The 129,206-nt window shown below is 51.4% G+C and overlaps 1 protein-coding gene across 3 annotated transcripts; it reads left to right on the top strand.

The window, feature by feature from the left end:
• Positions 39,344-107,333, top strand: MGAT5B (mannosyl (alpha-1,6-)-glycoprotein beta-1,6-N-acetyl-glucosaminyltransferase, isozyme B). Of its 3 annotated transcripts, none has more exons than XM_018063721.1 (18): positions 39,344-40,000; positions 43,786-43,898; positions 53,063-53,210; positions 63,504-63,619; positions 64,116-64,189; positions 65,163-65,333; positions 66,052-66,216; positions 66,915-67,084; positions 84,035-84,166; positions 85,503-85,636; positions 90,000-90,130; positions 90,560-90,565; positions 97,475-97,630; positions 98,639-98,785; positions 98,969-99,085; positions 104,672-104,746; positions 105,127-105,383; positions 105,804-107,333. In XM_018063721.1, exons 1-18 carry the CDS (start codon positions 39,933-39,935, stop codon positions 106,000-106,002), a joined length of 2,379 nt encoding a protein of 792 aa, XP_017919210.1. In that variant the 5' UTR covers positions 39,344-39,932; the 3' UTR covers positions 106,003-107,333. The 3 variants fall into 3 exon arrangements, with proteins under 3 accessions (XP_017919210.1, XP_017919209.1, XP_017919212.1); XM_018063720.1 differs by having other exon boundaries at positions 39,599-40,000; positions 90,557-90,565; XM_018063723.1 differs by lacking the exon at positions 90,560-90,565 and having other exon boundaries at positions 39,599-40,000.

Genomic DNA, 129,206 nt, shown 5'->3' with positions numbered 1-129,206 from the left:
CATAAAAAGGAAGAGGGTCGTAAATAGTTACTTATCACCATATGGAAAAACTAATGAAGGAAACGCCTGCATTCCTAAGCCCCGGGAGTGGTTTGCCAACTACTCTTAATTCCTGAATATTCAGGAATTAATAAGGGACAGAGGATTCATGACAGATCCAAAGCAGCACGCAGGAAGCCTCCTGTTAAATGCTTCCTGACAGTAGACTTCATTTTTTAGAGCAACTTTGAATTCACAGCAACATGGAGAAGAAAGTTCAGAGATTTTTCTTATCAACATGCTGCACCAAAGTGGTACATTTGTTGCAGCTAATGATCCTATATTGACAGCTTGTCATCACCCAGAGTCCTTAGCTTCGGCACCTCCCTGGTGGTCCAGTGGCTAAGACTTCAGGCTCCCATGCAGGGGGCCTAGGTTCCATCTCTGGTCAGGGAACTAGATCCCACATGCGCAACTAAGACCTGGCACAGTGAAATAAATAAATAAAATATTTTTTTAAAAAGTCCTTAGTTTACATTAGGATTCACTTCAGTGTTGTACATTCTACGAGTTTAGACAAATGTATAATGACTGGTATCCACTGTAATCGTATCTATCGTATGGTGTAGTTTCACTGCCCTAAAATTCCTTAGTTCCTATTCTTCCCTCCCTCCCTGGTAACCAACCCCCAGAAACCACTGACCTTTTTTTTTTTTCACTGTGTCCATAGTTTTGCCTTTTCCAGAATGTCATATAGTTGCAATCATACAGTAGGTAACCTTTTCCAGATTGACATCTTACATTTAGTAATACGTATTAAGTTTCCAACATGTCTTTTCATGGCTTGATAGCTCATTTCTTCCTAGCACTGAATATTATTCCATTGTATGGATTGTTAAAAAACAAGACATCAGGCCCAAAGAGAGTGGCTTATGGTAAGTTCTGGGAGAAGGCAATGGCAATCCACTCCATTACTCTTGCCTGGAAAATCCCATGAACGGAGGAGTCTGGTGGGCTGCAGTCCATGGGGTCGCTAAGAGTCAGACATGACTGAGCGACTTCACTTTCACCTTTCACTTTCATGCACTGGAAAAGGAAATGGCAACCCACTCCAGTGTTCTTGCCTAGAGAATCCCGGAGACGGGGGAGCCTGGTGGGCTGCCGTCTATGGAGTCGCACAGAGTCAGACACGACTGAAGTGACTTAGCAGCAGCAGCATAGTAAGTTCCACGTCCCCAGACGGAGACTTAATTTCAGTTTCAGCTCTCCCAGAAATGGAATCTTAAACGAGTCAATCAGGAATTGCCTGACCAATACTAGTTAGGTAATCTGCCTGATATTGACCCCTGCCACCCACTAAAGAAAAATAACCTCTCAATAACCGACTTGCTTTTTGGCCTAGTATAACTTCCTTGTTCCTACTTCCTCTGTCTTTCTCTATTTTTTTTTTTTTTTTTTTCGGCTGCGTTGTGCAGCTTATGGGATCTTAGTTCCCTGACCAGGAATTGAACCCGTGCCCTGTGCAGTGAAAATGTGGCGTTCTAAGCACTGGAATACCAGGAAATGCCCAAGTCCTTCATTTTGTGAAGCTCCTCAGACCGCCTTTCTATCTGCTAGATTGGATGCTTCCTGTTTCAAACCAGTGTTTGCTCAAACACTTAAAAATGTTTATATGCCTTGGTTTACCTTTTAACAGGATGTACACAGTTTATTCACTTACCAATTGAAGGACATCTTGGTTGCTTCCAGGTTTTGACAAGAATAAAGCTACTCTAACTATCTGTGTGCAGGGTTTTGTGTGGACATAAGTTTCAACTGTCTTGGACAAGTACCAAAAGAGCACAATTGTAGCATTGTATTACGGTAAAGAGGATGCTTAGTTTTGCAAGAAACTACCAAACCGTCTTCCAGAGCAGTCGTACCATTTGCCTTCGTCCAGCAAAGAGTGAGAGGCTCCTCTTGTTCTGAATCCTCGCCAGCATTTGCTGCTGTCAGTGTTAGATTCTGGTCATTTTCTTAGGTGTGCAGTGGGATCTCATTGTTTTCAGTTGGGTCAACAAAAATGGCTTCCCTTGGTGCTCAGATAGTAAAGAATCTATCTGCAATGCAGGAGACCCCAGGTCAGGAAGATCCCCTGGAGAAGGAAACAGCAACCCACTGTAGTATTCTTGCCTGGAGAATTCCATGAACAGAGGAACCTGGTGGGCTACAGTCCATGGGGTTGCAAAGAGTCAGATACAACTGAGTGACTAACACTTTCACTTCTTTACTTTCAACAAAAATCAGTCCATCTAAGAAAGAAAATGGAAATTTTAATTCAAGCCAAATTTGAGGACTTTATAAAACCTGAGAGAGCATCTCAGAAAGCTCTGAGAATAGTTCTGCCCATTAGAAGTCAAGGCACAGGTATATGAGTTTTTTTTTTCCTTCTGAGACAGAGGGCTGTAGTTTAAATGATGTATTAATGACAGCTTACACAATCCAGATCTGAGTGTCATCAGATCATAATGGCTTCCTGTGGCATTTTATAAGATAAACAAGGAATGTTGTCTTCTAAGGAATTGCCTTGTTGATGCTAGGAGAGCGCTGCTTTTTTGAATTGAGCAAGTACTCCTGCTGCTGGGGGAGGTTTGGTTGATGCCCAGGGCAGATGCCCAATGCACAGGAGCAGGGAGAGAGGAAGTTCAAGGGCAGAGGAAATTCTTCATGTTTAAATTTTTCTGGTTCTGCCATAAAATATGAATTTTATTTCGCAGTTGCTTTTCCTTGATGACGTAAAATGTGGAACATCTTTTTAGGTGCTGGTTTGCCACTATCTTCACTGGTGAGATGTCTGTTAAATTCCTGTTCTTTTTATATTTTGGATAGTAGTCCTTTATCAGATGTTGAGCTGCGTGGTATATGGGATCTTAGTTACCTGACCAGGGATCAAACCTGTGGCCCCCTGTGTAGGAAGTGCAAAGTTTTATCCACTGGACTACCAGGGAAGTCCCTATCAGGTGTATCTTTATATTTTCTGCCAGCTCATGGCTTATCTTCTCACTCTCTTGAGAGTGATTTCTTTTTGTTGGTTCATAATACACTAAATTTTAATTACTGGAAAGCACATTTCTATTCATCTGGTAAGTCAAGAAACTATGTTTCACAGTGGCTTTCAAACTGAGATTGTTTTCAACTTTGTGCACAAGTGGTCTGAAGATGCCATCACACCTTCCCTGGTGCATTTGGTTGTGACTGGTTGGTTTCCTGAACTGCTATTAAATCTAGAAGGTTTGATGTTCTTATCATGAGTAGTTTTGCCCAACTCTGTGTGAACTGAGATGGATAATTTTAAGGAAAGCTGATTGCTGTTTTATAGACATCAGATCCACAAGAGGCTCATTTAGGCATTTCTTTCTAACTTCAATTCATTGGTCCTCCTTTCTTGTTTTCTTCCCTAAAATGTTGTCAAATATTCCCAATTCTTCAGTCTTCTTTGTTTATATTCTAAGTCTGTTTGACTTTTTTAAAAAATGATTTCATTCTATTTCACGTTTTAAAAAGGATCTTTTGGGATAATTGTCAAATAAACTGAAAAGCAAAGTCTTTGGATGAGTCATCCCGCAGACACCGGGAAGGAAGAAGCAGCTTGTTTTTCTCTACTTATTTTGTGTGGTTACCACTATTCGAACAAAAGAGGAGGTAGCAAATGTTTTCGGTTCACGTGCTGGGGGAGGAGACTGTCGGGTTAGACGGTGCTTTCAGAGGGATCCGTGCCGGGGGTCTGGGTTTGATCTCGGCAAGGCAGCAAGGCAAAAACTGTAAATGCAGGTACAAAGTTCATTACTAGAGCTGTAGCACAACATGTGGGAGAGCACACAGAAAAAGAGTTTGTTTAGTTAAGCTAGAAGCAAGGTAGAGACAGAAAGGGCGAAAAGGTGTGGGCGTCCCCCTTAGGGAGGAGGAGCACAGGAAAGTGCTGGCAAGTCATTTTTATAAGGCAGTTCTTCCAGGTTTTTGTTTACCTTTAGCCAATTATCTGGTTTATTTGTCCACACCTGACCTACCCTGGGGCCCTTCCCTGGGTGCACACACACCTATCAGCCAAGATGGTACCCTAAGTGAAGGCTGCTGGGAGGAGCAAGACTCATGGCCTGACTTTTGACAAGGAGCCTTTCTGCACATGTGTAGTGTCTCCCTTCTCCCAAAAAGGGGGGAAGTGGAGATCCCTTAATCTTTTACTCAAACAGGGTTTTGCCCCCTGTTTGTCCTTACCACGACTATTGTCAGAAAGCTGTGCAGGGTCTGGCTATTCACTGCTCAAAAGCCAATAAACAGGCCAGGTTGGTGGAAAGGAAAGTTTGCTTTATTTCAGACACCGGCAACTGCGAGCGGCGGGGGCGTAGGGGGCAGCGGGGGTGCTGTAGGTGGACATCTGTCCAAAGGCCAACTCCTCCTCACTGGCAACCAGTGGGGCAAGAGCGTTTAAAGACAGAAGGAGGGGCTACGTGTAGAAACAGCACAGTCAGCTCTGACAGTCACCTTCAAGTTGGTCATCGGTGCTCTGACCAGAGTCATCTTGACTGTTTTAGGTACAGTTAATCTCCAGTTCCAGGGTCAGTTTGTTTTCCGTTACTTTGAGGCCAGTTCTTGGAATCGTGGCAGCTTATATGTCACGGCTATAGCCTGGTCATAATGTAGTTAACTTCTTCCACCTGGTGAGGTTTTCACTATAAGACAGCTCACAGGATATGGTTCAGAATACTATCTATAACCCTTGCTGCTGCTGCTGCTAAGTCGTTTCAGTCATGTCCGACACTGTGCGACCCCATAGATGGCAGCCCACCAGGATCCCCCGTCCCTGGGATTCTCCAGGCAAGAACACTGGAGTGGGTTGCCATTTCCTTCTCCAATGCATGAAAGTGAGAAGTGAAAGTGAAGTCGCTCAGTCGTGTCTGACTCTTAGTGACCCCATGGACCGCAGCCCACCAGGTTCCTCCGTCCATGGGATTTTCCAGGCAAGAGTACTGGAGTGGGGTGCCATTGCCTTCTCCAATCTATAACCCTTGAGAAGGCACTAAATTGCCTTGACAATGCTTAATGACTACATTATTATTATTTGATTTCCTTTGTTTCTGCATTTCTCAGTTCTCTGATTAAACATATTCTTTGACTAAAGTTGTCCACAGACAAAAGGCAGGCAAAGGACCTGTGGGGGTGGGGTGGGGGGCAAGGACCTCACGGTCCTGCTCTGTTTCACTATTACCTTGACTAGCTCCGTGACTATTACCGTAAGGTGTTTACAAGAGACAAAGTCTGGCTATTTACCCTGTTTCTGTTGTTATCTCCATTTCAGAGGGCAAAGGGAGGCTGATTGTAAATGCCTGAACGGAGGCCTATCTATCTCTTGTCTCAGGAAATGCAAACAGTTGTTAAGTATCCAGCCTGAAGCCCACTTCTTTGTGCCCCAAGAAAGAGAAACAGGAGGCCAGTTGTAAGTGTCTAACTTGGAGCCCACCTCTCTCCTGCCTCACGCTGGGTTTCCTCCTGCAGGAGCACCTGTAGCTACCCCTTGGTGCCTGCTTCTGAGGGGAAATGCCTTGTTTTGTGTCCGAAATTTACCTAAGACTGCAGGTCACCCCCGTGGCAGCAGCAAACTTCCGTTGCCCGAAAACCAGGTTTATCTCTTGGCTGTTGAGCCAAAAGACACAAGCAAGCCAAACAGTAGGAGAAGGAAGGATTTATTGTTTGCAACAAGTAAGGAGAACACCAGGGATATTTCCTGAAGCCTTTTTTCTCTGAACAACAAAATCCGGGAAACTTTCAGCTAAGGGTGCTATTCATGAAGGGGCTGGAGAATTCAGCCTAGAATTGGGGCAAAGGTCAACAGAGTCCAAGCTTTAGCTGATTGAAGTCACAAGGGTCAGAAAAAGGTCAACATTATCATTGCTTAGTTTCCTATCAATCTGGGATCTGATCCTATAGTTACCTTCCTCTGCCTGACCAGGGGCCTTCGGTCTTGCAGGATTCAAAGATGCGTGTCAGATGGTGATGTATATCCCTTGAGGAGGAACTGGGACTCTGTTTTATGCTGAGCTATTGTTTCCTGACTGCTTTTCCTTTATCCATGCATTTCCTCACTTCCCTAATTAGTAATTTCTTGAATTTGCTCTTTGGAATTTGAGTAGGCCCAGGAGACTAAAGCCTTTTTCTACAAACAAGAAAGGCCTTTGTACCCAGAAGGCCTCACCGGGTCCTGCTCCATTTCCCTTTCACTTAGTGACTGAAAAAAAAAAAGTGCACAATCTGAGTTTTTTTTTCTTACAACCTAAAAATTGAGAATCATGTTTTATTTGGTGGACAAACCTAGACAGCGTATTAAAAGGCACCAATATCCAAAGATTTTAGGAACTCTGTGCCAGGAATCCAGGACAAAGACCAGATAGATGTATTTTTTATTATACCACAGTTATGCATCATATTAATAGGATAAAGGACAAAGCTACATGACCATTCACATTGCAGAAAAAGCCCTTGACAAAACCCAACACCATTCATAATTAACAACAAACAAAAAATAAACACCTCTCATTAAGGTAAGAATAGAGAACTTCGGTATAAATGGGGCATTTATGGACAAGCCCATAGCTAATAACTTTGGTGTGAAAAAATGAATGTTCTTTTCCTCAGATCAGGAGAAAAAGAGAGGCAAAAATGTAGGACTTCCCTGGTGACACAGTGCATAAGAATCCACCTGCCAATGAAGGGGACACGGGTCCGATCCTGGACCCAAGAAGATCCCACATGCCTTGGAGCAGCTAAGCCCTTGCAGCACAACAGAGCCGGCGTGCAGCAACAAGAGAGGCCACCACAATGAGAAGCCCACACACTGCAACTAAGAGAAGCCCGCGCTCGCCACAACCAGAGAAAGCCCGAGACAAGCAAGAAAGACCCAGCAAAGCCATAAAGAAACAAATAAACAAAGAGGCAAAGAATACACTTCTGCCACTCCTGCACTAAGACCAAAAAAAGTCATCTAGATTGATAAAAAACGAAACTGTCAATCAGTGATGAGTTACTCTTGAATGTAAGTAACCTTGAATGTAAATACACACACACAAACCTACTAGAACTAATGCGTTAGGCAGAGCCGCAAGACACAAGCTCAACATTCAGAAATCAATTGTGTTTCTATATACTAATACTGAGCAATCTACAAATAAAATTAATGCATTTCTAGTCACAATAAGAATAAAATACTCAGTAATAAATTTAACCCCCAAATGCAATTTTTGTTTTCTGGAAACTACAAAGCGTTGTGGGAGAGAAATTAAGGCTGTAAGTAATTGGAGCGAAGTTCCACAGTCATGGATTGGAAGACTCAATATTTTTAATGATGGCAGTTCTCACCTCATTGATGATAAATTCAATGCAATCTCTATCAAAATCTCAGCTGGATTTGTGTGTGTGTGTGTGTAAATCGACTAGTTGACTTTAAAATTTATAGAGAAATGCAAAGGACCTGGAATTGGCAAAACAGTTTTTTGGAAAAGAAAAAGCTGGGACTTCCCCTGGTGGTCCACTCAGAAAAACTGCAGTTAGGGTTCAGGCCAGCTCAGTCCAGCTCAGGTGTGGGCTGCATGCTCTCCCTTGAGTTCTGTGTGGGTCAGGGGCTGCAGCCACTTCTGTTGTCTGTGCGTTCTTGTTTCAGCTGTGACTAGCTGTTCAGTCGCTCAGTCGCGTCCGACTCTGCGACCCCATGGACTGCAGCACGCCAGGCTTCCCTGTCCTTCACCATCTCCCGGGGTTTGCTCAAACTCATCGAGCTGGTGATGCCCTCCAATCATCTCATCCTCTGTTGTCCCCTTCTCCTCCTGCCTTCAATCTTTCCCACCATTGGGGTCTTTTCCAATGAGTTGGCTCTTTTTCATCAGGTGGCCAAAGTATTGGAACTTCAGCATCACGCCTTCCAATGAATATTCAGGGTTGATTTCCTTTAGAATGGACTGGTTGGATCTCCTTGCAGTCCAAGGGACTCTCAAGAGCCTTCTCCAGCACCGCAGTTCAAAAGCATGAGTTCTTCGGTGGGGTCTTAGTTCCCTGACCAGGGATTGAACTGTGTCCCTTGCATTGGAAGCATGGAGTCTTAACCACAGGACTGCCAAGGAATTTCCATTTCTATGCTTTGGGGTGAAAATTATTATCCTCCTGCAACCTTACCTCTAGAATAAGAATTCACATTTATGTGACCTAATTTTGCAGAGCTCTTTCAAGGACTTCTTTTTTTAAATGTATTTATTTGCTTGAAAAAATTTAAATTACTGTATACTTGATTCTCAATGTTGTGTTAGTTTCTGCTGTATGGCTAAGTGATTTCGTTATACACATGTATGCATTCTTTTTCATAATCTTCTCCATTTTTTTATCATAGTATATTGAATACTGTTCCCTGTGACCTTGTTGTTCATTCATCCTATATATAATATTTTGCATCTGCTAATCCCAGACTTCCAGTCCTTCCCTCCTCCACCCTCTTCTCTCCTGGCAACCACAAATCTGTTCTCTATATCTCTGAATCTGTTTCTATTTTGTAGATAAGTTCTTTTGTATTATTTTCTTAAATTCCACATGTAAGTGATATCAGTATGGTGTTTGTCATTCTCTGTCTGACTTACTTCTCTTAGAACGATAATTTCTAAGTCCATCAAGCACTTCTTCATGGAGACTCCCCAAAACTCAGTACAGAAGTTAGGAGAGAGGGGGTCAGCATCTAATATTGTGACTCGCAACTGAATTCAGAGAGATGGAGGCTTGCCCAGGAGGGCAGGGAAGTGGCACAGCCAGCTCATAAAAGGCTTCTTACAACTGCCCTTGGCTCCATGGCCTCTCAACAGCGCCTTTGCCCAGGTGCTCAAGAATTCTACAAGTTGAATTAAGAGCATATCTGGGACATCCCTGGTGGTCCAGTGGGTAAGGACTCTGCGCTTTCACTGCTGAGGGCCCAGGTTCAATCCCTCTTTGGGAAATTAAGATCTCACAAGCTGCAAAAGCTTAGTTATTTGGTTATGGTGGGTCTTAGTTGCAATGTGAACTCTTAATTGCGGCATGTGGAATCTAGTTCCCTGACCAGGGATTGAACCTGGGCCCCCTGCTTTTGAAACTTGGAGTCTTAGCCACTGGACCCCCCAGGAAGTTCCACATAAGGTATCTTTTTTTCTTTGATCCAATCTAAGAGAATTTAGTTACTGAGCGCATCAGAGTGGCTTGTTGAAGCGCTGCTTTATCAAGACGTGGGGAGTGTCCCATTATGCGGCCAGGGTTTATTGAAGTTCCAATAATGTTTGGGATATTTATTACCAGGTGAGAAGAGTAGGTTAGGAAGATTTCAGAAACCTCTAGGAGAGAGTAAATTGTTTAAATATCCCAAGTGCCTCTGAAATTAAAGCACAGGGCTGAGATGCTCAAGCGGGTAGAGTGGCCTGCGGGTCCCAGCACTTGCTGACTCCATCTCGTTTGTCTTTCTCTCCAATATCCTGCTCCTCCGTGCAGATTTCTCACCACTTGTCTCTCTGTGTTATTGGAAATGGCAAAGCATCCACAGTTAAGCCGATTTAAACCCAGTCGAGCCTGCAAGCATTAACACTTATGCTCGAAAATGGGGAAAATGACAGAGCCTGTTGTCGAAAGGTCTCGCTGCACGCTTTACCGGTGTTGCCGGGGGAAGAGATGAAAAACGGCCTTGAGGGGACTGCAGAGTGAATTTCATTCCATGCAAAGAAAAATGAGATTTAAAATATTTCGAAGCAATAAAGTACTTTCAAGTGCCTGCACTGGGCAAATAAGCCAGACTCACAGGTGTTGGGAAAAATCAGAGGAAGGAGCAGGGTCTGTGCCACGTTGGGGACTTCAGTGCCACAGAGATTCACTGTGTCTACCAGGGCCTCAGAGTCGCTGGGAGCCTTGGCCTTGTGTGTCCCTGTCACCATGGTTTTCAGTCTCCTGGGTGATCTGAAAGCATCTTTTTTATTATTATTATTTTTTCGAGGTGGACCATCTTAAAAGTCTTTATTGAATTTGTTGTAATAGTGCTTCTATTTTATGGTTTGGTTTTGTTGGCTGTGAGGCTTGGGGGATCTTAGCTCTCCAACTAGGGATCAAACCCACACCCCCTGCCCTGGAAGGCGAAGTCTTAACCACTGGACCACCGGGGAAGTCCCTAATAGACTTAATTTTTAAGAGCAGTCTTAGTTGATTGCAAAATTGGGGTGGAAAATACAGAGATTTCCCGTATGCCTTCTGCCTCTACAGATGCACAACCTTCCCCACTATCAGCATCCCTACCAGAGTGAGACATTTATGAACAAACTCCGACCTTGTCCCCCAGAATCCACAGTTTACACCAGGGTCCACTCTTGGTGGTTCTGTGAGTTTGGACAAATGTACAGTAGCATGCATCCGCTACTATATTATCATATAGAGCAGTTTTGCTGAAGTTTACTTTTTAATGCAGATTGTGGACCATGGGGAACACTTTGCATGTCAGGATCAGCTTGGTGCGATTTCCATGCAGCTTCACCCAGCATCTTTAACTTTGGTCAGTTATCTATTCTTTTAAAAATATTTGTTTGACTGTGCCAGGTCTTAGTTGTGGCATTCAGGAACTTTAGGTTGCAGCATGCAAACTCTTAGTTGTGGTGTGCAGAATCTAGTTCCCTGACCAGGGGTCAAACCCCGGGCCCCCTGCATTGTGAGCACGGAGTCTTAGCCACTGGATCATCAGAGACGTCCTGGTCAGTTGTCTAGTTAATGTACATTGTTTGTCCTGAGGCAGAGCAAGTGAGAGACGTGCAGTAGGTCACTGTAAAATCCTCCCAGCTGTATGAAGAATGTTTAAGTCATGCTCACTTATTGAGATAAATTCGGCAAATACCAAGCACCCACTATGGTGCGTGTGCTTGTGCTTAGCTGCTTCAATCGTGTCCGACTGTTTTTGACCCTATGGACTGTAGCCCGCCAGACTGCTCCGTCCATGGGATTCTCCAGGCAAGAATACTGGACTGGGTTGCCATGCCCTCCTCCAGGGAATCTTCCCGACCCAGGAATCAAACCTGCATCTCCTGTGTCTCCTGCATTGCAGGAGAATTGTAGATTCTTTACCCACTGAGCCACCAGGAAAGCACCCACCACCCCACCCCCTGTCCTGCCCCCCACCTGCAGTGTATTAATACACCAATACACTATGGTGTATTAAGGAGCAAAAGTCACAGTTCTGCCCTCCTAGAGTTCTCAGTCTACACAGCATCATTTAGAGGTGGGGGCACTTGTTAACTACAGACAAGGGGTAAGCCAGGATTTGCCCAGATAATACAACAGAACTTTCTTATGAGAGGATGCAGTTGGCTTGCAGGCCCTAGCAGGCCCTAGCAGGCCCTACAATAAACCAATTTGAGCAGAACTCCAGATGTCAGACCATGGGGCAAATGTCCTCTTCCAAACTTCCTTCTGCCCTCCTGGGGTTGGTGCTTACTCCTACGGGTAGGAGAGTAAGAATGACAAAAGGGAAACCCAGGTTCTGGTCTCTGTAGGGGGTCTTTAGGCTGGCCACTGGCACTCTCAGACAGGGTTTTCTCATCTGATAAGGAGGGTTTGGACACAAGGGCCTCTGGGATTTCTATTTGCCAGGACAGATTATTAAAAAAAAAAACAAAAAAACCCCACAAAATCTATTTATTTATTTGGCTGCTCCAGGTCTTAGTTGCCGCATGCGGGACCTTAAGTTGAGTCAGGCAAACTCTTAGTTGCAGCATGTGGCATCTAGTTCTGACCAGGGACTGACCTGGCCCCCCTGCATTGGGAGTGCAGAGTTTTAGCCACTGGACCACCAGGGAAGTCCCTAGCCAGTACAGGCTCTGCTTGTCATGAAGATGGGGGCCCTATAAGACCAGGTCCACCTCAGTTTGTTTTCATGTCCTTGGGCAGCCAAATACCCTAGTCCTTAGCTAGAGCTTCAGGTGAGTTCCAAATGCTTGGTCAGAAGTTTCAGCCATGGCCCTGTGGCCCCCCAGTCCTTACTGCTTGCCACAATCTTAAGTTCCAGGCGGAATGCGGCTCTTTCCAGATAGGGAGTGTATAGGAATTACTGTGCTGGTTTCAGTCCTGAAGGAAAGAAACCTCAGGGAGATCGGCTCCTGTCCTTGCGTGCCCTGCAGAGGGCGTCCCGTTCTTGCAAATGCATCCTGGTGGTAGTTGCCTCTTTCCTGTGTGCCTGAAGACGGGACCTGGGATGTGAGAGGACTTGGACTGGCATGGTAGCTCCCGATGCCATATAAACCTGGACGCAGCCCCTGAACGAAGCCCCTGCTGCGCCGACGCTCCTCTTTGTGCACTTCTCCTCTGAGTTGCTGCGGAGACATCCATCCTTGTCCTGTGGGCCATGGTTTGCATTCTGCGATGTTCCTATTTAAGCACCTGCATTCGCAAATGGTCCCTCTCTTTCATCTCCTCTTTCAAAGGCACTGAGAACTCAATTCACGGAAAATAGAAAACCTTTCCAGTTATTACTCTTTTGAAAGCGGCTTTGCCTAAAAACATAACATACAAGCTCTAGCAGGAGAGATTCATTTGGCTCTGTTGCCCTTGACCTAAGAAGAAAATGCACAGGAAAACTGTGGAGTAACAGTTATAAGTTCATTTTTAACCAAGCTTGAGAATTCTTAGGAAGTACAGTAGAATAGGAATGTATATAGCCTTGGTGGTGGTGGTTTAGTTGCTAAATCGTGTCCAACTCTTTGTGACCCCATGGACTGTAGTCCACCAGGCTCCTCTCTCCGTGGGATTTCCCGTGTAAGAATAGCTGAATGGGTTGCCATTTCTTTCTCCAGGGGATCTACCCCACCCAAGGATCAAACCCAGGTCTCCTGCACTGCAGGCAGATTCTTGACTGAGCTTCCATGGAAGCTGTAGATGGGTTTAGAACCATTTATCCGTGATATCGCTGCTGGCTGCTACCTGGAGGCTTGGGGGCTAAGTGGTGGTGCAGAGGAGGGGCCCCAGTGCATCCTCACGGGACTTCCTTACTGTGGAGCAGTTACAGCTGGGGGTGGGGAGGGGAGGATGGTCGCAATGCTATTTCCCCAGTTCTCTGTGCTCTCTGTGGTCCCCTGTGCCTCTCTCCATGAGTACAGTACGGTACCCTTAGGCTGGCTCCAGGGGTCACTTTCCCAGTAAGGTTGCTTGCACAGGGTCCAAGAAGAGGACAGATATATTTTGGGGACCACCATTTGGAGAGTGTGCATTGGGTGCAGCTGTAGCTGGGTTTCTGAGCCATCCTTCCCTCCCAGGACCCTCTGGAAGGTAGACCACCTCTCCCACACCTGCAGGCTCCCTCTCCACCTACAGCCTCCTTCCTCACCTGGTGAACCACTCCCGGTCTTAAACACGAAACCAACCGAAGACCCTTTTCCTCAAGACCACTCCCCCTGGAACACCATCCATTTTCCTCCGCTCAGAAAGGCGGTCTGTGTCCCCGGTCTCTCGCTGGGTTCTACACCGTCTGAGTCTGGGCCTGCCTCCTGAGGGGCTCCCGTGACCATGACCTTCTCTGCTGGATGGAACCCCTGGGATTCTCCATCTCTTCACCACATTTCCTGGGTTGGAGGCTTCCTCGCCCTCTGGCCATAGAAGAGCTTCCCACTGGGAATATGTGGACCCACCAGGGGTCTGTACTGGGGAGAGTGGATCTCAGCTTGACCCCTCTCCAGCTGCCTGTCGATTTTGAGAAAGGTACCTCTTCTCTGGTCCTTGGGGGCTTCGCGGGCTGCGGAGACCATCAGATGGTGGGGTTCAACATGTGTGCTGTGACGTTTATGGCTGGGGGTCCTCCCAGCGAAGGGGAGCTAGACTTCCCTTTCCTCTAGACTATGCTCTTTTGTTAACATTTATCTGTTTGACTGCGTCAGTTCTTCGTTGCAGCACTCAGGATCTTTGTTGCTTCATATGGTATCTTTCACTGTGGCCCACAGACTCTGAGGCATGTGAGTGTCTTAGTTCCTTGTGTCCCCTGCATTGCAAGGTAGATTTTTAACCCCTGGACCACCAGGGAAGTCCCTCCTGATTCTGCCTTGAGGATGAGACCAGAGGGTGGGGAACGAGGCCCCAGGTTTCCGAAGCCCTGGAGTCTCTTATCCAGCACAGCCTCAGCCTTCCTGTGTGACTGAGGTTTCTTCCTGGGACTCTCCAGTGCTGGAGAACCAAGCCCCACGCCCACTGGAGGGCGGGCGCAGCTCTGCTGATGAAATTGTACGCGGATTAATGGAAACGGGGGAAAGTGTTTCTCCTGAACTATTCTCCAGCTTTCAGAAAGCAAAACAATCAATGAAGGATCTTTTTATGGAGGTATCAGAGCCTCTTTCTGAGGGGTGGGCACATGCTCCGAGACTGGGGATTTTTTTTTTGTCCTTTTGGCCAAACCCTAAGATCCCCCTGGTGGCCCAGATGTTAAAGAATCTGCCTGCCAATGCAGGAGACACAGGTTCGATCCCTGGCTAGGGAAGATCCCCTGGAGAAGGGAATGGTTACCCACTCCAGTATTCTTGCCTGGGAAATCCCATGGACAGAGGAGCCTGGTGGGCTACAGTTCATGGGGTCACAAAGAATTGGACACGACTGAGCGATTAACACTTTCACACTTAGTATCCTCTGACCAGGGGTCGAACCTGGGCTCCTGGCATGGGAAGCTCAGAGTCCTAACCACTGTCCACCAGGGAAGTCTCATCCTAGGGGTTTATTGTGGGGGAGAAGTGGGGCCCCAGATGGCTCTGACTGGCTTCATCTCAGGAAGCCTCAGGGATTCTCCCTGTCTCATCAGATGTGTGGAGTTAGTCCTTAATGCCAGAAGGGAAGTGCCTTTCTGGGGCAGGTCTATAGGGGAACGCCTTAGAAAGTTCCCTCCATGAGGAATGGACAGCCTCATATTCTTTTTTTCTTTTCCTTTTTTTTTCAAAGACAAGGGTCCTCCTCTAGGGCAGCTTCCCCCAGAAAAAGCAAGGACAGAATCTGTATAACCCAATCTTGGACATCCCATCACTTCTGTGGTTTATTAAAAGCAGGTCCCCCAGTGCAGCCCACACTCCAGGGAAGGAGACCCCACAGGACATGGAGGCAAGGATCACAAGGCCACCATGGAGGCTGCCTGCCTATGGTAATGTGTATGTGTCTGGGGGAGTGTGAGTTTGGTTCTGCAGGAGCTATTAACGCCCGCAGATTTATAGGTCAGGAACTTTCTGGCTATCTGAAAGAGATAGGCCTGCTCGGTGGCCCATTAATTTATTTGACTTTATCATATTGTACACTTTGCCAACAACTGGCTTCTGCCTGCGATCGAGCGTCCAGGTAAAATCCGCAAATTGCAGATTTGTAAAACAGGAGGTAGCAGCAAGGATAAGAAAATCCCAGCTCTGAAATATCAGATGAAGCGTTTGCCAACTGTTGTAGGTTTGTAGATGGGAGCTCTGCCTGAAGGATGGGCAGATGAGACTTCACCCTCCAGAGCAACTAAGCCAGACCCTCCTGAATGCAACCACAGGACAGTGCTCAGCCTGGAGACATCAAGGTCCTAGATGGAGGGTTCTCTCCATTGCCAGTGCTGGTAAAAATGACTTGGCAAGGCTCAGCTCTGACCGGAGGGGCCAACCCCACTGAGCTGGCCTAACTGGGAAGGGAACTGGGGGAGGGTGAGCAGGAATAAGGCTATTGTCTTCCCTTTCCTGAACAAGACATATTTTAAGGCACCTTAGAATCCCAGGAATTTACAGGGCCCTCAGTCCCATTCCATTCATTTATAGGGAGCCCTAGAATGACTGGGCTTCCCTGGTGGCTCAGATGGTAAAGAATTCACCTGTAATGCAGGAGATCCAGGTTCGATCCCTGGGTGGGAAGATCCCCTAGAGAAGGGATTGTCTACCCACTCCAGTATTCTTGCCTGGAGAATTCCATGGACAGAGGAGACTAGCAGGCTACAATCTACGGGGTTGCAAAGAGTTGGACGTGACTAACACTTTCACTAGAATGATGACTTTAAAAAATTGTTTTTTTGGCTGCACCAGGTCTTAGTTGCGGCATGTAGGATCTAGTTCCCTGACCAGGGATCAAACCCACGCCCCCTGCCTTGGAAGTGTGGAGTCTTAACCCCTGGGCTGCCAGGGAAGTCCCTACTTCTGCTTCTTTATCTTTTCCTCCTTCTCCCATGGTCTATTGCCCTGCTCCCCCTGGCTCTTCTGGGCATGTGGTGTGGTAAATAGTACATGGATTTGGGACAGGACAGACCCTTTGTGATTCTGGCCTCATGACTTACCAGTGGTCAGACTTCAGTTGTCCCTTCTGTAAAGTGGGGACAATATTGCCTACTTCGTGAAACTGTATGAAAATTTAATTATTTACACAAAAAGCCTGGCAGAATTACAGACATGTGAAGTATCAGGCTCCCCCTCCCTTTCCCTACCCCCTAAAACAAAATAAAACAAAACCCCCAGCTTAACTTCTAATATTGAATGCTGATTGTTCATTTGGGCTTATTGTGGAGGAGCATTTCTTTCTTCTTTTTTCCCCTAATGTTTGGATGCACCGTGTAGCATGTGGGTTCCTAGTTCTCCGACCAGGGATCAAACTTGTGCCCCCTGCAGTGAAAGCATGGTGTCTTAACCACTAGACTGACAGCGAAGTCCCTGAAGGGGCATTTCTTTTGTGTGGAAAGTGAGGGACATGGGAAGGTTATGTGTGTGTGTGTGTGTGTGTGTGGGTGAGGCTGGGAGGGTGGCCCTTGAGAAGGAAAGGACAGAGCGCTGCTCTGATTGCATTTCATTCCAGGAACGTCTCCCTGCAAGTGACATGCTAGGGATACAGGACATTGATGAAATCCCCTCCCTGGAACAGCCCCAAGCAGCTTCCCTGGTCCCTCGTGGGGGCACAGTGCCAAAGGAGCCATACAGAGTGTTATGGACTGAGTGTTCCTGTCTCCACACTCACAAGCTGAAGCCTCGGAGCCTGTGTGATGATAATGGGAGATGGGATCTTTGGGAGGTAATTAGGGTTAGACAGGTCACGTGGATGGAGTCCCCATGATGTGATCAGTGTTCTTACAAGCAGAGACATCAGAGCTTGCTCCCTGTCTGCACCATGTGAAGACACAGCAAGGAGGAGGCTCTCTATAAGACAGGAAGGGAGCCCTCACCAGACCCCAAACATGCTGGCACCCTGACCTCGGACTTTCATCCGTAAAATCTGTGAGAAAATAGATTTCTGTTGTTAAGCCCCCAAGTCTATGGTGTTTTGTTATGGCAACTGAGCAGAGAGCCTTCCAAACGGCCCCTCTGGGAGCTTCTGCCTTGCCCAGTGGCAGCTGCTGTTCAGTACTCTGACACGGTGTCATTTTCTGCTGGAGGCTGGGACCCTTGGATCGATGAGGATGCATCCTTCTTAGGGATAGGTTGTTGTCCAGCAGAGGTAGGAAGCGAGGAGACACTATTGGGTCATAGTCCCTGACATTTGGTGTTGGTTTAGCCGCTAAGTCGTGTCTGACTCTTGCAATCCCATGGGCTGTATAGGCCACCAGGCTCCTCTGTCCACAGGATTCTCCAGGCAAGAATACTGGAATGGGTTGCCATTTCCTTCTCCAGGGGATCTTCCCAGATCAGGGATCGAACTCAGGTCCTCTGCATTGCAGGCGATTCTTTACTGACCGAGCCACCAAGTCCTTTGGCGGCCTCCCAGGATTGGGAGACCCACTCCAGTGTACTTGCCTGGAGAATACCAGGGACGGGGGAGCCTGGTGGGCTGCTGTCTATGGGGTCGCGCAGAGTCGGACACGACTGAAGCGACTTAGCAGCAGCAGCAGCAGCAGGATTGGGAGAAAGGCACAAAAGTTGATTAAGAGCCAGGGTGAGGTCAGATACAGGAGTCTTTGGGCATCGATTGGATTATGTTCTTTCAGTGGCCACCTGCAAGTTTTGTCCCTGTAGCGTCCTAAGGGCCTCTTGGGGGCTCAGTTACAGAGGATGGCCACTCATCTTGAGAAGTCGTCCCAGCCTGGAGGGGCTGCCCTCATCACTGATCCCTGTAGCTTCAGCAAGGACCCCTAGAGAGTGGTCTCTCTGTCCAGGCTCTGGCCCTGCACCCCAGAGCACTGCCCAGCCCCTGTTATCCTAAGGCCTCCGAGGACCCAGGGTCCAGGGAGCCCCCCAGCCTGCTGAGCCCTGGGGGACGTCAATCCCCCCCCTCACACAGACACATCAGCACTGCACCTCCCCCAGAGATGGTCCCTTTGTTGCTAAACTTATTTTTGCCTTGTCTCTGTCCAATTATGCTTATTTTCTTCCACCACTTGCCTCTGCGCAGGGGCGGAGAAGGGAACAAAAAAGGGAAACTGATTTGCTCTCATTGTGTCCACAGAATGCATTTTCTTTGTGAGACTGAAACGTCTGGGAGTCTGAGCTTTGAAAGCTCATCTTAAACGGTCTAATTGTCTGATCTCAGTCCTGGTTTGGCGTCTTGCGTTTGGCATTTTGTGGATTTGAGTTGGGAGAGACAGAGGAGAGGGTGCTGGGGGATTGCCTAACCGGTGGATATTTTTAGCAAATTGAAGTTTGTTTTTCTGGGTCAATTCTTTCCTCTCTCATCACCACCTCCCAACCTGTGGCATCCGGTCTTGTCACTTCCCATTGCGTCTAGGACCTGGGGGGAGGCCACCGGGTGCTGCTCAGTTAGAGGATGGATGGTACAAGCCTGACAGTGTCCCTGGAGAACCCAAACCAGGGGCTCCGCCCAGCCCTGTGCCCAGGGAAGAGGGTGCATGTTTATTGAGTCCCTGTTTGTGCCAGAGACTAGGGGCCAGGGGCTTCAAGTAAGTCAGCAGTTCTCAAAGTGGGGTCCTCATGAAGCCTGTGAGTTTGTCTTTTTCCTTCTTTTATTTTGATTTGTTTATTTATTTTCATTTTTGTCTTCCCTGGGTGTTCGTTGCTGTGTGCAGACTTTCTCGAGTTGCGGCGAGCAGGGGCTATTCTTTGTTGCGGGGGCTATTCTTTGCTGCCTCACGCGGGCTTCTCATTGCAGCGGCTTCTCTTGTTGCTGAGCGCAGGCTCCAGGCACTTGGGCTTCAGTAGTTGCAGCGTGTGGGCTCTGGACTTGTGGTTCCCGGGCTCTAGGGGACAGGCTCGACAGTTGTGGTGCACGGGCTTAGTTGCCCTGTAGCATGTGGGATCTTATTCCCCAAACCAGGGATTGAACCTGCGACCCCTCCACTGGCAGGCAGATTCTTCACCACTGAACCACCAGGGAAGTCCTGGAGCTGGAATTCTTGAGCGGGAGAATTTGGCCTGTCACACTGAAGTCGGGAATTGCTGCTCTTGCTTTGGCCTCAGTGAGCAGGTGGGCCCTCTCTGCTCCCTTATTGACGGGGCCCCACCCCGCTGGGAGCATCCTTGGGAATACTTCCTATTGGACCCAGGCGAGTGCCTGGATGGGTCCTTTGGTACCTTTGGATTTCAAACCAATGCAAATGAAGGAAGCAAATGAAATTGCTCCTGGGGAGAGGGGCTGAGGGCCCTCATGGTTAGGAGCTGGCGGCCAGCTGGTCCCTGTTAAGAGGGTGGCAGGGAGATTTGGGGTGAGCTCCGACCAGGGTGCAGCGGGGCCTTCAGGATGGTCTCACCTTGATTCTTGTCCAGTGACTCAGTGGTAAAGAATCCGTCCGCAATGCAAAGACTCAGCAGACACGGGTTCTATCCCTGGGTCGGGAAGATCCCTTGCAGGAGGGCATGGCAACCCACTCCAATATCCTTTGCCTGGAAAATCCCATGCACAGAGGAACCCGGTGGGCTACAAGTCCATGAGATCGCAAAGAGTCAGACCTGACTGAAGTGACTGAACATGCACTCACACCTTGACGCGGGTCTGTCCTGAGCTAAATGTGGGGACCTGGGCTGCTGTCGGCCCACTTCGCTGCCCCCTCCCCTTATCGCAGAGCAGCAGCAGCAGCAGCAAACCCACCTCCCTGGGAGCCTCAGCACAGAACCACCCTAATTATGAGGCGAGAGAGCCTCAGCCCTGCCTCTAATATCTCTAATTATAGCTGAGGCTCCAAGGAGCACTCTCGCTAATCTGCTCAATGTATACACACTCCCCACCCCTCCCCCACCTCAGTGTCTAACTTTAACCCCTTTGCTTCTGGAGGGGGGTGCAGTTTTCTGAGGGGGCACCTGTTGGGGGCTGAGTTGTGCCCCCCTCCCTGGGTTTACATGTTGAACCATAGCCTCCAGCACCTCAGGATGGGGGTACTGGGAGACTGATCTTTACAGTGATTATATTATATTAAAATGAAGTCCTGGGGACCCTGATGGGCCAGTGGTTAGGGCCCCTGTAGTCCACTCCAGAGGGCATGGTTTCCATCCCTGGCCGGGGAACTAAGGTTCTGCATGCTGTGTTGTGCAGCCAAAAAAGTAAATAAAAATTTTAAAAGTAATAGAATAAGATGAGGTCATTAGGGTGGGACCTAACCCACTATGACTGGCATCTTTTATAAGAAGAGGAACTGAGAACATAGATGGACACAGAGGGAAGACCCCGCGAGGATCCTGCTAGCCAAGGAGAGAGGCCTCAGAAGAAATCAGCTCTGCCCACACCTTGATTTCAAACTTCTAGCCTCCAGAATTGTGAAAAAATAAATGTTGGTTAACACCCCACCCCCGGCTTCCCAGGTGGCTCAGTGGGTACAGAATCTGCCTGCAGTGCGGGAGACACAGGAGATGCAGGTTCGATGCCTGGATTGGGACGATCCCCTGGAGGAGGGCACGGCAACCCACTCCTGTATTCTTGCCTGGAGAATCTCATGGACAGAGGAGCCTGGTGGGCTATGGCTGTCCATAGAGTCGTGAAGAGCTGGACACGCCCCAAGCGACTGAGCACGCATAGCACCCCACCCCACCCCTGCGGCCTTTTGTTTTATAGCAGCCCCGGGAGCCTGATCCAGCCCCTTGGAGGGGAGACAACCTTGCTGCCAGAGAAGCAGGAAGGGCGTTCCTTCTGTTTGAGGAGGCTCCCCAGGGAGGTCAGGCTCCAGGTCCTGCCTGTGGTCAGCTGGTCACATAGAGCTGGGCCTTCTCCTCTGGCCTGGCCTCCCAGTGTAGGGGCATCCAGTGACATCGGAGGGAGGGGCTCAGTTACGTATCTCGGTCGGTCTACGCTTGCAGGTATAACGTGCACATGAGAACGCGTTCCATATACCTGTTCCTCCCTGGTGGCTCAGAGGGTAAAGCATCTGCCTGCAATGGGTTCGATCCCTGGGTCAGGAAGATCCCCTGGAGAAGGAAATGGCAACCCACTCCAGTACTCTTGCCTGGAAAATCCCATGGACAGAGAAACCTGGTAGACTACAGTCTGGGATTGCAAGGAGTCGGACACGACTGAGCGACTTCACTTTCACTTTCTACGTATCTGGTGTTGGGTGTGTACAGATAGGAAAGATGGATCAAGTGTCAAGACCGAGTGTCAAGACTGAATCCCCCTCCTTCCCATGAAGCATGCAATGTACCCTTGCTTTCTTCTTCTTTTTTAAAAAATCAACTTTATTGAAGTATCACTCGCAAAATTCAAATGCATGTTTTAAGTATATCAACGACATACTCACCTTGTCATCAACACTATAATCAAGATACAGAGACTTTCCCCCCAGCCTTATAGAGGTGTAATTGTTGAAAAAATTTTTGATATTTTTAAAGTGTGTGCATGCTAAGTTGCTTCAGTTGTGTCCAACTCTGTGCAACCCTATGGTCTGTAGGCCACCAGGCTCCTCTGTCCATGGGATTCTGCAGGTAAGAATACTGGAGTGGGGAGCCATGCCCTCCTGCATGGGATCTTCCAGATCCTGGGACTCCTGTTGTGTCTCCTGCATGGCAACTGTTCTTTACCACTAGCGCCACCTGGGAAGCCCTTTTATATGGCACTTCATGGTGATTTGATACACATATGTGGCTCAGCTGGTAAAGAATCTGCCTTCAATGAGGGAGACCTGGGTTTGATCCCTGGGTTGGGAAGATCCCCTGGAGAAGGGAAAGGCTACCCACTCCAGTATTCTGGCTGGAGAATTCCATGGACTATACAGTCCATGGAATTGCAAAGAGTCAGACACGACTGAGTGACTTTCACTTCACTTCACATTGTGGAAGGCTTCCCACCATCAAATTAATTAGTGCATCCATCCCCTTACATATTTATTGTTGTGTGGGTGTGAGAACACTTGAGTTCTACTTTCTTAGCAGATTTTAACTATACAACACAGTATTATCAGTTATTGTTGCTGTTTACATGCTAAGTGTGTCCAGCTCTTTTGGGACCCCATGGACTGTAGCCTGCCAGACGCCTCCGTCCGTGGGATTTTCCAGGCAAGAATACTGGAGTGGGTTGCCATTTCCTTCTCCAGGGGATCTTCCCAATCCAGGGATCAAATCCATGCCTCCTGCATTGGCAGGCGGATTCTTTACTTCTGATTATCAGCTATAATCACAGTGTATTATGAGATGCTCAGAATTACTGGCCTTATTCATCTTGTAACTGGAAGTCTGTAGTGTTTTTGCCAACCTCTTCCTGTTTTCCCCACCCGTCAGCCCCAGCAGCCACTCTTCCACTCTATTTTTATGAGTTCCTTTTTTTAAGGTTCTACATATGAGTGATACTGTGTAGTATTTGTTGTTTTCTTTCTTTCTTTCTTTTTAAGAAATATTTAATTATTTGGCTGGACTGTCTTGGCTGTGGCACCTGAACTCTTAGTTGTGACATATGGGATCTAGTTCCCTGACCAGGGATCAAACTCCAGCCCCCTGTTTTGGGAGCACAGAGTTTTAGCCACTGGACCACCAGGGAAGTCCCTTTGTGGTTTTCTGTCTGATGTCTTTCACTTAGCACAATGCCCTCCAGGTTCATCCATGTTGTCACAAATGGCGGGGTTGTTTTTTGGCCATACCAAGTGGCATGTGGGATCTTAATTCACCGACAAGGGATAGAACCCAAGTCCTCGACGGTGAAAGCATAGAGTCCTAACCGATGGACCATCAGGAATTCCCAGGATTTCTTTCTTTTTAAAGGCTGAATGATATTCCATTACATATGTATAATTTTCCTTATCCTTCTTCTGTTGGTGGACACTGAGATTGTCTTCCTGGCCTTGGTTATTATAGCAAATAAGGCTGCAAAGGACATGGCAGTACAGATAATTCCTCCAGATAGTGATTTCATTTCCTTCATATATATCTCCAGAAGTGGAATTGCTGGATTCCCATGGAAATTTTTAATTTTTCAAGGAACCTCCATGCTGTTTCCCATGTGACTGCACCAGCTTACTTGCCCACCAACAGTGCACAGAAGCTCTTTCTCCACATCCTCACCAGCACTTAGCTCTTGCCTTTTCTTTATTGCTTTCTTTCTTTTTCTTTTTTTTTTTTTGGCTGCGCTGGGTCCTCATTGCTGTGTGTGGGCTTTCTCTAGTTGCAGTGAGCGGGGGCTACTCTTCACTGTGGTCCGTGGGCATCTCGTCATGGTGGCCTCTCTTGTTGCAGAGCGTGGGCTCTAGGGCACGTGGACTTAAGAGATTGTGGCTCATGGGCTTAGTTCCTCCGAGGCATGTAGAATCTTCCCAGACCAGGGATCGAGCCTGGGTATCCAGCATTGGCAAGTGGGTTCTTAGCCACCGTACCACCACGGAAGTCTGGCCCTTTATTTTTGATGTTAGCCATTCTAACAGGTTTCAGGTGATATCTCACAGTGGTTTTGCTTGGCATTTCCCTGATGGTTAGTGATGTTGAGCTTCTTTTTGTGTACCTGTTACCCATTGGTATGTCTTCTTTGGGAAATTGTCTATTTAGGTCCTTTGCCCATTGTTATTTTATTTCTTATTTTTATTTTTGGCTGAGCCATGGGGCACGTGGGATCTTAGTTCCCTGACCAGGGATGGAACCCATGCCTTTTGCAGTGGAAGCATGGAGTTTAACTGCCGGACTGCAGGGAAGTCCCCCTTTGCCCATTTTAAAATTGGATTATTTGATCTTAATTATGTTGAATTGGCTCATAGTGTATTTCAGGTCTGCTATAGCCTTCTAATTCTCTGTATTTTCATTCTATTAATTTTTGAGAGCTTGATACTGAAATTCCAACTGAAAAATCTTAATTTATCTACTTGAAAAAATTGTAATATATGGTGGAACTATATGTAACCTTGTTCTGTATTTTCCAAGTCTCCTGTAAATGTGTTATCATATTTTCACAATTTAAAAAATAAAAGAAAAAAAATATATTTTTGCTATTGAGTTGTATGAGTTCCTTGTTTTTCTGGTTTTTAACTCCTTAGTGGATACATGGTTTGCAAATATATTCTCCTATCTCAGAGGGTGCCTTTTCATGTTGTTGCTGATTTCCTTGGCTGTCTAGAAGCTGATCTTTTTTTGTAGAAGCTTTTCAGATTGACATCGCCCCACTTGTTTATTTCCTCTTCTGTCCCTTTTGCTTTTGCAGCGTGCTGTTTCTAGGAGGATGTCAGAATATCAATCCGTGTCGGGTCAGGCAGGGCAGGAGCCGCCGTGCTTGGCTCGTGTTTCCTTGAGCTTGGCTGTCCCGGGTCATCTGTTCTGTGATGTCAGAGACAGGGGCAGAGCGGTGTGGAGCCGCTGGACGGCTCCCAGCACCCACTGGTCTCTAGGCCTCTGAGTTATGCTGTTGCCACCCCTCCCCATGTCCCAGTCATGCCCGCCGGCCACGCTCATCATTAGAGACCTTCCGAAGGTCACTGCCAAGTCGTGATGCCCTAGGTACATTGTAGGTCAAGATGAGAAGCAAGGTGAGCCTTCCCCTTGGGTGGGGCACAGCCCAGGGAAGCCACCCTCAGGAGGAGCCATGGGCGCTGGACTGTATTATCGGGAGGAGAGATGGGGGCTGGATGTGGACTTGTGCTGTGCTGTGCTTAAATGCTCAGTTATGTCTGACTCTTTGTGACCCCATGGACTGTAACCTGCCAGGCTCCTCTGTCCATGGGCTTCTCCAATACTGGAATGGGTTGCCATACCCTCCCCCAGGGGGTCTTCCCCATCCGGGGACTGAACCCAAATCGCGGACAGAGTCTTTACCATTGAGCCCCAGAGAAGCTGGGATGTGGAGATAAGTCACCAGAAAGACCTCCTTTGGGACAGATTGGAATATGCAGGCCTGGAAAAGGGAAGGCCTGGAGACAGTGGCTGTGGTCAGGCCCCCAGGGCCTGGCGTGCCCACTTTACTATGGGTGGGGAGGAGGATTTCTGCTCTGGGCTGCCCCCATCGTAACCATCCTGGGTGGATTATGCAGACTGTTTAGTCCATGCCTGACTCCTGGGATGCTGGACAGTTCTCTGAGGGTTTGGCTGCCTACAATGCCTCTCTGGGCATTGACCCATCTGGCCACTGCAAACTTCACCCAAGCCAGCCCCATGACTATTTTGCCAGAGGGGTTCTAAGTTTTTAGACAATTTGTTGCCAAGGGAACCCACCAATATTGCATAAACTGATTTCTGTTTTGGATGGAGACAGTTTTTATTGGATTTCCACTTAATCCCCATCTTCATGGTTCCCCTGTGTCCGAGGGTCCAGAGATTGCCCCCACATTTAGTGATTCACTAGAAGGACTCACAGGTCTTAACACAGAGTTGTACCCATGACTAAGGCTTATTACAGCAAAAGGACACACAACTGAATCAGCCAGGAGAAAAGACGCAGGTAGAGTCTGGAGAAATCTATGCACGGGCTTCTGATGGCCCCTTCCTCCTGTAGGAGTGGGGGTGCAGACCATGCTCCTTCCCCAGCAATAAATGCAGTAATATGTGTGCAGTGTGTCTGCCCATTACAGAGCCCCTAGGGTTTTCCTGGGGAATGGTCACGGGGGTGTCTATGAGCAACCATCAAAGTTTCAGAGTCCTCTGAGCATGGCAGATGGTCATCACAAACCACATCGTTTGGACAAGCAGGGTGGGCACAGCGAACCCGCCTTCTCAGCCAGGGAAGGGAGGGATGGTTCAAGTGCCAAGTGCCCAGAAGCTGGCTCAGAACCAACTATTTTTTTTTTTAAGAGTAAAATAAATGGGGTTTTTATTCAAAGTTTTTTTTTTTAATTGAGGTATAGTTGATTTACAATGTTGTGTTCGTTTCAGGTGTACAGCAAAGTGACTCAGTTACACACGCATATATAACATACACAGAGTTATGAAAGCGATTCAGTTACACACACATATATAACATACACAGAGTTATGAAAGTGAAAAGTGGAAGAGTTAGTCACTCAGTCCGACTCTTTGTGACCCCATGGACTGCCTGCCAGGCTCCTCCGTCCATGGGATTTCCCAGGCAAGAATACTGGAGTGGGTTGCCATTTCCTTCTCCAGAGGATCTTCCCAACCCAGGGAATGAACCTGAGTCTCCTTCTTATCAGGCAGATTCGTTACCCTTGAGCCTCCTGGGAAGGCCCCGTCCCTGACGTGAGGATAAGGCTAAGACTAGACAGGTCACACCTGTGGGACAGGTGCCGACAGGTGGGGCTAAGTGCAGCTCAGGAGCAGGGCGGGATTCTCTATGATGGCTCAACGTGTTCCTGGAAAGTCTCACAAAATGTCTCTGACTTCCATGATGTGAGGGAGAGGGACCAGGAGGGGGCGCATTTCCGTGCCCACCCACCCCAGGGCAGCTGTAAGAAGGAAAGAGCAGAGGGGATGGGGCCCCAAGGACAGGTGGGGGACCGGGCCTCACAGGGGGTGGGGGCACATGTGTGCCCTCCAGGGTCCTGTGAGAGACTTCATGCAGAGGTGACAAGCCCCTCTTTCCTCAGTGTCAGCTCACTGGGCCACCGCTTTCTCGAGTATTCCGAACAAGACCCAATTCATTATCATCTTAAACATTGATTTGTACATATTAAAAAAAAGGGCCCTCAGCTCGGAGAATTGCTGGGCTCTGGGATGACTGATGGCTTTATTAGCTTGCTTCAATTTTATATTTATCAAATTAAACCAGCAGCCAAGGGGCACTGGATTAAGATTCTCAGCAGTTGGAGAAGAGAAGATGGGGGAAGAGACAAGGCTTGTGACCCATATTCTAAGAGGAAAGTTTTAAGTACCTACAATAACAGGCTAGAGGCCCTCACGGGGGCTTGGTGGGTCACAGGTCTGGGTCAAGGGCTGTCTTCACACTGGGAATCCTGGGGCTCAGTCCCCATCCCCCACTTCTTCAGTGTTTGCCAATCAGAGCAGCATTTGTTTGGTGTCTGGTCCACAGCTCTCTCTGTGCTGTGTCTACAAACATAAAAGAGCCCAGAGGAACCAGGTGCCCGGGCTCGGAAACGAAATCTGGGTTCAAATCTTTCTAGCTGTGTAGTTGGGAGCAAGCCGTTTATTTCATTTTTAAAAAATCGAGGTATAATTCATGTCAAAATCACCCCTTTTGAGTATACGATCCAGAGGGTTTTAGTATATCCGTAAGACTGCACAGCTATGACCACTATCCGGTCTTAGATATTTTTATGACCCTGCAAAGAAACCTCCTGCTCATCAGCAGCCGCTCCCATTCTCCTTCCGACAAACCAACAGTAAGCACTAATCTGTGGCATGTGGGATCTTAGTTCCCTGACCAGAAATCAAACCCGAGCTCCCTGCACGGGAAGCCTGAAGTCTTAGCCACTGGATCTCCAGGGAGGTCCTTAATCCACTTTCTGTCTCTAGATTTCTCTTATGCGACTGGTTTATTTTAATTTAGCATCATGTCCTCAAGGTCCAACTCCATTGCAGTGTGTGCCAGAACTTCCCTTTTAAGGCCAAATAATATTCCATGGTATGTATAGACCACATTTTGTTTATCCATTCATCCTTGATGGATATTTGGGCTGCTTCTATCTTTTAGCAGTTGTGAATAACACTAGTCTTTGAGATTCTACTTTCAATTCCTTGGGGTATATACCCAGAGATGGAATTTCTGGATCCTATGGTGATTCTCTTTTAATCTTTTGAGGATCATTCCTTCTTAAGGCTGAATAATTAGCATTCCATCATATGGATATCCCACAGTGTATCCATTCATCCATCAACAAGCAAGCTTGGGCTGACTCCCCTCCTTGGCTATTCTGAATTGCATTGCTATGAATGTTTGCGTACTGGCTTGTGTGTGTGGCTGTGTGCTCTTGTTGCTCTTGGGAATAGCCCTAGGAATGAAATTACTTCATCCTTTGAGTCTCAGTTGGTTTGTTCCTGAAATCGTAGTTGTGACCTTGCAGGCTTCATATAAATGGATGAGATATATACCTGGCGCAAGGTGGGTGCCCAAGAAATGGAAAATATTAATAAGACAGACAAGCGATCAGCACTTCCTGTGTATCAGGGCCCGTGAGAAGTTCTCAGGTGTAACCTTCACTTTATTTGTTGAACCATTTTAAAAATTGAAGTGTAGTTAACTTACAATGGTGTGATAGTTCCAAGGGTAAAACAAAGTGACTTAGTTATATAGACATACGTATGTATGTATATACCAGTGAAGTTGCTCAGTCATGTCTGACTCTTTGCATCCCCATGGACTGTAGCCTACCAGGCTCCTCCATTCATGGAATTTTCCAGGCAAGAGTACTGGAGTGGGTTGCCATTTCCTTCTCCAGGGGATCTTCCCGACCCAGGGATTGAACCCAGGTCTCCAGCATTATAGGCAGATGCTTCACGGTCTGAGCCACCAGGGAAGCCTGTATATATACATATACATATATATATATTCTTTTTCAGATTCTTTTTCATTATAGATTATTATAAGATATTGAATACAGTTCCTTGTATTATATAGTATGTGCAATTTTTTTTTTTTTAACTTTTAACTTTTGGGCTGTGCTGGGTCTTCATTGCTGGGAGGGCTTTTTCTCTAGTTGCAGGGTGGGGGCTGCTATTCGTTGTGATGTGCAGGCTTCTCTTGTTGCAGAGGACAGACTCCAGAGGGCAGGCTTCAGTAGGTGCAGCTCTAGAGCATGGGCTCAATAGTTGGGGCGCACAGGCAACTGCTCCTTGGCTTGTGGGACCCTCCCGGACCAGGGATCAAACCCATGTCTCCTGCATTGGCAGGCAGATTCTTTACCACTGAACCACCAGGGAAGCCCAATAGGTGCAATTCTTACTGTAGCGATGAGGAAACTGAAGCTGAGAGTATCTTGCCCAGGATCACAGTTGGGCTGTGGATACAGACTTGGAGCACAGGCCCCTCTGACTCCAGACTCACACTGTGAACGAGGCGGCAACTCGCGGGATCTTAGTTCCACGACCAGGGACTGAACCTGGACTATGGCAGTGAAAGTGCCAAGTCCTCACGACTGGATAGGACCGCCAAGGAATTCCCAGAACGAGGCAGCTGTGATCTGGGGCTGAGAAGACCACCATCCCCATCCTGCACACACTGCCGCCCTTCAGGTGCTCAGGTGAGTAGACTCACTGCTTCCCGGAGCTGCCTGTCCCCTTGCAGGCCGGAGCCAGGCCAGGCCCCTGCTACGTGTCTCAGCTCAGGTCAGTCCAGTCGCTCAGTCGTGTCTGACTCTTTGCGACTCCATGAATCGCAGCACGCCAGGCCTCCCTGTCCATCACCAACTCCCAGAGTTCACTCAGACTCACGTCCATCGAGTCGGTGATGCCATCCAGCCATCTCTTCCTCTGTCATCCCCTTCTCCTCCTGTCCCCAGTCTCTCCCAGAATCAGGGTCTTTTCCAATGAGTCAACTCTTCACATGAGGTGGCCATACTGGAGTTTCAGCCTCAGCATCAATCCTTCCAATGAACACTCAGAACTGGTCTCCTTTAGGATGGACTGGTTGGATCTCCTTGCAGTCCAGGGGACTCTCAAGAGTCTTTTCCAACACTACAGTTCAAAAGCATCAGTTCTTTGGCACTCAGCTTTCTTCACAGTCCAACTCTCACATCCATACATGACCACAGGAAAAACCATAGCCTTGACTAGATGGACCTTTGTTGGCAAAGCAATCTCTCTGCTTTTTAATATGCTATCTAGGTTGGTCATAACTTTCCTTCCAAGGAGTAAGCATCTTTTAATTTCATGGCTGCAGTCACCATCTGCAGTGATTTTGGAGCCCCCCAAAATAAAGTCTGACACTGTTTCCCCATCTATTTGCTATGAAGTGATGGGACCAGATGCCATGATCTTCGTTTTCTGAACGTTGAGCTTTAAGCCAACTTTTTCACTCTCCTCTTTCACTTTCATAAAGAGGCTTTTTAGTTCCTTTTCACTTTCTGCCATAAGGGTGGTGTCATCTGCATATCTGAGGTTATTGATATTTCTCCTGGCAATCTTGATTCCAGGTTGTGCTTCTTCCAGCCCAGCGTTTCTCATGATGTCCTCTGCATATAAGTGTGCATAACACCCCTCAAAAGCCAGGAAGAGCACAAGGAGAGGGCTGCTCTGGTGAAGAATTTGCTTACAGTGCAGGAAACGCAGGAGTGGACGGTTTGATCCCTAGGTAGGGAAGATCCCCTGGAGGAGGGCATGGCTACCCACTCCAGTATTCTTGCCAGGAAAATCCCATGGACAGAGGAGCCTGGTGGGCTAGAGTCCATGCCGTCTCAGAGGGTCGGACACAAGTAGGCGTGCCACTGAGTACGCACGCAGCACAGGGAGGCTGACCCTGAGAGAGATACTCAGAGTGAGCGGGGGCTTGCGCAGGGAAACCAGATTTGGTGGCAGTGGAAGCTAGCTAGATTTGGGGCAGGAACTCTTTGGATGGCACGGGAGTGACTGTTTCATGAAGGGAAGGGGGCCTGTAAAGTAAAAGTGAGGTGCAGAAGGCAAAATGAGAGATGGCTCCAGCTGACCTCATGTCAGGGTGGGCTTAGAAACTGCCCTGTCCCTGTACATAGTCACTCATTCAAAATTTCTCTGCTGGATGTAGGGACTTTCCTAGCAGCCCAGTGAGTGGTTATGACTCTGCGTTTCCAACACGGGGGACTTTGGTTAGATCTCTGGTCAGCGAACTATGATCCCACTTGCTCCACTTGGCCAAAATAAAAAACCCTTCTTTACCAGATGTAACTTGTATTAGATACTGTCCAGGACATTTGGGGCACATTGGTGAAACAAAGAGATAAAAAATCCTTCTGCTGGTTGGGAGGAGTGCATCGTTACCCTCCTGCATCTGCCCCTTCAAACCTCTCAGGGATCTAGAAAGGGTCACGGCTCTCCCACCGCAAGCTGTGGCGTGGAGGCAGAAGCGGAGAGGACTGATGAAGTGGGGAGGGAGTCACAGAGGGGCCGTGTACCTCTCGCCGCACTCCCAGATGTTGAGAGGTCATTGACTCTCAAGGGGATGATCTCACGTGGGGTTGGATGCTAGGAGATCTTGTTAAACGGGGACAGATTCCAAGCTGGTCTGAGACAGAACTTGAAATCCTCTGAGATATGAAATCCTGGATCAGCCTTGCCTGAGCATAAACCAGAGAGAGGAGCCTTTGGGCAGCTGTTCTTTTCAGATGATCCAGGGGTGTTTGGGGAGCAGAAGGGGAAAACTGAGGCAGCTGGGTGGTTTTCTGTGTCAACAAGCAGCTCTCGGAGGTGGGGAGCTTTATTCCTGGGGGCTACATTCTCTGAAGGATGCCTGCTCAAGTTAGGCTCCCAGGACCCCTGGACCAGGGTTTTGAAAGCAAGGAGTGACCTGGGCTCTGAGGTCTGCCAGGCTTGAATTTGGAAGCTGAATCTGCAGTGAACCCTCGAGCAAGATACTTTATGTCTCTGAACTTCGGTTTCCCCATCAGTGAAGTGGAGACATGAGCTTATGCGTGGCGAGCGTCAAGCTTTGCAGCATCTGGCAGTGGCGGCCCTTTTTAGACAGTATGTGGTTATAACAAATAGCCACACATGTAGTGACTGAAAGCTACACAGATGTATCATTTTGCTCTTCTGGAGACTGAGCGTCCAAAATGCATCTCATGGGGCTAAAGTCCAGGTGACCGCAGGGCTGTCTTCTTTCCAGAGGCTCTGGGGAGAATCCATTTCTTTGCCCTTTTCAGCTTCCGGAGGCCACCTGCATTCTATGGCTTGTGGCCTCTTTCTCCATCTTCCAAGTCAGCAGTGTCTGGTCGAGTCTTTTTCATGCTGCCTCCTTCTAACATATTTAAGGACCCTTGTGATGACATTAGGCCTACCAGATAATCCAGGATGATCTCCTTATTTTAAGGACCCCTGATTTACAACCTTAATTCCACTTGCAACCTTGATCTCTTTTTGCCATGTAGCATAACACATTCACAGGTTCCTGGGATCTGGACATGGTCATCCTCAGAGGCCATGATTCTACTCACCCCGGATAACTGCTCCCATATTCCTACAGTGACCTGTGATACATCTGGGGAACCCATCCAGAAAGAAAAGGGGTCTTTTTTTTTTTTTTTCGGCTATGTCCCGTGGCATGCAGGATCTTAGTTCTCTGACCAGGGATTGAACTTGTGCCCCCTGCAGTGAAATCTCAGAGTCTTAACCACTGAATTGCCGAAGAAATCTCTCTGAAATTTTTTTTAAAAGGGCCATTAAAAAAAAATTGCCCTACTAAAGAAGATTTAAATAAAATAGCCATGTAGCCATGGTAACAGGCTTCCCTGGTGACTCAGGTGGTAAAGAATCTGTCTGCAATGCAGGAGCCCTGGGTTCGATCCCTGGGTCAGGAGAAGGAAATGGCAGCCCACTTCAGTATTCTTGCCTGGAGAATCCCATGGACAGAGGAGCCTGGTGGGCTAGAGTCCATGGGGTTGCAAGGTGTTGGAAATGAATGACTAACATTTTCAATTTCACTTTCAGCCGTGGTAACAAGATTTAGAATCCCTGAATCATTTCTAGGCACATAGTAGGTGCTCAATAAATGGAATCTCACAATCAAGTTAAATGACGAGCTCGCCTTTGTCTCCAGTGCTGGGATGGGGTCCGTTTGGGAGGGTCCCCTGTTTAGTCCATCCCAGGCTTCCTTGCCTGTCCTTGCACACACACACACACACACACACATGCACACGCATGCACAGACATAGACATAGCCATGAACTTCCCTGCGGAATAAGAAAATAAAATAGCTATGCTCCCGGCTCCCACAAGCTGTGCGGCAGAATGGCCTTCCGGCATAAATAAAAATAAACCCCAGACGCTGCTTTTCAATCGGAGGATTAGCCTAAATGTTGTGAAACAGAAAGCATGAAATATGCATTGGAGCAACAGCTCTCCCCGCGCCTCGGCCGCCCTGGCCGGCTCGCGGCTGCTTGTTCCCACCCGGCGAGGCAGCTGATGATTTGTGCAGAGTGTCGGTAAACGTGTTATGACATTATTAATGCTCTGCTCCCCGGCAAAGGACAGTGGCCTATTGCCTCTTAATGTGCTATCTGCAGCGCCAGTTGGAGCACATTAAATGGGGATTTCAGACACTACAAACCTTGCGTTTCTTTCTCTCCTCTTTCCGCCCCAGGCCCCTGTGAGCTCCCAGAAGCCACCTGGAAGCCTTGAGCAGGTGGGTATGTGGTCAAAGCTGTGATGACCCTGGAGGTTCCAGGGGGGTCCATGATGGGCCAGGGAAGCTCCAGGGAGCCGCTAGAGCCACTAAGACTTTGGTCCTTCCTTGGGCAGAACTGTGTCTTTACTGGGGCTAAGGGGGCCTGACCTCAGGGAAGCTGGACTTGAGGGGTGGGCAGGGCTGGAAGGCTCCCTGCTCTGCCCTCGGGTGACATCTGCAGGGGGATGCTGACACCAGACCTCCAATGGATCCTATCATTTTTGCACAATGTTCTAAAAATGTTGGGCTTCCCTTGTGGCTCAGCTAGTAAAGAATCTGCCTGCAATGCGGGAGACCTTGGTTTGATCCCTTGGATGGGACAATCCCCTGGAGAAGGGCAAGGCTACCCACTCCAGTATTCTGGCCTGGAGAGTTCCATAGACTGAATAGTCATTTGGGCTCGCAAAGAGTTGGACATGACTGAGCGACTTTCACTTTCATTTTCACCTAAAATATTGAGGAACTTCTCTGGTGGTCCAATGGTTGACTTAGCACTTCCAAGACGGAGGCTGGGGTTTGACCCCTGGTTGGGGAACTAAGATCCTGCGTACCTCTTAGTGTGGCCAAAAAAACAAAACAAAACAAAAACCTAAAATATTGATCTACATTTGTAAATGATGTGACTACACCAAAGAAGCCCAGGTTTCTGACACCCTTGAAATATCTGGGCCCACAGTCACACAAAGCAATGGTGGCACGTCCCCTTTAGGGACATCTGTTTTTCTGGTGGTCTCCAATCACTCCAGCCCCTTTCTACTAGGTCCCTGAAGTAGGCTGAACAGTACCCCCATACCCAGCCCATATTCATGTTCATCTGGAACCTGAGAAAATAGCCTTATTTGGAAATAAATTCTTTTCAGATGTAATTAGTTAAGATGGGATCATTTGGGATTATTGTGAACCTGAATCCAATGACTGGGGACCTTCTGATAAGAGGAGAGGACAGAGACACAGAGACAAGGCCAGGCAGTTGCTATTGTCCAACTCGTTGCGACCCCACGGACTCCAGCACACCAGGCTTCCCTGTCCATCACCATCTCCCAGAGTTTGCTCAAACTCACGTCCACTGAGTCAGTGATGCCATCCAACCATCTCATCCTCTGTCATCCCCTTCAGTCTTTCCCAGCATCAGAGTCTTTTCCAATGAGTCAGCTCTTTGCCTCAGGTGGCCAAATATTGGAGCTTCAGCTTCGGCATCAGTCCTTCCCATGAATATTCAGGACTGATCTCCTTTAGAATTGACTGGTTTGATCTCCTTGCTAGCCAAGGGACTCTCAAGAGTCTTCCCCAGCTTCACAGTTTAAAAGCATCAATTCTTCAGCTCTCAGTCTTCTTTAAGGTCCAACTTATATCCGTATATGACTACTGGAAAAACCGTAGCTTTGACTAGATGGACCTTTGCCAGCAAAGTGATGTCTCTGCTCTTTAATGTGCTGTCTAGGTTTGTCAGAGATTTTCTTTCAAGGAGACAGACAAAGGCAGAGACTGGAGAGATGCAGTTATAGGCCAAGGATGCCAAGGACTCCTGGGTCCTGCCAGAAGCCAGCAGAGGGGCACGTGACAGTCTCTCTCAGGGCTTCTAGAAGGAACTGACTCTACCAACACCTGATTCAGGACTTCTGGCTTCCAGAACTGTAAAAGAATACATTTCTTTCTTTCTTTGGCCACACTGAACACCATTCAGGATCTTAGTTCCCTGACCAGGAATTGAACTTGGGCCTCCTGCAATGGAAGTGCCAAGTCCTAAACCAGTGGACCACAGGGGATTCCTGAGAATAAATATACATGCTCTGAAGCCCCTCAGTCTGTGGTAGCCTGTTACAGCATCCCTAGGAGACTATGCAGCTTTCTTCCCTTCTTTGCACGGCCCTCATTGCTGTTCAGTCGCTAAGTCGTGTCTGACTTTTTGTGACCCCATGGACTGCAGCACACCAGGCTTCCCTGTCCCTCACTATCTCCTAGAGTTTGCTCAAACTCATGTCTATTGAGTTGGTGATGCTATGCCTCCTTCTCCTTTTGCCTTCTGTCTTTCCCAGCATCAGGGTCTTTTCCAAAGAGTTGACTTTTCGCATCAGGTGGCCGAAGTATTGGAGCTTCAGCTTCAGCGTCAGTCTTTCCAATGAATATCCAGGGTTGATTTCCTTTAGGATGGACTGGTTGGATCTCCTTGCTGTCCAAGGGACTCTCAAGAGTCTTCTTCAGCACCACAGCGCATGGCCCACCGTCTAGGTACTTTGAGTTCAACCCTCTTTAACAGCGGTACATCACCCATATTCCCCAAATCCCTTACCTGGAGTCCTGCTCCCCCTTTTGGACAGAGGCCCTCTGCCCCGCCACTGCCTGGCCAGGGCCTCCTGCTGGCTCTGGGCTTCTCCTGACCCTTCTAGCCAAACCATCAGGTCGTGGGGAAGGCAGTCAGGGAGAAGCCAGGAGGTGCCATGTTCAGAGCTCTCAGGCCAATACAGGATCTACACCCAACCCCCTACACCGGGCTCACTTGTGATTCTGTTTATAGTCTCAAAAGAGAAAAACTGTAGAAAGGAGAGGGCTTGGGAGTCTGATGTGACCTGGCCTCCTGAGTCCGTAGATGTGCCCCCAGCCGGAGCGCCCCCTCTCCTCCTCTTGTTTGTTTAGGGGCCCTCTGCTTCTTTCTCTGAAGGTGGTGGGTATTTTTTCAGAACATGAGTACTTCTCCGATGGTTCTCCACCTGGCCAGCCCTGTGGGCATAACCTGTGGCATTAAAAACAGATGTGTCCAGGGCTCAGCTTCATGCTCATGTGCTCAGTCCTGTCCGGCTCTTTGCAACTGCATGGACTATAGCCTGCCAGGCTCCTCTGTCCATGAATTTTCCAGGCAACAATGCTGGGGTGGGTTGCCATTTCCTCCTCCAGTGGATCTTCCTGACCCAGGGACTGAACTCGAGTCTCTTGCATCTCCTGCATTGGCAGGAGCATTCTTTACCACTGAACCACTTGGGAAGTGCTTTATTCACCTTAGGAACTGAGTCAAAATAATGACTCTCTGTCTTGTTATGTTCTTGCAGATGCTTCTGCTGTGGGTCAGGGTTGAAACCCACTGGCCTACAGGACAGGGTCTTGGTTTGGGTTCCCCAGAAGTAGATTCTTCTTCTTCTTTTAACTTTTTGGCCACACCACGTGGCTTGTGGGATCATAGTTCCCTGATCAGGGAACCTGTGCTCCCTGCAGTGGGAGCGTGGTGTCTTAACCACTGGACTGCCAGAGAAGGAGTCACACATTTATTTAGGAAGTGACCCCAGGAACAAGGAGTGGGGGATGAGGCAGGGGAGGAAGGAAGCCACCAGGGGATGCATGAGAGAGTGGGTTACCACTGCGGGCATCTGGAACTCAGGGAACCAACGTGGATCTTACCTGAGAGGGGGGAGGTGGGCATCTATTCCTTGAAGGCTGCTTCTGCGGCAGGAATTCCCTGACACTTCCACCTGGCCCATGTTCAGGCATATTTCCACAGCCAGGAAGAAAGCCTCAGGCAGCGCTGCATGTATTCTCAGTGATATGCGTGCCAGCATGTAGAGGTGAACGCCCAGGGAACAGGCCGACGTACCAGCGGTGGCGGCTTCAGGTGGACAATAACAAGAAAAGTCATAGCCAACCGGTTGGGATGGCTCCGAGGTGCCGGGTGACCCCTGAGTGAGGACTCACAAGTTTTCTCCAAAGGTCTGCAGCATGGTGGACAGCAAGCTGAGCCACGTACACTGAGCTATGCTGCAGAGGCTGACAAAGGGCACACAGACTCCGAAAGGAAGAGGCAGCTGGGTGGTCTGGCTCAGTGTCCTTCACTGTCTGCCCCAAGCCTCCCTGCCTGGCTTGAGACTGTAAAGGCAGCGGGTGCTTTCTCCCAGCCCATCTCGAAGTCATGTCCAAGAGGGCAAGACCCAGGGTGGGAGGGTACCCTCTTGTCACCTTCAGAAATCTGGCTTCTGGTTGAGAGAAAGCCACTTCCTCCCATGAGCCACACCAGGCATGACTGTGCCTTTGGGGAGACCCCCATCTTCTCCTCTCCCCTGTGGCCTAAAATGCCAACCAAGTGCCAGTGTGACCCCTGGAGCTTGCGCACAATCTGCAGGCCATTTCACGCCTGAGTGTGGCTGTGGCTTCTGCCCTGACATTCAAGGTTTTGGTTATTGCCTGAGTGTACAGCAGACGTAAGGGTCCAGGAACAAAATGATTTAGATCCCTGCCCTCAGAGCTCTCCTTGGCCAGCCTGCCTTGATGCCCAAATTTCCTGCCACCATTTGTCACTCTTCCGCACCAAGGCCCGGACAGCATGTCCTTGTTCAATGCAAATTTGTCACCTAGCTGGAGTTAACACATTAATCCGCCAACACCAATTCATCATCGACTTTCACATTAGCGGCAAGCAAGGCGATGAGGTAATGGAACACTGGACAGGTGAATTTTGATGAGGAAGGAGCAGGAAGGGCAGACTGTGAGTCACAGCTGGTGAGAAATGGCCCTGATCAGGGCTGGGGGGTGGGCTAGGTGAGCAGCAAAGGGGTGGGGGTGGAAGCGGGGAGGCTGGGGCCTGGTTGGACCAGACAAGGACTGGATGGACCAGTATAGAGGTTTCCTCTTCTGGAAAGGCCCTCGGGGTCATCCATGTCCTTCTTCACATGGCCTGAGGCCTTGGGCTCTTCCCAGCCTGGGCCTTCCCTGGCTATGGCTGGCCAAGCTGGTCTGGCAAGTGCCCTTCCTGCCTGAGCAGCATCCTCAGATCCAGGCTTGGTTCTTGCTCGGGGTGCTCACAGGGGCCACTGACCTCTCTCTGCAAAGGCAAACACCTCTCCAGGGTCAAGAAGTGGAAGCAGGGTGGGTGGGGGTGAAGGGAGGACATGCATGCTTTCTGGAGTTGGAAGGAGCCTTAGTGAACCTCACGTGTGCCTGCCAAGTCGCTTCAGTCATGTCAGACTCCATGTCAGTCATGTCAGACCCTATAGATTGTAGCCTGGCTAGGCTCCTCTGACCATGGGATTCTCCAGGCAAAAGTACTGGAGTGGGTTGCCATTTCCTCCTCCAGGGGAATCTTCGTGACCCAGGGGTCGAACCCGTGTCTCCTGCGGCTCCTGCATTGCTGGTAGATTCTTTACCGCTGAGCCATGGGGTGGGGTGGGGCAGGGTGAGGGAAACCGAGCAGTCCCCTTGACTTTCAGGTATCACCCGCTGGTTAACGGAAGGTCTGAGACTAGAACCCAACCCACCTGCCCCTGTTTCTGGGCTCAGAGGAAAAGCCTCAGTGTCACAGGCCGTGTTTAAAAAAAGGAAGCAAAGGAGAGCTGCTGCAGTCTGTCCATAGAGGGCCAAAGGATGGGTGAAGGTTGCAAAGCGAAATCGTGGGTGTGAAGGGGCCGATGCAGAAGCCCTGTGGCCGCAGAGGCAGGAGCAGCGACCCGAGGGAGGGCCCTGGCACAGGGCATAAGGGGGCAACCTCCTCCTAGCGCTGACCTCCTCTGTGCTCTGCAGGAGCCCGAAGCAGCCCTCGGCCCTCAGAGCTGGTGGCACCCGGCATGCTTCCGAAAGCGGGGCCTGGGGAAGTTGCAGGGCTGGAAGGAGGCTCGGGGACGCCCGCCCGCCTTCCCACCCCGGCGCCCCGCCTCGGGCCTGGAGAGCGCGCCGCTGGGCCGCGGCCACGAGGTGGCGCCGGCGCGCCGAGGAAGCGTGGCGGCCGCTCCCGGGCCGCCCCAGCCGCTACTCGGCCGCCTCCTCCGAGCTAACAATGCGGCGCCTCCGGGCGTAACGCAGCGCGGGGCTGGACACCCGACACCCGAGGGCGGGCAGCGGGGAGAGCGGGCGGCAGCGCGGGCGCGGGGCGCCCTCGCCGGGGGCCATGGGCGCGGCGCGGTACGCGGCCGGGAAGCGGCGCGGCGCGGAGGCGCGGGGGGCCGGGGCGCGGGGCCGGGGCCGCCGCTAGCCGGCACCGAGGGCGCGGGCCCGGGCGGGCATGAGGGCGCCCGCGGCGGGGAGCCCGTCTGCGCGTCGCGGCGCCGTCCCGCCCTGCGAGAGAGCCCGAGCAGGCAGACGCGCGGCCGGCGGTCTGGGGGCGCGCCGCCTCCCGGCCTCCAGAATGTGAAGGGGGAGGGCGGAGACGCAGAGACGGCCCGGCCAGGCGCCCTCGCCGGCCTCCGGCAGCCGCGCCGCTCCCCGGCCCCTGCCCGCCGAGCCCCCGCCGACCCCGCGGGCCGCGAAGCCGCCGGGCCCCCGGGCCCCCTCCTCGCCTCGCTCGGGCCCGGCTTCGGCCCGCAGAGGGTTCGCTGCCAGGACGTGGCCAGAGCCGAGCTCGGGACCGTCCGGCCGGCCTCGCCCTCGGCTTCTCGCCCGGACAAGTTTGAACAATGATCACAGTCAACCCCGATGGGAAGATAATGGTCAGAAGATGCCTGGTCACCCTGAGACCCTTTCGGTAAAGTTCTTTCCCGTTGGCGCGGGGAGGGCTTTTTCTCCAAGGGGGCGCGGGGTAGGTGGGCGAGGTCAGTCTCTGCGAGGGTACCTGTCCCTAGGGTGTCCCAGTAGCAGAGCGGGGCGGTTTGTGCTTCCACCCTTGATGGTGGCCAGCGGGGCTGGGAAAGGCATGGAGCTGGGGTCCCGGTTCGGGTGGGGAGGGTGTGTGATTCTGGGACGTGTGGACCGAGTTTGGTCTAGATTCGGAGAGGACTCGGGGTGCGAAGGTGGGAAAGGGGGCAGAAATCACCCATGTTGTGGTCCTGGGCCGGGGAAGTTGCCCCAGCCAGGGCGCCCCTTCCCTGCCTCTCCGGTCCTTCCCCACCTCGAGATCGGCCCCATCCCCGCGGCAAAGTTAGCGCTCGAGCGGGGCGGCATCCCCACCCAGCCCGCCCCCCCACCCCCTCCGCCCGAGCCACCCTCTTTGACCCCGCCTCCTGCTTGCACTCCTTTTCTCTCGGGGGGTGCGGGCTTCTGTCCCATGGGAGGGCCCCGAGATTGTGGCAAAGACCCCCCACCCCCTTCTACTGGGAATTCGATCCCGGATCGCGGGCCTTGGAGAAATTGGGGCAGGGGCGGCGCTGTGGGGAGGAGGGGTGGCCAGAGCGTGGAGGCAGGAGGGAAGACAAGACCGACCTCCTACTCCGACCTGGGCGGTCCAGGCCAGGCAGGACTATGGACTCTGGGGGGCTGGCTGGGCTCTGCGGGTCCCACCCCAGGGACCCCCGGAGCCTGGCGGTTCCGGGGCAGCTACCACTCCTCCCAAGTGCTGTCGGAGCCGGGCCTGCAGCCAGGGTTGGGGGGCTAAGCGATGAGCGCCTAGCAGAATTAGGGTGTCATCTCATCCAGGGGCTGGACGGCGGAGGTCTTGAGGGAGAGAGCTGCGGGACCCGGGGCGGAGAAGGGGGTGGCCTGACTCTGGATGTGGTCACAAGTGGGATTTGAGTGCAGGAGGGAGCCTGTGAGGGTGGGAACTGTACAGGCAGATATGCCTGAAGTTTAGGGTGCAGGAGGGGCTGGATTGGAGCCCCTCCACTCTAGACCTGAGGCGGAGACGGGGGACCCCTCCTATGCTCCCCGCTCCAGATGGGGAGACTGTGGTTCCCACCTCCCATTGCCTCCGCCCCTTGCTCCCACCCCCCACCCCTGGCCTATTGTGCAGAGTTGAGGAGACAACCTTTAGGGCAACAAGGATCAAGCTGGACCTCCATTGTCCAGAGGATGCAAAAAGACTACAGAACCGGGGTCCCCAGGGTAGAGCCTTGGGCAGGTGATTGGGCAAGTCAAAAGCCCCCACTCCCCTAAAGTTCCCCTGCAAAGCAGGGTGGGAAGCTCTCATCTCTGGAAAGGACTTTGTTCCTTCAGGGAAATCCTCAAATCCCTAGCCAACCGGACAGTCCTCATCCCTGTCTCTCCCACCCGGTGTTGGCCTATCCCTCCAGGCCATGGGAAGCCCAGCCGCTGACCCAGCTTGGCTGGATATTTCACAGCACGGTTGAAGGTGGTGGCTGACCACAGCACCATGGACAGCACCAGCTCGCTTAAGCTTCCTCCCTCTGGAGTCCTGCCTCTGTGGCTCTTTCTGGCTGTTTCCTAGAAACAGGATTCAGAGGTGGGATTGCCTAGGTTCCCCTTCCCTCCCCCTCGGGTTATGTAATTTCACCTCAGGGTAATCCTAGGCTGCCCAGAGACCCACAGCCACCAGTGAAGTCTTCAAATCCATTTCACATGGTTGAGGGTGGTGGTGTTGTGTTTACAGCTTCCAACCATATCACCTCTATTTGTTCATCCTCCAGGGCAGACTGCTCCTGTTGGTTTTCCCAGAGTCTCTGGCAGGGTCCTTACTCCCTAGTTGCTTCTGGAATGTTGCTTGAATAGATACGAGGGTGGACAAAATCATCTTAATTTGAATCTACTGTAAATGGCCCCAGGATTGGGGTCTGGCAGAGAGAGATGCAGCTGAGGTATTGGGGCTCGAGGTTCTGTGCTAAAGGCCTAGGTACCTTCTCATAGCAGGATTTTGGACCCTGGCAGTCCAGTTCTAAATATGAGCACCCCATAGCTGGGGAAGGGGAGGGGGGAGTGGGGAACAAGAAACTTAGAGAGACCCATTTTTGTCCTCAGGCTGTGGGGACAAACTGCTTTTCTCCAGGATCTTCTTGGATGTCTGACCACCCTCCCCCTACAAGGTCCCTCTGACTGCTAGCCTGAGACCAGCCTGGCTTCATCTTGGGGATCCAAGGGCCAGAGCGCCACCCCCACGCTTGGTGGAATTCAGTGAGGGGTCTCTGGGAGGTGAGGGAGCTGGGGGAAGCTCCCTTTTCCATTTCTGCTTTGGGGTTTGTTCTGCTCCCCTCTCTGATTTAATCTCTAACGGCTTCCTTTAAATATGGGTTGGGAATTTTGTTGTGCTTTTATTTTCTTCCACAATTATGTGTTTTCTTTAATGGACCAAATTTTAATTAAATACTGCTCTGCCAGTTTCAGATAATGAAGATTAAAATGCATAAAGCAAGTCTTGCACAGAGATACAAACAAATGTGGGGTTGAGGATGGGGGTGGAGGTGGGGGGATGGAGGTCTCTGGCGTGACTTGTGGGGTTCCCCATGGTGAGGCTGGCTCCACCAGAAGTGGGGTTCTTCACCCTGACCTGGAGGGAGGCTGCTCCCCTTTCAGCTCTGTCAGCTTGGCAAGTCCTCAAATAGAGTCAAGGTCCCAGAACAGCTTCCACCTCTGCTGCCCTAAGGCCGGATTGGCCCAGAATGTAGTATAGGAGCCGCAGGAGCCTGGGGCAAGATGTGACGGTGGGTTCCCTACTGGTGTCCCCCGGAGATTCCCTAGGGCCACTTGGCATGTAATCAAGTGCTACGTGTTGAAGTATAAACAGTTGTGTTTTGATCAACTCCCCGGAACACTGTGACAGCACACACTTGTGTGACACTCTTTACACAGGGGTTGACTTTGACCAGTCCGTGGTGCAAGCTCCCATGTGCCTGCCTGGTGAAGCTGTGGGCTAGGGAGAGTCTGGACACAGAGAGTGGCCACATGACCCTGCCCTTCTAGACGTTACCATCTGGTAGTAACGGGCGCCTCCCCTCCACCCCTACCCCTACCCTGAACATGACAAGGCAGTATTCAAGTGAGCTCATGACTGGTTGCAGCAGCAAGGCCTGTGTGCACAGGAGCTGACCGTGTTCCAGGTGATTGATGGGATCCAGGTGGGTTTTGTCTGGACCAATTACTTGCCCTCTAACTGGCATCGAGTTCTGCGGTCTTCACCTATACCAGTGGTCCTCAAACTTGAACGTGTATCTGGGTGACCAGGAGAACCTATTCAAACACACTGTTTATCCCCCTCCCAGAGTGTGTGATTCCCTAAGCCGGGGACTGGGGCCCAAGAATGAGCATTTCCAATGAGTCCAAGCTGATATTGATGCTGCTGGCCTGGGGACCACACTGTGAGGCCCTCTGCTGTCAAGGGCCCAGCTTCTGTCTGGAGGCTAGGAGCTGCCCGACCTCACATGTTGTGTGCCTCAGTGTCCTTTGTGGTTTTTTGTGTGTGGCTCATGGTCACTTCTCTTAGTCCAGCTCTCTTTATCCTGTGTGATGGGAGAACTCCTGGCCCAGGAGCTCAGCCCCCTGATCTTTTACTCCTCCGTTTATCCATCCCTTCCTCATTCATTCATTCATAGGAAGCCCTTATGGCATCAGAGTGCGTGTGCTGACCCGCCCTATTGCTCTCCGCAGGCTTTTTGTCCTGGGCATCGGCTTCTTCTCGCTCTGCTTCCTGATGACGTCTCTGGGAGGCCAGTTCTCGGCCCGGCGCCCGGGGGACTCCCCCTTCACCATCCGCACAGAAGGTATCTTGGTGGGGAAAGGGGTGTAGGGGTTTGGGGTCCTTTGAGCCTCACCCTGCAGGAGTCTTTCTGGGGCTCTCTCTTGGGGGTCTGGCCACCTTGGTGGATGTGTGAGTGGTCAGGGCTTTAGCTCTTGACCTGGCTATACTCATCAGCCTCCTTCTGGCTCAGGTTCTCAGGTCAGGAAGGGCCTTTGAGCCAGGAGCTCCCCAGCATCACAAGGGGCGGCCTGTGTTGCTCCACTAGTGGGGCAGTTTGGGGTCTCTGGATATGACCCCTGTCTCTCTGAGACACATGCCGTCTGCCCCTTTGGCCCAGGCTGCGGCCACAGCACAGGCAAGACTGGCCGTGGGCTCATGTGTCTTATCTCCAAGCTCTGTGGTTCTTCGTCCCTGCCCATGTGATACTTGCGAGGCAGGGGAATGGAGGTTCAGAGCGTGGGCTCTGGGGACCAGATGGGCTTGGTTTGTACCTGGTTCATCACCTACCAGCTGGGTGCCGTTGGCCAGGTCACTTAACTCACTTGCGGAGAAGGAGAGGCGTGACTGTTTTCAGAGGTCAGATTGGATGAGCTCACGCGGCACGGGATGTGACCGGGTGATGGTCTGGGAGACCTCCTCCTGAAGGTGGGTCCTGCCCCTCTCCATCCTGCTCAAGGAAGAATGGAGAGCGGTTCAGAAAGTCCTGCTCAGTGTGTCATGGGGGCTCTCCCGGTAACTGTGGGAAGGAGGGACATATTTGGGAAACTGAGGCAAGGGGGAGTTTCTGGAACTGTTCAGGGGGCTGCTCTGTGGACTCTCCCCTTCCCCCCACTTCCCGGGAAGTCTTTGTTTGACATCCACCTTCTCGAATCCCCAGGCCTCATCTTTCTGACTCCTCTCTTCCCAGTGACGGATAAACCCTCCAGCAGGAGGGGTTGTTGTCTGGGGTGGGTGCTCTAAGGGGCACTTACTCTACCATCTGGTGTCTCCTGTTTAGATTCATCCCTTCAGTTTAACATGCACTTCTCTAAACTTGCAAAAATCTCCCAGCAGGAATTTCACATTTATTAGTCATTCAAACCTGAACGTAAATGAATCCCTCGGTCTCTTTGAGCCTCCGTCTTCTCCTCTGGTAAACGGGGCTAACAATGCCCACTTCCCCATGATTGCATGAGGGGGCGTGAAGATAACATAGATGAAGGATCTTGAGCAGCTTCTGGCAGAGAGTGTGAGCTCTGCAAACATTTACGGGATGTGCTGAGTCTGAGACGCAGGAGAGGATGTTTAGGGAAGAGGACCAAGGAGGTGCTAGGACCTGGAAGCTCTGCGTGGGAGACTCCTGAGGATTGAGATTTGAGGTGGGGGTGAGGCAGTTGTGCAGGTGCCCATGAGGAGTAGCTTGGGGACGGGTAGGGGGAGGTTGAGAGTCGGGGGTGGGGTATAAGGAGCGATGTTCAGGCTACCTGGGGGCCACCCCAGGCAAGGGGGTGTGTCTGTTTGGGTGGGCTGCCGTGGGGCTTTGGGCAGGCTGACCTCTGAAAGGTCAGGGATCCAGGAGGTGGTAATCAGGGGCTGGAGGAGGGGCGTATGGGTGTGCTCATTACCCTGACGGTGGCCCCATCCTGGCAGCGCTCAGAGGACCAGGGCTTGGGGGGTCTTGCTCTGCTCTGTACTATGCACTTTTGCCCGGCATGGGGAGAAGGGGCCCAGCTCCAACCTAGATCTTGTGTCTAAGGGGAGAGCAGAGCTACCAAGGGGAGAGGACTTGCCCAGGGTCCCTCAGTTAGACTAGAGGCATGTGCGTGTGTGTGTGTGTGTGTGCTGCACATGTTTAAACTTTCCATCAGAGTATGTGCTGAGTGTGTGCTTAGTCGCTCAGTCGTGTCTGACTCTCTGCGGCCCATGGACTGTAGCCCACCAGGCTCCTCTGTCCATGGGGAGTCTCCAGGCAAGGATACCGGAGTGGGTTGCCATGCCTTCCTCCTGGAAATCTTCCAGACCCAGGGATCGAACCTAGATTTCCCACACTGCAGGCGGATTTTTTACCATCTGTGCTACCAGGGAAGCCCTTTTCTATCAGAGTATAGTATTCAGAAACTGAACCTGTCTAGGCACTCAGCAAGCTAGATCCAGAGACAGAGCATCATCCGTCCCCAGAAGCACCCTCAGGCTTCCTTCCACTTTCCACTTCCCCATGGGTACCGGGACCTGACATCTAATAACACAGAGGAGCGTCGCCTTCGGACTTTATGAGGATGGCACCCTCTGGCAGGTGTTCGGTTGCCTGCGCCTTTTTTCTCTCCATATTGTGTTTGTAAGATTCTCCCCTCTCCTGGCGAGTGGTTGCCGACACTGCGCAGCATCCATTGTGTGACTACGACACAAGGTATTTATCCACTCTGCCCTGGGGCGGACCCTGGGCTGTTTCCAGCTTGGGGCGTTCCTGAATTGCGCTGCTATGAACGTTCCAGCTCCTGTCTGTGGTGGACACACGTGGGCATGTCTGTTGGGTCCACCGGGGCTGGAGCTGCAGGTCTCCTCTGTGTTGTGACACCAGTTCTCAGACCCAAGTGTATCCAAGTCTTTTCACACCTCCCAGGCCCCCTGGGCTGGGAACTTCCTGCCTGGAATGTGGAAGGAAAGGCTGGGAGGGGAGCTGGACCAGGACGGGGGCCTCTGGGAACCCCAGGGAGGTGATCCCGACCCCGTTCACATCCCAGGTCCCATTGTCCCCTCAGTGTCTTTCATGCCCTTGGTTTGAGCTGATTTGCCTGGGGAGACCCATAGCAGGGACTCGGAAGAGTCCCACGTTTGCGTTGGGGGTTTAGAATCCTGATTCTGTAAAAGATGTCACCTCAAAGGAGACCCTGGGCTTAGAGAGGCCCCGCAGACAACCTAAGAGGTGCCAGCCAGTCTATCCAGGAGCTGCCCGGGGAAGGATGGGTTGGAAATGGGGGACGGTTGGAAGGGGTCTGGGGAGTGAAGTCATGGTGGGGGCTGGGGGTTAGATAGTGTTTATTCTGAGGATCTGTGCAGGCCCAAGGCAGAACTAGAAGAAGGAAGCCCACTCGGGGTTAGAAAAAAAATAGAAAAAATGACTTAGAAAAGCCCTCCTCTGGTCAATAACACCATCTGAGCACAAATAGGGAAGTGACCTGTCTTCTCGCCTGTCAAGCCTGTGAGGGGAGTGCGTCCCCACGAGGACATGACTGGGGGAGGGGCAGGGTGCAGGGTTTTCCCTAAAGGCAAGGGAGCCTTCCCCTGCCTCTCCCTGGGGAGGCTCTGGGTTCCCCTGGGGGCCAGTTCCTATTTTGTGATGAAGTTCTCTAGTTTGGGGAGAGAAGTGTGACGGACATCTCATTCTCTATTCTGCACACTCATCCTCACATGCAGGGAAGCAGGAGGCTGAGCAGAAGAGACTTGGACCCAGGAGGAGGGCTAACCTAATTCCCTCTTGCTGTGGTTGGGCCCCGCTTGGTGGGAGGATTTTTTTTTTTTTTTTTTTTTTTAATGTTCCCTCTCTAGTCCTCAGGGCGTCCCTCGTGGCTCAGCTGGTAAAGAATCTGCCTGCAGTGCAGGAGACCTGGATTTGATCCCTGGGTTGGGAAGATCCCCTGGAGAAGGGAAGGGCTACCCACTCCAGTATTCTGGCCTGGAGAATTCCATAGACTGTATAGTCCATGGGGTCGCAAAGAGTCGGACACGACTGAGCGGCTTTCACTTCTCCAGTCCTCACTTCACACCCCAGTTCCTCTTTGTCGCCTCCTTTTTCTTAAGAGGAACTTGCTTCCCTTCTCATGACAGGGGACTTGAACTTGTGTCTGAGGCCTCTCGCCCAAGGTCTCCGCAGATTCCCTCGGGGTCCATGTGGCTGTTCCTGGCTCGCCATCTCATCTGGAAGTAGAGGTCAGAGGCCATCTCCGGGGACAGGGCTGCGGGCTGGAAGTGCTTGATTCAGCTGCTTGTGTGTGCCCGGAGATCTCCCAGTGGACTGGCCCCAGCCAGGATTTGAACCTGGGGAATATCAGAGGCTTCCCTGGTGGCTCAGACGGTAAAGTGTCTGCCTGCCTGCAATGCAGGAGACCCGGGTTCGATCCCTGGGTCGGGAGGATCCTCTGGAGAAGGAAATGGCAACTCACTCCAGTATTCTTGCCTGGAAAATCTCATGGATGGAGCCTGGTAGGCTATAGTCCATGGGGTCGCAGAGTTGGACATGACTGAGCGACTTCACTTCAATATCAGAGGCATAGTGCCTTGCTCTGTAGCTGTCTCTGGCCCAGGATCTCGGTGCTAATGGAGCTTCTCTTCTCAGAGGCTGGCGATGGGTGGGTGTGCCAGGGCCTGCCCTTGTCCCTCACGCTGCCTGGAGCTCCCGTGGCCCCAGCTGGTTTCCTCGGTGGCTGTGTGCAGAGAGATAAATGTGTGCCCTTCTCCAGCTGCACAAGCACCAAGTCACGGCTCCCATGTCGAGTGCCTGGGAGGTCTCTTCCATCTAGCGAGGTGGGGGCTCCTTCAGTTTTCAGGAACCAGTGGCAAAGGGTGGGGGTGGGGAGGAGAAAGGGGACAAGGGCGGACAGGAAGGAGAAAGATAGAGCACACATCTGGGAGGGATGGGGCCTCGGTGGGTGATGAAGCACCCTCGTCGGTAAATGTGAGGCCCCTTTGCATCTCTCAGCATCGCGGCCTTCCTTATTCATGTGGAAATATGGAGGGAACATGTGTGACTTCTGAGATGTGTCGCCAGGGACCTCACATTAAATACATTTCAATTTGAAGGATGCTGAGAGGAGGGAGGTGACCTGGGGCAAGGCGCGTCGGGAGCCTGCTGTGCCTGCAGTCCCGGCCGGTGGCATCCAGGGAGTATGTCGCATGGCAGGGCCTACCGGCCTGACTGACGGTTTGCTTGGCCTGTTTCCCTCCTGGGACCTGCCCCTGCCTCCTGCAGGGCAGAAGATGTGCTTAGTGCCCTGGAGCTCCTTGGAAGCGATGGGTGGGAAGCTTCTGGGGTCCTGCATCATCTCTAGATGCTCAGAGTAGATGCTTGAGCCCCAGGTGCTGGATGGGTATCTTGTGGTCTTCATCCAGTCTGACGGAGGTGGCCTTCAGACTCATCCGAGAGGGGACTCTGTCTCCTTAGAGCCAGTTTAAAAGCCCTCTGGTCTTCTGGAGTCACTCTGTTGACATTTTTTTTTGTTTTTGTGGCCATGCCGCGTGGCATGCTGAATCTTAGTTGCCCGACCAGGAATCAAACCCGTGTCCCCTGCAGTAGAAGCACAGAGTCCTAACCACTGGATCACCAAGGAGGTCCCTCTGTTGACAATTTTAAAGAAGGATGTCTTCGTCCTTCATATGAAGGGCAATCCAGAACCCTCAGGTATCTCCAAGGACTCTAGGGGGCTTATGTCTGTCTCCCTGGACACCTCTTGCTCTGATCTGCTTCTACTGAATTATCCTCCTGGGTATCTCCCACATTGACCTATTGGGAAGGACACCCCTTACCCCTAAACTCTCACACACGGGTTGGGGGGATTTGTGGGTGGGGCTCGGACCACTGCTTAGCACAGTGAGCAGATGACAATTCTCTCTTGGACCCCTGCCTTTTACAGCCCCCTGAAACCCTTCTCCATGGGTCATCCCTTTGGCAGTGGAGCATCCCCGTCCTGTCCAGCCCCTCTGAGCCATTGTCCTGCCTTCTGCCCAAGTCCCCAGGCCTTGTCCTCTCTCCTGGTCTCCCAGGCTGGGCCAGGAAACTCCAGTCTTCCTAGTTGAATATGCAGAGTCATTTCTCTTTCTCTCTGTCTCATTGCTCTGGGCATCAAGATGATGCTCTGGCCCACCCAGGGATTTAGCAAAACAAAGCAGAGCTCTCTCCCTAAGGAGATTCTGCAGGCTTTTATAGGAACCGTCTTTTCTTTCCCATTACCTCCATTTCTCTGGAGGCAGCTAGGGGAAGAGATGGAATAGGAGTCTTAGCCTCTAGACTCAGACCCTCTCATTTTACTAGAGGGGACACTGAGGCCCAGAGAAGGCAAGTGACCTGTCCCCTCCCCCCACCGTCTGGGGGGACAAGCAGGTCTGGAGTCAAGGCCTCTCCTGGGACCTGGGGCTGCCCCCCAGGCTTGGTCCAGCTCCGTCTGACTCTTTCGACCCTTGCAGTTATTGGCTCCATCAGCTGTTTCGCAGCTTTTGCAATGGGGTGGGGGCGGGGTAGGCATTGTCAGTGAGCTCTTGGGAGGGGTGCAGACAGTGAGCTCCGAGGGGAAAGGACACTTGGGATGAGCCTGGAGAGAGGGCAGCAGCGTGACAGGGCAGGTGGCAGGCCCGAGGCGTTGCAGGGAACGCCACACGGCCCCAGGAGCTGTGACGTGGCCCAGTATTGCTGGAGTGCTGTGTCTGCAGGTTCCAGCTGCCGCCCAAGCTCTGTGGTCCAGATGGGCTGGAGTGCACGGCCTCAGATAACAGGCTCTAGCTTGAGAGTGTTCCCAGCCGTGGTCTCACTTTCCAGTTTTCATCTGACTCCTTTGGGGAAGGGGCCACTCAGCCCCTGCTGTGAGCGGTCAGGGCAGCCCAGGAAGGCCAGCCAGGTCGTGCACTGCGCAAGTCCAGGACGTCCGTCGGGTAACCCTGAACATGGGTGGCTCCCATGGGCCTGTGCAAAGCAGCTCCAGGTTCAGTCATCTGATGGGTGACTAGCTGAAATGATGGAAACTCCCCTCTTGTTTTACTCTGTGCTCCAAGCACTGGTTGAAAGTGAGGTATTGCGTTTGGATGACAGGCTTGGGTGGGAGGTCTCTGGATGAGAGTACTTTCAAAGAGTCAAATGTCCCCAACTCTGTGGAGTTGAAAGAGAGAAGGAGCTATTTATATCTTGCTCGCTGAGGGACTAACTGATTGAGGCCATGAGTAAGCGGGGAGGGGCTGAGTGGTGGGAGAGACCTCACTTTGCTTCATCAAACATTACAGTGAAATTTCCTGATCCCAGTGGAAAAATCCAGCCAGTTTTCTGAGAGGGGAAGGTGGGGAGACCGTCAGCTCTTTCAGCTACTTAGGTGGGGAGGAGAGGAGACTGTCTTCTTCCTTCTGTCTGATGCTGTTTTTCCAGCACCCAACCCCTCTTCACGTCTCTCCTCTGCTCCCCAGTCCTTCCCCCATCATTCATGCTTGCTCTTTATTTGGAGCCAGGGACTGAGGCTCTCTGAGTAACCTGCAGGCCCCAGCCCCCAAAGGCCTCCCTTCTAGGCTCATGCTGGCTCAGCAAGCAGGGGCACCCAGCCAGAAGGTGACTTGGTATGAGAAGGTAGCCGCAGCCACTGGAATGGGCCTGGCACCAGGGGATACAGGGACAGGCACAGTGGAAATGTCACAAGTAGCCTGGGTGACAGCTAGCCTCTCTAGGTCCCCCTTTGGCTCAGTCCCAAGCATGGAGCAGAGGAGACTGGCCCCTTCCTGACCCCCTCCCCACTCGACTTCTTGTCTCTGCCTCTGGTTCCCTGTGGCTGGCTGTGATCCCTCTTGCCTGCATCCTGGCACCTTGAACTTGGGTTGCAGATGAAACCCTAACGTTTATTGCCTTGAATTGGGGACACTGAGGCTGAGAATATTACGATGATGCCCTTGGCTGCATAGCCCCGGGTTACTGTCAGAGGCAGGTGAGAGCCCAGGTGTCCACTTCAGCCCCTCTGAGTCCACCGGGCCCCGACCCTGGCTTTCTTGAGAAGTGGATGCTAATGGTGCTCAACCCTCAGAGAATCCCGTCACATTCTGGAGCCAACACTACCACCCCATGGAAAGTACCAGATCATGGCTGTCCCGGGGAGCAGCCGTCAAGCAGTGACTGGCGGGAGGTGGTGTATACATGCTTGGCCCCCTTGCCCCCACAGGGAGAGAACTGTGAGGCTGCTTATGCACCAGCTGGTTTCCCCAGGGTGATGACATGCCCTCTCTGATCTGTCTCCCCTTCCCTGGCTCACTTCTCCATAATGCCCTGCCCTCAAGCCTTTATCTGGGGGGTCTGATTCTAGGGATCCCCACCCAAGGTGCCCCCTGACAACCTGCCCTCCACCAACAGCCTAGGGAATCCCTGGGAGCATCTGGGTCTCTATGGACCCAGGTCAGTTGGTAACAGAGATTCAGAGCCTGGCCACTAAGGTTTGCAGGCAGCCGTGGTGGGGGCTGTCATGCCTGGAACCGAGTACCGATGGATGGTTTGGAGGGGCCATTTAAAACCTTCACAAAATTTAATTAAAATGGAAGGTGAGGGCTGCTGTCCCATGCTGACAGGTGTGGTGCTAATGATCAGGAATGATTAGATGGGAAATTGTGGAAAGTCTCAGGCTGGTTAACGAGATATTGGTTGAAGCACTTCATTTTCATTTAATTTTATTCTTCACGAGGTCTCCTGGCCCCTCAACCCTGGAGTTGATCTCTGGGAACCCAAGGGCTGGCTTGAGAGGACACGTTCATGCTGGTTTTCTAGAGTAGGGTCTGGGGGAGTGGATGGGGAAAGGAGGTGGCCAGGGCCCCCACCTCTTTGAACACAGGCTCACAGCCTCTCCTGTGCATCTGAATCACGTGAGGAGTAAGCAGAATCAGAGTCTGGGGCCCCAGCCCCTAGAGATCTGAATCAGCAAATCTACACGAGGGCCCAGGAGTCTAGACTTCACCTGGCCAGGAGGTTCAGCTGTGGCTGGGTGGTTGACCGTACTTTTAGAAACCCTGATCCTCGAGTTCTGTTTGGAACTTGTTGTTGAGGGTCTTTGGGGTTCCTGTCCCACTACTGGGCCTTCCCTGTCATCTCACAGGCCTGAGAGTATGTCTAAAGTTCGATTTTGCAGAAGATGAAAACCGAGGCTCAGAGAGGCTAAAAGATTACCCCAGTGTCACACAGCTGGTAGGGAGCAGGGTGGGCCCAGGGCTCTCTGGATCCCTATCCTGCAGGGGTGGGGGTGGGGCAGGCTCACTCTCCTGGCTCCTTCTCTTTCTTTTTTTTAAAAATTATTTATTTATTTTAATTGGAGGATAATTACTTTACAATATTGTGATGGTTTTTGCCATACATCCCTCCTCTTTCTGAAAAGAAGGAAGTGGGGCTGGGGTCTGAGCCACCCCCGGCCAGACACCATGTGGTCTCAGGTGGCCTCGGGGCTGCCTGGGCCATCCCTGACTGTGCACCCCCTCTGCCTGCAGTGATGGGTGGGCCGGAGTCCCGTGGTGTCCTCCGCAAGATGAGTGACCTGCTGGAGCTGATGGTGAAGCGCATGGACATGCTGGCCAGGCTGGAGAACAGCAGTGAGCTACATCGGGCCGCCGGTGAGGGGCGTTTTGCCCTGGACAGGTGAGGGGGACCCAGGAGTTGGAGGGGCTCCTGGAGTGAGGGAGGGGCACCTGGAATCGGGGAGGAGTGGTACCTACTATACCGGGGATGGGGCCGGGGATACCGCCTCAGAGTGCATTTTACACACACACACACACACACACACACACAGTAAATGCAAAGTGTGTGGTTTTTGCAAATCTTCCCTAAAAGGCTTCCTGTTGTACGTTATCTGTGGCAATTTTGAGCTCTGTCCGTGTTGACCAGCATGTGTGACTGACGTGGGATGCAGTGGCCTCAGTGGTCATCTGTCTTCCTCCCATGGACCTGAGCCATCTTTGCAAGAAGAATTGCCTGGTTTATGCATTCTAAATATTCCCCTGCTGAGGCCACAATATGCAGAGTTCCCTTAGGGTTTGTGCGGCAGCCCCATGTGCTTCTGCCCGTCCCTGGGAACCGAGGTGGTGGTCTGAGGTGTGAGGTTCTCCTGATCCCCTGAGAATGAGGGGGCATGAAGCCAGGGCTGGCCCAGCTGGGAGTCCTGGCCCCCAGACTCGGATGTGGAGGAGACGAGGCTGCGACCCCACCCATCCCAGGGGACAAGCTGCACTTGACCTTTTATTAGTAGATACTGGGCTCTTGATGAGCTGGAGCTGCTCAGTGTGTTCTGAAAGTGAAAGTGTAAGTCACTAAGTCGCGTCCGACCCTTGTGACCCCCTGGACTGTAGCCCACCAGGCTCCTCTGTCCATGGGACTCTCCAGGCAAGAATACTGGAGTGGGTTGCCGTTCCCATCTCCACCGGACCTTCCCAACCCAGGGGTTGAACCCAGGTCTCCTGCATTGCAGGCAGATTCTTCAGCATCTAAGCCACCAGGGAAGCCCCAATATGTTCTAACTGCTAAAAAATTAGTTTGAAACCCACACTTTTACACAATTTGGGAGAAGCTATACCTCAGCCAATGTGATTTGCTAAAAGTGTTCTGCTGCTGAAAAATGTGTTTGAAATCCACACTTTTGGACAATTTGTGGGAAAAGCTATACCTCAGCCAATGTGTGCTATGTGAAAGCCGAAGCCATTTCTGAAGTTTGGGATTAGGTAAGATCAGGGGTGAGTGCTGGTCCTTGAGGGGTCCCAGCCTGGGGAGCCTGAAGCACAGCCCGCTCCTTCGGTCTGGTGGGGGATCCTCAGCCCCATAGGCTGCCTGGGCTGGGCAGCTGGCCCTGGGTCCCTGCTTCAGCAGACTTCTGTGACTGCATGTTCTGGGTGACCAGTCAGGCCGGCCAGTATCATCATCCCTGTCCTCATGAAGGTTTCCCTGGTGACTCAGATGGTAAAGAATCTGCCTGCAATGTGGGAAACTTGGGTTTGATCCCTGGGTTGGGAAGATCCCCTGGAAGAGGGCATGGCAACAAGCCCCATGGACAGAGGGGCCTGGCAGGCTACAGTCCATGGAGTTGCGAAGAGTTGGACACGACTGAGTGACTAAGCACAGCCCAGTCCTCTTAATGCGTGACATTTACTCACAGCTCACCGTATCGTGTTGCTGCCGAGAGCTCGTCAATCCCACAGTGCCTTACGGGGGCTTTAATCCTGTAGAGGAGGAAACGGAGGCACAGCGGTGTTTAGGAGCTCGCTCACAGTGGCACAACTGCTGAGGAGCTGGGCCTGGCTCGGGGCTCAGGTCCGCTGGCCCCACCGGAAGCCCACCTCTCTAAATACCGAGCTCTTGGTGGCCGTTCATTAAATATGCATTTTCTTGGGGGTCTGTGTTTATCCCTTTGCAAGATTTTTCAAATCAATTAGTAATAATTCGTGGTTCAGGAGACACAAATCCTTCGTGAGAACTTTGCTCTGATTTTTTTGTTTTGGGAAACGTAGGCACTAACATTACATTACTGGGTGTAGAGAACAGAGAGGGGCACCGGGGGTGGGGGTGGGTGGGTAGGGAGGGGGATGAATTGGGAGACTGGGATCGACATATATACACTATTGATACTGTGTATAAAATAGATAACTAATGAGAACCTACTGTAAAGCGCTGGGAGCTCTAGTCAATGTCCTAAGTGATCTAAACGGGAAGGAAATCCAAAGAAGAGAAGGTATAACTGGTTGACCTTGTTGTACAGCAGACACTGACACAACGCTGTAAAGCAACTATGCTCCAATAAAAATTAATTAATAAATAAATAAAATTACAGTTCTGGAGCCTGGGATTAAATGCAGTGGTAGGTGTGAGGAGCTCGCCAGGATGCCCGGCTCCTGGTGGGAGCTCTTCCCCCTTGGGAAGTCGGGGTCCCTGGTTACGTGCTGTGGCTCTCCAGAGACTGAGCTTCTGACAGAAGAAACCAGAGATCTCTCTGCTCCTGAAATACGTCTTGGCACCATTGAAGCGCCAGGCACTGCTCCCGATGCTGGGGACACAGCAATGAGCCTTGTCCCCATTCCTGCGGGGAACACAGACAGTAACTGAGAAAAAGAACGAAATGAGATGATGTAGCGATCCTAAGCCAAGCTCTAAGCATGAGAAAGCAGATGACTGGGAAAGAGGCTATTCAAACAGGGTGGTCTGTTAAGGCCCATGGGAATGGATGATATGTGAGCTCAATTCTGAATGAGCGGGAAGAGCCAGCTACATGAGGAGCTGGGGGGTAGAGAATTTGAGGTAGAGAGAACAGCAAGTGCAAAGGCCCTGGGGAAGGAGCAGGTTTGGTATCTTTTAAAAAATATTTATTTATTTGGCCACTCCAGGTCTTAGTTGCCGCATTCGGGACCTTTAGTTGCAGCATATGGGATCCAGTTCCCTGACCAGGGGTTGAACCCCAGGCCCCTGCATTGGGAGTGTGGAGTCTTAGTCACTGGACCATCAGGGAAGTCCCAGGCTTGATGTGTTGAAGGAAAGAAACCAGTGTGAAGGTCCACCTGGCAGAGTGGTGGGGGCTGGGAGAGGGCAGTGGGCAGGTGGCCTAGAGCTTTGTCAGTGATGGCAGGTGGCGTTGGGACCCTATTCTTAGAGCTGAGGGGTGTCTCTGGATGAGGGGGGTGTGAGAGGGGAAGAGAGGGGCTGGGGCAGAGACAGGTGGTGATGGTTTAGTCACTAAGTCATTTCCGACTCTTTGCGACCCCATGGACTGTAGCCTGCCAGGCTCCTCTGTCCATGGATTCTCCAGGCAAGAATACTGGAGTGGGTTGGCATGCCCTCCTCCAGGGGGCAGAGACGGGAGATGGAGGCAAAGGTGCTGGGCACCCATGGACTCCTCCTGGGGTCTGAGGCTGCTTCTTCTCTGTGTGCACACAGTGACCCTCTCTGCTGCTGCTGTGTCCGCTCTGATTTAGCCCCTCGCCCCACCTCTCCTCCTTTCTACTTTCCCAGCTGTGCTCCCCCCTGCCCAGGCTGCAGGTCCAGCAGCCTCTGTCCACACTGGTCTGTTCACCAGGGTGAGAACAGGGGGCCAAGTGCTCCTGGGCTGCCGGGCCTGCCTCCTGGGCCGGGAACGCTACCGCCAGCACACTCAGTGTCTCTCCCGTTTCTTCCCGTCCCAGCCCGCCCTCCCTCCGCTGCTCTGCCCTTCATCTCCACCCGCTCCAGCTTCATCCCAGGAAATAGCAACAATCCATCATGACCAGCAGAGCCCATCAAACCCCACAGGCAGAGCCATAAATTTCAGGGACACTGTTGCTTCTGGCTTCAGGGAGTGAAGCGGTGGGTGTGTCCAGGGCACGCAGAGGCTACCTGCTCACCCTTCCCATGGGCACGAACACTGCAGTCCTCTCCCCACCCTGACCCCACTCCGGACTGTCCAGCATGGAGCTGGCAGGTGAGAACCCTGTTGCCGCTGTGTTTCCAGCAAACTCTCAGTTATCTGCACTTGGATTTCTTATTTTGCAATTATCTGTGGCTTCAAAAAGAACAGCCTCCACTGCCCCTCTTCTGCCCTTTGGAAGCTTCTCGGCTGTGCCTCCCACTCATGGCTGGTATATCCTTAGGAAAAGCAAATTCACTTTATTCAGCCTAGGAAAACACAATTCAGGTTTATTTGCCGATTTATTGCAAATGGCATCGTATTATGTATCCTAAAACCAAATAGTGATCTCTGAATTTTCTACAAGGCCTCTCTGCAGTGGCAAAGACAGCTGAGATTTCAGGCTGTCTGTGTTCGAGCCAGTCTGTATTTGTCGAGTGCCTACTGGGTGCAGGCTCTGGGCTGGGGTGTCAGGATTGGATGGAGGAAACCCAGAAGGCGGAAGTCAGAGTTCTTGTCCTCAAAGAGTGTCAGAACTCCTTAGGAGGAGGGAGCCAGCAACCCCTCCCTGTGGAGAAGGGACAGCAGGAAGGAAGATCCATCAGAATTATCATCTGTGAATAAGGAGTTGAAGTTTTTTTTTTTTTTTTCCCCAGTTTTTTTAAAGCTTTATTTAAAAACTCAAAAATGCTCCTGAGGACTTCCCTGGTCATCCAGGGGCTAAGCCTCTGGGTTCCTGAAGCAGGGAGCCCAGGTTCCATCCCTGGTCAGAGAGCTAGATCCCACATGCCACTACTAAAGATCCCGCATACCTCAGTGAAGATCAAGATCAAAGATCCTGTACGCCACCACTAAGACCCGGTGCAGCCAAATAAATGAGTAAATTAATAATAATAAAAAGCTTCTAGACATTCTCGGCCGTCTCTGTGCTAGAGGGGCCAAGTGCCAGGAGTGAAGCTTCTGTGTGTGGGGGTGGGGTGTAGGACAGGGGACACGAGACCAGTTAAGATGACTTGGGGCGCAGTTTTAAAGGACATGCCTCACTTCTCACAGGCCCTGTGCTGGGTCCAGCCTCTGGATTAGCCCCTTCCTAACACGACAGATCTGGGAGTGTGGCCTCTGGGCTGGGGGAAGCTGGACTGATACGGGGGTGGAGGGAGATGTTGGTGACTGGTTGAGAAAGTCACTCCAGGGCAGACATCTGTCAAATGTGACATAAATGTGAAGGGTTAAACATCCCTAACAGGGACAAAGGTTCTCAGCATCCCACTGTATGCCATTTGTAAGACAGGCCTCAAAACCAGTGACTCAGAAATTAAAAATAAAAGGAAATGTATCCAGGACACACAAACGGAAAGAAAGTGAACACGGCAATATTTATACCAAACAAAGCAGAATTTGAGGCAAAAGAACATGTAACAGAACAAATAATTCTCCTTCATTATTGATAACAATCCCACGCTTAAGGAACCATTTAACTTATCAAACTGGGAAATATGTTTTAATTATAAGATTTTTATCACTAAGGATGCAGCCAAATAGACGCATGTACTTTTAAGATTCTTCAGAGTCCTACTATTGGGATTTCCCTGGTGGTTCAGTGGTTAAGACTCCACGAGCTCCCAATGCAGGGGACCCAGGGTTTGATCCCTGGTCGGGGAAACTAGACCCTACAGGCTGCAGCTAAAGATCCTGCCTGCTGCAATTAAGACCTGGCCCAGCCAAATAAATAAAAGAAATAAAAGTAAATATTAAAAAAGAAATCAGTGGGGAAAAGGTCAATACGGTATGGACACACACGATGGAATAAAATGTAACCACTAAAATTACATTTAAAATATTTAATGGCTGGCAATGTTTTTACTCATCACACAGTCTAAATAAAAGAGGCAAGAAGCAAGGCATGTATAGTGGGATATCAGTGTGTCTGAAATAAACATGAGTGTGTATTGAGTCGCTTCAGTCCTGTCTGACTCTTGCGACCCCGTGGACTATAGCCCGCCAGGCTCCTCTGTCCATGGGATTCTCCAGGCAAGAATTCTGAAGTGGGTTGCCATGCCCTCCTCTAAGGGGTCTTCCCGATCCAGGGATCGAACCTGTGTCTCACATCTCCTGCACTGGCAGGTGGGTTCTTTACCACTAGTGCCAGCTTGGGAAGCCCTAAGTAAGACATATGAGATGTTAGAAAAGAAAATCCTCCAGGGAAACACTGGGCTCTGGGGTGGGGATGGGGGCTCTGTTCCCCACAGCCTGGCTTTGCCCCACCCATGGGGTACCAGTCCCTTCCCCAAGTGATGAAACTACAGCCCAACTCCAGCTCTGTCCCTATCAACATTGGGAAGACTCTCTATCTGTCTATCTATCATCTAGCTATCCTGTCTTTCTGATACATACATGTGCATGTATGTGTGTATGTATTTCTCAGGGCAGGAGAGAAGGCGTCCTCTCTGCCGTTAACCAGGGAGGGGCAGGCGGGTCCTTGATCACGCGCTGGGAGCACTCTGATGGCATCAGACCTCTGATGGGAGTGAAGAGGGGTGAGCAGAGGAGGAGAGCAGTGAAAAAATGCAGGGAAGACTGGACATCAGGGCTGGGGGTTTCCTGCGTTCTGTGTGGTGTGTGTGAGAGGTAGACAGAGAGACACGCCTGGAGAGAACCCGTCTCCTGTTCGTGGCGCTCGCGTTTCTGCTGCAGCGTTTGTATCTTGGTACATGTGTCTTCAGGCACCTGTGAACGCGGGTCTCTCTGTTTTAAAAGGAAAGCAATCAGTTTTATAATAAAATAACAACTCCCAGCAAGCACGCTGGCCAGCTGCGCAGAAATCAATATCTCATTAATTGAATGCAACCCTCATAAATCATGGGTGGAACTCAAGATTAAACCTCCTTCCTGCGGCTTCCTGGAGCGCTTGTGCTGAGGCCAGGGGACTGAGAACTGGAATCAGTAATGGCCTCATGAGGCTGGGAGGAGGGGCTGAGACTCAAGGGGGCCTTCGGGGGACCTGGCCTAATGGGAGGTGATGCCTGGAGCCGGTGTCCTGGGGGGAAGTGGCTGCCGGCTGGAGCCAGAGTTCTCTGCTCCGTTCTGGCCTCTGGCCCCTGGCTCTGGGTGGTGGAGGGGCAGAGGGTCCTGAGATCGGTGGGTGGCCTGTGGTGTTGGTTGCTTCTTCAGGGGACCAGTGCTCAGAGGTTGGCAGCACCAGGGTCAGCCTTGGAGGGCAACTGGCTCCAGGAAGCCACTTATGCCTGAGCATATTTAACCAATAGCAAAATTATATTTTATGACTGCATTGGCATAAAGATACTTATAGTAACATTACATGTTAAAATCTTTTCCTGACCTACAATTTTTTCCTGATGTTTAGGGGAATGGAAACACTTTTGTGGACCCCTAAAAGCACTGTGGGCCCTGACAGTGCACCACCCTGGCTTGATGGAGAAGCCAGCCCTGCCACCACCCCAATCCCATGGTGACAACACTGTCAGCGGTGGGCAGCCGTACACCTTGTCCCCAATCCACCCCCCCTTTTCTTTTCCACGGAAGCATTTCCCAGGTCACAGATGTGCTGTGGTTTGAAGTCTCACAACATCTACTTTTGTTGTCATTTAAAAAAAAAACTTCCCAGGGAAAGAAGCCTAATCCTATATTATTTGAAAATAGAAAGTGCTGTGCAAATGCTAAGTCCAGTATAATAATAGTGACGCCAAGTAATTCTGTTTTGAACAAGTTGAACTTGTTAAATCAGACAGATGCCATCTGCGCTGTTTTAAAGCCCAGGCTGGTGATATGTTTTATGCAAAAAAAAAAAAAAAATGCTAATCGTATGAAAATTGCTGAATCTCCCCTAAAGTGAAGTACTTTGCTCTGTAGTTAAACTTATGAGACTTCCTCTCAAGGATGGGGTGACTCCTGGAGGTAGGAAGTGGGAGCGTCTCAAGCATTTATTGAGCACTTACTGTATACTGAGCCCTTGACAGTCAACTTCATGTCTAATCCTTGCAGTTCATCACTCTGTGAGGGAGCTAAAATTATTCAGACTTTATATGAGCTAACCCTGGTGCTCAGAGAGGTTAGGTTACTTGCCCAAAGTCACACAGCTCTCCAGTGGAACCAGGATTTGAATCCAGGACCTCTGACTCTGAGGTCCTTTCTCAGTCCGATGCCTGCATGCTAAGTCACTTCAGTTGTGTTTGATTCTTTGTGACCCCATGAACTGTAGCTTGCCAGGCTCCTCTGTCCATGGGATTCTCCAGGCAAAGAATACTGGACTGGGTTGCCATGCCCTCCTCCAGAGGATCTTCCCGATCCAGGGATTGAACCCATGTCTCTTAAGTCTCCTGCACTGGCAGGAGGGTTCTTTACCACTGATGCCACCTGGGAAGCCCTCCAATAAGTCTCCAAATAATGTGGACCCAGAAGCACGAGAAGTCAAAGGCTCCCCACTCCCCCATCTGCTCTTCATCTCCCATGAAAGAAGCAGCAGGATAAAGGCTGGGCCTATGGATATGGCACCTATGAATATGATCTTGTTCAGAAATAGGGTTTTGGTAGATGCAGTCAAATTAAGATGAGGTCATACTGGATCAGGGTGGGCCCTAATCAGGGTGTTCCTTTAAGAAGAGGAACTCTGGACGCACACAGAAGGAGGCAGAGGAGACAGAGACAGACCACCGCTGGCACCCCAGAAGCTAGGGCAGGTGTTCCCCCAGAGCCTCCAGGGGGAAGCAAGCCTGCTGACACCTTGACTGCAGACTTCTGGTGCCTGGGGTGTGAGAGAAGACGTCTGTACTGCACTAATCCCCCAGTCTGTGGTCATTCGTTACAGCAGCCACCGGAAGTGAATGAAAGGCTATGCCATTTTCCAGGAGGGTTTGGAGAACGTGGACTGGGCTGCCTGTGTACGTATGTGCACATGGTGTACATGTGTGTGCGCAGGTGTGGGTGGAGGGCTTGTCTCCCCTGCTTCCTGCCGCCTCTGCCTTTTGTCCCCACGCCCTTCCTCTCCTTAAAGTGGAGCAGGGAGGACTTCCCTGGTGATCCAGTGGTTAAGAATCCGCCTCCCAGGGCTTCCCTGGTGATCCACTGGTTAAGAATCCGCTTGCCAATACAGGAGGCACAGGTTGTATCCCTGGTCCGGGAAGATCCCATGAGCCGCAGAGCAACTAAGCCCGAGCACCACGACTACTGAGCCTGTGCTCTGGAGCCCAGGAACCACAGCTGCTGAACCCCGCATGCCCTTGAGCCCGTGCCCCGCAAGAAGAGAAGCCGCTGTAGTGAGAAGTCCAAGCGCACGAACTAGAGAATAGCCCCACTTGCTGCAACTAGAGAAAAGCCACCTAGCAGTGAAGACCCAACACAGCCCCCCCCCCCAAAAAAAAGAGTCCACTTTCCAGTGCAGGGGACGTGGGTTTGACCCCTGGCTGGGGAACTAAGATTCCACATGTCAAGGGGCAACTAAGCACACACACCACAACCGAAGAAGCCTGAGCACCGCAACTCCTGAGCCTGCGCTTCGCAGTGAGGACCCAGCACAGCCAACGTTTTAAAAAAGGAAAACGGTGAGGGGAGGATGGCCTAAGGGGGTGGGTAGGAGGGGCAGCACTGTGCCTTTTCCGGTGGAAGATGGGGTTTGAAGATCCCAGAGGAGCCCAGCTTGGAAAAATCCTCCTTCGTGTAGTTCTTATTATGTGCAGCAAGGAAGACCCAGTCCTTGTAAAGGGATAAACGGAGCTTAAACTTGGCCTGCAAAGCCAGAGGAGGTGGTGAAAATCAAAGGGAATGGAATTACTGTCTTCAGAAAAAAGGAAGCGGCCTTCTGGAGGGGGGCCCCCAGAGCCCTCCTTGCTGTGAGCCCCACGTGCCAGCCGAGTGGAATCTGTCTCAATAGAAGTTTTTGCTGTGAAATAAATACTGCATCTGATATCTAATAAACTCCCCTAGAGAGGAGTGGTAATCAACACCAGGGAATAAATTCTCCAAAAATTAAGGCAGTGCCAGTGTTGATGGTGAGTCGGAGGCCTGTGATGTTGTGGCAGTGAACTCGTTTAGGGTCCTGGGAGAATTCATTCTTGGGAATCCGGCAATAATTTTACTAGAGGTTTTAATAGTTGGTAAGTCCCCAGGCTACTTTGTGTGGAATATATTTTGGCAAGATACAGCCCTCCCCCTGGGAGAAAAATAGAGAGAAAGACTCAAGGCGGCCGGCTGAGCCCAGGAAAAGGGCCTCCATCACCTGGGGGTCCCCAAACACATCCTGTCCAGGCTCTTGAAGGAAATTCCTCTCCCCATGTCAGCCCGAGCGCTGACCTTGGCCTGGCACCTGCAGGTGTGGGTTTTCCCAGAGGTGTGCCAGGTGAGCATGTTGATGGTTAGTTAGCGAGCTCCATCGACCCAGGCTGAGACAGCAGCGGCCCCACTTCCTGGCCTGACTATTGGTTGCTGCATTTCCGTTCAGCGCAGGCTGGCGTTTGGGTGCTGGGGGCCCTGCAGTCCTTTGCAGGAAGGCTGGGCCCTCCTTCCCCTGCCCCCTGGGATGGCATCTCCACAGGCTCACCCTGGCTTCTCCCTCTTAGGCTCCCTGCCGGGACTGGCCTCATGGAGCGGATCCAGGCCATCGCCCAGAACGTCTCGGACATTGCTGTGAAGGTGGACCAGATCCTGCGCCACAGCCTGCTCCTGCACAGCAAGGGTGGGGGCCAGGGGCGCCTTGAGACCTCCAGGACAGAGTACAGGGTGGTGGGAGTCTGGGGTGGGGCCTGATTTCTCCCTGCAGCAGCTCCTCTGACTCCTAGGGGGTCCTGCCTCAGGCTCTCAGTGGGGTGACCCCACCATCCCTGGGTGGCCCCTCCTTTCCTCTGATATGGGGAGCATCAGGCTGGGAAGCCCCTCTCAAGAAGTCGGGAGTACATTCAGATGTGTGCCTGAGGTCTGCCCCTCCAGAGAACTGGTCTTTAAGCATTCAGGCCAGCTCCTCATTAGCCTGAATGCCTAAGGAGGGTGGGCATAGTGGCAGAGGGGGCAATTCAGGCCCAGGCCACCCCTGGCAGGTGGTCTTTCAGGGAAGAAAACTCAGGTCAAGGGCAGTGTGTGCGCCCACGCTTCCCCTTCCCACCCGCCTTGTGGTTTCTTTGCTGGGCTCCTTTCCGGACCCAGGTCCTCAGCAAGCTGGCCTTCTCTCCTTGCAGTGTCTGAAGGCCGGCGGGACCAGTGTGAGGCGCCCAGTGACCCCAAGTTCCCTGACTGCTCAGGGAAGGTGGAGGTGAGGCTTGGGGCTGAGGGTTGGGGTGAGGTGACCAGGAGAAGCAGGCCCCTCTGCAGGGGCTATGGCCAAGATTAGCTCTGGGGCTCTGCTAGCAGCAATATCCACCACCGAGGGGCTCTCTGCCCGGGCTCCAGACCCTCACACTGCCACTAGCTAGCAGAGGCCAGCCCCAGAGGAACTGCTTCTCTGCCTGGCGCACCAACTGAATTTCCCAGAACGGGTCATGTTTTGGGGTTTTCAGTACTGTCTTACAGCAGACAAGCTATTAAATATACATATGCCACCCCCAGCAGTCTGATTCCCAACAATTTCACACAAGGAGTGGACCTCATTCTCTCTCCCCATCCTTTCTAGCCCAGCTGGACTGAGAGAATCCATCCCCTCTGCCCAGAGCAACCCCCCACCCCCACCCCCGGTTGCATGGAGTCTGTCTATCTGGGGAGCCAGTTCACAGGCATAAAAGCCAGTCCCTCACTGGTGCTGAAATCCCTGAGTGGGGCACAGTGGCACTGCAGACCCCTTCTTGGGGACCACGTGGGGGCCACTGTGGATGAGTCCTGGCCTGGCCGCAGCCCTGCCCCCTGACCTTGGCATCAGCCGAACCCGACTCTTGGTTGTGGATGGAGTACAAATAATGGGGGCCCGCCAGGCCTGCAGCTGCTGCACCTCCGCTGTTTGGCCACATGTGTCCTGACCTGGCCTCATTCCTGCCGGGTCCTTCTCTTTCTGGGCCTGGGGGGTGGCGGTCCAGTCTGGCCTTCCCTGAGTTTCTCAGTGGCTGAGACACAGGGCTGGGTCCTAGGACCCTGGTCCAGTCTCTTTGCTTCTGGCCTTGCTGCACCTTTAGGATGGGCCCCAGGGACCCTCTCCTGGGGGACCTCGGGGTCCCCAAGGACATGCACACAAGGGGGCCCCGAGGGCACACGAGGGACTATGCTGGCCCCCTGGTGCAGGCTGGCCCTCTCCACAGTGGATGCGCGCCCGCTGGACCTCGGACCCTTGCTACGCCTTCTTCGGGGTGGATGGGACCGAGTGCTCCTTCCTCATCTACCTCAGTGAGGTCGAGTGGTTCTGCCCCCCGCTGCCCTGGAGGAACCAGACGGCCACCCGGAGGGCTCCCAAGCCCCTCCCCAAGGTCCAGGTAGGCGTGGGAGGTGGCTGGGTTATGCTTGGGGGACAGCAGGGGACACTTTGCCCCTGGGTAAGATAAGGCCAGCTGGCCCTGCCTGGTGGGTGGGCTGGTCCCGGCCTGCCAGCCTGCGGGTGTCCGTCCCAACTCCTGCGGGATGCTGCGAAGCTGAAACTACTTGAGGGGCAGGCTGGGGCCCTGGAGGCACCTCCCTTAATGGACTGGAATAATAGTAATAATAGCTGTCACTCATTGAAGGCTTCCTGTGTGCCAGACACTTTATTTGTACTTAAATCTCGCAGCAGTCCTTACACAGTCTCATTTAACAGATGACAGATCTGAGGTCTGGAGAGCTGAGTTAACTTCGTTAAGGCATACAGATACTCTGGCTCCGCTGAAAGGCAGCCTGGCTTCTCTGCCCTTGGAGCCCCGGCTCTGACCACGACCTCACTGCCTCCTTGTCAGAGCTGGGATCCTGGGAACAGGTCACAGCTGACCCCCTCCTGAAGGGCCCAGGACTGGTGGCTGACTGGAGCTGGGCTGGGACAGACCGACACGGCTGGGGAGTGAATGTTGGGGGGATGAGAGTGGGGCTCATGACTCTTAGAAAAGTGGGAGGAGCTAGAACAGACCCCACCTCACAGGGCAGATGCCCTGGGTGGCGGGTGATGGTGGTGGTGTAGCTGCTGGCCGGAAGTTAGAGAACTGAGGTCTGGACCGCTCCTTCCAGGCAGTTTTCCGGAGCAATCTGTCCCACCTCCTGGAGCTGATGGGCAGCGGGAAGGAATCGCTAATCTTCATGAAGAAACGCACCAAGCGGTTCACGGCCCAGTGGGTACTGGCCGCCCAGCGCCTGGCGCAGAAACTGGGGGGTGTCCAGAGGGACCAGAAGCAGGTACCTCATCCTCTCAGTGCATTCAAGGAGCTGAGCTTAGTGAGCCCAGGCCTCAGGCTGCCAAGGGGACCCTGGGTCTACCTTTAAAAGACTTGTATTGTGTTTATTTGAATTTGAGCTGGGGTGGTGCAGTGGCAGAGTCAGGATAGATGCGTGTATTGGGGCAGAGTGACACCCTTTTCAAGTTTGGGGCTGAGTGACACCCTCTCCCCTTTAGGAGTCCTACATTCTGTGGGCATCTTGTCCTTGTCAGGCAGAAAAGTCATGTCATTTGCCTGGAATGTTGGGGATAATGTTGCTTTGTTTGGGGGAGTTCCTCAGCTCGTTGCTTCCTCCATCTGTCTGTCCATCCATCCATCCATGCAAAAAATACTTACCTGACTTTCTCATTCACCCTATTTATTTCTTTCAGAGCCCTTGTCATTTCATGAATTATCTCTTGTCTGTGTTTACTGTTGTCTGCCTCTTTCATCTGGAACATAAGCGCCTTGAGGGCAGGATGTGACCGTCCTGTTCACCTATGTCTCCAGCGAGGTCACCCTGCCGCTTGGTCCCTCCACTGTGCCCTGGCACCAGAAAGCACAGCTGGGAGGGAGCCCATGTCTTCCACTGGCTGGGTCTCCCTGGGGGTGGCCGGGCCAGGGGCTGCTGCTCCTCCAAGCTGACCCTCTGTGTCCCTCCACCCCCGACCCCACCAGATCCTCGTCCACATCGGCTTCCTGACGGAGGAGTCTGGGGACGTGTTCAGCCCGCGGGTGCTGAAGGGCGGGCCTCTGGGGGAGATGGTGCAGTGGGCAGACATCCTGGCTGCTCTCTATGTCCTGGGCCACGGCCTCCGGATCACAGTGTCCCTGAAGGAGCTGCAGAGGTGAGTGCGGGGGAGGGGAGGAAGGGGAGCCTGTCCCCAGGAGCCCAGCTACTGCCAGATGGCGACACTCCCCATAGCTTTCTCCGCCTGCTCAGTCTGCCTCCCGCCTTCACATCTCAGCGCTGACCCCCCATCATTCTGGGGGACACACCGGAGAGCGTATTTGCTCAGTGCTGTTCAAACAGGGTCCTATTCTCCGTCTCGGACTTAAGGGGAGCCCTGTGATATGTGCTTAGGGGCTGACAGATACTGGTTTGTGGAACCGAGCCACGTCATCAGATAGGGTCCCCGCTGCTCCCATCCTGGGTGACTTTTTGCAGCCTCAGGGGTCCTCTTCTGGGGCTGGGCTTCTTCGTGGGGGCCAGGAAGACCTGGGGACCGGGGGAGGTGGGCCAGTGATGCCTACCCTTTCCAGTGCTTGCCTTTCCAGGGCCCCTCTGATGCTGCTTGAGGCGGGAGATTGATGGTTAGAGGGGATAGGATTGTGTGTGTGTGTGTGTGATTAGGCTCAGTTTTAACCACTGTATTTGTGGGGTATAGAAATATGTAAGATATTTCTTATTGTATCTACCAATATCTATTATATGATATTTGATACGTGTAAAAATATATGTACCATATGTCACAAAGCATAAGAATGAAGTGATCTATGCTTCTGCCACCCAGCTGCAGAATGAGAACATTACCAGGACTCTTGTGTTCACCTGGGGGTTTCTCTCACCCATCCCTCTCCCCTCAACCCTACCCAGCCCTGGAGGAAACCTGGAACTTGGATTTTGTGTTTATCATTCTTTTGCTTTAAGAAATAAATTTGTTCCTTTGTTGTTGTTTTACAAATTCATGTATCAATAAACAATATATGATTTAGTTTTTATTTTAGTTTAATTTGAGGTTTGTAAAAATTTTCCCTACTGATTATAGCCTCCACGATTTGTTTTCTTCTCTCATTATTAGATTTCCAAGATTCCTCCATGTTGCTGCCTGTAGCTCTATGCCATTCATGTTTGCTGCTGTATAATATTCCATTGTGTGAATATACGACAATTATTTATCAATTTTTCCTGTCTGTAGACATTTTCCCATGTTTTTACAAGTTATTTTGAATGATACTATCTGTGGAGGACATTTTTGTACATGTCACCTGGTATCCCTGGGTCAGAGTTTCTCTTGGGTATAGACTGAGTTTTTTCTTTGGTATAGACTTAGGTGCACAATTGCTGGGACTTAGGGTGTCTAAAAATTCAGTCTGACAAGAAAATGCCAGTTGTTTTCCTAAGTGACTGCACCAGTCAAGTCCTTCCATGTGTAGGTTTCCAGGGGGCCGCATTCTTCCCCACACTTGGTGTTATTGGGCTTTCTCACTGGGGGTGTGGAGTGGTATTGTGGTATCTTGTTACGGTCTTAACTTTCATTCCTTGACAACTGACAAGGCTGAGCAGTTAGTCGTATGCTTGGCTCTCCTTATTTCCTCTTGATGAGACGCCCATTCGTGTCATTGGTCACTTTTCTGCTTTCCTGTTTATCTTTTCCTTATTGAGTTGTAGGAGTTCTTTATATATTATAGGTATAAATCCTGTGTAAGTTATATGTGTTTTAAAATCTCCCAATCTAATTTGTGGCTTTGTTAATTTTTTTATGTCTTTTTTTAAGGACTTGAAAGGTCTCAATTTTAATATATTCAAAGTTATCAAAACATTTTCTCTATGGCTTGAGATTTTGTGCTTGGTGAATTTCTATTCCTCTCACTGGCATTGAAATGAGACTGTCCTAATTTGTCCCAGAGTCTAACTAAGGAGACTTCTCAGGTGGCTCACTGGTTAAGAATCTACCTGGCAATGCAGGAGACACAAGAGATGTGGGTTCGATCCCTGGGTTGGGAAGATCCCCTGGAGGAGGAAATGGCAACCTGCTCCAGTATTCTTGCCTGAAAAATCCCATGGACAGAGGAACCTGAAGGGCTGCTGTCCATGGGGTCACAAAGAGTTGGACACAGCTGAATGACTAAGCACATAACTAAGGAAGGCCCCCAAACTGTTTGCCTGCAAACTGACTTTTCTTCATCAGCCCATGAACTTACTCACAGGTGGTTTAAAAATGTAATTCCTGTCTAGAGCCTGACCACCACCTGGATGGTCTGTTAGTTCTAGATGTCTCTCTCTCTTTTCCTTTTTTAATGGGCATTTTGTCCTGGCCACAAATGCTGATGCTTTGTAGCAGAGAAGCGATGGAGAGAGGAGGATGCTGGCGGGGACCAAGCCATCGACAATACTTGGTTGACAGGGCCCGGGGAGCACTGGCCTTGGGCAGCTACTCAGAGTGAGTGACTCAGAGTCTGCCAGTGACTCAGGTTGTCAGAGAGGGTCAGGGGAGAAGGAGGCTGAGACTGGCGTGTGCTGTGAGGCTACCAAATGACCTAGTAGTTTGAAGGTTTTCATCACCATGGCTTGAAATTCATCCCTCTAGTGGCTTGAAATTCATCCCTCTAGAATCATCCTTTTTTAAGTTGATGCGCTTGTCTCCAGTAGGCTTAGGAAAGATGGAAAGTGTCTTCAGAGAGGAACAGCGCATGTAAGTGTGGATGTGGAAGATGGTCTGCTCTGTAGGGGGAGAAGGTGACAGGGCCTGACAAAGGGGCTGCATGGTTGTGGCAGCATTTGGAAACACATCCCAGGTCAGGAGCAGCGAGTTCTGGGGGAGGAGGTGCTACTTCGAAACAGCAGCTCCGCCCTGCCTGGTTGAATCACCTGAGTGGGAATGAGCTAGGTTGGGAGCTGTCCCGGAGGCTGGTGCTGAACTGTCAAACTAGCTACCCAGCGATGGGAGCAGGAACCAGCCGCACGTCCCCCATGCTGGCTCTCACCCTGTGGCATCTTATTGTCAGACAAGCTGTTTCCATTGTGCGGGCCACTTCAGAGCTGGGTGTGCCCTCTTGCTGCCCGCCAGCGCACACTGCTGCTCACCCTCTGAACAGAGAGCTGGGGAGACACATCTACACTGTGGAGCAGAACACTGCAGAAGCAGCTGACATTTGCAAGTAGTGAAAAGAGGCATCTCTTCCTGGCCTCAAAGCTTCCTACGGGAAACTCAGATGGGACGAGGGAAGAGGAAGAGGAAAGAGAAAAGGGACCCAAGGTGCAGGAAGTCAGAGAAATCTCAGACAACTTAGGATAGCACAGCCAGTGCTGTGGGAAGCCAGACCTGCCTCAGGCAGAGCAGTAAACAAGGGTTTGGGGACCCTTGTCCCCAGGTCACCAGAGACCCCAAGATGCAGTGGGAAGAATCCTGGGGGTGGGGACTGTCCATAGCCTGCATCTCAGGCTCTGCCACACGCAAGTCCCCTGCAAGTGTGGAGCATCCTTCTATCAACACCGCCAGCACCTGGCTCCACCTCTAGGTTAGATGAATTCATATTCATCAGCATTAGCTGGACCCCTCCCTTCTGACTGTGCATCTTCTGGGGCCAAGGAGATGAGAACGTCCTTTCCTAACTGCTCCCTCGGGGAATGGGAAGGCTCCCTGCATGGTGACAGCCCAGCATCACACTTAGCCATCTTTGCGTGAGAGAGCAGCTATTTGACAAGTCTCCCTAAGAAGCAGAAATTTAAAAAACATTTTATTCATTTGTTTTATTATTTAGTTTTGGCTGTGCTGGGTCTTCGCTGCTGCGCGTGGGCTTTCTCTAGTTGCAGCGAGCAGGGGCTGCTCTCTCGTTGCAATGCATGGGCTTCTCACCGTGGTAGTTTTTCTTGTTGCGGAGCATGGGCTCTAGGGTGCCCAGGCTTCAGTCATTGTGGCATGTGGGCTCAGTGGCTGTGACACACAGGCTCTAGAGCACAAGCTCAATGGTCCTGGCTCATGGGCTTAGTTGCTCTGCGGTATGTGGTTCTTCCCAGGCCAGGGATTGAGCACACGTCTCCTGTACTGGCATGTGGCTTCTTTACCACTGAGCCACCAGGGAAGCCCAAGAGGCAGGGCTTTCAACCCGGTTGTTCTGTTCAGCCCCTGCTGGGATGTCTCCTCTTCCAACCTCGACCCTGAGTCCTTACCTTCCCAGGGTACTTCCTCTTCCTCTGGCCACTCACTGGGGCCCGCTGAGCCTGTGATCAGTGAGGTTGCTGATGTCCATCACAGGGCCAGAGCAGTGAAGATGGGGGTCACTGCACTTGGGCAGTCCCAAAAGTGAGGCTCTTGTGAAATACACCTGAAGTAGACCCCTGCTGCCATTTCTTTCACTGCACATGTGCATCCTCACGTATGCATGCATGCCCCTGTGCACAACCACATAGGTACACCCTTGTATGTATGCGCACCCCTGTGTGAAGATGCATGCCTCCACACACTTGCAAACACACACCCTTGCACATGGACATACACATACCCCTACGTATGATATTCAGCCCATGGCACACTTGTGCATATCCATGCGCACAAGTACACGCCCATGCACACAACCCCCACGCACACAACCCCCACAGAGGATCCATATTTTCCACATCCACCAATGTGTCACCCATGCAGATCTGAAACTCCCTGGAGCAGGAGCTCTAGACAGAGGTCGCCCCATCTCCACTTTGCAGTTTGCTAAGCTGGCAGGCCCAAGGCAATGCCCAGACAGCTCTGCCCTGGGCACCCTGTGGGGTGTAGCTGCCACAAAGGCTCTTGCTCAGATGGGGCAGAATTGTGTAAACAGCTTGGCCACCCAAGAGAAAAGTCTCAGGAAGGTTTTCTCTAAATCTGATACCAGGTACAATTTAAGATAACTGGAAGAATAAAAATTTAAAAAAGAAAACCTCCTTCCCCAGGAGACATAGTACAGTTATGTCTATAATATTAACAGCCTCCGCTGTGTTGAAATTCATTTCAGGTAAGAATTCTTAACCCTGGCTGTAGTGGAACTGCCTTGGAAACTTACCGGCCTTCAGGTGTTTTGGTGTCTTTGATTTAATTGGTCTGGGGTGGGGCCGAGTATCAAGGTTTCAAAGCTTCCCCGGGTGATCTATGATCTAATGAGCAGTGATGGTTGGGAATTAGAAAAGTTGAGGTTGTGGTTTTCGACATCGCATCCCTCACCTCCCAGTCTGTTTAGCAGGATAGCTATGCGGTTAAGATACTGCAGTGTGTGAATGGTTACTGAAGAACAGGCCTGGGGTAGGGGCTCAGCGCCTTAGAGGATTTGTGGAAAGATGTGTGAATTCCTCCTGAGCCTGCCTTTGCACACTTGAAAGCACCCATGTTATCCCTTGGCTGCAGGGCAGGGGCCGAGTGGAGGAGGCAGCCCAAGGAGGTAACCCCCAGAGGTGGCCCGGGTAGTAGCGCCTCTTGTACCCCTCCTGGGACATTGTGCGAACCTGCTGACATGGAATGTATTGGGTTGGCCAAACAGTTCCTTGGTGGTTTTCCGTAACATTGTATGGAAAATCCTGAATCAACTTTTTGGCCAGCCCAATACTTCATGCAACACCCTCTCTTGGATGTTCTTTTTCATGGTGACAGTTGCTGGTTGGGCCTAGCCTATGAGCTCCCCAAACTCATTCTCTGCCGGAACCACCCGAATGCTACATACACGCAGGCCTTTCCTTGAGTGGACGTTAACATACAGAGGTGATTTAGTTTGCTAGAGTTGCTGTAACGAACTACCACAGGTTGGGAGGTTTAAACAACTGAAGCGGGTGTTCTCCCGCTTCCGGATGCTGGCAGTCTGAGATCATGGTGTTGGTAGGGTTGGTTGGTTCGGAGGCTTTGAGCTTCTGTTGGTTGTCGGTGACCTTTCGTGTTTGCTGGCTTGTGGAAACATCAGCTGCATCGTTGTCTTCTTCTGCACGTGGCATGCTCTCTGTGCACATGTCTGGGTTCAGTGTCCAGCTTCGTATAAGGACACCAGTCATATGCGATCAGGACCTATACTAATGACCTCATTTCAACTTGGTCACCTTTGTAAGAATCCTACCTCCAACTAAGGTCCCATTCTGAGGTTCTGGGGTTAGGAGTCCAACATATGTTTGGTGGGGGGACAACAAGGCAACCTGTAGCAAGATGGTGACGGTTTGAGCCTAGAAAGGGGTCACAGGCAGAGAGGTCACTGAATGCAGGCATGGTGCTGCCGTGGGTTCTGCGGGAGGTGGGATCATCCGGGGGTCTCGTCTCCCAGCCTGGCAGGGCCATCCTGCACAGGAGGCACCAGGGTCTTGTGAAACTAGGTCAGCAGGATGTGCAGATAATCCAAATTCTGAGAGTCACGGCTCGGCTCCTGCCGTAGAAACATCTCCCTGGGCCAGCGAAACGCCCCGCGTGGGGAAGGCAGCAGGATGAGGACGCTGCCCATACATTTGTTGCAGTTTATTCACAGATGTTCGCAGCAGATGTCTTGGTCACTGACTCGACAACGAGGCTGGACAGACGAGCCCGTTTTCTCTGCTCCTTGTGTTTTGGTGTTTTAATTAACCGATGCGCTGGCGTGATGTTTGGGGCAGTGCACGGCATCCACATCTGGTTTTGCTTCCGCAAGATGTTTCTGGGGTGATAGTGGTGGCGGCGGCACTGCGTGGGGACAGCGGGCTCGGGGACAGCGGGCTCTGATCAGACTGCAGCTCGGAGATGTCAGGCAGTCCTGCCCGTGTCCTGCACATGCGGCGGCAGGAGACATGATGCCAGAGCCCCTGTTGGCTGCATCTGAGATGTCCCCAGGGATGTCTGGGTCCATGGTGGGCGTTTTAAAATGAAGCCTTTCCCCTTCCCGCCTGCCCAGGATCAGCTGTGCTCATCCATTTTATTTGCATAATTTCAAGCATCATTAATAGTACATGGCATGAGGAAAAATGACTGAGCTCTTCCTCCCTCCATGAGTGAAATTGGGTTTAGTAGAAAATTAGTTGACTTAACTGGCAAATGATGAAAGCTTGAGAGGAGAATGTTTAAATAAGGAGGGTGAGGAGGGGAGACTCTTGGCTGTCAAGAACTGGCCCTGGTGGAAATTGATCTCTTGGCCTTTCTGTTTGCTCAATGTTTGTTCAAGGGAAATAGTGGGGAGGGTCCCTGGAGAATGACAAAGGCAAGGACCACATCCTGTCCTTTGTACTCAGCCCAGCTTAACCAAGCTGAAGCCAGTAAACCCTCTAAGCTGCCAGTCCCGGCAGGCCTCAGGGTTGTTTTTTGATTTTTGTTTTTTAATATTTACTTATTTGGCTGCACTGGATCTTGGTTGCAGCATGCTAACTTGGTTGTAGCATGTGGGATCTAGTTCCCCGACCAGGAATTGAACCCAGGCACCCTGCATTGGGAGCTCAGAGTCAGCCACTGGACCACCAGGGAAGTCCCTGTCAGTTCAGTTCAGTTGCTCAGTCGTGTCGTGACTCCACGGACTGCAGCACGCCAGGCTTCCCTGTCCATCACCAACTCCCGGAGTTTACTCAAACTCACGTCCATCGAGTCAGTGATGCCATCCAACCATCTCATCTTCTGTTGTCCCCTTCTCCTCCTGCCTTCAATCTTTCCTAGCATCAGGGTCTTTTCCAAGGAGTCAGTTCTTTGCATCAGGTGGCCAAAGTATTGGAGTTTCAGCTTCAGCCTCAGTCCTTCAAGTGAATATTCAGGACTGATTTGCTTTAGGAAGTCCCTGTGAGCATGTTTAAATGCTGGTGTGAAGGAGCCAGAAAAGGGAGTTGTTGAAGCTCTAGGAGGAAAGATATTATCATGAACCGTGGCCCAGAGGGTGGCCCCCAGGAGGAAGGGGAAGAGAGCAGGATGTAGTGGGGCTGCCAATGGGGTTACAGGGATGGGGCCTTCCCATTGATGCTTTTTATTTTATCTTTTAGAACATTCTCTTGTTCCGGATGCTCTGGGTCTTCGTGGCTGCGTGTGGGCTTTCCATAGTTGCAACCAGCGGGGGCTGCTCTCTAGTTGCGGAGCCTGGGCTTCTCATTTCAGTGGCTTCTCCTGATGCACAGCGTGGGTTCTAGGATGTGCGGGCTTCCGTAGTTGCAGTGTGTGGGCTCAGTAGCTGCAGGGTGCAGGCTTCAGTAGTTGTGGCTCACTGGCCTAGTTAGTCCGCAGGCTACTGGAATCTTCCCAGACTAGGGATTGAACCCATGTCCCCTGCACAGGCAAGTGGATTCTTACCACTGTGTCACAAGGAACTCCTTATTTTATCTTTGATATAGGAGGAATGAGCATCTTCTGGGAGTGAGGTGGAGGGGGCAGGAGGTGTAAGGAGAGTAAACGAGACTGGAACACCCTGAAGGCTGCCCTGGACTTCTAATGTGTTAACCCTTCCCCAAAGCCCTTGAACCAAATATGGCAGAAATCTGATGACTTGACGAGGCTGGGAAGTGTCAGTACAGATATTCATCATGTCATCGTACTTTTTCTATAACTTTCTGGATGCTTGAAATATTTGATTGTTCAATTAGAACAGGGGAGGAAGAGCCATGTCCAGCTTCTGCTTGGCACTTAGCAGACCCTGTACACAGTGGTTCTTTCTCCTCCACCTCTTCCTAGAGGAGGCATGAGAGGCAAATGGCTAATTTACAATAAAATACTCCTTCCCCTCTCCCTTCTGTTTGTTTTTGGCCACACCACGTGGCTTGTGGGATCTTAGCTCCCAGACCAGGGATCAAACTGTGCCCCCTGCACTGGAAGTTAGGAGTCCTAACCACTGGATCCCCAGAGAATTCCTGCTTCTCCCTTCTTTTGCCTGCCTTCTCCTTGTCCAAGGAGGTCTTTTAATCTGTGTAGCGGGATCATGTTCAGCACAGCTGGATACCACAGAAGGTGGGAGACCTCTGCTGCTGGGGGCCCAGAGCCTCCCTGGTCCCCAGCCTTCATCCCTCCTGGGGATCCAGGAGAGACGATTCCCTGCTCCTCCCACTCCATGCTGCTCCAAGCCTCAAAGAGTGGGAGTTTGTTTCTTGCTAATCAAGGCCCCTAAGTCTTGACCTCACGGATGTAGTGGCCAAGGCACCTTTTCCAGCTTTGGTCTGGTCCACACTGGGGCTGGGAGGTTGCAAGAGAAGAGTGATTTAAAAGAAATCACAGGTTCTTAGGAAAGGTTCATGCAACCCAGTGGGTTGGGGAGAACTTGGGGGGAGTCAGAGAAGAAAGGAAGAGGAGGGCTGGCTTCTGCAGGCTTTTGAAGGAAGAGTAAGGAGGTGGGGTTTGTTCTGGGGGAGGGGAGGAACGCATCAGTACACCTTCAAACCTCAGGAGCCGTGGGCTCTCATAAAGGAAAGGGGGTAGCCTGAGCAGAAGGTCTTGTCCCATGGCAGCAGGAGAGGAGGGAGGCAGATGGTGGGATGAACTTCCTGGAGACTGACATGCCCCCCACGGGAGGGATAAAACTCTGCTGCTCCCAGCTCAGGTCGGGGTCAGGGTTGGCCTGGGGCTTTTCTATTCCCGGTGAAGCTCGCAGAAGACAGAATGGTATGAATAACCTCTAGCGCTCCTTCTAACCTCCCCAAAATCATCAAAGGGCTCTGGTAAAGAGAAGACTTTTCTTGGAACCAGACTGTTGTTTCCTGGGCTGTTCTGGAATGGACTCAGATCCCCGCACGGTGGCTGGCACTCCAGGGCTGTGTCTTTAACCCACATCCCCCACAAGGCTTGTTCCAATGTGGCTGAGAGCAGGGTCTCACCTTATCTTTGTTTCCTCTATGGGTTGTTTCTCCACAAGGGTCTGTGGGCTCCCCAGGTAGCACTGATGGTAAAGAACCTCCCTGCCCAGACAGGAGATGCAGGTTCAATCCCTGGGTCGGGAACATCCCCTGGAGGAGGGCATGGCAACCCACTCCAGTATTCTTGTCTGGAGAATCCCGTGGACAGAGGAGCCTGGTCGGCTACGGTCCATAGAGTCTCAAAGAGTCGGACACGACTGAGGCGACTTAGCCACGCAGCACGCATAGAACAGAAAAAGCACCTAGGATGTGAGAATCCCCAGAAAAACTGAAAATCAACATCCCAATGGCAGGCCCCACCAGACAGCAAAGAGGCGGCCCCTCTGGGACCAGCCTGGCCATCAGGAGCCAGAATAGACCTTGGTGATCCAAACCTGCACCTGGGCCCAAGAGCCGCCTTCACGGAAAGCCTGGCTTGGCGAGAGGAGCCTGGATTCCTGCTCAGCACTCACGCGCATGGTTACATAAATGGGAAGGAGGCAGGGGACAGCCAGAGGGATGCGTTCTTGGCACCGCAGCCCCCGGGAGCTGGAGGAATGAGTCTGTGGTTTCAGCCACCTCTCCTGGGAGTGGCAGCCCTATTCTTAGCCCTGAGTTTGCTTACTAGGAAGGAACGCTGGGAAAGAAAGCGTTGGCTTTGGACCATAGGCCCGGTGCGGGCCACCCAGTTCCCTTTCAGCATCCTCCCGCCTGTACTTCCTTTGGGCTTTGGCTAAAGCGTGGCTGGAGTCAGCTCTGATCTGCTTTTCCTTTCCCGCTTCCTCTGAGCCGTGACTCCACTGGGGACCTGGCCATTCTCTTCAGCTGTGATCCCTGACCCTCCGAGGGCACTGTCTTGTCAGCAGACAGAAGCTGTGGGTGGACCCATCATGAGGGCATCATAAGGCCGCTTTTGTCGGGCTCAGGAAGGTCAGCCCACGCCGGGCAAGAGAGGAAAACCTGCCAGGAGAACGTAATTCCTTCCTCGTTAGTGATGCTGACCTGCCTTCCGCAGCAGCTTGTTAGATGCCCAGTTGACTTTCTGCGTTGCTTCTTTGTATTCCTTCTGTTCTGGGGAAGGGGCGACAGGCGCTTTAACAATGGACCTTGGGAGAACGACAAGGTCGATGCCGTAGTGCTCAGGGGATGGGCACTGGCTGGCATCAGAGCGCTAGTGGACCCTGGAGGAGACAGAGGTCCAGGGTTGCCCAGCCAGGTGCTCCCAGTAATGAGATGGATCCAGGGAAGCTGAAGTTACCCTGTTCTCTTAGCTCTTGAAGGCAAAGATCTTTGAGCACTTTGTAAGGATGCTTTTTAATTAGGTCCTTCCCACACAAAGACAGACAGGGAGAGAGAATAGTCTGTTCCAGAATTTGAGAGCTACCTGGAGAGCTCATTTCCAGCCACAGACCAAGTACAGGGAGACATAAACCCGAAGAATTTTTAGCCTTGGAGGGACCGTGGAGATTTGTCCGTGTATCACAGAATGGGAGTGGAGGTGCACACCGTAGCGCCTCTGTGTCTCTGCAAGGCAACCCAGCAAATTCGTGCTGGAGCTCACGCCCAGGGATCCTCTTCACTGTTAGAACTTGGCACTTTTTTCTTTTTTTGGTACATGGGAAGAAACAACATAAATTCAAAACTTACAGATAAGGGTTAGTGCTATCACTCAACTCTTTTAAAAATTTATGCATAGAACTCAGCCTTTTGATTCCTAGCTGGGAGTTATTACTTTTTTTTCTTCTATTGGGCATGGGTTGTATTTTTTCTTCTCTACCTTGTTGCATCCTACCTTTTGATCTTTTTTCTTTTTAAAAATATGTATTTATTTGACTGCACGGCTCTTAGTTTTGACACTTGGACTCTCTGATCTTTGTTGCGGCATGTGGGTTCCAGTCCCCTGACCAGGGACTAAGCCCCGTCCCCTGCATTGGGAGCGTGAAGTCTTAACCGCTGGACCACCAGGGAAGTCCCACCATCTTTTGATCTTTTGGCCAAGAGTGGCTAATACATCCTGCTCTGCCTGTTTGCTGACCCTCTCCATTGTTGGGGGAGCTTTCCTGGTGGCTCAGTTGGTAAAGAATCTACCTGTAATGTAGGAGACACGAGTTGGATTCCTGGCTCAGGAAGATCCCCTGGAAAAGGAAATGACAACCCGCTCCAGTATTCTTGCCTGGGAAATCCCATGGACAGAGGAGCCTGGCGGGCTATAGTCCTTGGGGATGCCAAGAGTCGAAAACAACTAAGCGACTAACACTTCCTTCCATTGTGGGGGGCCCTGTAGAAGATGGGACAGGCGTGCCTCTGGGAGAGAGAGTGCTGGGCGTGTGTTTGTGGGGCTGTACATGGGCATTGTGAGTGTGGATAATCTCGTTTTGGGTTTTTAGAAAACTTTTAGTAAAATACATATAAAGTTTACCCATCTTAACCACGTGCAGTTCAGTGACATTAGATACAGTCACACAGTTGTACAACCATCACCACCATACACCTCCAGAGCTCTTTCATCTTCCCAGACTGAAACTGTCCCCACGAAACCCTGACTCCCCATCACCCCTCCCCCCGAGGTTGGCTTTCATGGATGGATTAGTCTGGGTTGGGAACATGGACCAGATGACCGGGTGACCGGTACAAGGACCATGTCCCTAGATCACCCCTCCCCCATCCCCTTCGTCTGCATTGAGACTCCCACTCAGGTGGCCTGGGAACATTTGGAAATTCATTGCAACTGCCGGGTTTGGCAATTCCACAGAAACTTCCCAAGCGCTGGGGGTGGTCGTGAGCAGGCGGACGGGGGCTGCTAGGTGGGTGTGTCTGAAGTCCCTTCATGCTGAGATGCTGCTTGATCCCGTCTCAACAGTGCCGTGGGGGTGGGGAGGCTTCCCGAGCCCCTCCTGATGCAGCTCTGGGTAAGAGTTGGAAGAGAAATGAACTTGACATTGGAATTATGGGACTGTCTGGACAGGGGCCTTTTGGGGAGTCAGTGCATAAGATGGAATTGTACAGCTGAGCTTCCCTGGGCACCTTTGGCTGAAGGTTGTCAGGAGAGTGTTTTACAATTCATGTTGCTGTTCCAACCAACCGTTTAGCTTAAAATTGCCCATAAAAGTGAACTTAAATTACAAGTAATAGAACCATAGCCCCCTCTCTCCTTGACTGACCCTCTCAGCTCTTCTCTGGATGAGCTCAGATTCCTCCTGACGAGAGTAATGAGGAAACTGCAGACGCACCTCCGGCGCAGTCGCTGTAAATTGAAAATCTTTGTTTTCTGTGGCTGCAGGGATGGTGGGGCTCCTCGTTAACTCCCCCTGGGAAGGGGGCCTGCTGTCTCTGGGCTGATTTGTCTCTCCTCCTCTTCTTCCTGCCATGATGTCCTTTGGAGACCCATGGGGCCACTTGTGTCCAGTACAGACCAGGAGGTCTTGATAAACCTCAGAGATGCCCACATGAGCCCTGGGCTCCTCTCGCTCACCCATCCCTTCTCTCCTAACATGCTTTTCTTGATATTTTCAACCTTTAAAACAGTTCTTTCTGGGGGAGGGGGGCGTTCACTGGGTTCGTTGCTTTGTTAATTCATTCATGAACCTGATACTTATTGGGTCAGATCCTGTCCCAGCTCTGTGCTTTCAAAGGTAATCTAGCCCTACACTGGGGGGGTGGGGGCAAGTTGTGAGGAGGTGACTCAGGGCAGTGCAGAGGGATGGTAGAGAGGGCAGTGAGATGCTGGGGCAGGGGTATCAAAGGAGAAGGGCTTCCCACTCTGTCCAGAGGTCCAAGGAAGGCTTCCTGGAGGAGGAAAATGAAAGTCACTCAGTCCTGTCCGACTCTTTGCAACACCATGGACTATACAGTCCATGGAATTCTCCAGGCCAGAGTACTGGAGTGGCCAGCTTTTCCCTTCTCCAGGGGATCTTCCCAACCCAGGAATCAAACCAGGGTTTCCTGCACTGCAGGCAGATTCTTTACCAGCTGAGCTACCAGGGTAGCCCTCCTGGAGGAGGAGGCAAGCATTGCGTCAAGGAGCAGGAGGCGAGAAGGCTGTGAAAAGGCTCAGCTGCAACCAGGGGTGACTGACCAGGCTGGCACTGTGGAAAGATCTCTCCGTAAAAGAGTCAGGCAAGGCTAGAGGGAGGCAGAAGAGAAGTGAAATGATTTCAAGATTCTAGCTGAAACACGACTGGGGCCTTAGATGAGGGGGGTGTGTGTGTGTTGGGGTGGGAGTCAGGAGTTTCCAGACTTGGCAATTCAGAAGGTGAAACTGATGACTGAGGTCATAATAATCAGTGGAACTTTCACTCTCCTTGTCTCCCTCGATCTTATCAGGAACCTGGTGAGGTAGGCATTTTTTTGTCTTTTGCTGATGAAAAAAATGAAATTCCTAGAGGCTATGATTCCTCCAAGGTTAGCAACAAAACTGGGACTGGGGCCAATCTCTGCCGGTAGCCTGCAGCTCCAGTTTCAGGATGTCACCGTGGACTGACGACACACCGCTGTGCTGTCTGATGCCCAGTGAGCCTGGGGAGAAAGGAGGGCGCGGCCGGTGGGAGTGTGGGTGCTGGCGCCTACTGCCTGGGTTCCAACCCCAGCTCTCCTCCACCCTGGCTCTGTGCTCCTGGGTAAACCTGTTTCTTAATCTGTAAAGAGGGGAGCAGGTTAGGAATGGGTCTGATCTCATAGGGTAGTTGTCCAGATGAAAGGGATTGATGAGTTGATGAGTTGATGAGTTGAAAGCATGTAGAATGGTGCCTGTGTTCAGAATGGTAGCCACAAAGGTGAGGGGGATGATGACAGAGGCTCTGGAACACCAGTGTGGCATCATCTTCCCTGGAGAGGACCCTGACCTGTCCATCGGGCCTCCCAGTGGCCCTGGTGTCTGGGGCTGGGGCCAGGGTTGAGACAACCAAAGGGAGCCCCCCGTGACTTTGTGGTTCCATTCATGGCTACAGAGGGACATGTTGCCTGGTAACCAGCCAGAAAGGCAGCGTGGGGAAATCATGTGACTGGTGCAGGTAGCAACAACTAGACCCACCTACAGTTTATATTTTCAGAATCGTCTTCATTTTTCCCAGACCCAGATTCCATGAGGGAGGAGCAGCCACCCCCTTCCTCAGTTCTGCAAAAGGCGTCATCACTGTCTTTCTATTTGAGGTTCTCAATTGAGTGAAGGCAGTGGGGAGGGGGACCAGGGTCTGTCCTCAACCCAGAGCTTCTATAACCCAGGACAACAATGATGCTCCATCTGACTGGAGGAGTTTGGGGGTGTGTGTGTGTGAGAGACAGCCATCCTTGAAAGAAAACAGGATCCCACAGAGTAGAATATAAAACCTGCCTGACACTTAAAAAATACCGCCAGATATTTCATAAAGTCTCCAGGTTATGGGAGCTGCTTCCTGTGATAGCGCCAGACCTCTGAGGTCTAGACTTTCTGAGTACTTCAACAAAAAAGCTGAAGAGGCGGGCCCTGCCTTAGAAGTCCTGGCTTTGAGAATCCTGCCTATGGCAGTCTGGTTGGATAGAGGGATCACTGGAGATTGGATGGGTGGGGAGTAGGGGAGCTTGGCCAGTTTTAAGTTTAAAGATAAGGAACTGCTGTGCAAAATAGTTGAGCATTATCTATTAAATTTAACAATTACTCCTGGATAAATACCTGAGAGCTTCAGAATTTTTATTTCTGATTCTATACCCCCCCAAAATTCCTGCACATTTACATCAAGAGGTGTATGTATAAGGATATTTATATTGACAGTGGGCAACAGGAGCAAAAATCAGGAAACAATCCATCTGCCTTTCCACTGAATGAATAAACTATGGCATAGTCACACACACACAAGAGAAATGGGGAGAAAACGGTTATAAGATTTTTGCACTCCCCTCTCCCCACTTAGCAGCAAAGGTTCTCACACTTGGGCCACTAGTGTGGGGAGGCTGAGTGAGGCTGGGGTGTACTGGCTGGTGGGGAGCAGTACAGAGACACCCCCCTCTGTCTTGCTACCCTTCTCTGCTGGCACAGGCCAACCCCTGATGCCTTGATCCTCATCTCTCAAAGCTTCCCTTGACATCATTCCATCATGGCTTGTCATCAGATTGTCATAAGCATCGCTGAAAAGGCTGCGTTAGGGCAGTTTGCTCTGGGGGACGGTGCATCCAGAGCCTCTGTTGGTGTGTTGCTGAGTGTGAGCAGGAGAGTGCAGAGGCGTCCAGGTGCTGCTTTTCCGCCTGCTTGAATTGTCTCAAGGAGCCCAAGATATGACCCAGGGAACAGATGATAATCATGGCCCCTGTGCCGGGTGGATCCTTGCAGGGACTCACTGGGAGGGAGGTCTCACGGATGCCTTCCAGCATCTGGACCACGAATCCAAGGGAGGCAGGAATCAGGGGGAGGTGAGAGGTTGCTGGGGGCCCCCCAAAAGGAGGGCTTCCCTGGGGGCCGACACTACTCCCTGCCGGGCTCAGCCACTCAGTACAGACTTACTGAGTCACTGATCTAAAAACCCCATCATCCTTGTAGGGGGTGTGTAGGCAGGCTTAGCAGGGGCTCCCGGAGGGTGGGCAGGGGTGAGAAGGACAAAGTTCATGCTGGCACTGTGGGGGCCAGGCAGGGGCCACTAAGCATGACTCCAGGGAGGTGAACCTGGGAGAAGAGGGGCCATGTCCTCCAGGCTCCAGTGTGATGACCCAGAGACTCTGAACTGGGTCACCAGAGGCAGCCCTGTCCCAGAGGAAAACGTGCCAGTAAGTGGCCCAGCAGGCAGGTTCCCCCATGGGCCAGGGCTGGGCTTCTCTGTGGCCAGGAGCCAGTCAGCAGAGCAGGATTATATCTTCTTGGACTTGGGGTTGGGGGCCTTCCAGCTCCAAACAAATGCTGAAGCTGTGCTGAGGACCTTTGCTGGTGTACATGGCACTTTGTGACTGTCCGCACCCTCTCTGGGTGGACACAGCTCTGTGGGGATCAGGTTTGTGCAAATTAACAGAAGGTTCTCTTCCTTCTGGCAGGTAGCCAAGGCCAGGTGCAGGCTTGGCAAGGTAGCCTAGGCCGGATTTCAGTCCCATTTGCCCCTCGTTGGAGGCTCTTGTGCAGTGAGAAACCTATGCAACTGTACATGGAGGCCCAGCTGGCTTCCTCTTCAAGAGTCTGCCAGGATTCATGCACTGACCTCACTTTCCTATACAGTGTCCCCGCCTCCCCATTTTATTCTGGGCTGTAGGAACCAAGGCGAGGTCCAGATCCCCCAAACACAAGGCTGGATGAGAAAGTGGGTCTGTGGGTCCTTCTTAGGGCTCAGACTCTGAAGGGTTCTTCTCTCAGTAACTTAGGGGTGCCGCCAGGCCGGGGGAACTGCCCGCTCACCATGCCCCTGCCGTTCGACCTCATCTACACCGACTACCACGGCCTGCAGCAGATGAAGCAGCACATGGGACTCTCCTTCAGGAAGTACCGGTGAGAGGGCAGCGGGAGGGTGGCGCCTGCCCACTGGCCCCCAAGGCGGGGGTGACGCTGCCCGGGTTCCAGGGTGGAGCGAAGGCTCACCTCCCACCCACCCCCTACACCCGCCACCTTCCTTCCCAGACAACTCTGCCTCCTGGCTTCGGCTGACTCGGATGACAATTAATAAACCACAGCCAGGCGCTCCAGGGCCTCTCTGCTGCTGGGTAGGCTGGGGGTGCGGAGGGGATGAGGTCAGAGCTGACCCCGTTGGAGAGGGCAGAGGAACAGCAGGGAGTGGTGGGGGAACACGGCACAAGGCCGGGCATGAGCCCTGTGTGTGAGGACCCAGCAGCCCCCTCCCCACCCCCTCCTCCGTCAGGCCCCTTCTTGGGCGGGAGGAAGGCCAGTGCCGTCACTCCATCTCTCTGCAGCCAGCAGGATATGGGGTTTAATTTAGCACAGAGAGCCCTGCTATTTATTACGTGTGCTCCAGTCTCATTGACTGTCCCACATGATTTTATTAGGAAAAAAAGTGACAGGCAGCGTTATTGCTTTTATTATTAATGCGTGTTCTCCGTGCACTGGGGGCCTTCTCCTCCCAACCCCGCCCCTTCTCTGGGGTGGGGAGGAGTGCTGACCTCAGCAGTCCAGACACTTCTGGGTCGCCTGGAAGGACTCTGGGTGGGGGAGTGCCTTGGAGGGGCGTCTGAGACCCCACAGTTTTCTTTAGGTGCCCATTCCCGGGGTGGCCGAGATGCAGGGAGAGGTTCTGGGCTCTGGCCTCAGGGTGGGACAGAGCCCCCACCAGCTGGAAGGCCCACCAGCAGTGGCCGTTCTTGCAGAGGAGACTTTGAGGCACGCGGTAGCTGGTTCCCTGGGGCCCTTCTCTTCGGCATCTCAGTCCAGAGAGGCCAGACACTTCCTGGGAGCGGCAGGCTCCTGGGCAGGGGGGCTGTGGACTCCCTGCTCACGGAAGTGCAATTGCGCAGGTGAATCCTGGGCAATGGGGAGGGGCCGCATTCCAGGAAGGGCCTCCCTTTCTAGGCTCCCTTGGGGCAGCTGTAAAACTAATAGTTTCTGAGTTAGTGGTCCATGGTTCATGTAAGACTCTGAGATGGTTCGGCGGTTGTTATCCCCCTTTGATCGATGGGAAAGCTGACCCAGAGAGGTTAAGGCACTTGCCTGTGGTCATGCAGCCAGCTAGTGTCTGAGCCCAAGCCCTGACCACACATCACACTACCATGACCAGCCACCTTAGGGTTCCAGAGCCCACGGCTGGGGCCACCCCAGCCCAGGGAGACACCAGGAGATTGGTGACCCGGGTTCCTGGGGTGCGGGGTGGGGGCAGGTGCCGCATCCGGGTCATTGACACCTTTGGGACCGAACCTGCGTACAACCACGAAGAATACGCCACGCTGCATGGCTACCGGACCAACTGGGGCTACTGGAACCTCAACCCCAAGCAGTTCATGACCATGTTCCGTGAGTGTCCAGCCGCCCCATGGAGTGGGGCGGGATGGGTGGGGCCTCTCCCAGGGGTGGGGAGGAGGCAGGCCCGTTCTGTCCTCTCCTTTCTTCCTTTTGGGGTCTGTGTGAGGATAGAGATGCATCCAACCATCGGCCTTGGCTAAGAAAGCCTTGATCCCCTCTCTGCAAAGGTGTGAACCACAAAGGAAGCCTCTGGTGGTGTGTGTGGGGGGGAGGGGCGGCCTGGGGTGGGGGTGGGGCGGCGTGGTGGTCTTTTCAACACGTGGAGGATGCGGCCTTTGTCCTCCTGGAGCACGGCTTGCTCTCAGAGAGCAGCTGAGCACAGGGTTTCCAGACCAAACAAGATTCTGTGGCCTTCCAGAGACATTCCAAAGTGATGGAGACCTAATGAGTGGTGAGGGGCAGCGCAGCGAGGCTTTCTAAGCAGAGGAAGCAGATGTAGTGAAGACGGACATGGAAAGAACGGAAGGTTCTGGAAATTCAAGTGTTCCAGGAGGCTCCAAAACTGAGGATGATGAGAAGTCAGGCTGTGGGTGGGAGCTGGAGCCGCTTCAGGCAAGGGAGGCCATTTGAGCTGAGCTTTCGAGATTTTTTAATAAGACTTTAAAATGTGTACGCACTGACCTCCGCTCTTCCATGCAGCATGCTGAAAATAATTTAACCTTTTCTTGACAACTCAGGGTCAACGCTCTATCTCTCTGGCGTGAAGCCTGCCCTGCGGGGCTGGCAGAGGCGTGCAGAGCCATGTCCCCTGCCAAGTGGCCCCTTGTCCTGTCACTGTGTGATGTGGCGCTTTTTCTCCTAGTTGGGAGGCTGTCAGCTGTCACTTTTAATCATTGTTAGGCTATCTGCCTCCCATGGCATCTTGCATGTCTAATTGGCGGCTCTTTGAAGGCTGTGGGTCAGAAAGTCAGACAAGCATCCTCATCAGGATTGTCTCTAAGTTAAGAGTGACTTTGGTTCCAAGCAGGGTCCCGAGGAATTTGCTTATAAGTAAAGTAGCTGATCTTTACTCAGCCCGTCAAGTGACTGCATCCCTTCTGGGTGTTTAGTGACTTCTTTTATGTTACTCTTTAGGTTCTAGGCTGCATTAGAGGTAGATGAGATTTTTGAATAATACACAAGCTTGATTTGGAGAAGGAAATGGCAACCCACTCCATCCAGTATTCTTGCCTGGGAAAGCCCATGGTTAAAGGAGTCTGGCAGGCTGCAGTCTATGAGGTCACAAGAGGCGGACATGACTGAGTGACCAGACCACCCCCAACGGCTTGATTGGGAAGGTGGGAAGTTTCCTTGGAACCCAGATGAGGAAACTGAGGCCCAGAGAGGTGGAATGTCCTGTCTGAAGTCATATGGGTGCCAGACTCCCTCCCAGGGCCCATCGCAGGGTTGTATGAGGCTTCTCCATGAGAAGAGTGACTGTCCTAACAGGTCATCGGGTGGCAATGAGCTCCCAGCCGAGAGATTGGAGTGGGCTGGGTGGGTAGTGGTGGTGATGCTCTAGACTATAGCAATAGCCTGTGTGACAGCAGAGAGGAAAAACATGAAAAACACAGGATCTGAAGCAGAGCGGTGGGTCTTTAGCAAAGATTCCTAAGTTTATACTGGATATGGTAATTTGAGAGTCACTGTAGGTTCCTGAGCTAGGGAATGTCATGAAGACTTTTTGTTGTTGTTGTTGTCATGCCCTGTAGCTTGTGCTTTGCTTGTGGGATCTTAGTTCCCCAACCAGGGCAAACTCCTACTCATCCTCCAAAACCCCATGTAAAATGTCTCTTCTACTAATCTCTTTCACTAATCACCTTATCTATTCCAGGCAGAATGTGTTTATAACTCTTAAACCTAATTCTGTTAAAGCATATATTGAAATATGAGTTGTTTGCTTATCCATTTATTTTCACTGATAGATTAGGAAACACTCAAAAAGGAGCCACTGACTGATTTAGCTCTATTTCCCTGGAGCCTAGCGAGGTCTTCAGAAAATGTTAATTGATTGAATAAATTAAAGAAAGAGAACAAAACACAAACTTGCCTGTCTTAATGATATCCTAAGTCCAGGAAGGAATTCATGAGCAGACCTCTTTCCACATCTAGCTGATTGATTTACCCAAAGAGCAACTGGGAGGCTGGCTGCCTCTCCCCCCCTTGCCCCGCCCCCAGGAGCTCTTTTTCATGGTCCCTGTTATTTTAATTGGTTGCAGTACTTCCCTGTCCCATGTCTACTAGTTTAGCTAATTTTTCTAAACCTGTCACTTCTCGTGGAGTTGGCGGAATGAGATTTTCTTGAAAATGGGAGAAAATGGCGAGCAGGAGAGAGGCCTGGTTGCAGCCCCAGCTGGAGCCAGAGAGTAGCTACAGAGGCAGGGGTGGGGCTAGGTAGGGAAACTGAGTCAGGGAGAAGAGTCTGTCTGCCCTCCTGGGGCTTCTCCCCCACCTGGGCAGAGCCTCCTGAGACAGGAGAGCTTCCTGAGCTCTGAGCATCACAGAAACAACTCCTGGCCTTCAGCCCCTTCCAATCCCTCCTCCCCCCACCGCCAGCCCCAAGCCTCTGAAACCCTAGTGTGTGCTTAGCCGCTCAGTCGTACCTGACTCTTTGCGACCCCATGGACAATGGAGACTGGCGGGCTACAGTCCATGGGGATTCTCCAGCCAAGAATACTGGAGAGAGCTGCCATGCCACCTCCCAGGGGATCTTCCCCAACCCAGGGACTGAACCCAGGTCTCCCGCATTGTAGGTGGATTCTTTACCATCTGAGCCACCAGGGAAGCCCAAGAATATTGGAGTGGGTAGCCTATCCTTTCTCCAGGGGATCTTCCCGACCCAGGGATCAAACCAGGGTCTCCTGCATTGCAAGCGGATTCTTTACCAGCTGAGCCACCAGGGAAGGCCAGAGGGGAGATCATTTTTTTTGCAGCCAGCAAAGACTTGTCCTTACAATGGTCAGATTTTCACACTCTAGAGTCCATGAACTTTCTGGATAGAAAACCACCGCCTCTTCTAAGATGCACCAGATATTAAGAATTTTGTGGGTATTGAGGGGGTTGGGTAGACATACTATGTCAAATCTACACATTTGATTAAAGTATACATCCCAAGACTCCCCTGGGAGTCCAGTGGTTAAGACTCCATGCTTCCACCGCAAGGTGTGTGGCTTCGATCCCTGGTGGAGGAACCAAGATCACACAGGCCAGGTGGCACGGCCAAAAGGAAAAAAAAACAATTACAGAAATGCTAAGATGTGAAAAACGTGCATCTGAAATGAAGAAAGGGGGTGTTTGGCCTCAGGGTTGTTCTGGGAAATCAAGGCCATATGGCTGCTGCCAACCTATTTCCCACATGCAACCTCTCCCACAGGGAAGGTAGAGTAGATGTAATTGGGTTCTATAGGCATTCTGCTCGAGGTCCTTTGCATGGAAAGGAGAGACCATGGTCCTTGCAGATGGATGGCACCTGTGCCCACTCCTTTAGCTGGCCGCAGCTGCCAAGTCGCTTCAGTCGTGTCCGACTCTGTGTGACCCCATAGACAGTAGCCCACCAGGCTCCCCCGTCCCTGGGATTCTCCAGGCAAGAGTACTGGAGTGGGGTGCCATTGCCTTCTCCAGCCAGCCGCGGCAGACAGAGCTAATCAGTGATATGCCTGGAGCCTGCCGAGGAACTGGAGACGCAGCTGAAGGGCACATCCTGACCCTGGTGCTCTGGGTTCTGGGAAGCGAGTCAGGGTGCGAATCCGCATTTTGCTGGAGACCTAAGCACGGCAGACAGGCCCTCAAAGGGAGCGCACTCAGACCCCAGAGAAGGCTCTTGGGAGGAGAGGAGGTGACGTGCGAGTGGGGCCCTGGAGCGGAATACTCTCATCATGGAAAAGGGCGGTGGGCGCTTAAGCGAAGGGCAGGGGCAGAAGCTTGCAGGTGTGAACGCGAAGATGGGTCCGCGCATGCGTGAACCAGCCGGACTAGGTGCTCCCAAGGGCCGGGGACACAGACAGCTCCGGCCCTCTTAGATTCTGACAGTAACACACGAACAAATCAGTATGCACTGTCATGTCTGATCAGTGAGTTCTGGGGCAAAAGATAAGGCAGGGAAAGGAGACGGAGAGGGGCTGGGGTCAGGAAAGACCTCTTAGCAGGGCCCTGTGAGCACAGACCTGCATGGAGAGAGAGTGGGGAGGCGGTGAGAGATGCCGCGGAAGGGGGCCAGGGCCCTGATGGATGGATGCTCTCCCCACCGCCCAACCCAAACCGCACCCCTTACCTCCTGCCCCCTTCCACTTCCCTGCCAAACGGGTGTCCCCTCCAATGGGGCCAGTCCCGGGTAGACCAGAGCATGTCCCTTCCTGACCTCGTGATCTGGCTGCAGCTCACACCCCGGACAACTCCTTCATGGGCTTCGTGTCTGAGGAGCTCAATGAGACAGAAAAGCAGCTCATCAAAGATGGCAAGGCCAGCAACATGGCGGTGGTGTACGGCAAGGAGGCGAGTATCTGGAAGGTGAGACCCGCCGGCCCCCAGATCCCATCACCAACCCTCGGCCCCCAGGAACTTCCCACCCCCCAGCCCTGGACGGTGGAAACGGCCCCCACTAGTGGTCAGAAAAGAACTGCCGTTGGAAACACCGGCCTGGGACTCCTGCCTCACTCCCCTTCCTGCCCCCACTCTTTGCAACAAATTCAAACGGCTTCATCCCCCACCCTCGCTCGGGTAGATACACAAACACTCTAACCCACCAAAGGGGTTTAGGCTACATGTGGGGATTCTGGGGGTGGGAGGCAGGGGAGAAATAAGAGAGGACCAGGGATTGGAACCCCAGCTTCAGGACAAAGTCCCTGCGAGAAGCACCGCCTGTGTGGGACGTTACCGCTCACCTGGCCACTAACCTGTTCTCTCTCTTTTCTCTCTGCCCCGCTGGCAACGAAGCAGCTCCAGGTATGGTGACTGCTGCATGTTCCTTCCACCTCCTGCTGCTCCCTGCTCTCCACAGGGTCTCGCCTACGGATGCTCTCAAGTTGGGCTTTCTGGGCTTGGTAGCACCTGGGGATGGACCAGACCAAGGTGGGAGGAGGGTGATGGGGACATCGGGGTCTCAGGTGGGCTCTTTCTGGGGCCTGGAGGTCAGGGTCCAGCTCGGAGTGGAACAGAGCAGCTCCTAGGATGGACAGTTGACCTAAGACAGGTGACATGAGGTTAAAGGTTAATAATAAAGATGCTCATCGTGAGGACCATCGGGCAGCCCCCATACCCCGTGTCAAGCTGTCACATGGCCATCTTGGTTAAAGATTCTCACGCTGTATGGATTAGGTCCAGCTGTCAAAGAAAAGCCCTGACTAACCTTGACTGACACAAGAGGGAAGTGTGTCCTCCTTCCTGTTGACAAGCCCTGGAGCTGTCAGTGTCGGGTTGACCCCTGGGGCTCTTCTCCCCTGGTTGACTCGCTGCGTTTAGTTCCCATCTGCAGTCTTGCTTCGTGGTTTAAGATGACCACGGAGTGCAGTTATTACATCTGCCCTTCAGCGGGTGGTGCGGGGTTGGGGGCTTTGGAGGAAGAGGAGGAGGAAGGCCAGGTTTGGCATATCTCCTGAAGGTTACACACAGCTCTGCACCATATGGCCCGGTGGCTAGGTCTCAGTCACGTGGCCACAGCCAGAGTTAGGGGACATTGGAAGTAGGTGTGTTCTAGCCATGTGTGCCCAGCTTAGCCCTGGAGTTCTGAGACTGAGTAAGGGGGAGAATTAAGGGACATCTCATGATCTGTGCCAAGACAACCCTCTGAGGTTGCAGCCATGGTTAATACTCATCCAGCCAGAGCTTACTGTTGCCAGGTACTCACATATATTTTCTTATCTGACCATCAACTGTGAGGTTAGTGTGACCAACTAGTTAAGTGGGCAGGGCTGGGATTAGAACCCACATCTAACTCTAGGGCCAGGACTCTTAATATCCTCCTTGGTTATGACACCTTGGATGGTGGCAGAGAGAAGCTCTGGAGGCTGGACTAAGGCTCCAAGCCCTGGCTGAGACATCAGTGCCCACCATGGAGTGTGGGGACAGAACCAAGGGGCCATTTTCATATGATGCCAGACAAGCTGGCGGCCAGGATGCCTGGGGCGCTGGGTAAGGGAGTGAGCACAGACAGTGTCTGCTTGTGCCAGAGAACACTGTTCAGAGACTGCCCCAAGAGAATGAGAGGTCATGAGCTCTGGGAAGAGAACCGTTTTATCTTGGGCTCAGGAGCTTCTGGGATAGCCAGGAGCAATGCTGTACAGCAAGAGACCTCAAAGAAGCTGCTTCCAAAAAAAGATATCTTTGCTCTGGTCTTTGTGACCAAAGGCAGGCAGAGGCGGCCGGGTGAAGAAAGGAACGGCAGCAGCATCCTGGGACAGATGCCATCCGCAGTTCAGGGGACCAGGTGGCAGAGAGGCGGAGAAGGAAGGAGAAGGCGCGGTTGTCACATTCTTAGGGGAGCGGCAGCCAGGATCAGGGCGAGGGTCTGATGACTTTTGTGTCGAGGAGGTTTGTCTTATCCTGGGTCCCCAGAGCTGGAGGCTAAGGCTTAGATACTGCTATTTTATGAGCGTCTGTCCCAGGGACCGAGAGTGAGAGGATGGGAAAAAGACTGCTTATCCTGGTGCAGGGCCAATCCAGCCTTGCTGCTGGAGGAATCATTCCGGACATTCAGAAGTGCCACGTGGGGGACTTAAACTCGGCTTTTCAAACTGCAACTTGGCTTTGTTGTTTTGTTTTGTTTTTCCTCCTTAGGTTCACTGAGGTATAATTGACAAAGAGAAATTGTATGTATTTAAGGTGTACAACATGATGGCTTGGTATACATATACAGTTGTGAAAGGAGTACCACCATCAAGCTACTTTACACATCCATCACCTTGAATTACTTTGTGTCTGTGTGGTGAGAACATTTAAGGTTGACTCTCTGGGAAAATTTCAAGTGTACAGTACAGGCTGAGTAACTGTAGTCACCATGCTGGCCGTTAAATCCCTGGATTTATTCATCTTGTAACTGGAAGTTTGTCGCTTTGACGCCCATGGTCCCGTTTCCCTCACCCCCAGCCCCTGACACTCACCATTCTACTGTCTCTATGAGATTGACTCTTTTCAATTCAAGAGATTAGTGAGATCGGACAGTTTTTCTTTTTCTGAGTCTTAATTAGCCTTTCTAAATGAAGTAGAATAGCATAGAAACAATAGAATAAAAGGATATCGGAGGACTTTATATGTATTAAGGGTAACTATTGTTTCGTAAAACTTTACATTTACACACAGAAATACTCACGTATGTATATGAAAATGTACATCCGCTTATCATGCAGAAAAGATCTGAGGAAGGCATAGGAGAAACTACTAACAACAGCTGCTCTGGTAACAGGGTCAGAAAGTTGAATAGGGGCCTTGGAGACATTTTCTTCACCCGTGACATCCTTGGATTTGATATTTTTCTGGGGACACGAGTCCATTTATAATAAGTAATCCTTTTTACATTTGGTGTGATGACTGATATTTGACCCTGAATCTACTATTTTATTAGTTGGTTTCTTTTTTCTTTTCTGTTTAAAAAAAATTTATATATGTATTTATTTATTTTTGGCTGTGTCTTTGTTCCTTCGCAAGGGCTTTCTCTAGTTGCAGGAGGCAGGCGTGGTTGCCCTGGGGGACGTGGAATTTTCCCGGACCCGGGATCGAACCCGAGTCTCCTGCTTTGGCAGGCATATTCTTAACCACTGAACCACCAGGGAAGTCCTCTTTTTCTTTTTCTCAGCTGTTCCATGTTTTCCCCCCTCAGTTCTTCTCTGCTTTTACATTGATATACTTTTTAAAATCCACCTTCCTTTAGCTAATTATGTTCTCATATTCTTTTGGTTCTGATTTCCTTAATATTTTTGTATTCTTTATGCTACTGTAAAGGTTATAACATACATCCTTGACTTATCAAAGCCTAATATAAGTCAATACTTTAAAGCTTTTATGGGGTTGTAAAAGAATCTTTAAATGTTTTATTTCTATTCTCCCCAGCTGATATGCTGTTATGGTATTTTAATACTGTCCAAATATTTTATACCACACAATATATTAGTATTACTGTTGTTTTATAAAGTCAGTGTTTATTTACATTTACTCACATCTGTCCTTTTTATTGATTTGTGTTCCTTCCTACATCACTGAGATTCCGTTTAGGATCATTGTCCTTCTCGAGAAGGAAACACCCTAGTCTGGGTTTGCTCTGTTTTTGATTTTTCTAAAAATGTCTTAGTGGTTATGTTCATCATGTACAAATTCTAGCTTGTCCTCTGCCCTCCATCATTTCTGCTGACAAGTCAGTGTGGGTCTTATTGTTCCTTTAAAGGTAATTTGTATGTGTGTGTTTTCCTTTGCCTGCTTTTGAGGCTTCTATTTATTTGGTTTTCAGTAGTTTCACTAAAATAAGCCTCAGTGGTTTTCATTGCTGTTTGTTTTGTTTTTATCCTACATGGAGTTTGTAGGTCTTCTTGGCTCTGTAGTTTGAACTTTCACTAATTTTAGAAAATTCTCAGCTACCATTTCTTTAAATATTGCTTCTGCCCCAACGTCTCTCCTTTTTAAAAAAATTTGGCCAAGCTGCACAGCTTGTGGGATGTTAGTTCCCCGACCAAGGATTGAACCCCACTCCCTGCTTTAGAAGTCAGAGTCTTAACCACTGGACAACCAGGGAAGTCCCTGTGATTCATTTTGAATTAACTTTTATATATGATATGAAGTATGGATTGAAGTACTTTTTCCCCTTTCCTTTAAAAAAATTTTTTTTAATTTGTATTTTCTTCCCCTTTCCCCCCCCCCTTTTTTTTTTGCATGTGGTTATCAAGTGATCTGTGACCATTTGTTGAAAAGACTGTCCCTTCCTCCACTGAAATGTCTTTGTGTCTTTGTCAGAAATCAATTGACCCCATGTGTGTGGGTCTATTTTTGGACTCTCTCTTCTGTTCTATTGATCTATCTGTCTAACTAGATGCCAGCATCACAGTCTTGATTACTGTAGCTTTGTAATAAGTCTCGAGATAAATCTGCTCGCTTTCTTTGTCTTTTTCAAAGTTATTTTGTCTGTTCTAGGTCCTTGCATTTCCAACATTTCCAAATGAGTTTTAGAATTAGTTTGTCAATTTCTATAAAAATGCCTGCTGGGATTTTGATTGGGATTTCATTGGTTCCTTTTTTTTTTTTTTTCCTTTTTGAGTTAGGGGTGGTTCTAGAAAGTGAATATGAAAAATCATATAAATAATTTGAGGTCAAGAATAATGTTCTCTTCCTCCAGAGAGGATTTTCTTTTATTGTTGGCTTAGAACAGAGCCCCTTGCAATCCCAGATTGCCTTTTAAAAAAAAAATTTTTTTTTGCCATGCTTTGGTTTTTCCTGTAGTCATGTATGGATGTGAGAGTTGGACTGTGAAGAAGGCTGAGCACCGAAGAATTGATGCGTTTGAACTGTGGTGTTGGAGAAGACTCTTGAGAGTCCCTTGGACTGCAAGGAGACCCAACCAGTCCATTCTGAAGATCAACCCTGGGATTTCTTTGGAAGGAATGATGCTAAAGCTGAAGCTCCAGTACTTTGGCCACCTCATGCGAAGAGTTGACTCATTGGAAAAGACTCTGATGCTGGGAGGGATTAGGGGCAAGAGGAGAAGGGGACAACAGAGGATGAGATGGCTGGATGGCATCACTGACCCGATGGACGTGAGTCTGAGTGAACTCCAGGAGATGGTGATGGACAGGGAGGCCTGGCGTGCTGCGATTCATGGGGTCGCAAAGAGTCGGACATGACTGAGCAACTGAACTGACTGAACTGAATGGCATATAGGATCTTAGTTCCCCAATCAAGGATTGAACCTACATCCCCTGCACTGGAAGAGTGGATTCTTAACCACTGGACCACCAGGGAAGTCCCCTGGATCACCTTAATCAGTGACAGTGATTGAGACCATTTTAAAAGAATTTAGCCTCTGTTACTCTTGCCTGGAAAATCCCATGGACGGAGGAGCCTGGTGGGCTATAGTCCATGGGGTCGCTAGGAGTTAGACACGACTGAGCAACTTCGCTTTCACTTTTCACTTTTATGCACTGGAGGAAATAGCAACCAACTCCAGTGTTCTTGCCTGGAGAATCCCAGGGACAAGGGAGCCTGGTGGGCTGCCATCTATGGGGTTGCACAGAGTCGGACACGACTAAAGCGACTTAGCAGCAGCAGCAGCAGCAGCAAGAGTGTTTCTAGTTCTGGTCTACCCTTTCATCCATGATGTAATTCCTCAGAATTCCAACCTAAAGTGTAGTTTCCATCAACGGTTCCTATCTTTAGCAGGCCTTTAACTTAGACTTTCATCTCCCAGGTCTGCTCAGCTGCCTAGATCCTGCCCTTGGAATCAGCGGGTGGGCCCCCCAGGAGGAAAACCAAACCCAACACTGGCCTCAACAATCTCTTTTCCTCTTTCTCCCAGGTCTTGCCCTCATAATTTTTCATTCTTTGTTAGATTTTCAGGGCCATCATAGGTGTTTTCCCTGTCTTTCCTGATCGTTCTCAGAGACAGGGCTGATCTGCATTACCCAAAGCGGAAGGCCTCTTTGTGAAAAACTTATGCACTTTGAGTTTCAAAATGTGAATTGTTAATTATTTTAATATTTGTTGATAACATTCTTCAAGAGCTGTGGTTTATAAACTAAACCTGGGCTGGAGCTTCTGGTGGTCTGACTTCATGCTGGCTGGTAGGACAGGGGGAACCATGGGTTCTTTTCCTCTGACCCACTGATCTGCTGGGAACCAACTCTCCCTGAAAAGAACTCCAAGCCCCACCCTGATTCATGATCTTGTAGCTACTTTCCCTTCAACTTATCCCTTCCTTTCTTCTGCAAGCCTCAAAAAAACTCTAACAAATAGAACCCAGCAGCCAATCCCATGCTTATTCCTATTGAGGTCCTACACTGACTGTAGCTCCCGGCTCAGAACCTGGGCCATAGGGTCAGATGGGTGTCCAGGCGCTGAGGTGTGATCTACTCGCCCATCCTGCACACCTCTGCAGAGGTCCTCAGAGGTCATCAGGGTTCAGAGGAGGCCAAGTACCTCCATTTGCTGTTCAGTCACTAAGGAATGTCCGACTCTTTGTGACCCCATGAACTGCAGCACGCCAGGCTCCCCTGTCCTTACTGTCTCCTGCTCAAACTCATGTCCATTGAGTTGATGGTGCTATTCAGCCATCTCATCCTCTGTTGTCCCCTTCTCCTCCTGCCCTCAATCTTTTCCATCATCAGTGTCTTTTCCAGTGAATCAGCTCTTCTCATCAGATGGCCAAAGTATTGGAGCTTCAGCTTCAGCATCAGTCCTTCCAGTGAATATTCAACGTTGATTTCCTTTTGGATCGACTAGTTTGATCTCCTTGCTGTCCCAGGGCTCTCAAGGGTCTTCTCCAGCACTATAATTCAAAAGCATCAGTTTTCCGGTGCTTAGCCTTCTTTATGGTCCAACTCTCACATCCATACATGACTACTGGAAAAGCCATAGCTTTAACTATACAAACTTTTGGATGCAATTGGATGTTGGTTTCTATGGGAGACGTTTGGAAGACAACAGGTCCATGGCTAAACAGGCCTAGGGCCCCTGGTCTAGTCCAACCTCTGCAACTCACAGATAAAGAAATTGAGGTCCAGAGAGGAGAGGAGGTGTCTTTAAGGTCACACAGCTGATTAGGGACCAACCTGACACTGGGCCCATGTTTTCTGACTTCCTGACCAGTGATGTCTCTTCAGTGGGCTCTGCCATCTCTGGTCAGAGCAAGGCCCCCATCTCTTCCTCCTCCTCTTCCAGGGGAAGGAGAAGTTCTTGAGCATTCTGAACAAGTACATGGAGATCCACGGCACCGTGTACTACGAGAGCCAGCGGCCCCCGGAAGTCCCGGCCTTTGTGAAGAACCACGGCCTCTTGCCGCAGCCTGAGTTCCAGCAGCTGCTGCGCAAGGCCAAAGTGAGCCCCACCCCCTCCTCCATCCTCACCCCGGCCCGGCCATAGACGCCCAGGAGGCTGCCCGTCCGTGCTTGCCACATCTGGCACTATCACTCATGCCCCTTTCTACATGCGGACATGCCCCAGCACACTCTGCTGCCCTGAACCTCGTGTCCAGGCCTCCTAGGTGCTGGTCGGAGCCAGGATTAGAGATAGGGATACCCATCAGGGAAAGAGCTGAATGGGGTTCAGTGATGGGAAAAAAGAGTTGGGCTTCCCGCCTGCTGCCCCTTAACACCAGTCCAGCTGACTTCTGGGTCAGGCATGGATTTCAGAGCCACTGAGTGGGTAGAAAGACAGGCCAGGGGCAAAAGGAGGAGGAGCAGCCAGGCTAGAGTTCCATCTGACTGCTTCTGGAAGTCCCTGAATTGTGTCCTTGGAGCATGATCCAGCTGTGGGCTCTGAAGTGTCAGCTGAACCTGGAGGGACTCTTCCCAGCTGCTAGGTCCTTTCCTCATCTGACCATAGCTCCTTTCCTTGGGCATCTTGGGTATGTGTGGTGTGTATATGTTGGGGTGGAAGGAGGATACCGTTTTGCAGTGAGCAACCCAAACAACCTTACATGGCAACCCCAGATTCAGAATCACTTATATCATCTTCCAGGGTCCAGTGCTATGAGCACCCCTCCTAGTGCGAGTCAGGTGCTGAATGAATGTCTTTTGGGTGAGTGAGTAAAGTTGTTCTTTGAGGTCAACTGTAGGAGTGGCCTGAAGCCTTGTAAGCTTGGGAACCCTTGTTCTTCTCTTTTTCTCACCAAATCATAGTCTTTGGAGCAGGAAGAAGCCATTGATATTACCTAATTAGACCTCCTCGTTTCACAGTGGCCAAGGCACACGGCTGGCCTGTGCTCTCTACTGCCCCAGTTGCCTCCTGTGAATGTCCTGAGCCCAACCTCACCCCCAGCTTCTCGGGGCTCCTGGGCTGTGGTACCCAACCTTCCCTGATCACCATGCCTCCTTGGTTCTTCAGCTCTTCATAGGGTTTGGCTTTCCCTATGAGGGCCCTGCCCCCTTGGAGGCCATCGCCAACGGCTGTGTCTTCCTGCAGTCCCGGTTCAGCCCGCCCCACAGCTCCCTCAACCATGAGTTCTTCCGGGGCAAGCCCACCTCCAGAGAGGTGAGTGGGAAGGGCTTGAGCCCACATCCAGGGGCTCTGAGATGGGACCCCAAAGCTCCTGGAAGGGGAAGACTGAAGCCTGGGGTGAAGGAGAGATGGCCCAGATGGGTGGGGGCACCTCCCCTTTGCCCAGCTCAGCTTGGCAGCGCAGGGAGGAGCCGCCTGTCTCTGTGCCCTGGGTAGGTATTCTCCCAGCATCCCTATGCAGAGAACTTCATTGGCAAGCCCCACGTGTGGACCGTCGACTACAACAACTCAGAGGAGTTTGAAGCAGCCATCCAGGCCATCATGACAACCCAGGTGAGGCTCGGATCCAGTCAGGACCGCCAATATCCTATACTTTGGGTCTTTGCTATAATTGGAAAAAGATGCTCCTCTTGGTGAATTCAGACTCGCAGGCCTGGAACGGCAAATTTGTGCAGGGGCCCCACTCACCAGCTTGGATGTGTGTGTGTTTGTCGAGGAAGCGGAGGCGGAAATCTGCTTTTGTGCAGTGGGCAGCCTGCACAACCCTACATGGCAGCCCTGGATCCAGAATCACTTATTGAATGTCTTAGGAGGCCAGGTCCTGTTAGCACAAGTTAGGTGCAGGGTGGTTTCCAGGATGAATGCGTGAAGGTTTTTTGGACTCTTGGTGTCTCTGTGGCCTTGGGCAGCACATCTCAGTGCACCCAGATCACCTGGGATCTTATTAAAGCGCAGGTTGATTTAGCAGGTTGGGTGGGGCTGAAGCCCTGCCTTTCAAACCAGATCTGTGGTAGTGTTGGTGGCGCCACCTTTGGGTAGCAAGTGGGTGGAGCATTTGTGTTTCCTCCATCAAGTAAGTGTTGGTGTGTGTGTGGGGGGGATGCACTTGTGTATGGGAGGGGGCAGGGAGGGGCTTGTGCAGCTCACCTCCTCTGCTGGCACCTTTGGCATCTGAGAGCTCCCTGTGTGCTCATGGTTCCTGTATATAGAGAAGAGGTCAGACTGTGTGAACGGGTTGGGGGTGGGGGGTTTCTGCTCGCCACAGTCCCTCTGGACCCACTTCTTGGGGTAGCTCAGACCCCAAGCTGAGCCAAAGCAACCACTCCTGCTGGGTCCTTTTCCCTGCCCAATACCACGTTGTTCGTTCATTGAGTGTGCCCTTCCTGGGGGGATGTGCAGCTCAGGGTGGGTTTGTGGCAGAGTCAGAGAGCATGTGGAGCAGGGGCTCTACAAGGGAGAGCTATGCCCAGGAGGACGCCCAGCTGCCTGGGGAGCTGGGGGCCCTGCTAGGCTCGGGGCAGAGGCCAGCAGGCATAGATCCCGCTATGGTCTTAAATGCTTAGCTCTGGGTCCAGAGTTCTGCCTGGTTGTCCTGACTACAGGCTGGTTTGTGTTTGTTTGTTTTTTCTTTTTCTTGGGGGGAGGGCGGTGCCACACCATGTGGCTTGTGGGATCTTAGTTCCCTGAACAAGGATTGAATCCCGTGTCCTAACCATTGGACTGCCAGGTTGGCATTTTTTTAACATCCTCCTGCCTCCCATGGATCAGTCCCTCCCACTCAGCCCTCTCCCCACTTAGCCCACCCTCTCAGCAAATGGCCCCAGAGAGTCCCTGCCTCCTGCACCCGCTCCCTGCCTCTACCCACTATACCCTCGTCCTTCCCTCCTGAGCGGGTGTGATTGTTTCTTTAGAGAAAGTGCCAAAGAAACTGCCATGTTACCGCCTAGGCACACCTCCAGTTGTAGCGGACATGGCCAGCTTGACCTGTGAAGTGAACTTCAGGACCTTCCATCAGTGGTGCGGGGAGAGCCCTCTGCCCCCTTCTGAAGCATCCACTTAAGCAAATCCTCCTCTGTTGGGAGTTCCTCCAGGTCACAGACTGAGACTGGGTTCTTCCAGGAGCTGACCCCAGACAGGGGTTTGACTACAAGTAGTTTATTTGGGGGGGGGGGCGGTGATCCCAAGAAGGAAGGTTCTAGAGGGACAGTGAGTCAGGGTGTGTTATGGAGGTTACCCCTGCCTGCAGTCACCTGGTGCCCAATGCTAGCGGGGACCTCTGAGAGGCGGGGTACTCAGATCCCAAATTGTCCTGAGAAATGAGGAAACCGAGGTGTTCCTCCCCCAGCTCCATCCATCGCTGGATGGGTGGGGGGTGCAGGAGGGAGTCAGCTCTCAACACTGGGCTGAACAGGCACCTCCACGGAAGGTATGGGGAAGGGTGCTATCCTGGAGGAAACCCCCCACCTTCTTCCCATTCCCTCTGCCCACCCCTTGCCAAAGCAATCATCCGATGCTTCCACCCAGAGGTGGGGGCAGAGGCGGGGGTGAGAGGGGGACCTCCGAAGGCTTTTGTCCACCTCCAGGATCTCTCCCTTGAGAGAAACTCAGTGAGTGAGATCCCAGCCCTGTGGACACGGTGTTCCCAGCTGCAGACCTAAAAATGAGGGGGTGGGGGTGGTCTGTGCATGTGAGCCCGTTCATCTATTCACACGTTATTTCTGGTTGGACACACAAGAAACTGATAACGTGGCTGCCCCCGGGAAGGGTCTGGGCATCTGGGGTCAGAGGAAAACTTCCTTTGCCTTGTTTTCTCTTGATTTTTAAAAAACATGAACATCTGTTTAATTGTGTTAATTAGTTAATTAAAAATCACAGGAACATAAGGGTCCAGGAACTAAGGTATTGCAGATTCACCAGGCTGACTCTTGCAGCTGGACTCCAAACCAGCCCGAGGCCCCTCTGCCTTTAACCACCCCCACTCCTACCCCACCTCCCAGTTAATGCAATGCCTAGAAGGGGTTTAAAAGGCAGACTCTTGGGCCTGTCCCTGGCTTCAGATTTCAAAGGACTAGTGTGGCTTGGAGTCTGTGTTTTACTTTTTTTTTTTTAATTTGTTTATTTTAATTGGAGGCTAATTACTTTGCAATATTGTGGTGGTTTTTGCCATACATTGACATGAATCAGCCACGGGTGTACATGTGTCCCCCATCCTGACCCCCATCCTCCTACCTCCCTCCCCATCCCATCCCTCTGGGTTGTCCCAGATCACCGGCTTTGGGTGCCCTGTTTCATGCATGGAACTTGGACTGGAGTCTGCATTCTAAACAAGCCCCCTGGGTAAATCTGATCATCCTAGTTTAGAAAACAGAGATAGCTGGCAGAAGCTCAGAGAGCGAATGAGGGCCGCCATCAGGGGACACAGCTTCTTCTGCAAGTTGTGGGGCCTTTTGCAGGGAGAGGGAGGGGAAGGGGCCGAAAGGGACCTGAGGTATCAGCCCGGCGGCCCCCACCCTTTGCCTGCCACTGCCCCCCCAACAGGCAGCGAGGAGGCTCCAGGTGGGGGCCCTTTTCAGGTCTCTCAGCCTCCATGGGTTTGCCCTTCAAGCATCTCTCTGTCCAGGGTGAGGCCATTCGAGGTGAGGGGAGGGAGAGGAGGGGCAGGGAGGTGGGGGGAGGGACGCCTGCTTTCTCCCTGCCTGCCGTTCTCATTATCACAGGCCGGTAATTCCAGCAGGACCAGCACCTGCCATCCTGTGAGACGGATCGCTGTGCACACCTGTAATTAGACCTAATGGGGGTAATTTCCAGGCAGGCTGGCTCGTCCGGTGGGAGATTCGCGGCAGGTGGGACGTGGCTGCTCTGAAAGGTCCCCTCATTCAGGGGGGGCTGCGGCTTTGAATCACCGCGTGATGGGCTTCAAACCACGAGGGGGATAACTCGGCGGCTGCTGCTAGAGCAGGCAGTGACATTTGGAGGGGAAGTCTCTTCTCCGGGGGGGTTTATTTAAAACCAGGACTTGAAGCCTTGTAGCCGAGGCGACTGGGGAACTGCTAGGGCAGCAGCTGGCGACGGGGGCCTCGGCGGCCAGCAGCTCAGGCTGGGACTGACTGTGCAGAGCTCAGGGCTGAAAAGCTGTGCTGGTCGATGGGCTGTGAAGGATGTGGCTGGGTGTGGACCCGGGGAATTCTCTGGGACCCCGGAACTGCCCCTGGGTTAAGGACTCCAGCTCATAGTGCAGGTGAAGTGAGGACTGGGGCAAGGTCAGATGGGAGGGGTCTTGTCCCGAGACTCAGTCCTGGTGGCGGCTGCCGCTTCCCAAGACCCTCTTCAGCCTGATGTTGGGCATGTCCCCCTGGCCAGAGGGCTCAGGATGGGCCTGCAGCCCCTTGAGGTGGGGTCTCCTGGAGGCAGGATTGGGCTCTGACTCCACCCACCTCTGATGATGAGGAAGGGCAGGTGCGGGGGGAGTGTGGCCTCGAGCAGACCTGCAGGATTTCACTACCAGGGCTGAAGCTACCTGATTTCTGGCGCTGCTGGCTGGGAAATGGCATTAACAGGAGGTGGGCTGGCTGGGTATGGTGCCCGCCCCCCCCCCCCCACACACACACGTGGGGAGTGGGGCATGGGTGTTGAAGGCTAAAACAGATCTTTCTCTGAGTCTGAGATGGACTATCTCCCAGGTCAGCCTGCTGTTGCCTCCTGCCCACCTGGCCAGTCTTTCCTCCAAGCTGGCTGTGTGCTGGGCCACCGGGGGTTGGTGTAAACAGGGCAGGGGTGGTCAGGCGAGAAGAGTGGAGGAGAGGCAGGGGTCCCCACTCCCGGGAGGCAGGTGCCTCATCACTTCCTCTCTCTGTTCCCTTCACTTCTCGGGCCCCAGCTGCCAAATCCATCTGCTCCCATCAGCCCCAGTGTGCGCTGCTCTGTAACTTTGATATTTAGATGGACGGTGTGTGGCCTCCGTTTGGGGCACCTAGTTCCTGGAGCTCCCAGGTGCCTGATCTGGGCAGGAAGCTTCACAGATGTGATCTCATTCTATCAGGCTGAGAGATGCTCTGGGTTTCTTTGCGTGAAGCTTCCACATCTTGGGCAGGACACAGGCAGGGCTGGGATGCTTTTCCGTTCTATGACTACTTCCCCAGTGAGGACTGTGTTCCGGGCAGTGGGTGAGGCATCAGGGATTCGATGGTGAACAAGTCATGGTCCCAGAGTGCATGGGGCTCCTAACCTGAGGCAGACAAGGGACACATCAGAAATGATGACACAGGAGCCAGTTCTACACTAGGGAAGCCTGGGGTGGGGGCCAAGGAAAGTGGTCTTTTAACAGGAGTTAAACAGGAGGTGGTACTCTGGGTCTGCTTCCTGGAGGAGGTGACATCTAAGCTATGCTGTGCTTCGTCACTGTCGTGTCTGGCTCTTGGTGATCCCGTGGCCTGTAGCCCACCAGGCTCCTCTGTCCATGGGGATTCTCCAGGCAAGAAGACTGAAGTGGGTTGCCATGCCCTCCTTCAGGGCACCTTCCCAACCCAGGGATCGAACCCAGGTCTCCCGCATTGTGGGCAGATTCTTTACTGAGCCACCAGGGAAGCCCAAGAATACTGGAGTGGGTAGTCTATCCCTTCTCCAGGGGAAGTTTTTGACCCAAGAATCAAACCGGGGTCTCCTGCCTTGCAGGCGGATTCTATACCAGCTGAGCTGAGCCACCAGGGAAGCAAAGAATACTAGCGAAGCTTGTCATTTCCTCCTCCAGATGAACTTCCTGACCCAGGGATTGAACTCATGTCTCCTGCCAGTGGATTCTTTACCACTGAGCCACCTGGGAAGGAGAGGATGAATCCAGGGGTTGGCTCGGAAAGAGCAGACATCACAGCCCAAGTGGAGATGGAACAATGAACTTTAGGGGAAAGAGGAAAAACTTGGTGTAGCTGGAAGGGAGCCAAGGAGAGATGAGCTGTCCTGAGCCCCTGGGGGCACTGCAGGGTGCACTGGGGAGGGGAGCAGGGCATTTGAGTGGATGGAGTGGTCTGCTCGCTAGGTGCAGGATGCCTGAGCCCCCAGATCTCTGCTCCCGGAGCTGAGCGGCCAGGTCTGGGGAGCCCCAGGGTTTCTCCTGACCCGTGTGTCTGCCTGTCTCTCCCACAGGTGGACCCCTACCTGCCCTACGAGTACACGTGTGAGGGGATGCTGGAGCGAATCCATGCCTACATCCAGCACCAGGTGTGTGGGTCCCCCACCCTCTGTCTCTGGGGTGGGGCGGCTCCAGAGTCTGAGGACCCACCTCTGCCTGGGGTGCAGGGTGCTTTAAACCCCCAGTCTTTCTCCAGCCTGTTTCCTTCCCTGTGGAGGGTGGAGATGGACTGTTGGGGGGCCAACAGTACTACTCAGAGACCAGGCCTGGAGCGCCCCTCTCCTGGACCCCCAGCTCTAGCATCCCAGCCTCCATATCATAGCATGGAAATGCAAAGACTTTTATTTTTCATTTTATTATAAAGCTGTTTAAAAGTTTGGTAGCAAGTGAGGGGGAAGTAGGGAGTAGGTTGAGTCGGCGGGAGAGAGGCGCCCCTATTTTCCTCCTAACTCTGCTTTCCTCCCGGCAGGACTTTTGTGTAGACCCGGCTCCTGCCCCACCTGGGGCCCGAGCCCCGCAAAGCCCCTTCATCCTGGCTCCCAATGCCACCCACCTCGAATGGGCTCGCAACACCAGCTTAGCCCCGGGGGCCTGGCCCCCAGTGCACTCTCTCCGGGCCTGGCTGGCTGCCACGGGGAGGGCCTGCACGGACGCCTGCCTGGACCACGGGCTGATCTGTGAGCCCTCATTCTTCCCCTTCCTCAACAGCCAGGACGCCTTCCAGAAGTGAGTGAGCCCCCTGCCTGACCTGGCCCAGCTGACCTCACCTGTAGCCCGTCACTCCCTTGACCACCTTGCCCCCTGGCCTGCCAGCAAGGGTGAGGGGGACTCAGTGATTCCCAGAGAGGAAGGATCTGGAAAGGACCTTCCAGGCAGGTTTCCACATTGCAGCTCTACACCCTTGGCAAAGCCTCAGACCCCTGCCCAGCCTGTCTGGGCATCTTCTAGGTCCAGGCCGCAGAAACTGCCTGATTCCTCCTGATGCATCAGCCTGTGGCCCTGCCCTCCTGCCCACTGTCAGGAGCTGCTCACCCAGCATTTCTCCCAGCGCCTCCTAGAAACATCCCTGGGTCTGGAATGGGTGGGCTGGGGCAGGGGGAATGGGCAGTGTCCACTGAGTGACCGCCTCCGGTGGTGCCCACCCAGGCTGCAGGTGCCCTGCGACGGCATTGAGTCAGAGATGAACCACCTGTACCCGGCCTTCGCCCAGCCCGGCCAGGAGTGCTTCCTGCAGAAGGAACCTCTGCTCTTCAGCTGCGCCGGCTCCAGCACGAAATATCGGCGGCTCTGCCCCTGCCGAGACTTCCGCAAGGGCCAGGTGGCCTTGTGCCAGGACTGTCTGTGAGGGTGACCAACCGGCTGGCCCTCCCTACCGCAGGAGAAAGCACCAGCAGATTCCGAGCTCCAGTGACCCTCCCTCCCCTCGACGCCCCCGAACTGAAGCCTTCTTCCTTGACCAGGACATGGGCAGGGCAGATTGGTGCATAGGTCTAGGGAGGGGGGAGACTCTGTCAAGCACCCGGTGCCCACCCTCGGCAGGCTCCTTGTGCTCCTCCCAGGGGCACATGGCAGCACAGTGGCCAAGCAGCTGGGGGTTGGTGCCAGTGTCCCACTGAATGACCCAGGAGCAGGTGGTCAGAGGCCCCTTGCTCTGTGCAAGACCAGATCTGAACCAGATGCAGAGAGGGCTCTTGTCCTTCTTGGGACCAGGAGGGGCCCTCTGGGTATACAACAGAGGAAGCAGGGTGATGCTTGCTCGATGGCCCATTGAACGGTCCACAGAGTGGGGAGTGATGTGTGAGGGGTCAACCTTGTCCCTCTGGAGCTGTTTGCAATGTGGGCAGAAAGGGTGGGGGGCCTGAGGGAAGGCCAGGCTGGGAGACCCTGTTTATGCCTATTAGCTTTCCCAAACTCCTCCCCTCCACATTTGGGGACTACAGTCAGAGGCTGCAGGGACCACCTGGACCCTGGGTTGAATTGTCTCCCTCTTGCTTGTTCCAACTCTCTTCACTTTGGGCATTTCCTGAAACCTCCCCCAGCATGACTGCAACTCCAGACCGTGGACTTGCTTCCAAAGCCTCAGGCCCTGCCCCACCCCCCAAGCATCTTTCGTAGGCTTGGGATGGACCTTCAGCCGCACAGCACACCTGGCCTATTTCCTGGCTCCCCAGGCCTGCTACCCCGTTGTGCCCTCCCACCCCATCAATGCTGCATCTGCATCCCTACCTCCAGCTTCCTCCAGCCTCAGACCTCCTCTGGATCCAGCTGTCCATCCATCTTTGTGTGGCATGCCTTCCCCTTCACCCTGAGCCCAGAGCCCTGCTTGAGGAAAAAGACCAGGACTTCAGAAACACTGCCACCCCACCCCAGTTGATTTTTAATCCCACTCCCTTTCTGGCAACCTGCCCCACCCACCTAGGCCTGCCTCTCCACCCTTTCGGGGAGGCAGCCACAGGGCGCTGAGTCCAGAGAGGGGGGACTAGCTCTGCTGTGGGCCTGAGGGTGGACACCTCCCATCAGAGAGCCCTCTCGGCCTGGGTGGCCCCTGTGGCCACAGAAACTCAGTAGCCACCAAGGACCTGACCTGTCGGGGGAAAGCAATAGAGACACTCTTTTCTCTCTCTCTTTTTTTAAAGATTTATTTCTTGAAATAATAAATATTTTATTGGGATGTGAGGTGCAGAGGAGGAGTTGTGCTATTTCTCATCTTTTTCCTGGGATGCCCAGGCCTGGAGGAGGAGTGGAGTGTGAACACCCAGGGTAGGGGGCAGATATCTGGGGCCCGTGGGCCCCTCCTGCACATTGTCACTCCATCTACAAGATTGGTGCTGTGTCAGGCTGCTCAGGTGAAATCCCTACAGGTGTCAGAAGTCCATGGGCCATTCTGACCACCCCAGCACTGTGACTTTAGGGACTCTGCTTGACCAGCAGGCTGTACCCAGTTCTGTCCGCCTGGGTCTGGCCTCTGCTGGCTGTGCTTGCTGTGAGGTCAGAGAATAGAAATGCATTTTGATGAGAATCTCTGAGCTGGATCGTGATAAGATGACTGACTAGGGGAGGGAGGTCAAGACAGCAGGGGGAAAAGATGAGTTCATCTCAACGAACACATCAAAAATACATGTACACGTGGAACAATTCTCACAGAAAACCAGCTGAAAGCTGACAGAAGATCCTTCACAACCAAAGCTGCAAGAAAGATCCCCATGCAACTGGGTAGCACAGGGAAAAAAAAAAAACAGGATGAAATCTGGACCCCTGGGAGGGAGCTGTGAAAAAGGAACGGGTCCCTCATCCTGGAAACCTCCTTTGCCATTTGGAGGCCTACTGGGCAGACAAGGAGCTGGAATGGCTTGGTCTTTGCTCAAGAGGACTGTGCAGGTACTGCCTTGCTGCCAGGCAGGGCAGAAAGAGACCAGCACTGGCAGCTGTCACGTCGCTGTACTTCCCAACCTGAAACACGCTCCTGCCAGTATGTGCAGGGTGTGCAGTAGATGGGGTTTCAGCTGATGGACCCAGGGAGAAGGCTCGATTTAGCTGTGCAGAAACAGCCCAAATGTCGTCTAGGCCACCATTGTTAATACATATAAGATGGGCCATGAGTCTGCCGTAGGACCCTCCACTGTCAGTTTGCTCAGACAGAGCATGGCTACAGTGGCCGTGGGCTTTGTGAGAGGGGCAGGGCAGACATCTGAGCCTATTATCAGTGTTCCCTCGGCAGAGGCGAGTCCAGGACGGGTCCAGCAGCAACCGACTACGTTGGTATGCACAGCAGGTAGTGGGCAGCATCTCTGAATTTCATGTCCCCTGTTGACAGCCCCTGAGGAGGAATACACAAGGGTTTCTTCCCAGTAGGAGCACTTCACTTCTACCTACCTCACATTGCAGCTTAAAGCCAGATCTGGGGTTTATTATTCCAATGACCGGGGAACAGACCCTACCCCCAACAGGGCTGTGACAACCACAGAGCAAAGAGGCTGCCCCACCCAATATCCAGCGTAGGCTCTGGTCTCCCCAACACCACACATACTCCCCATCAAGAGGACAATGGCCAGCACACCCCGAGGAAAGACGTAGCAGGCACCTACATCCAAAACAGCCCTCACACCAAAAATATTGGATTCACACAGTCTACGCAGGGTTACCAGAGAGCAAAAACATACAAAAGAATCACAAAAAAACTGGAAAGAAAGAAGCCCAATACAAGAGAAAACCATCAGGACACTAAAGCAAAAGAATAAAGAAGAACTAGGAAGTCAACTAGAAAACAAGGTTTGAAATGGCAATAAATACGCACTTGTCAATCACTATTTTCAATGTCAATGGACTAAATGCTCTCAAAAGACATAGCATGGGGACCTTCCTGGTGGTCCAGTGGTTAAGAATCTGCCTACCAGTACAGGGAACATGGGTTTGATCCCTGATATAGGAAGATCCCACATGCTGCAAGGCAGCTAAGCCTGTGCGGCAACTACTGAGCCCATGCATCAAAACAACTCAAGCCCATGTGCCCTAGAGCCTGTGTTCTGCAAGAAGAGAAGCCACCGCAGAGAGGAACCTGCACCGCAGTGAAGAACAGGCCCTGCAAGCAGCAACAAAGACCCAGCACAGCCGTAAATAAATCATTTCTTTCCTTTTCCAGTGCTCATGGAATATTCCCTAGGATAGGCCACAAGGTATACTACAAAATAAGCCTCAACAAATTTAAGAGAATAGGAATTATTTCAAGCATCTTTTCTGACCACAATCGTATGAAACTAGAAATCAACCACTGAGAGAAAAATGAGAGAAAAAGAGATTACATGGAGACTAAGCGACATGCTACTAACAAATAATGGACTGACAATGAAATCAAACAGGAAATCAGAAAATACTTCGAGACAAATGACAATGAAAACAAAAACCTATGGGATGCAACTAAAGCAGTTGTATGAGGGACTTCATAGAGATACAGGCCTTCCTCAAGAAACAAGAAAAATCTCAAATAAACAACCTAATCTACCACCTAAAAGAACTTAGAAAAAGAAGAACAAAAGCCCCAAAGTCAGCAGAATGAAGGAAATAATAAAGATTAGAGAGTAAATAAATGAAATAGAGATTTTAAAAAAAGCAAACAGAAGATCAGTTCAGTTCAGTTGCTCAGTTGTGTCCGACTCTTTGCGACCCCATGAACTGCAGCACGCCAGGCCTCCCTGTCCATCACCAACTCCCGGAGTCCACCCAAACACATGTCCACTGAGTCAATGATGCCATCCAACCATCTCATCCTCTGTCGTCCCCTTCTCCTCCTGCCCCCAATCTTTCCCAGCATCAGGGTCTTTTCAAATGAGTTAGTTCTTTGCATCAGGTGGCCAAAGTATTGGAGTTTCAGCTTCAACATCAAACCTTCCAGTGGACACCCAGGGCTGATCTCCTTTAGGATGGACTGGTTGGATCTCCTTGCAGTCCAAGGGACTCTCAAGAGTCTTCTCCAACACCACAGTTCAAAAGCATCAATTCTTCGGCGCTCAGCTTTCTTTATAGTTCAACTCTCACATCCATACATGACCACTGGAAAAACCATAGTCTTGACTAGATGGACAGAAGATCAATAAGGTTTTTACGGAAGGATAAAAAAAATTGATGACCTTCTAGCCAGGTTCAGCAACAAGAAAACAGAGAGAACCCAAATAAACAAAATGAAAAATGAAAGAGGAGAAATGACAACTGATCTTGCAGAAATAAAATCATAAGAAAACACTATAAACATTTATATGTCAACAAATTGGACAACCTAGAAGAAACGGGCAAGTTTCTAAAAGCATACAGCCTCACAAAATTAAGTCAAGAAGAAACAGATAATTTGAACAGACTGACTTCTAGAAGTGAGATAGAATTTGTAATTTAATAAAACAAAAAACTCCCTGTAAACAAAAGTCCAGGACTGGATGGTTTCACTGGAGAATTCTAAAAAAACATACAAAGAATTTACACCAATCCTCATACTATTCCATAAGACTGAAGAGGGGGGAACACTCCCAAAGTCATTCTATGAAATCACAGTCACCCTAATGCCAAAACCAGACAAAAACACCAGAAAAGAAAATTATAGGCCAATATCTTTGATGAATATAGGTATAAAACTCCTCAACAAAATATTAGCAAATGAACCCAGCGATATATAAAAAGGATCATATGCCATGATCAAGCTGGCTTCATTCCAGAGTTGCAAGGATGATTCAACACACACAAATGTGATACACCACATCAACAAGATACAAAATCCACACAGTCATCCCATTAGACGTGGTGTATATGATGTCACTTACCTGTATTTAAAAATAATAAAAATGAATTTGTTTACAAAATTGAAAGAGACAAAGAAACTTGTGGTTACCAACGGGGAAAGGATAGAGGAGAGAGAAATTAGGAGTATGAAGTTAACAGATACACACTGCTACCCAGATGGCGCTAGTGGTAAAGAATCGCCTGCCCATAAAGGGGACAGAGGTTTGATCCCTGGGTTGGGAAGATCCCCTGGAGGAGGGCATGGCAACCCACTCCAGTATTCTTGCTTAGAGACTCCCATAGACAGAAGAGCTGGTGGGCTATGGTTCATAGGGTCACAAGAGCGGACATAACTAAAGCAACTTAGCCTGCACACACATAACATAAATAGATAATGAGGATTTACTGTACAGTACAAAGAATGACAACATCTTGTAATAATCTGTAATAGAAAATCTTAAATATATATATATATATATATAACTGAATCATTTTGTCATATACTTGAAACAAATATAGTATTGTAAATGAGCTAGACTTCAATTTAGGAAAAAAAGACCAGTATTTCCTGGCTATTTATTGTGCTTCAGACACCATGCTGAGAGTTTGGTACACAATTTGTCATTTTATGTCCTTGGCCATCCTATTCGGTAGGCACTAGTTATCCCCCAGCTGACGCTCCTGAATACTTTGGCCCCCTGATGCAAAGAGCTGACTTAATGGAAAAGACCCGGATGCTGGGAAAGATTGAAAGCAGGAAGAGAAGGGGACAACAGAGGATGAGATGGTTGGATGACATCACTGACTCAATGGACATGGTTTGAGCAAGCTCTGGGAGTTGGTGATGGACAGAGAAGCCTGGCATGCTGCAGTCCATGGGGTTGCAAAGAGTTGGACATGACTGAGCGACTGAAGTGAACTGAGTTATCCCTCATTTGACAGTTGAGAAAACTGAGGCAACAGAGAGTTTAAGTAACTTGCTCAAGGTCACGCAGCTTGTAAGCAGTAAGATGGACACAATTTGCCTTAGAGTGAGGATCAAATGACCCAATAGAGGGATAGCCCAGCATGGTGCCCAAGTCACAGGATGTATTCATGGTTTTGCATAATTCTGTGTTTGAGATGCTCCCCTAGTTCTCAACAGGGACAATGAGCTCCCCAGACGCCAACTGGCCCTGTCTGGAGATGTTTGACAGTCACACCCGGGCTGGGGGAGTGGCCTGCGACCGGAAATCAGTGGGTAGAGGACAGGGGCGTGCGTCAGCCTCCTGCAGTGCACAGGACGGGCCCCAGCAACGCGAACCATCCGGCCTGGAATGTCGGCAGAACCAAGGTAAGAAGCCCTGTTCTAGGCCAGTGGTTCTCAAACTCTGGCAGCACCAGAGCCATCTGACTCTGAGCTTATTAAAGCCCAGGCTGCTCTCACCCCACCGAGTTTCTGATTCAGTCTGTCTGGGGTAGGGCTTTGGGACTTGACCAAGATAATGGCCACTTGTTACAACCCACTGGTCTAGACCAACTAGGTTGCTGTTTCAGTCGCTCAGTTGTGTCCCGCTCTTTGTGACCCCACGGACTGTGAGACCGCCAGGCTCCTCTGTCTGTGGGATTTCCCAGCCAAGAATACTGGAGTAGGGTAGGTGTTTTACTCATTATTAATAGGGTCTTAGTTGCAATCCCCTGATAACATAGGACGTGGAGCATCTTTTCATATGCTTACTGGCCATCGGTATATATCTTCTTGGTGAGGTGTCTGATCAGGTCTCTTGCCCATTTCTAAACTCTGGTTGCTTTCTTATTGTTAAGTTTTGTAAGTTTTGAGAGTTTTTTGTATGGGAGCTAACATTTGAATTCTCTTAAAATCTTAATGTGAGGTGGCAGGTGAAGCTAGAAGGGCAAGTGAGCGGCAGGAGAAGGAAGCCAGGCCCTGGGAAGAAACCGCAACCCCAATATAAGGCCAAATGCTAGTTTTAAGGGGGCCCTTCCTCCCTAAAACTGAAGCTGGCCACCCTTTGCTTCACCCCACCCCTGCTGAAACAGGCACGGAGTGGCCACAGGCGTGGTGGGGTCCCAGTCCTCCGTGGGGAGTGTTAGCCATCCTCACAGGCAGGATGCACTCAGACTAATTAAACCAAAATCTCTGGGTGATGCGCAGGCCTGAGAACCTCCTTTGGTGTTTCTAATATGCATCCAACATGAACCACGGCCTTCCCCATCATGCCTGGATGGCTCCACTCTGCTCCCTCAAACTTCAGCTTTGTTCTCAGAATCTGGGCTAGGTTGAGGGTGCTGGAGGAGGCCTCATTTAAAGGCTTACACCCCCTCCACCCCCACCCCTGCAGTCTCCACACCCAGAGCAGCTCCTTCCTACAGCCCAGGGCTCTGGAGGCTGCCAAGCCTGGGAGTGAGGAGGGAAGAGACTGGGTCCAGCCCAGGCTTGGGGCCAAAAGCGCACACAGGCCTCAGCTGGCTCCCAGACCGAACCCTGAGTTCAAGGGCAGGAGGGAGAGTCAGGGAGGCTACTGACCAGTGCGCTTGCCAAGAACCAGGGAGGGAAGAGGGCTGCCGAGGGGCCGGGGTCTCCTCTGGTCTCTGCAGAGGGCTGGGAGGCACTCCTGCCTCCCGTTTCTCCTCCTGGTCATCAGGGACCCTCTAACCTGGGGCCGGGCCTGGCGAATTTGCTTCCCCCATGTCCTGGCACCACAGCCACACCCCCTTTCTTTGGCTGACTCAAAGTCCCCCCACCCCAGAACCCCACACGTTCCTCCTGTCATGTCTGGGGAGATGAGCCCAGGGCAGGGTAAAGTCTCAGGAGAAAAAGGCCCATATTTCAACTTCTTTCTGTCCTGTGGTCACACTGGTTCCTCTAGCATCTTGTCTAGTTACCTTTAAAGTGGTCCCAACATCCCCTTAAGTGGAGGTGGGGAGGGGGGTCGTGTCAGGACTGTGCTAGGGAGAGGCCCCTCCTGCTCCCCCCAGGCTCCACCTGTACAGCCCCCTGTCCCCCAGCTTGGAAGGGAAGACAGGGGTGAAATCCCCCGTTCCAGCTCTTACAAGAGCCGAGTCAGGCCCGGGCTGGCTTCCGGACACCCAACCTGCCACCACGGGGCTCACCTTATTCTCCTTCTGTGTCCTCCTGTGTGATCCGAGGAAAATGATCCCAGCACACAGGGGAGTAGAGGATGAAAGGAGGTGAGGCAGGTACGACCCGGGATGCAGTGAGTGCGATGAGGTGGGTGTTGAGTAAGTGGGCTGTGAAGGCTGAGGTCTGCCTCCAGATACCTGGCCGGTGAGATCAGTTAGGCTCCTGAGAGCGGCACCCAGCCCGCAGCTGAACCACATATTCGACCGCCGCCTGGAGGGCCTTCTCTTCGCTGGGGTTGCTGGAGAGGGGATGGGGGGTGATGCTGTCCTTGGGTAGAAGGAGATGGATGGTGTCACAGTTGAATTGTATGCTCCTCCCCACCCCAGATGTATCAAAGTCCAACCCTGGTGCCTGTGAATGTTATCAGGAAAGTCTTCATAGATGTAATTAAGATGAGGTCGTATCAAATTAGGATGGGCCCAGAGTCCTTAGGAAAGAGGGAAATTTGGACACACACACACACAGGGGAGAAAGCCACACGGAGACAGAGCAGAGATTAGAGCAATGTAGCTACAAAGCACGGAACACCAAGCATGTGTGCAACACAGCAAGCTGGAAGAGGCAGGGGAAATATTTTTCCTAGAGCCTTTGGAGGGAGCGTGGCCCTGCCAACACCTTCTTCAGCTCAGTCTTCTAACCTCCAGAACTGTGAGGGAAAAATTTTCTGCTGTTTTAAGCCATGCAGTTTGTGATAATTGATTACAGCAACCTCAGGAAACTAATACACAAGGGGTCAGATTGCTGCTGCTTTTAAAGATAATAACAGGAGCGAGAGGTTACCGGCCCAGAGGCAGGAGCCAGATGCCCTCAGTCACAAGCAGGATGGCTCCCTGGCCAGGCTGTCGGCCCCAGAACACAGCCCAGTCCATCTTTTCTCATAAAAGTGTGGTGCTGACTCGGTAAAAGCTCTCAAAGGAGAAACAACGCTGGTGCCCAGGCATGCAGACAGGCTGTGGATCATGCTGGTTCTCCCCCGGCAAACCCCCAAACGCCGGCTCTCAGGGCACCTGGCAGCGTCATCCAGTGGGAGGGGTGCTGTCGCTCGAGCCCGACTTCCAGGTCAGCTCTGCTCGATTCAGCCTTAGATCGTCTCCCTCTGACTCTGCTAAATATAGCCCAGGCTCAACTTCTGTGCTTATTTGAATATGGGGCTCTGGAGACGGGTGATTCTGGAGAAAACTGCAGCTAGGGGGCTGGGCCGTGTGGGGGCTCCTTGGACCCAGGCGAGACACCCCAGGATGCTTGATACCCTTGCCCTAGCCCCTGCCTCGGACCTCCGGAAGCCCTCTCTTGGGCACCAGTTCTGGGGTCCTTAGAAGGTGGGGATGGAGGGGTGGGTAGAGACTGTGAATTCCGCGTCTTGTCTAAAGTTGGCATTCTCATTTTCTATCTTGTTCCCTATCACTCATTCATTCAACAAACGTTTGCAACCAACCTAAGTGCTTGGTGCGGCGTTTGACCCAAGAGATACATGTTCTCCTATCTAGTGCCCATGTCTTGGGCACAGGCACCCAAGGCCTGGGGAATGGGACTCACCGGGCTTCTTGCATTTGATGATATTTGAAAGTGCTTGGCCGGCATCTCCTCATATTTCACGAGGCCTCTTCCAGGAAAACAGACCAGCCTCCTCCTCATCTCCTTGCCCTGGGACAGGTAATTTCTTTTGAAGCTGTGGGCCTTAAGAGGTTGCTTCCCCCCCCACCACCACCCCCGGCCTCAAACCACAGGCCACGCCTTCAGCTTCCAGGCAGGGGTCGACATCCAAGCCTCTTGGTGCAGGGCTTGGAAACGCCCCTTGGCCTCATAGACTTAAAGTCTGCATGCTTCCACTGACCACCTGGGAGTCTTCATATCCAGCTTCATTTGGGCCACACCACCCTGTAGAGGGGGCAGGTTCCGTCCTCGCAAGCTCAGCTGTGCCTTCACCTGGACATTGACTTTTGTGGTGGTTTATTTTCTGTAAAGAAAACTTTCCAGTTAGGCTGAAGTAGAACTAAGTTGGTAACCTCCCCAAGGGCATTTATATTTCAAGAGTGGCTTTTCTCATGAGACAGAACAAAGAACTTGGGCTTTGGAATCTGACACCCCCGGGCTCAAACCCCCTTGATGCTCATCACTATGGCAACCTGAACAGCCCGCTTCTCTGAGCTTTAGGAGCATCGTTTAGTTAACTGTGGACGAAACATACTGGGATTAGTTTCCCACGGCTGCTGTAACAGATGACTACAAACTTAGTGGCATAAAACACCACCAATGTATCAGTTTACAACTCTGGAGGTCAAAGTTGGAGATGGGTCTCATGGCTAAAATCAAGGTGTCAGCAAGGCTGCGTCCCTTCTAGAGATTCTGGGAAAGAATCTGTTCCTGCCTTTTTCTCCTTCTGGAGGTTGCCTGCATTCCTTGGTTCATGGCCCCTCTACATCCTCAAAGCTGTCAATGGCTGGTCAAGTTCTTGTCACATCTCATCACTTGGACACTGACCCTCCTGCCCCTCTTGTGGTTCCATTGTGCCCTTGGGGATTATCCAGGACAATCTCCCTGATTTTGACTCCTGATTAGCAACCTTAATTCCATCTGCAACGGTAATTCTCCCGTCTTCTCCCTTGCCATGCATATTCGAGTTCTTCAGAGAGGCAGATGTGTATGTATGTATATACGCAGGGTAGGTACATATAGCAAAAGAGATTTAAGACATTGGCTCATATGATTACGGAGATTGGATGGTACGAAGTCTGAGGTGGACCAACTGTCTGGAGACCCAGGGAAGAGCTGATGTTGCAGTTCAAGCCTGAAGGCAGAATTTTCTCCTAGGGGAGCTCAGTCTTTTGTACTATTCAGGCTTTCAACGGATTAGGTAATGCCTACCCATTTTAGGGAGGGCAGTCTGCTTTATTCAAAGTCCATCTGCTTAAATGTTAATCTCATCCCAAAACCCTCATAGAAACATCCAGAATATGTTTAACCACATATCTGGGCACTGTGGCCCTGTGAAGTTGACACATAAAATTAATCAACACATGACGAAACGTGTTCTGGGGATTAGAACATGGACATCTTTGATGGGGTGGGGGCATTATTCTGGTGACCACAATTACCACTGTATTAATTAGGTTTCTCCAGAGAAGCAGAACCAATAGGAGATATCTATCTATTTATAAAATGAAGGCTGGCAGCACTCCTGATGTCCAGCCAGCAAGCTGGAGACTCGGGAGGGCTGATAGTGTAATGCAAGTGTGAGTCCAAAAGCCTAAAGAATCAGGTGAACCAATAGTGTAAGTTCCAGTTCAAAAATCATCAGGCTTAAGACCCAGAAGAACCAGTGTTTCGGTTTCAGTACAAAGGTGAGAAATGGTCAATATCCCAGCTTAAGACAGTCAGGCTTTATTCATGGAAGGGTCAGCCTTTTTGTCCTATTTGGGTTCTTAACTGATTAGACAAGGCCCACTGACATTGGGGAGGGCAATCTGCTTACTCGGCCTACTCACTGAAATGCTAATCTCATCCAGAAACACCCTCAGAGACACACCAAGGATAACATTTGACCAAATATCTGGGCACACGTGGCATAGTCACGCTGACACATGAAATTAACTAACCATCATGCCTCCTTGCAGAGAAGTTTTGAATCCTATCGTATATACTGGGGGGCCAGGGGGGCTGGTTCCTACTGGCTCGCAGAAATGGTTTTTTAATTTTTAGCAGTTTTACAAGCCAAGTATCACATAGTTGGTGTCTTGAAACTGGCTGTGGTGGGAGTGTTTACGCCTTGGAAATTGGCACATGCTACAAATTAGGGCTTTTTATGTCTTATCTGCATTTCATTTATGAAAAATGTGTTTTTGCCACATGTAAGGTGCCTCAGTCACTGTTCAGTAAGTGATAATTCTCTTCTCTTTCCCCCTGTGCTAAAGTCCTGATTATCCATGGAGGGGCTCCCCGGAAGGATGTCTCATGGGGTGGAAGGGGTGTCTTGGCCAGTGCGGCCCTCTCCCCTCCCCCTGCTTTCTTTCCTCCCGAAGTCTGCACGTCAGGGCTCTGGCTCTATTCAGGCTACTCCCGCTCCCCCTGGGCCCAGGCAGGCAGCTGCCCAGAGCCCCACTCATCCCAGGGTTTGAGAGCTGACTTACAGTGGACTGAGCAGGGCCCTGCCTCCTGCCTTGCCACTGCTTAAGAAAATAATAATAACTAATGAAGAAACTGTGTATTGAGAGCCGATTACCACAAAAAGCCTCAGGGTACATTGTGCTCAAGCACAGTTAAAAGTGGCATCTTTTAAACTTTGAATTGCCATGGAGAGCTGGCTCAGATGCCCCATTCCTCTCTCTGATCCCAACTTTGCAGATGGGGCCTGGAAAGGTGCAAGTGAGGGGCCTGGTCATGGGGATAAATGTGCAGCCAGAAAGCATGGGAGGGGGCCCAGGGAGGGAGGGGGGACCCAGGGAGGGAGGGAGGGGAGACCCCAGAGATCAGAGTGGGCCCTCAAGTCTGGGAGAGCTGGTGCAGCTGTGGCCACCAGGGTGGAGGGAAGCAGATGGTCTAGAAGCAGGTGGCTGCCCTCCAGGAAGGGGCAAGACACAGCCACTGGTGCCAGTTCTGGGCCACGTGGTCTCTGTGCCGACTGAGCCCAAAGTTGAGATTTCTACTTCTTAGACCCAATACCCTGCTCTCCTTCCCCTGCCAGCAATTGTGATTTGCTCATTCATTCAGGAAGTGTTTATTGAAAAACTATTATCTGCTGAATCCTATGTAGGGAATCTGTCCACAAAAGTGCTTGTTCCCATTGAGCTTATACTGCAGCTGGTGGAAGATAGACAATAAGCAAAACTAAGAAAATTACAGCAAGGAGAGGGAGTGTGAAGGTGGCTACTGATTTATAAGAAGGTACTTACAGAGATGGCATTTGGCCAGGAAGCTGGAGGAAGTGAGCCAAAAGGAACAGCATCCCAGGCAGAGGGAACAGGCTGTGCAATGGCCCCGAGGCAGGAAGGGGCAAGGTTGGGGTGGGGCAGGGAGAGGGGCAGGTATGGGGACAGTGGTGATCAGACTCCTTTCTACACTGACCCCTAAACTCCAGTTCTATACCTGAGCTAGACCCTCGAGGTACTGTGGGCAACCCCAAAATGGAGAGGCATTTAGATTACAGGGAAAAATGTAGCAGCAGAGCCGTAAGCTACCAGGGCTTGTGATGATCAGCTAGGTGAGGCTTGAACAAGCCCATCTTGAACAAGGACAGGTGGTGGAGCCTAGAGAACCCTCCCCTCTGCATCTCCCACCTCTCCAGGGGCCTCCAAGGTGGACCCAGGAGGTAGCTTCTCCCGGGAACTGCCTCACACTCAGCTTTCCATCTCTCTCCAACTGGGTCCTCTCCTGGCTTCCCTGGATGCATCAGCCTTATTCTTTTCCTGTTGAGACCCCCTTGGGAAAACCCCCTCCAGGAGCCTGTGAGTCACTGCTGACTCTGGATAATAATTGTGTCCTTCCCCTTCTCCTGGGGAAAGAATGGTATTAACGGGACGCATCGGGATGCCAGGGCTCCTCCCAGAGATCAGCGGTCACGTGAAAGTGACCATCTGCGTTTGCCCTGCTCACTTGCTCTTTATGTTTCTCTGAAATCCGAGATGTTCATCCCTCTGTATCCCAACTAAGGGTAAAGGGAACCGCATTGAGGTGACACTGAGGACCCCTAATTCCTGCCCGGAGTGGGAGAAACAGTAGTAAAAGGGATAAGAAGGGCGTCCATGCCTGCTAGAGTTGTCACATGGCTGTCCCCAAAGGGGATCGCGCTGAGGACTGCAGACCAAAGCTCTCTGCTTTCTGCTTCCGCATCATCACTAAACATGCTCCAGGGCCCAGGATGGTGCCCATGCTTTAAGAATTCTGCCTTTGGGAGAAGGCTGGAGGCAGGTCACGTCGAGTTGAGAGGTGGGCTGGCGTCAGATAGGAAAAGAAGGAAAAGCAACACTTTTTCAGGCCAGGTCCTCAGCCCCTTGGTGTTCTGCGATTTCCATTTCATTTTCTGATGAAAGAAACAAAATTGGTTCCAGCCCAGAAAGTAAGGAGAATCATCCCTAATTTTGGAAGCTTCTATACAGCTAGCTTGATCTTTGGGGTCCTTGTTTCCTTCCATCCATCCGTTAATTAAAAAAAGACATCCGGGTGCGCTGCCTGAGCCCGGCGCTGTGTTTTAAGCCCTCCAGACAGAGCTTTGTTCCCTCTATCCCTGGAGAAGGAGGACTTGCTCGAATGTTTCCGACTCCAGAGGAATTACAATTATAAACAGCACACACACTGCAATTCAGGTTTAGGTTGAAAGTATTAATCTTCTGATTTCAATTATTCAATAGAAATTAGTGAAAATGCAAAAGGCATCTCAAAGGAGCTGCTCTCACCAGCAGGGGGGTGTGTGTGGGCAGAGGAAAGTGGCATAAAGTGGAGCCAAGGCAAGTGCGGTGAACTCAAAGGCCAAGGACTCCAGCACTCACTCCCAACCCCATCGGCCTCGGAGCTTCCCCAAGGTGGGGCGCCTCCTGCACCAACCCAAGACTTGGAGTTGGCACCTTCAAGGACTGATGCTGAATCTCCAATACTTTGGCCCCCTGATGCAAAGAGCTGCCTCATTAGAAAAGGCCCTGATGCTGGGAAAGACTGAGGGCAGGAAGAGAAGGGGGCGACAGGATGAGATGGTTGGATGGCATCACCGACTCAATAGACATGAGTTTGAGCAAACTCTGGGAGACAGTGAAGGACAGGGAAGCCTGGTGTGCTGCAGTCCGTGAGACTGCAGAGTCGGACAGGACTTAGCAACTGAACAACAGTGGGGAATACGTTGGCTCCATCTGTGCCAGATGTTGGAGAGACAAATAGGACAGAACCTGATCTCAGGGAGCTCACAGCCCATCAGTGAGATGGACTGGTGACTCCCCCATCCCATCACTGTGGCATCAGAGTGGCAGCCACGATGTTATGGCAATACAGCGGGCGGGGGTAGCTCAGTTGGCTGGGGACAGTTGGGAGATGGGGAAAGAAAAAGCCCCCTGGAGGCAGTGACTCCTGGCAGAATTCCAGAACTCAGAAAACCCTGCTTTGAACAAAGGCACCATTCCGGACTCTTGGTGACCATTTGCGACAGGTTAATTTCCCTTGTGGCATGTCTAATTTGTCCTCCCTGTAAAAGAACCCAACTTCGGAGAGCTCTTTTTTCTTCCCCACCCCCAATAGAACAAGGTGGGGTGGGCTTGAGTCCAGATGACTGAATTACTAGGGCTTTCAGAACGGGGACACTAGCTACCCTGGGATGCAGCTTCCCCAGGAAGGAAGTAGATCAGAGCTTCGAGGGTGGATGATTCTGATGGTGGGGAAACCTGTGTCCCAGGTCCATGATGACCCCTACCAGGTGACAGGTCTTCAGAAGGGGTGGTGCACAGAAAGAGAGATGGATCTAAAGAGCTCCGGCCTCGGGAACCCTGGCAAAGAATCCCAATCCCATACTCACTCCAGGGACCATCAGTATCTCGGAAGAGAAGCATCTCCATGGGGATCACACAGGGATGAAGATGGGGGCTTCCCCATTCCTGTGGGATCCCTGAGAGGGTGGAGAGGGGCATAAATTTCTTGCCTCTTTCATAAGCAGGATTTTGGAGTAAGATTTAACTGAACTTTGCCAAGTGTGATCTATTTCAAGAGAATGAGAAGACAAGTCACAGACTAGGAGAAAATATTTAGCAAAGGACACATCTGATAAATGAGTGTGATCAAAATATGCAAAGAACTCTTAAAATTCAACAATAAGAAAATGAACAACCCCAGAAAGTTTGCTCACTCTCCTTGCTCTGTTAGTTCCTCTCTCATGGACCCTTGGATTTCAAGATTTCCATTTAAAGTTTTCCTGTGTTTACTGACAGGTGACCTCCAGGAGCTTGTCTGCTGCTGGGGAAGGAGCCAACACACATGGTGATTAGTGATGTGAATGGACTTTTAAGGGTGTTCAAGCAGAGAAGGGCCCAAATTTAAAGGACAGCAAGGACTCCATGTGCTGTGCTGGGATGGGCAGGTGGGAGCTCCGAAGTACCTAAGTGTCAGGGAACACCAGGATTACCTACTCAACAAGGCAAAAGGACATAGTGGGAAAGAGTCTGGGCTTCAAAGAGAGCAGACTTTGAATCTGCTTGAATCCCACAAATTACTGACCTCCTGTGTGCCTCATTGTCCCCACTTGGAAACATGGATTTTCCATGGCACCCATATCCTGGGGTGGTTGAGTGGATGTTGGTGTTTTTCTGGAGGTGCAGTAACTGAGCATTGCTCTTGTGGTGTCAAAACCCCGGTTTCCATGGGAGAAAAGCCACTTCTCTCCTTTGGTGGCGTATGACCCAAGGCAGATCAACAGAGACACCCATCCTCCCCTAGGACCAAGAGTGACACAGAGCTGACACAGGTGTTGTCAGGCATGGGGCTGGAGCCACTCTGGTTCCCATCCTTCCCGGCCTGGCTCTCCAGCCTCCTGACGGCTTCTGAGATCCCAAGGCAGTAAGTTCCTGATTCTGCTTAAACCAGTCAGGATTAGCTATCCTGTGTAATCAGTGAGTATCAGCTGATGGTAATTACCACTGATGGAGGGTCCAAGGCATCAGGCACTGTGGTTACCGAGAGACTCAATATCCAAAAGCTATGGCCAGATTGTATATAAAAATAGAACTCTGACTCACAGCCTGCAGCAACCAGCCCAGGAAACCAACCCACTATTTACAGTAACCAGTCCAGAAAGCTGGCCTGATGGGTTGTAAGTCAGATTTGGAGGAAGTCAGACCACTGTCTCTAGCAAACATCCTGGAAGCCTAACAACCACCCCTGTAACAATTGGCCCCAAACAGCCAGGACTTGATTCATAACCAATAGCAACCCTAATTTTTGACCCCACCTCCAACTTAGGACCAATCAGAGAGTACCAGATATGCACCTCTAACCAATCACGTGGGGGGACCTGCTGCTAGTGGACCACCCCCTGACCAGCTTGCCCAGGGTGTCCGCATCCAGGGCACACGTGGGGCCCCTGGAAAGCCTTCCCACTCCTCTGCCTGATTTTGTTTCTTCTGGAAGAAAAGTGATGGGGGCTATAGGAACCTTGAATAAATGGTTGTTGCCTGTTCTCACTTGGTCGACCTTCATTTATGTATTTCCACATTATTTTTTTTTTCCAAAAACCTGTATAGCACTCACTCTATTCCAAGCTCTGTGTATATGCTGAAAGACCCTGACACAGACAAAAATCCCACACCTCTTACTGTGTGTCCTGCCTCACACACCTTTGGGGTTATCTCCACTTTGTGTCATCTTGGAGCTATTTTACAATTCTAAGTTGTAAAACGCTGATAGTAAGACACACAATTTTTGTCCATAGGAGGGCCTAGGAGCTGAGTCTGATGGAATGCAATTGACTATCGCAGGTTTGCCCCTGTTTGTTAATTCATTTCAGCATTCCCAACTATCTGCAAGTGTGTGTTCTTTGAATTCTCCTTTTACTGGCTGTGGTTCCCTCAGGAATTAACAAGTCCAAGAAAATCCTTGTCGTTTTCTGTTTGAGCCACGATTTTACATGTAGAAATTATCCTTTACTGACGTCTCCTAGCCCTTGACATGGGTAACGCTGTAATCCTTCATGCTAGAGGAAGACCATGGGACAGAGAGAGGCAAAGGAGTTTGTGCAAGGTCACACAGACACGTGGGCCTGGGATTTGGACCTGGGACTCTGGCTCTTGAGTTTGTGTGCCTCTCAGAGTCCTTGAGCTCTTTTATCTGAGTTAAGTCCACTCGTTGACCCCACAAAATAAGTACATTATTTGTGGCATGAGAGCAGGAAAGCACAGAGAGGTTAGGTAACTCACTGAAGCTCCTGCTTTTCCAGTTGAATGGCTGACGCTACAGTCTGGCAGCTGTCCACAGTAGAGGTGGTCTGATGTTGGTGCTGATAGAATATTGACATAAATCCTGGCTAACATTTATGAAATGCTTTATAAGTGCCTGATACTGTGCCAAGGGCTGTGCCCAGACCGTCTCATTTACTACTCCCGATGGCTCTACAAGGCAGATAATCATATTAACGCATTTTACAGATAGGGAAACTCCAGGTGCCCAGAGAGTGAGTAACGGATCTTTCCTTCATCTCTTGGTTTATCTGGGGCTGAGCTCTGCAAGCTGAGGTCCCTCCGCCAAGGCCCCACTGGGGTCTCCTTAAGATCTGGCGTGTGTGCTTGGTGACCTGCTCAGGAGATCTCTCAGCTGGGCCTGGCTTTGGGGCACCAACATTGTAAATCCACTAATTACAGCTGAGGGCGGGAGTCCCAGTCCCCTGGGCTTCAGTGAGGGCAGGTGGTCAGGGATGGAAGATGCTGCCCCTACTTACGGGGGACTTGTCAAGCTAATTGAAATGTGCCAGCTACCTGCGCGAGAACCAGGCAAGCCGAGCAGCCCCGGGCTCCTGGGTCGACTGCTGAGTTGATGAGGTTTAAAAGAGGAAAAGATGCCTGAGCAGTGGCTTCATTTGCAAGGGAAATGACTTGACAGGGGCCCTTCATTTGCAGTCTTTGCCCGGAGGTTTTGATTAACTGCGAAGGAAAAGGTTCGTCCTGTTTTATGATGAGGAGCCTCGCCTGGGAATGCAGGAGACCCCAGTGGCCAGTAACTGCCCCCCCCAACCCTTTCCTTCTCTGCCTCCCAGATGGGGAAGGAAAATGGGGGCTCAGGGCAAGGGTGCCCAGAGGGCAGGGTCGATTGACTGTCAGCCCTTGGCGGTGAGAATGGAAATTTCCCAAGGCTCGGCTTCCCCCTCCTCATCTGAAGACTGAGGCTTGTCCTGAGGCTTGAGGTGGTGGGAGGGAGTGGGGGGAGGGCGGTGTTGGAATTTAACGAGCTCAGCGTGCGGGCGCCTGGCACGGAGCCTGGCACGAAGCAGGAGCTTCTTCCAGTCCCCACTACCCCACCCCCACCCCTCCTGAGTGCCCTCCCCACCCAGCGAGCTGCTGGCCCCCAGCCTCCGCCACTCCCTCCAGCCCCTCAGTGTCTGCGCTGAACCAAGACACCCCCCAACCCCAGCCCCGGGCCCTGGTACACACTCTGCTGGGAAAGCTGGCAGGGGGTGGGAGTGGGAAGTGGGGAGGGCACTGGACAGGTGTTTTTCCAAAGTTCTCTCCAATTACCAATTTTGGGGACAGTTCTCCTTTAAAAGTCAAATTTCTCTTCCTCTTCCTAATCCTTTCCAGCGCACCACACCCCCTTCTCCACTTGCCTCCGTGGGTTTTTTCCACCGTCTGTCAGGGCTGCCTCTCCCGCTCTGCACAGGTGAGGAAATGCTGAATCGATCTGTGCAGGGGTTGACAGGGCTGCGTGGTCTTGGGCTGCAGAGGACTGACCCAGCATGTAGACCAACAACATGTGGTTTTTTCCTCTGAGACCTTGGGGAGAGCGGTGCCCAGGTTTCACCCTCCAGAATTCCCCAGGATCCCAACCCAGTGGCCTTGAGAGTGTCCAGGCCTGGGGCCTCTTGTGCTCAGCCTCTGGGGCTTAGCTGCCTCCCCAGGCCATGCCAGGCTGTGGCAGGGGTGGGAGTCCTGTCACTGTGTATGGGACACACGGATGTGAGCGCCTTTCAGACACCAGCAGGTTAATGTCGATGCCACTTACCAGCGGCTGGTCTCTGACAAGCTTCTTAGCCTCTGAGACTCAGCTTCCTCATCAGAAGAATGGGGGTGGTCGTTCCCTGCCTGAAAGGGTCATTGGAAAATCAGAGACGGCGTCCCTGATGCTAGTGACTTTGGTAGGCCTTCAACGTTGCTGTCATTTAGTTGCTCATTTGTGCCCGACTCTTTGCAACCCCATGGACTGTAGCCAGCCAGGCTCCTCTGTCCATGGGATTTCCCAGGCAAGAGTACTGGAGTGGATTGCCATTTCCTTCTCCAAGGGATTTTCCTGACCCAGGGATCCAATCCGCATCTCCTGAATTGGCAGGTGGATTCTTTATCACTGAGCAACCAGGGAAGCCCAGACCTTCAATACATTTCAGTTTCTCTGAAGCTCTGCAGGTGGTGTTACCTGCAGATCAGGTGGGGGATTATGGGGAATTCAGTTCAGTTCAGTTGCTCAGTTGTGTCCGACTCTTTGCGACCTCACGGACTGCAGCATGCCCGGCTTCCCTGTCCATCACCAAGACTCATGTCCATCGAGTCGGTGATGCCATCCAACCAAGTCATCCTCTGTCGTCCCCTTCTCCTCCCGCCTTCAATCTTTCCCAGCATCAGGGTCTTTTCCAATAAGTCAGCTCTTCACATCAGGTGGCCAAAGTTATGGAGCTTCAGCATCAGTCCTTCCAATGAATATTCAGAACTGATTTCCTTTTGGATTGACTGGTTTGATCTCCCTGCAGTCCAAGGGACTCTCAAGAGTCTCTTCTCTGACACCAAAATTCAAAAGCATCAGTTCTTCAGCACTCAGCTTTCTTTATGGTCCAACCCTCACATCCATACATGAGTACTGGAAAAATCATTGCTTTGACTATGTGGATGTTTGTTGGCAAAGTGATATCTCTGCTTTTTAATAGGCTGTCTAGGTTGGTCATAGCTTTTCTTCCGAGGAGCAAGCATCTTTTAATTTCATGGCTTCAGTAACCATCTGCAGTGATTTTGGAGCCCAAGAAAATAGTCTGTCACTGTTTCCATTGTTTCCCCATTTGCCATGAAATGATGGGACCGGATGACATGATCTCAGGAATCCCCACCAGGCATCTCATCTCCTTCCTCCTACAACTGCCATCAGAGCAGGAGGTGGCCTCAGGTGAGGCTCTAATTGGGGTGCATTCATAACCTGGAGGAGAGAAAGATGCCGCAAAGGGTAGCAGGGCCCTGGAGAAAGCTAGTGTTGGCAGTTTTCTTGGAACACAGATATGGGTGAGGATTCGGGATGCAGGGGTCTGAGTGGGCAGGAACACCACCCCCACCCACACCCCAGTGCTTAGTGAGGACTCTGCTGATTCCTGAAGGCTGGAGCTGTATTGCCTGTGGACAATGGTCCTGCAGGGCCCCAGGGAGGCTGCAGAGTCACCTGGACCTTCATGTCAAACATGCTGGGGTTGGAATTCTGGTTTCCTTCAATTTGGAGTGAGATTATTTTTCTGGTTCAGTTTTGAACTGTAAAATGGGGAAAGAATAACAACAAGAAATAAATGAGGGACTTCCCTGGTGGTCCAGTAGTAAAGAATCCACCTTGCAATGCAGGGGGATATGGGTTTTATCCCTGTTGGAAAACTAAGACCCCACCCCCCAACATGCTGTGGAGCAGCTAAACCCATGTACCCCAACTAAGACCCGATGCAACCAAACAAATCTTTTAAAAAAAATAAATGAGAAAAGCATGAGAAGCCTTGCGCCTGGGGTGTTACAAGTGTGGATCAATGTCAAATTTCATTCATGTTGTGAGAGCTTCTATTTCCTGCCGAGCCCCAATTCAATCTTGGGGTGAGGCTTCCATTTGGAGAACTGTTCACACGAGCATCAAGTCCCCACCGAAAGGCAAGGGTCCAGGCAGGAGAGGAAGAGCCACAACAGCAAAGTAGCCCTGGGAAGGTGGCTCCCTGGTCCCTGGAAGAGACAGTGATAGGAGGGTTTTGTGGGGCTACCCCGGTAGAGCGTGTTTCGGCCCAGAATAGGCTGTGACAGCTGCAGAGAGATAGATCAGGGACTGGCCACAGGACCCTCCCAAGACTCAGGGCTCAGGTCAAGAGACACTGAAGAACCCAAGAGTAAAGAGGGGTTGCTGAGGACAGAGGAGTCACCGAGGGTCTGTTTATAAGACAATAGCACATAGCACCAGGGACAGCTCACCCTTCCCCGCCCCTGGGCTTCTCACCCAACCAAACCCCAGCTAGAGATGTTAAAACAATTGTTAGGGAACACTAAGGCCACCAAGCAGGATTGCGGCACGTAGGAGGGTACTGTAAGCCCTACCCATTGGCACTGGGAGGTATTGGGGGAGCTGGAGGAGCTCTCTCTAAAATAAACATGACCTTACGAGGCTTCTGTTGAATTCTCACACCGGAGGGGATCCTAGTGACACAGTAGCAGAGGATACAGAGCAACGGAAACTTTCGTATACTGCCCGTGGGAATGAAAAATGGGATGGCTGCTCTGTCTGGCAGCTCCTTACAAAATTAAGCAAACCTGGCGTCCCACTGCTAGCGTAATCAAGCAGGACCCTGGGGTTTTCCCAGGACAGACCATCTTTCTCGTGTCTTCTGCCGGCCTCTTGTTTGCAGAATACCTGTAGTCTCCCAGGCCTCCTCTGAGACACAAAATCCTGACTCAAGAATGACTGAAAGGGTGTGAACAGGTAGTGAGAAAAGTAACAGCTGGGTCAGGGGAACTGGTAACAATTTAACAATCAGCCTTATGGTGGCCACAGAATCTTTAGTTCCTCCCTGAAGCACATGGATGGCAGTATCTGACGTACATCCCTGAGTTGTTTTACAGGTGCTAAAACCCCCACCAGATGGAAGAGGTTGACTACATCGCAGCGGTGAGCATGTAGCCTCCAGATCAACTGGAGTCTGAGGATTGATGAGGTTAACCCGTGTGACACGTCCCTGCCCCCTCACCATTCACCACTCGGAATTGTGCAAGAGATGATCACATAACCCTGCGACTCCCCCTCACCTTGCCTTTAAAAATGCTTCCCTGACACTCATCAGGGAGTTGAGTTTTTTGAGCATTAGCCACCCTGGACTCCTTGGCTGGTGCTTGCAATAAGTCCTGCACTTTCCTTCACCACAACCCAGTGTCATTAGACTGTCATTACTTACACAGCTGTCAAGCCATTACCCATGTTTGGTTTGGTAACACTAAGTTCCCACATCCAAGAAAAGTTAAAAAAATATGATCGCCCAGAAACTCACATGAGGACGTCTATAGCAGCTTTGGCTCATAACCACAACAGACTGGAAACAACCCAGTACCCCTCAATGGGTGAACAGATAAACTGTGGTGCGTTCATGCAATGTAAGAGTTCTCAGCTGTAAAGAGGAATGCGCCATGTCACGACGCAATCACACAGATGACACTTGAAAGTGTTACGCTTTGCACCTTGGTTATTATGGTCATGAT

The sequence above is a fragment of the Capra hircus genome, chromosome 19 (genome assembly GCF_001704415.2).
Source record: "Capra hircus breed San Clemente chromosome 19, ASM170441v1, whole genome shotgun sequence".
Lineage (NCBI taxonomy): Eukaryota > Metazoa > Chordata > Mammalia > Artiodactyla > Bovidae > Capra > Capra hircus.
Note: the sequence above shows the minus strand (reverse complement) of the source record. Positions and strands in the feature narration are given on the sequence as shown.

Excerpts from the sequence above, each read along its gene's own strand:
- MGAT5B (XM_018063720.1), top strand. The coding sequence starts at position 39,933 with ATGATCACAGTCAACCCCGATGGGAAGATAATGGTCAGAAGATGCCTG. Across the intron at positions 65,334-66,051 it reads AGCCCCTCCCCAAGGTCCAG|GCAGTTTTCCGGAGCAATCT; the intron begins GTAGGCGTGGGA and ends CGCTCCTTCCAG. Across the intron at positions 97,631-98,638 it reads AGCTGCTGCGCAAGGCCAAA|CTCTTCATAGGGTTTGGCTT; the intron begins GTGAGCCCCACC and ends TTGGTTCTTCAG.